General features: G+C 40.5%; 32 protein-coding genes and 1 pseudogene across 38 annotated transcripts; 17 read left to right on the top strand and 16 right to left on the bottom strand.

The window, feature by feature from the left end:
- The first annotated feature begins 681 nt into the window (after positions 1 to 681).
- On the top strand, positions 682 to 1,642 carry LOC108602557 (major allergen Ani s 1). Its single transcript, XM_017990692.1, has 2 exons — positions 682 to 969; positions 1,342 to 1,642. The coding sequence occupies exons 1-2, from the start codon at positions 852 to 854 to the stop codon at positions 1,527 to 1,529; spliced, it is 306 nt and encodes a 101-aa protein (XP_017846181.1). The 5' UTR covers positions 682 to 851; the 3' UTR covers positions 1,530 to 1,642.
- An 18,210-nt stretch (positions 1,643 to 19,852) lies between these two features.
- Positions 19,853 to 21,000, top strand: LOC108603113 (low molecular weight phosphotyrosine protein phosphatase). Its single transcript, XM_017991619.2, has 4 exons — positions 19,853 to 19,971; positions 20,028 to 20,209; positions 20,268 to 20,441; positions 20,500 to 21,000. Exons 1-4 carry the CDS (start codon positions 19,938 to 19,940, stop codon positions 20,791 to 20,793), a joined length of 684 nt encoding a protein of 227 aa, XP_017847108.1. The 5' UTR covers positions 19,853 to 19,937; the 3' UTR covers positions 20,794 to 21,000.
- Positions 21,001 to 21,322: 322 nt separating this feature from the next.
- LOC108603112 (opsin Rh2) lies at positions 21,323 to 22,863 on the top strand. The gene is made up of 6 exons (XM_017991617.1): positions 21,323 to 21,449; positions 21,504 to 22,142; positions 22,205 to 22,315; positions 22,381 to 22,547; positions 22,606 to 22,639; positions 22,700 to 22,863. Exons 1-6 carry the CDS (start codon positions 21,372 to 21,374, stop codon positions 22,793 to 22,795), a joined length of 1,125 nt encoding a protein of 374 aa, XP_017847106.1. The 5' UTR covers positions 21,323 to 21,371; the 3' UTR covers positions 22,796 to 22,863.
- Positions 22,864 to 23,822: 959 nt separating this feature from the next.
- LOC108602656 lies at positions 23,823 to 24,314 on the bottom strand. Its single transcript, XM_017990802.1, has 2 exons — positions 24,247 to 24,314; positions 23,823 to 24,185 (listed from the first exon to the last, which is right to left on the bottom strand). The coding sequence occupies exons 1-2, from the start codon at positions 24,289 to 24,291 to the stop codon at positions 23,874 to 23,876; spliced, it is 357 nt and encodes a 118-aa protein (XP_017846291.1). The 5' UTR covers positions 24,292 to 24,314; the 3' UTR covers positions 23,823 to 23,873.
- A 1,714-nt stretch (positions 24,315 to 26,028) lies between these two features.
- On the bottom strand, positions 26,029 to 26,752 carry LOC108602458. The gene is made up of 2 exons (XM_017990580.1): positions 26,631 to 26,752; positions 26,029 to 26,567 (listed from the first exon to the last, which is right to left on the bottom strand). Exons 1-2 carry the CDS (start codon positions 26,682 to 26,684, stop codon positions 26,109 to 26,111), a joined length of 513 nt encoding a protein of 170 aa, XP_017846069.1. The 5' UTR covers positions 26,685 to 26,752; the 3' UTR covers positions 26,029 to 26,108.
- Positions 26,753 to 27,316: 564 nt separating this feature from the next.
- Positions 27,317 to 29,347, top strand: LOC108604727 (endophilin-A). Of its 2 annotated transcripts, XM_017994308.1 has the most exons (3): positions 27,317 to 27,519; positions 27,592 to 27,688; positions 27,905 to 29,347. In XM_017994308.1, the coding sequence occupies exon 3, from the start codon at positions 27,970 to 27,972 to the stop codon at positions 29,080 to 29,082; it is 1,113 nt and encodes a 370-aa protein (XP_017849797.1). In that variant the 5' UTR covers positions 27,317 to 27,519; positions 27,592 to 27,688; positions 27,905 to 27,969; the 3' UTR covers positions 29,083 to 29,347. The 2 variants fall into 2 exon arrangements, with proteins under 2 accessions (XP_017849797.1, XP_017849796.1); XM_017994307.1 differs by having other exon boundaries at positions 27,317 to 27,688.
- Positions 29,348 to 31,978: 2,631 nt separating this feature from the next.
- On the bottom strand, positions 31,979 to 33,555 carry LOC108603431 (ornithine decarboxylase 1). Of its 3 annotated transcripts, none has more exons than XM_017992251.1 (8): positions 33,409 to 33,555; positions 33,266 to 33,357; positions 33,046 to 33,203; positions 32,869 to 32,971; positions 32,645 to 32,818; positions 32,349 to 32,591; positions 32,222 to 32,290; positions 31,979 to 32,165 (listed from the first exon to the last, which is right to left on the bottom strand). In XM_017992251.1, the coding sequence occupies exons 2-8, from the start codon at positions 33,272 to 33,274 to the stop codon at positions 32,022 to 32,024; spliced, it is 900 nt and encodes a 299-aa protein (XP_017847740.1). In that variant the 5' UTR covers positions 33,275 to 33,357; positions 33,409 to 33,555; the 3' UTR covers positions 31,979 to 32,021. The 3 variants fall into 3 exon arrangements, with proteins under 3 accessions (XP_017847740.1, XP_017847739.1, XP_017847741.1); XM_017992250.1 differs by having other exon boundaries at positions 32,869 to 32,992; positions 33,409 to 33,554; XM_017992252.1 differs by lacking the exons at positions 33,046 to 33,203; positions 33,266 to 33,357; positions 33,409 to 33,555 and having other exon boundaries at positions 32,645 to 32,811; positions 32,869 to 32,934.
- A 632-nt stretch (positions 33,556 to 34,187) lies between these two features.
- Positions 34,188 to 36,084, bottom strand: LOC108603430 (N-sulphoglucosamine sulphohydrolase). Its single transcript, XM_017992249.1, has one exon. The coding sequence runs from the start codon at positions 35,828 to 35,830 to the stop codon at positions 34,241 to 34,243; it is 1,590 nt and encodes a 529-aa protein (XP_017847738.1). The 5' UTR covers positions 35,831 to 36,084; the 3' UTR covers positions 34,188 to 34,240.
- Positions 36,085 to 42,492: 6,408 nt separating this feature from the next.
- Positions 42,493 to 48,609, top strand: LOC108603429. Its single transcript, XM_017992248.2, has 3 exons — positions 42,493 to 43,250; positions 46,591 to 47,282; positions 47,343 to 48,609. The coding sequence occupies exons 1-3, from the start codon at positions 42,587 to 42,589 to the stop codon at positions 47,877 to 47,879; spliced, it is 1,893 nt and encodes a 630-aa protein (XP_017847737.1). The 5' UTR covers positions 42,493 to 42,586; the 3' UTR covers positions 47,880 to 48,609.
- On the bottom strand, positions 48,473 to 49,703 carry LOC108602161 (mitochondrial pyruvate carrier 1). Its single transcript, XM_017990194.1, has 3 exons — positions 49,602 to 49,703; positions 49,222 to 49,536; positions 48,473 to 49,018 (listed from the first exon to the last, which is right to left on the bottom strand). The coding sequence occupies exons 2-3, from the start codon at positions 49,394 to 49,396 to the stop codon at positions 48,858 to 48,860; spliced, it is 336 nt and encodes a 111-aa protein (XP_017845683.1). The 5' UTR covers positions 49,397 to 49,536; positions 49,602 to 49,703; the 3' UTR covers positions 48,473 to 48,857.
- Positions 49,704 to 50,374: 671 nt separating this feature from the next.
- On the top strand, positions 50,375 to 50,777 carry LOC108601926. Its single transcript, XM_017989902.1, has one exon. The coding sequence runs from the start codon at positions 50,385 to 50,387 to the stop codon at positions 50,673 to 50,675; it is 291 nt and encodes a 96-aa protein (XP_017845391.1). The 5' UTR covers positions 50,375 to 50,384; the 3' UTR covers positions 50,676 to 50,777.
- Positions 50,774 to 52,988, bottom strand: LOC108601924 (S-phase kinase-associated protein 2). Its single transcript, XM_017989901.1, has 5 exons — positions 52,851 to 52,988; positions 51,739 to 52,612; positions 51,271 to 51,676; positions 51,054 to 51,213; positions 50,774 to 50,994 (listed from the first exon to the last, which is right to left on the bottom strand). Exons 1-5 carry the CDS (start codon positions 52,907 to 52,909, stop codon positions 50,808 to 50,810), a joined length of 1,686 nt encoding a protein of 561 aa, XP_017845390.1. The 5' UTR covers positions 52,910 to 52,988; the 3' UTR covers positions 50,774 to 50,807.
- A 186-nt stretch (positions 52,989 to 53,174) lies between these two features.
- LOC108602361 lies at positions 53,175 to 54,620 on the top strand. The gene is made up of 3 exons (XM_017990461.1): positions 53,175 to 53,320; positions 53,563 to 53,786; positions 53,844 to 54,620. Exons 1-3 carry the CDS (start codon positions 53,256 to 53,258, stop codon positions 54,302 to 54,304), a joined length of 750 nt encoding a protein of 249 aa, XP_017845950.1. The 5' UTR covers positions 53,175 to 53,255; the 3' UTR covers positions 54,305 to 54,620.
- A 674-nt stretch (positions 54,621 to 55,294) lies between these two features.
- Positions 55,295 to 56,258, bottom strand: LOC108601631 (glutathione S-transferase 1-1). Its single transcript, XM_017989530.1, has 2 exons — positions 56,253 to 56,258; positions 55,295 to 56,164 (listed from the first exon to the last, which is right to left on the bottom strand). Exon 2 carries the CDS (start codon positions 56,158 to 56,160, stop codon positions 55,516 to 55,518), a length of 645 nt encoding a protein of 214 aa, XP_017845019.1. The 5' UTR covers positions 56,161 to 56,164; positions 56,253 to 56,258; the 3' UTR covers positions 55,295 to 55,515.
- A 988-nt stretch (positions 56,259 to 57,246) lies between these two features.
- Positions 57,247 to 58,405, bottom strand: LOC108604099 (glutathione S-transferase 1-1). Its single transcript, XM_017993381.1, has 2 exons — positions 58,325 to 58,405; positions 57,247 to 58,060 (listed from the first exon to the last, which is right to left on the bottom strand). Exon 2 carries the CDS (start codon positions 58,054 to 58,056, stop codon positions 57,427 to 57,429), a length of 630 nt encoding a protein of 209 aa, XP_017848870.1. The 5' UTR covers positions 58,057 to 58,060; positions 58,325 to 58,405; the 3' UTR covers positions 57,247 to 57,426.
- A 2,018-nt stretch (positions 58,406 to 60,423) lies between these two features.
- On the top strand, positions 60,424 to 61,182 carry LOC108601630 (glutathione S-transferase 1-1). Its single transcript, XM_017989529.1, has one exon. It carries the CDS (start codon positions 60,477 to 60,479, stop codon positions 61,116 to 61,118), a length of 642 nt encoding a protein of 213 aa, XP_017845018.1. The 5' UTR covers positions 60,424 to 60,476; the 3' UTR covers positions 61,119 to 61,182.
- Positions 61,183 to 61,477: 295 nt separating this feature from the next.
- On the top strand, positions 61,478 to 62,367 carry LOC108603626 (glutathione S-transferase 1-1). Its single transcript, XM_017992584.2, has one exon. The coding sequence runs from the start codon at positions 61,521 to 61,523 to the stop codon at positions 62,160 to 62,162; it is 642 nt and encodes a 213-aa protein (XP_017848073.1). The 5' UTR covers positions 61,478 to 61,520; the 3' UTR covers positions 62,163 to 62,367.
- A 106-nt stretch (positions 62,368 to 62,473) lies between these two features.
- LOC108603627 (glutathione S-transferase 1-1) lies at positions 62,474 to 63,781 on the top strand. Its single transcript, XM_017992585.2, has one exon. It carries the CDS (start codon positions 62,494 to 62,496, stop codon positions 63,133 to 63,135), a length of 642 nt encoding a protein of 213 aa, XP_017848074.1. The 5' UTR covers positions 62,474 to 62,493; the 3' UTR covers positions 63,136 to 63,781.
- Positions 63,782 to 63,812: 31 nt separating this feature from the next.
- On the top strand, positions 63,813 to 64,618 carry LOC108601658 (glutathione S-transferase 1-1). Its single transcript, XM_017989557.2, has one exon. It carries the CDS (start codon positions 63,849 to 63,851, stop codon positions 64,494 to 64,496), a length of 648 nt encoding a protein of 215 aa, XP_017845046.1. The 5' UTR covers positions 63,813 to 63,848; the 3' UTR covers positions 64,497 to 64,618.
- Positions 64,619 to 64,692: 74 nt separating this feature from the next.
- On the bottom strand, positions 64,693 to 66,341 carry LOC108602450. 2 transcript variants are annotated; one of them, XM_033294073.1, is made up of 3 exons: positions 66,154 to 66,341; positions 65,356 to 66,082; positions 64,693 to 65,298 (listed from the first exon to the last, which is right to left on the bottom strand). In XM_033294073.1, exons 2-3 carry the CDS (start codon positions 65,596 to 65,598, stop codon positions 64,693 to 64,695), a joined length of 849 nt encoding a protein of 282 aa, XP_033149964.1. In that variant the 5' UTR covers positions 65,599 to 66,082; positions 66,154 to 66,341. The 2 variants fall into 2 exon arrangements, with proteins under 2 accessions (XP_033149964.1, XP_017846062.1); XM_017990573.2 differs by having other exon boundaries at positions 65,356 to 66,341.
- Positions 66,342 to 66,743: 402 nt separating this feature from the next.
- On the top strand, positions 66,744 to 67,668 carry LOC108602245 (glutathione S-transferase D7). Its single transcript, XM_017990295.1, has 3 exons — positions 66,744 to 67,009; positions 67,066 to 67,207; positions 67,260 to 67,668. Exons 1-3 carry the CDS (start codon positions 66,744 to 66,746, stop codon positions 67,584 to 67,586), a joined length of 735 nt encoding a protein of 244 aa, XP_017845784.1. The 3' UTR covers positions 67,587 to 67,668.
- A 376-nt stretch (positions 67,669 to 68,044) lies between these two features.
- Positions 68,045 to 80,819, top strand: LOC108602945 (suppressor of lurcher protein 1). Of its 2 annotated transcripts, XM_017991293.1 has the most exons (7): positions 68,050 to 68,243; positions 68,305 to 68,473; positions 70,241 to 70,467; positions 70,530 to 71,063; positions 79,737 to 80,147; positions 80,216 to 80,420; positions 80,476 to 80,819. In XM_017991293.1, the coding sequence occupies exons 1-7, from the start codon at positions 68,162 to 68,164 to the stop codon at positions 80,816 to 80,818; spliced, it is 1,971 nt and encodes a 656-aa protein (XP_017846782.1). In that variant the 5' UTR covers positions 68,050 to 68,161; the 3' UTR covers position 80,819. The 2 variants fall into 2 exon arrangements, with proteins under 2 accessions (XP_017846783.1, XP_017846782.1); XM_017991294.1 differs by lacking the exons at positions 80,216 to 80,420; positions 80,476 to 80,819 and having other exon boundaries at positions 68,045 to 68,243; positions 79,737 to 79,891; positions 79,950 to 80,132.
- On the top strand, positions 68,793 to 70,034 carry LOC108602950 (myosin regulatory light chain, striated adductor muscle). The gene is made up of 4 exons (XM_017991299.1): positions 68,793 to 68,982; positions 69,037 to 69,258; positions 69,314 to 69,570; positions 69,626 to 70,034. Exons 1-4 carry the CDS (start codon positions 68,941 to 68,943, stop codon positions 69,795 to 69,797), a joined length of 693 nt encoding a protein of 230 aa, XP_017846788.1. The 5' UTR covers positions 68,793 to 68,940; the 3' UTR covers positions 69,798 to 70,034.
- On the bottom strand, positions 71,716 to 73,795 carry LOC108602948 (fatty acyl-CoA reductase wat). Its single transcript, XM_017991298.1, has 5 exons — positions 73,639 to 73,795; positions 73,278 to 73,390; positions 72,709 to 73,219; positions 71,916 to 72,645; positions 71,716 to 71,855 (listed from the first exon to the last, which is right to left on the bottom strand). The coding sequence occupies exons 1-5, from the start codon at positions 73,712 to 73,714 to the stop codon at positions 71,768 to 71,770; spliced, it is 1,518 nt and encodes a 505-aa protein (XP_017846787.1). The 5' UTR covers positions 73,715 to 73,795; the 3' UTR covers positions 71,716 to 71,767.
- On the bottom strand, positions 74,481 to 76,724 carry LOC108602947 (probable cytochrome P450 9f2). Its single transcript, XM_017991297.1, has 4 exons — positions 76,522 to 76,724; positions 75,462 to 75,978; positions 74,747 to 75,404; positions 74,481 to 74,686 (listed from the first exon to the last, which is right to left on the bottom strand). The coding sequence occupies exons 1-4, from the start codon at positions 76,722 to 76,724 to the stop codon at positions 74,520 to 74,522; spliced, it is 1,545 nt and encodes a 514-aa protein (XP_017846786.1). The 3' UTR covers positions 74,481 to 74,519.
- Positions 76,745 to 80,001, bottom strand: LOC108602944 (DNA ligase 3). The gene is made up of 5 exons (XM_017991292.1): positions 79,917 to 80,001; positions 79,358 to 79,687; positions 78,510 to 79,302; positions 77,250 to 78,455; positions 76,745 to 77,189 (listed from the first exon to the last, which is right to left on the bottom strand). The coding sequence occupies exons 2-5, from the start codon at positions 79,647 to 79,649 to the stop codon at positions 77,078 to 77,080; spliced, it is 2,403 nt and encodes an 800-aa protein (XP_017846781.1). The 5' UTR covers positions 79,650 to 79,687; positions 79,917 to 80,001; the 3' UTR covers positions 76,745 to 77,077.
- Positions 80,820 to 80,847: 28 nt separating the features above from the next.
- On the bottom strand, positions 80,848 to 81,670 carry LOC108602951. Its single transcript, XM_017991300.2, has 2 exons — positions 81,424 to 81,670; positions 80,848 to 81,362 (listed from the first exon to the last, which is right to left on the bottom strand). The coding sequence occupies exons 1-2, from the start codon at positions 81,538 to 81,540 to the stop codon at positions 80,967 to 80,969; spliced, it is 513 nt and encodes a 170-aa protein (XP_017846789.1). The 5' UTR covers positions 81,541 to 81,670; the 3' UTR covers positions 80,848 to 80,966.
- Positions 81,671 to 81,960: 290 nt separating this feature from the next.
- On the top strand, positions 81,961 to 83,151 carry LOC108601347. The gene is made up of 3 exons (XM_017989244.1): positions 81,961 to 82,113; positions 82,168 to 82,518; positions 82,594 to 83,151. The coding sequence occupies exons 1-3, from the start codon at positions 82,102 to 82,104 to the stop codon at positions 83,149 to 83,151; spliced, it is 921 nt and encodes a 306-aa protein (XP_017844733.1). The 5' UTR covers positions 81,961 to 82,101.
- A 293-nt stretch (positions 83,152 to 83,444) lies between these two features.
- Positions 83,445 to 88,626, top strand: LOC108602946 (NADP-dependent malic enzyme). Of its 2 annotated transcripts, none has more exons than XM_017991295.1 (7): positions 83,445 to 83,666; positions 85,645 to 85,843; positions 85,902 to 86,951; positions 87,009 to 87,161; positions 87,218 to 87,512; positions 87,569 to 87,733; positions 88,554 to 88,626. In XM_017991295.1, the coding sequence occupies exons 1-7, from the start codon at positions 83,650 to 83,652 to the stop codon at positions 88,574 to 88,576; spliced, it is 1,902 nt and encodes a 633-aa protein (XP_017846784.1). In that variant the 5' UTR covers positions 83,445 to 83,649; the 3' UTR covers positions 88,577 to 88,626. The 2 variants fall into 2 exon arrangements, with proteins under 2 accessions (XP_017846784.1, XP_017846785.1); XM_017991296.1 differs by lacking the exon at positions 88,554 to 88,626 and adding an exon at positions 87,775 to 87,916 and having other exon boundaries at positions 87,569 to 87,697.
- Positions 88,627 to 89,281: 655 nt separating this feature from the next.
- LOC108601804 (serine protease grass) lies at positions 89,282 to 90,828 on the top strand. The gene is made up of 6 exons (XM_017989741.1): positions 89,282 to 89,418; positions 89,487 to 89,659; positions 89,727 to 89,940; positions 90,001 to 90,049; positions 90,107 to 90,300; positions 90,358 to 90,828. Exons 1-6 carry the CDS (start codon positions 89,346 to 89,348, stop codon positions 90,780 to 90,782), a joined length of 1,128 nt encoding a protein of 375 aa, XP_017845230.1. The 5' UTR covers positions 89,282 to 89,345; the 3' UTR covers positions 90,783 to 90,828.
- Positions 90,829 to 91,386: 558 nt separating this feature from the next.
- On the bottom strand, positions 91,387 to 92,901 carry LOC108601346 (annotated as a pseudogene).
- Positions 92,902 to 93,452: 551 nt separating this feature from the next.
- Positions 93,453 to 94,427, bottom strand: LOC108601344 (putative odorant receptor 65c). Its single transcript, XM_017989243.1, has 3 exons — positions 93,997 to 94,427; positions 93,578 to 93,938; positions 93,453 to 93,506 (listed from the first exon to the last, which is right to left on the bottom strand). The coding sequence occupies exons 1-3, from the start codon at positions 94,425 to 94,427 to the stop codon at positions 93,453 to 93,455; spliced, it is 846 nt and encodes a 281-aa protein (XP_017844732.1).
- Positions 94,428 to 110,592: 16,165 nt separating this feature from the next.
- Positions 110,593 to 112,431, bottom strand: LOC108602356 (alpha-N-acetylgalactosaminidase). Its single transcript, XM_017990456.1, has 7 exons — positions 112,232 to 112,431; positions 111,988 to 112,165; positions 111,671 to 111,931; positions 111,451 to 111,612; positions 111,259 to 111,398; positions 110,971 to 111,208; positions 110,593 to 110,913 (listed from the first exon to the last, which is right to left on the bottom strand). Exons 1-7 carry the CDS (start codon positions 112,408 to 112,410, stop codon positions 110,797 to 110,799), a joined length of 1,275 nt encoding a protein of 424 aa, XP_017845945.1. The 5' UTR covers positions 112,411 to 112,431; the 3' UTR covers positions 110,593 to 110,796.
- Positions 112,432 to 119,877: the final 7,446 nt, after the last annotated feature.

The following is a 119,877-nucleotide window of genomic DNA, read 5'->3' as shown; positions in this document are numbered from 1 at the left end:
GCGTTGACTATAAAATATGTTTGCCATGTTGCCATGTGGCCATTGTCGTTACAGCGGCAGCTCAAGGTGAAATTCAATAAGTTTGTTAAATGAAAAAATAAAATATGCGCGTCAAATTGAGTTTTAAATGAAGATTGATTTTTTTCTTCACGCTTTGCAAAGCAACAGCAGCAACAACAACAACAACAAAAGAAATTCCGCTCTATTGTAATTAGAGACAAAGGCAATGAATCCCTTTGGTCTTTAGACCCTTTTTGCCTTTTTTCTTATCAAAATTAATTCAAATTCAAATGCTTCAAAATGAGAGACAGCGAGAGAGAGCGACTGAGTGAGAGTGGAACACAAATAATTAAAATTAATTATGTGGAATATATTCAATAAGTTGGAAAATTATGCAAACGAGCGCACAAAGTAAACGACTTGCGATAAAGCCAAGTGCACTCAAATATTTTCCGTAAACCGAAATAGAACAAAGCGTAGGCTAGTTGGACAATTGGATACATGGACAATACGTAAGTTGTTCGAAAATATTTCGAACTACGTGTATAGGTTGCTCGCACGAGAATGGGAACAATTCATTTGCAGTTGCTCGTCTCGAGAGCAAAAAAAAAAAAAAATAGCTTCGCCACAATTTCCGGCATTTGGTATATAAGGTGAATTTGCGGCCCGGCTGGCGTTCAGTTTGTTCGGTTCGTTGGCCCACGTTTGCGTAAAAGTAGCACAAAAATTTACTTAAAATAAATAAACGACAAAAATATTGGAACGCCAGACGTTGCTGCTGCTGCTCAACTCAACTCATTGCTGTAACAATTTCGGTTTTTAGTTTGTTGTGTGCTGCGTACGAAGGCACAATGTGGCCGAAACTCAATTTAAGCTGCCTATGTGCATTATTTGTGTGTTTGCTAAGTGTCATACTGTTCACACAGACTGTGGCCGGCGCATCTGGAGATTCGGTGTGCAAAGATCTAAGTAAGTGTTTACCATATGCAGCAAACACAAAAGTAAATACCAAATTCATTTGCTTGCTGAGCCAGAACAAAATAAAGCTCGTATAATTTACGCATATTTAAAGGCTTTAATTGTTGTTAACTTTGATTTATAGTATACGTTTGCACTTTTAGCCAAAATTGCGCGCAATTTTTGTCTTTAAATATATAGCCATATGTTATTTTAAGTAGTGACAGTGAAATGTGTTCATCAAAATTTGCATGAGTAATGCGCTCGTTTCGCTTGTAGTAGAAAAGTCCGAAATTTGTGATGAGGCCAGCAGGGAATTCATTATTTATATGCTCGATTAAACCATTAATTGCCGGCTGGCTATAAACTCTTTGTATTTTACAGACAATTTCAATTGCTATGTGGGACGCAATGAGGGCAACTACTGCAATAGCAAGGATCAAACGAAGGCATTGACACGCTGGTATTATGACAAAGGCGTCTGCCGTCCCTTTGGCTATCGTGGCTGCAATGGCAATCGCAATCGCTTCTGCACGCAGGAGAGCTGCGAGGCACGCTGTGGCAAGCGCTGAGCTCAACAGTTGCACATTCAATTACGCACATCCACTTAGTTGTTAAGTTTGTATGCATAGGCTAAGCAATCAAGCGCAAATAGTAGCAAAGCAATAAAAAACAAGAGTACAAAGTGTTCAGTGTTCAGTGTTCAGACTTGGAAGCTTAAATGTTTGGCACTCGTAATAGACAGACAGACAGGCAGACGGACGGACAGCCAGTCAAGTGCTGTAAGCTGTCAGTTTAGCAGCAAAAAGCGCAACAACAACAGCAACAACACAACTGACAAATACAACTAGCAAGAAATCTATAAAAATCGCACGAGTATGAAAAAATGTGCAAGCTGTCAGTTGAGTTGACGCCTCGTGTATCAAATATCGCCACGACATGGCCTCAGTGACAGTGTCGCCAATGCTGATGCTGATGCTGACTTTGATTTTGATGCCGCTGCTGCTGCTGCTCTTAGCGCATATGTGGCGAGAGCTTTTAGTGCTGACGCACTGTCCAGCCGGTGTGGCTCAGTGAGGCAAATGTCAATGCCACATCAAAGGCGTGTTGCTGCTTGTGGCTATCAAAGCCTCACGGCTAATTAAAATAGTTGCCTTGTGTGAAGTCTAAGGCAAAAAGCAGGCCCATTAATGTGCCAGAGCCCAGTGCCCAGCCCACTTACTTACACTTTGCGCCTTTGACAGGCGTTTGTTTTAGAGCTGTCCGTACACACTTTTAAAAGCGTAGACCGAGGACAGCGACAAGCGGACAGAGCGTAGCGGCTGATTGCTTGATTGCTGCGCACAAACAACTGCCAATCAAATGCATAACGGGCAGCGACAAGGGTCTAGGCAACATGACACAGCGTTGATGGCAGCGCATTAATCTGTTTAAATGACAGCAGCAGCAGCAGCAGCAGCAACAACAACACAGCGCATGCACGCGCTGACTCATGCGGCGTATACGTAATGGCTGCCATTTTAATTTCACTAGCTACGCACAAAAAAAAAACTCTGCTAAGAGTGAGAGATTCGCCAAACGTTCAATTGATTGGCACTGTTCGTTATTTTCGCAAGCCATAGGCAATTTGCATAAAATTAGTTTCTTATAATTGGATATTTGAAACGTTTGCAAAAGGCCACTTGTCACACACGCGTCGTATGCGCAATATAATTGAAAACGCACAAAATTGTTGCTCATTATGGCTTAACAGCTGAATGCCTTGACAAAAATCGAAGTTGGCCCATAAAAAAATATAAATAATAATAATATGCACAAAATTATGCTCCATAAAAGCTTAAAGAAAATGTACAAAAATCTTTCGCGTGTAATTTGATTATTTATCACAATTTTTATATTTAACGACTCAATTGAGTTTTATGCGCCCATTGCGCTAAACACAATAACAGTCTGCGCAAGCAGACTTGGCTGATTTGCGCGTGTTTAGCAACATTATGCCAAAGGTCAGGCTTTGTCATAAAGCGCTCTCAACTGTGCCTGCTGCTCTTACTCTGGTTGTTGTTGCTGTTGAACTCATGCCAAGCTGCACTTCATAAAAATGACGCCGTACATTTACTCAATCAAAAAAGAACTTTTCATAACGTTGATGAGCCGCACAAAATCCAACAAATGTGCCAGCATTCAACTCTGAAATAACAACAGCAAAACATACAACCCAAAAAAAAAAAAAAAATAATTTAATTTTTTATGTGGTTTCTCTCTCATTCTCTCATGCTCGTTCCCTCTCTGTCTGGGCGCGGACCTTTTGACAAAGCGCAGTAAAATATGCTATGCAAAACGCTTTGCTCGCACGAAATATAAAAACATAGCTTAGTAGTATCCTATAAAGATTTATAAAGGGGTATGCCCAGCACACTTGACAATAAATACTTCAACATTAATTTCTGGCTGCTAAGCAGCTGCAATTCAAGCTTAACTTATATTTATATTTAGCTGCATTTCAGCTTGGCTATGCGCTAGTCGCATAATTTATTAATTTGCTACATTTGTTGCCATTGCACACAAGACGGAAATATGCCACAGGGCCGGGTTGAAAGGCTGCCCCAGTTTACTCCAAAGGAATTCATAAAACGACAAAATCGCTTTTGTTGCCACACACACACACATACACACAGCCACTGAATCTGAGAACAAAACAGAGACGCAGCAGCGAGTGAAATAGCGTCTATGCATGTGTGTGTGTGTGTTGGTGTTAGGTAGCAGCGTCGTATCCATTGCCCAACTTGCATATAAATTTTGTGTTTATTCGGGTGCATTTCCACTGCGGCGCACATTCAGCCGCAGTCGTCGTCGTCGTTGTCGAGTGGCCATGCGACCTTGCAGCAGCCATACCCATTACACACACACACACACAAGCAAGTAAATAAACACATAGCTACAAATATGCATTTAAAGCCACGTAGAGCGAGCTTAACTTGCTGTTGGTTTGCCCCTTGCCCAGCAGTTTGGTTTTCATTTATGTGAATCAAACAATGTTAGTTGCCCCAATCGGCTAACCCTTGTTACATATGAGAAGGAGCCGCAAATACACATACACACACATGGCAGCCATTTTTCCGTTTAAATAATTCTTAAACGCCAAATTGTGATTGAATTTAAGTTTGGGTCTCTCTCCAAGCAGCAACAACAAACAAATAAAATTGAATTACAAAATTCCTTTGGCAGCAAAGCTTGTCGCGCAATTTATTGCCAGCCCGAGTTTATTTGTTGTATACTCTCACCTCGGCAGTAAGTTGAAGTTAGACAGCTAACAAAGCAAACTTTATTTTTCATTTCGTGACTTCACAAACTTGTTATTGATAATATCTTGTAAAGGCGAAAATTCACGCAAGCGTATGCGGCTTTTCACATTGCAGCGTTAGTTTTAAGCAGCCACACACAATAGCGAGGCAAACCAAACAGCAATCAAATGGTAACCCGAAACCCCCTTTTGGCTGGAGCCAATTTCATTTCTTTGCTTTGCTGCGTGTTGTTGCCTGTTGCCGGTTGCCGTTGCTGTTGCCTGTTGTATTTTCCACACAAATTGGTTTCTCATTCTGCTTGATTTCATGCACAAGCTGCTCGAGTGCAGCACTTTCAGGTGTTACCCACGCGCAGGCAGCCACCACAGCATATCAAACGCCTCAGACGCTGCTTGGGCCACTTCACTTGTTATCTGCACTTAGCTGATCAGCCGAGCAGTCAACTTACACTTGTTGGCACTTCCAATGCAGCAAAGGGTGTGGGCACACCCACAAGCACACTTTATTTATCTAGCAAAAATTGTGATTTTCCACACAGACACAACAAGCCACAAGCCGTTTAAAGTTGCGTATACGCAATCTGTGTGTGTGGCGTGCATTGTGCTAAACAGAAACTTAAAACTGCAGCATACTTTTGGGCGAAAGCAACCAACAGAATGTTGCCAAACGACATTGTCGCATGTCAGAACGAACTTACACGCATTGCTGCAGAGCTTACGTCAAGAGTCACTTGCTGCTTGCAATGGTAATGGAAATGCCAGTGCCTCTTGCTTACTCTCGCTCGCAGTCTCGCTCTCTATTTCTCTATCGAGTGTGTCAAGTGGATTTGCTGCTGCACACACACTTCGATTAAAATACATACTATTTATGGCAGAGAGTTATGCCACTGTGGGGGTATTAAATTAAATATAAACCCACTTCGGATAACATCAACATGCTCTGTCTATTTAAATTTCGAATCCGAATGCTGTTGCATAGCTGCACGTACAAGATAAAGCTAAAAAAAAGAACTGCAAATACACAAACACACACATACATATGTATGTATGGCATATCAAATAGCTGTATGTACGTGTGTGGGCGTGGCCAAGCAAACATATTGCAGCGACTGTGTTTTGTATGACTGACTGGATGACTGAGGAAAATGAATGAAAGCCTGATGATGCGTATGCATGTGTGTGTGACGCTGTCTATGTATGCGTTAGCTAGTGTCAAGTCAGGGACATTTAGTAATTCAGCAGGCATATCAAGGACAACGTACTCATAAATACCAAAGGCAAATGCCGCACACACAATTCTTTCACTCGCTGCTTGGCTGCCTGAGCTGCTTGTCTATCCAACTGACTGTCTGTCCGTCTGTCTGTCTGTTCGTCTGTCTGCCTGCCTGTTTGCCAGTTTGTGTGTTTGTATGTATGGAATTTTTAACTTCATTATCGAGGCTCGCCTAGCCATTTGCCAGCACGCATCGCTGCCTCAACTTTGTCCTACTCGCAGTACTGCGACTACTACTACCAACGTCCTTGTCATCATTGTCTCTCCCGAGCGCATTGCTCAACATCTTTGGCAGTGCGACAAGCGGGCCAACGAAAGCGCTTCGGCATGCATACCAAATGCCCAATGATGTGTATTGCCAGCCAGCCAGGCAGCCCCAACGCAGCCTCCCACTGCCCACTTGAGACAGCGGCTTCATTTTCCCGCTGTCAGTGAGTGCAACTTGAGCTCATTAAGCTGGCTTCAAAATTGTTTTACTTTACTTAATTCAGCTGAGCGCTTAAGACGCTTAACTCATATGGAAGATACTTACTTACTTACCTACGCTTTATACTTTACACTTTACACTCTTGCCGGCTTTAAAAAATGTTCGCTGCTTTGCCATAAATTCAACAGCTGTCGTCCACTGTTGTGTTATTTATTTGACTTAAGCACATTGCGTCGCATGGGCAGCGACACCAACCTTTGGAAAAAGACATGCCACGCCCACATTTCCAGAAGAAGCAAGCACACGGTATACAGCTGTCAGCATTCAAGCGTTGCGAACACACAATTTATAGCGCACCTAAATGTAAGATTAACAGTTTATTACGCATACGACGGGGCGTACAAATGCGTATGCAGTGAAGCAAGCAGCAGGCATTTGTAAATTAAAGCGTTAGATTTTATAATTATGTTTCTTACAATATTTTTCGTATTTAACTTAAAAGCGTCGGTAAATGTAAGTTTAACCTTTAATTACGCATACGAAGCGTTGACACGTGTGCATTTGAAAATACAAAGCTAACAATTTTATAATTATATTTCTTAGAAATAAATGCTATCCAACGCATAAGCGCTTATTGCGCATACGACAAGTGTTACACAGCAGAAATTAAATAAATTAAAGCCAATTACATTTGAAGTTGAAAGAACTTTTTGCCTTTATATAAATTTAAATTGTTTGGAATTTAAAAACAAATTCTTATTGGCAACCGCACACAGAATTCGCTTTGAGTTAAGAATTTATTGTTGATTAAATTTATTGAGCTGTATTTATTTGTGTGCGTCTGTCAAAAGACTTAACAAAATATTTTCGTGGCTCACTTGCGCGCGCTTAAATACGAAAATTTAATTAATTATGTGCTGGCTGCTCAAACTGTTGTGCTGTGTGCAATGATTTATGGCCGGGCATGCCTAGTGATCGCTACAGAGGCTGCGAAGCGAATGTTCGTAGCTCTGTTTGTTACTATGTTTTGTCTGTTTGCCTTTCGGCTTGGCTGGCTTACTTCGCGCTCTGCAATTTTGACGGGCAACCTCAAAAGCGCAACATGAGAATTTATTTGGCGCACATTTGTCTTGCCATGGCTCACACACATGCACTTAACACAGCAGCAGCAGAAGGCAGCACATGCGGGCGTTATTAATAGTTGCGTTTGTGCCTGCAATATGCTGTCAAATTAATTTCAATTTAATTAAATTTTTTCTGCGCTAAGAGCTAAGCAAAATAAATGAAAATTTCTGTCAAATAAATGTTAAAAAATTGACTCATTGTGGCGCATTGAATGGAAATGAAAATGAAAATGAAAACGAAAATGCCAAAAGCAACAGCAACACACAACACAAGGCGAGGCGGCGTACGCGCTGGAATCACAGCTGCAAAAATATTTACAGACATTTGTTTTCCTCTACACACATGCATGTGTATATGTGTGTGTGTGTGTGTGTGTGCGGGTGTTGTGCCTGATGCTGGAATTTCTCACGCTTGGCACTAAAGTCATTTTTCGCCAGCGACGCCTTGCTCCAAGCCATTGAAATAGTTGAAAGTGTTCTAGCTTGTGTTCGCTGCTGAAACTGCGCTCATTTATCAATACGTCAGTTGTTGTATAACTATTAATGCTGCCTGCGAGCCACGCACGTGCTGCTAGCCCCGCATAAGAAATTGGTAACTGAGCGCCAAGCCAAGCCCCGAACTTGACGAACGTCAAATTGCGTTTTAACTAATTTCAAGTGATTCATTTTCATTCGCGCAAATGCATTTCAAGCTACGTCAAGTGTTGTGTTGTGTGTTGTGTAGAAATTAATGCGAAATGCATTAGCATTAGTGCTAATAAATGCGCACGCTGCGTATGCGCAATGCTGCAAAAGCAAATATCAGCTGTGTGTGCAATAAACTTTAAGTTGATTACTTGCTTAATAGCCCACTGAAATACTCATAAATACAACATGAGCTGTGAATGCCTCGACACACTGCCTCACATTTTATTGTAAAGGCAAACAAATGATGCCACAAGCAGCAGCAGCAGCAGAGCTGAGGCTACTGTGTATAAATTTCCTTTTTTTTTTTCATTCATTTGCTTGTCAAGCTCATCTGTGGCACGGACTCAGCCTGTCATTCGACTGACAACAACAACAACAACACAGAGCTGGCAGTGAAATACAAATTATGGCAAATGGGTGCAAATTTTAATGAAATTCAACAACAACAGCAACAAAATGTCGCATAAAGAATGCAAAAACTCGCAGACACACATACGAGGCAAGATGTCAGCAGACAAATATTAAAAACTCACTGACAGCCAAACGAGCAGCATGTGCCACATGCGCTCTCTAAAAAAAATCGAAACAAAATCAGTTTAGCTTTTAGCAGAAGTAACAGCAACATAAACGAGCTTCCAATGTTTTGTTTAGTGTGTGTCGGAAGTTGAGCTGTATCTCAATAATAATTCAATACACTGACTCTGTAGTTTTCATTAATGCATGCGTACTGTTTATTATGGCCCATGTATCCGGTTAACAACATCCGCTTTTCACGCACCACACACGCCAGCAACACATAAATCCATGTCAAGAGCCACACACACACACACACACATGTAGCCACATCCATGGCGTTTGCATTTGTATTAAGAACTATTTAATTATGCAGGCACACACATATCGTATCTCTTGTGTATTTTATGCATTTTTAATGCATATTAAACTACTGCTAAACGAGAATTTCAATGCTAATTTAATTGCTTTGCATATGCATTAAAAGCTTTTAGCTTGCGGCCAATTGACAAACATATTCTGTTGATTTTATAACGGCGGCAAAGCCAAAAATATATTTTTAGCATTCCATTGAGCAAAAATGCTCAGCAAACGAAACGAATTTTGCCAAACGGATTCAGCACTTAAAAAAGTTGACAAAAATATCAATTAAAATTGTGTTCATGTTAAATATTTATTTTATGTGTTCTTTGCATTTGGCTGCCGTTGGCTGCTGCTTTTGTTATTGCAATTTACATGTTGTAACCAAAATTAAAAGCAAACAAAATTAAAAACAACAAACACTTCAGCGCACACACACACACACGCAACACGCAGCAATATTTGCCACACAAAAAACGCAAACTAAAAAGCTAAAAAAAATTGATTGGTAAACAAAACAAGCAGCAGACTTAAAATCAATTTGCAGCGCGGCTAAAAATCAAAATCAAGTTGTGAAAAAAATGCTTAGCACTCAACTATATAGCGCATGCCTCATGCCTCACTGTTGACAGCTTGCCACATTTGGCAGTAAGTATGCTTGCGGCTCAGCAGCAAATCAATTACAAGCCTGGGCCGCAACCGCATCAACTGTTGTTGACAAGAGTCCGAGCACGAGGCCTGCAACTCAATGCCGCAATGCAAATAAATTCTGTTAAATGCGCACCTGGCCACAGTGGTGCACTGCATCAGCCTCAGCCAAAGTAGCAAGCCAAGCGTACAGCGTAAGCTACGCTTGGACTGCTCTTGCGGTATTTGTTGCAAGTAATTTATGTTTATTGCTGCTGGTCAAGCCTTAAGGGGCGCACATAGCTCAAAAAGCTGCGTGTGTGGGAGCTTGGGCTGTCAACTCTTTAGGGTCATTAAAGGACCTGGGCTTTGTGCCAGCAGCAACTAATGTGCGCATTAAAATCAGATATTAATGCCGATTGGCAATAACATAGCTCAACTCTTGAGTTGCGGAGAGCGTAAAAACAAATATGAGCAAAAGTTTTTGAAGCGAGCATATCAAGTTTTTGGCAAAGCTCATCGATGAGCTGATAAGTGGCAATTGAGGCGACACACGTATGTACGTGTGTGTGCGTGTGTGCGCGTGTGTGTGTGTGCTGTGGCATGTAAAGTGCCAAAGTTGAAAAAGTTATTTGCATGTAAATTTGTTGCAAGAAACGCAAATGTAACACAAGCCCCAAAACGAAACACAGACTGAGACTGAGACAGAGACAGCGAAAATGAAAATGAAAGAAAGCAAAACTTTTGCACAAAAGTCAAATGGGGAAAGGCGTTTAGATAAAGCCAAACACACAACGCCCAACAGCAATGATAAGACCAACAGCAAAAAAACTGACAAGTGGGTGAAAAAGGGCGTGGCTAAGTGACGTTGCCTAATGACTGAAACAAAGCCAGCAAAGAGTGTATACAATTGAAAACTTTGCAATTGTTACGTATCCTTTCACATACACGCATACACGCACACATACGCACTTGCACTTGTATTAACGTTTCCGCTCTGCTGGTAAAATTCATTAAGCCACGACAAAGTGGCGCCCAAGACTTAAGCTGCTAACCGAATAGCAAGTGTCATTCAATCGACAGCGCTGTGTGCTCCATAAACTTTCATTAACTTGGCTGGCTGGCTTACGCAAGTGTTTTGTAAACATGGCTTCAAGCAATAGCAGCAGCAATGGCTGGCAAAGATTTAACGCAGCAGTCGCGTCAACATATCAATAAAGCCAATTGGCCAACTCGCCAACTCGCGCCTTTGGCCCAACAACTGCAGCTCAGCTTTGCATTATTCATGAGAGTGAACTCAAAAAAAATATAAAATGCTGGCGCCAGCAAATAAATTTCGATTGAACGATTGAAAAAAACTATTTAATTGAGCATTCAAATGGCGCATTGACACGTTGGGTTAGCGCAGGTTATTGCCGAGGCCAATACCGCACCGCAGTTGTTCAAATAAAAGTTCCCAATGCTCAAATTGCAGCTGTCGTTGTCTGCAGCCAGCAAAAGATTTATCCGACAGTTTGTGTTTGTCACTCTATTTTTGTGTCTCTGTGTGTGTATGTGTGAGTGAGGCAATGGACAAGGACAACTTGTTATCGTGCCTGTCTGCACCGAAAGCAGCTTGATTGGCAGTTCAGGTTACAGTTATCCCAGCTACAGCAGCAGCAGCAACACAACGCCTTGCAGCAATGTTTCGTTTGCTCGGATTTTCTAAGCAATTGCCAAACTGTCAGCTGTACAGCAGTTTGCACTTGAATTCTTTAAAGTTTGAGAGTCTGTCTGGCGCAAAGGCAAAGTTCAAAGTCAATTAATTAACTGTCTAATTAGCAGCTGACGCGACAAATCCCACAACTGATTGAAGTTGGCAAAAGTCAACACCAAGACAAAATAATAATAATAATAATAATAATATCAAATAGGCAGCAATCATTTTGTGGCTGCCTTTTGAGCCCTTTTTGCACTCTAATTGAATCACGTGCGTGTTGGGTCATGGAGCTGTGGCAATAATGTTGCCACTGCGCTTTGGGGAGCAGCCAAGCCAAGTTTTCATTAGCTGCTGCTGCTGCAAACGCGCGTGTGCGTGGGCGTGGCGACATTGGCAACAACAACTTAATCATCATCAAGCCAAGCATTAGTCACACTCAAATAGCGTTGCCTGCGTGGGTGTAGCTCACATATCATTTTGAAAGCCATTTGCAAATCGCTTTGATAGCCACGACAATGAAGACATGCGCCCAAGAGCTTTTGGCCTTTGCCTTTGACTAAACTATGCCAGCGAGTTAGTTGTCATCGATGCCAGTCAATACGATAATTATGCCCTATGCTAGTTGCGCTGGGCTGGACATTCAAATTGGATATGCAAACGTGCAACATTAAAGGCTCAACTCATCAGCATTAAGCGCAGCAGCGGTCAGAGTGCTTATTTATATTTGCCTCTCTCTCTCGCTCTCTCTGTGTGTTTGTATCTATTTCAAAAAGCTAATTGCACACGTTTGTATATCACGTGCCATGTGAACGCTGCTATTGTTTATCTAACTGGCTATAATGCGTAGTTGAGGCCGCAACAATTTGCACAAGCGTCAAGAGTCGCCGCATTTCAGCGCAGTTTACTGTTCAATGACACTGCAATTTAATTAAGTCACGCAGCAAATTTCCAATTGTGTGTAGCATAGCTTTAAATTTAATCGAAATTCGGCTAATGAAGTCGGGCATGTATATAGTCCGCAAGGCAAAACAAACAAAGCGACACGCAAATATAAACAGCATAAAACATTTAGTTGGACTGCACTGCACAATTGGCAGCGTAGATTTTGGTCAAACAAACTAATTGCATTAGAGTTGCAACATTGGCAGCGATGTGGAAAATTTAATTAACAAAATCTGCACTAAATATTGCAATTAAATTTTATTTAACAATTAGAGTAAAAAGACACACGCACGTGGCCAATGGGACTGAGTTGCAAACTAATCAGTTGCAGACTCCCTTGAGTGTGATCAAGTGGGCAATGTCTTTTGATAATGAGTTTGTTTTCCAATAAATTGCAGGCAGACAATGTGAATAGATTTTAACTTTTTGATTAATTTTAATTACAAAAGCGTTTAGCTAAACTAAATTGTAGAGTTCGGCTTAAGAGTTTAAACTTAACTGGCTTAAACTTTAGTCAAAGAGCTACTCAGCTTCACTCTCAACTCTGTTAAGCTTTTCCTATGTCAAATAATTTTTTTTTTAACTTGCTCACTCATGTTAATAGACGCCAATCAGTGTATGATCCTCATGCTACAATATTTTTACCTTACTTTTGGCCATAACTTTTGTGAGCAACCATTTTGAGCTGCTGTCTATTCTATTGTTTATTTTTTCCATTTGCAGCCACTTTGGCATAGTCATAACTTGCCTGCCTGGAAGCCAATTTAGAAAAGTGTTGTACACAGCTGCAGCCAAATTGAAGCCAATGCAGCAGTTGCTTCAATTTAAAATACTTTAAAATATCTGCACCATTTCACTTTGTCTGCTTTAAGCTAAAAGCTGCTCGCAGCATTTAATAAATCTTAAGCTGCCAACTACAGCATTAACTGCTGCAACTCCTTGCTTTGTATTTTGTTCAAATCTGTAGCAATTGTTATTTCTTGCATGTGCCTTTTGTTACACTGTTGGCTGTTGGCATTATTGACCCAAATCAAATCAAATAATACACAACGTTAGTAGTCAGCTGTATGCATGTTTTAAATGCCAAGCGCACACAGTGCGTATACGCATTAAAGTGCGTCACGCCTAACGTTTAAGCCCTTAGCGAAGCAGTTAGACAAGCTCGCATGTTAAGCACGGCCAACATTTGCATTATCAATAGCTGCTTGGCTGACTAGAACAAATATGCAAAACAGAAGCCAACATTTTTGCCAGCGGCTGCACAAAAGCCAAAGCAGGTGCGAAAAGGGGGCAAGGGGTATGCAGACTGAACTGTCGCTTGTTAGTTGCTTCAGTGTGTGTGTGTGTGTGTGTGTGGCGTGTGGCATGTTTGTTAGGCAGCCCAGGCAAGCGTAAGACATTTTGCCTGCTTCGCCTTTGGCACGTGCATGTCTTTGGGCAGTCAGCAGTAGGGTTGAGTGGGTGGTGGCAAATTGCTATGGCAGCTACGTATGTTGAAGCTAGCAATGCATGTTTGTATGTGTGTGTGTTCCTTAGCCCTTTCAGCGCATTTGCCATTTGTGCCTTTTATGCAATTTGCTTGCAGACAAGTTGTTATTTTATTGTTTACCTCACACACACACACACAAACAAATACATATGCAAGCAACATAAATTGCCAGCTATGTGTGGAGTGGAGTGTGTGGGAGTGAGCGACACTTGGCAGCTGCAATTGCTTTTGCTGACAATTTGCCAGTTTGTAACACCCGCCCACAGCTCGCCCATCAACTGATCGGAAGCCCTAACAGCTTAAGTGCTCTTGACTAATTTTTCTTGTTGCTTGTTTTTATTGCATTGCATTTTGGCAAGCAACATTAAATTTCACCTGCATATGACAATTGAATTGCATTTACAATTAAGGCCATACATTTATTTGTACTACACTTGGCTGAGCGCTGAGCGCTGAGCGCTTGACGATGGCTGCAAAATCCTTTTAGCGCTAATCAAGTTCAATACACATTACGTTTGACTGCAGGGGCAGCAGCTCAACGCGGCGGGATGCCAAATGTTTATTTCGATACAAATGCCAAAAAAAAAAAGAAAAAGAAACTCATGTGCGAGCAAGCAAGCGCGCAAACCGTTGACTGCTTAAGAGCTTAAGTGAAATTACACTTGAAGCTGAACAGCACAGCAATTTCAAACATAAAATGCTCAATTGGGGGCGTGCCGCTGTTAAAATGCTCACTAAAAGCTTTTCGCTACTCCCCAAGCAGCACCCAGCCCCTCGGCCTCACGCGCAGCTGAAAATGATGAAATATTTTTGAAAAAAAAAAGAAAACAAAATTCTAAAGTGACATTGCGATAATCGCGTAATCGATGAAGTCTGTCATTATCATGACGCCGCTGGCATTCGCCACTGTGTGAGTCAATAAGTAAAAATTCTGAGCGACAAAAAACACTTAAGCGGGCTACGCGAACAGACGAAAATGTTTGTGGCATCATGTGCTGCAACAAAAGTTTGTAGCAGCGTTTGCATTGCAGGCGGCCTCACATTTCTTTCCAGGGTATCGGCAACTCTGCATTGTGTTGCAAGTTGGCAGTGACGCGGCTCAGAATGCTGACGGGCAGCTCGTTTAGTATTTTTTTCTGTGTGTGTGTGTGTCTGACACTGAGCGCTGTCACGTTGTCTTGGACGCCGCTGAAACAAATAGCTATTGCTCAGAGGGGCGAAAGTGGGGCTGGATTAACCCAAAAAACTTGAAACTCTGATTTGATGCTGGCACGGAAGCGGGCAACAGCAGGGCGGATTCAATTTGACAGTCGCAAGAATTCAATTTTCTTGTCATCATGTTGTGGATTAGTTTCGTGCTTTTTCTAGTAGTCAAAGAGCGACAGTGGGCAGGGGGCATCCACAGTTGGACATCATTTGCAAGAGTGCAACTGCAGCAGACAACGGACAGCAACTTACCAATGCACACGCACAAATGAGAAAAGTTGCAAGTTTTACACACAAAAAAGCAAAACTAAAATGAAGGAAACACAAAAAAAAACAAAGTTTGCCAAGCTGCTGCTGCTGCTGCCACGATGAGCAGAAGTTGCAGCAGCAGCAGCAGAAGCATTTGGTAGCCTGGCGTTTGCCGGAGACAGAATTTTCAATGTGGCTGTGGTGTGTGCTGTCAGTCGTGGACAAATAACGAAACTTTTGTGTGGCCGGGGTCATGTGCGTGTGGCATTGAAATTGACGCACGAGTGGCAGCCACCACAACTAGCAGCTTAACATGCATGGATAACAAACATGAGCAACAGCAGCAGCAGCAAAAAGTCTCAAAAACAGCAACAGTCGACATAAGTTTTAAGTAAAACGCCAAGATCTGTAAGCGACTAAGGTGGAAATAAATAAAATTTCAACTTGACAGCAAGAAAATGTATAAATATAAAACAAAAAACATAGATAAATGTGCGTATTTTTGAACTGACATTTTAAGCATTTTGTAATTAATTATTAATAAATTTATTTTACTAGTGTAGCTAACATTTTAAATAATTCCCACTTAATATTTCTACACACATCTAAACATTTATAATCATTTGTTTCATTTGTATTTCTTGTACTTATGACATTTTAAGTAATTGCAATTGCTGCATGCATTTAATTTAAATTATTTTGCAATAAAATCTGTCATATTTAATTTTTATCATATTTATGCTCAAGCCATTTGTCTTCAAGCCTCAGCTTTAAAACCAAATTTTGACAAATTGCCTGAATTTGTTGAAGCATTTGAAGCATTTGCTGCTGCTGCTGCTGCTTCTACTGCTCTTAGCATTTTTTATACACTACTACTACTACTACTATCTGTATAATTTTGGTCTGTTTTATTTCCGTCAACAGCTTGCAGCTCTCTGCGCCTTTTCACTTGACATGAAAATCGTGTGGTCAGTTTTGCAGGAAATGTATATCAATTAGGCCATCTTTTTTTGTTATTTATGCTTGTGTTGTTGTCGGCATGTCAACGACATCCGTTGGCCTGTAACCGAGCGGGCTGCACTTTGAGCAGCACAAGCAACCACAAGCTGTCGTCAACAGCAGCAACCAATTAAAGAACAACTTAAAGGCCAAGAACAGCAGCCGCAATCGCCTTTTGCTGTGGCTGCACTAATTTGTCACAGTTTCTAAACATGCAAACCCCAAAAGTGTTTGGCAGGCGGCACAAAAAAATATGAAATGTCAACGGGAATGACTTATAGACTGCACAAAACGTGCCATCCATCAAGCCAGCAAGCAGCTAACTGCTTAAATACTTAATATATAAACAGCAGCAACAACAACAACAGCAGCAAACAAAACCCCATAGAAATAATAACAGACAAAGGCATGTCTGTCGGCTGGCAAAAGAGTGGAAAGCAATTTGCTGCTTGCGCCATTTTCGGGAGGCCTAAAAACAACCACAAGCTCACGCACACACACACACATAGAGAGAGACTTACACCTTGTGCCAGCTTCCGGTTGCTGTTTTGTGTATTTGTATTTGTATTTGTAGTGACAGTGCTATGTATTGCTGCCGTAGCTGCTTGATGGATTACAGCTAAAAGGCGGCAGCTTTTCAGCAATTGCTAGAGCCAAAGCTGAGACTGAGACTGAGAGCTGAGACTTGTGAGCTTGGGTTGGCAGCACGATTAGGCTTTTGTTTGGCTGCTTGTCAAAATTTCTTTGGACCACACCCCCAACACACGCACCACTGGCTTTTTGTTAGATATCAGCGGCAAAGTGATTTGTGCAATACTCCCACAAAGGGATTCGAGAAATTACGTTTAATGAAGTGAAGGGTTCAATTTGCCAAAGGATTCTGACACACACACACACACTAGCACAAAAGCCCAAATAGATAAGACCCTAGCTAACACTCGAACAGCTCAATTGCTGAACTGAAGCCGTAGCTGAGGCTGTAGCTGAAGTTGAAGTTAAAGTTGAAGTGCTAGCAAAATTATAGTTTAAAGCAGTTGTTGGTGTTTGCTGTTTGACCTTCACATACGTTAGGTCGCGAGGCCAGGCCAATTTGACCGCCATAAAGTGGCAACGTTGCAAATATACCAATTGGCAAATGGCCGCAACATAATCATTTATCATAACAAATGGCAGCGCTCAAGTGGCATATGTATGATTGTGGCCCCCACACTCAACAGCAGGGCCAGCAGCTGAAAATCAAGGCCAGCTCAGTTAGCCATAAATCTGCAAGTCCAGGCTGAAGCCGACGCTGTAGCCGTAGCTGCAACCATTTGTCTAATTTTAATGGGCATGCTAATAGAGCCATTGGCATGTCCGAGCTTGGTCTGCCAACCTGCCACTGGACCCTGCCACTTGCCAAAAACTTTTAATTTATGTGCGCGCAAATAAAAAACTTGTTGGCTCATTAAATACCTCAAAATGTTAAATGACTTACGAGCCAGAGTCAAGCGATTGACTGAAACGTGCCCCACAGCACTCTCACTACTTATTGCTGCTGCAGAGATTGCAGCCATCATTTGCCGAATTGCCATTACGTGCAACATTAAATGGGCGCAAGGCAAACTCGTTGTCTGCTTTGATTTTAATAAACTTCAACTGAGCATAAATTATGCGAAATGAAAATATAATTTTGATGCTGTAGCAATATTTTATTTAAAGCTCATAAATATTATTTAAATTTATTGACGCCAAAAAAGTTCAGTTCTGTGTGCTCAGTGCATTTTGCTTTGTCGCCGTTGACCGCACAACGACAGCCCCAGTTGACCCAATTGACCCCAGCCGCAGCGCAATTCATAAATATTTATGCACAAAACTCAAAGGGGCCAACGCCCATTGCAAAAAGCATATGCATTTGAATTCATTTATGACACCTCAGCGAGCACAAATGAAATCCGTGGCTAAAGGTGCCTGCCTCATTCACAGTCGTTCAGTCGCTCTACATGTGTTTTTGAAGTTGAGAGCAACGCTTACGGCCAATTTAATTTATAATGCAAACTCCGAAAAATACATAAAATCAGCAGCAAGTCCGCGGTTTGCTCTCTTTACGCCTTTTTGCTCGGCTAATATAGTTGTTGACTCTGTTGTAGTTGTAGCTGTTGCTGTGGGCAATGTAGTTGCTGCTGCTGCCGTTGTTTACCAAACAACAAAGTTGGGGGAAAAAAACAAGAGAACGTAGTTATTTTTATTAGTTGCTTTTTGCGTTTGCCGCTGATTGTTGCGCTGTAAATTGCATTTGCGGTCAAACAAAGTGCATTTTGCCTGCAACAATAATAATAACAACAGCAACAGCTAAAGCATTGTTAGCCTTCATTTTATTTTGGTTTTTGTTGCTATTTTCTCTTTTTTTGCTATTTGTTTCATTTAAGTTGCCATTAGATGTGGCTTTGTGCTAGTTGCTGTGCCCATTTTGTTGCCAATATACATACGCATATGTGTGTGTGTGTATGTGTGAGCATAACAGCAACCACAGCATTAAAGCCCACACACATGGCTGCAACCCATTTCCGACTGTCTGTGCTCTTTATTTAGACATTGCTGTGCTCAATAATTTTCACTCGCCTTTTTTTAAATTTTCTTTTTGAGCATGCACTGAATTTACTTCAACACTTTTGCTTTTGCTTTTGCTGCTGGCTCGAGTTGCTCACTTGCAGCTGGTTTGTTTTTAATTAAAACAACAATGTGATTGCCGCTCCCACACATTGAACACCTTAAATCGCACTGACGCACACACACACACACACACACACATGCTATTATTGTATAGTCTGCCAGGTTGCTGTATTTTTGTTTTTCTTTTCGTTTTGTGCGCTGCTGTAGTTTAAGCGCTTACAATTTCATTTTCATTCAGTTTTGTTTTGTGCTCTTTCACTTAAACCAATGCCGAGTTCCTGTCCTGCATGTCCTGTTGCCCGTTACCGCTGCTGCTGCTGCTGCTGTTCGTTTTGTGTGAAAAGTGATAAGTGAAATATGCTTTTCAGTTTTCAATTTAGCCGCTCAATGCAATTCCAATTGGATATTGGCTATAGCCAGCCAACTAGTGGCATGCCCCCGCCCGCTCTCTCGCTCTCTCTTTCTCACCCACTCTGCTGGCCACATTGAAATGTGCTACAACTGTAGCAAAAACCTCAACATAATGCCCATTATGGTTTGAAATAGAAATCAGCGCTGCATTGTACAATTTGTATGCATAAAAAGTCATGCAACATGCTCCAAATTCCATGTTAGCACAATCTATCTACATGTACTCACACACACATACATACGTAAATTGAAATAGACAAAAAACGTCTGCTGGTGGCTTGGGGTGTGCAACTGCAGTTCGCTGAACTTACAGCTCGCCTCCAACCCCTGGGAGCCAATTTAGAATGCGCCACATGTCGCGACGCGCATAGTAAAAGTAGCTCAACCTCAACACCCACCCACTTGACACTCTTTTATTTTGATATTTTTTGTGCAGTATGCGCCGCCGCCGCCTCCGCTGCAAACGCCGAGCAGTTGTTGAACATTTTTAATGGCTTTGACTTTGCCACTGAGCGACTGAGCGCGGCATGGCCACTAGCGGCTAGCTGACGGCTGGGCGTGCCCCCAAAGCATTTGCTAAGTCAAGAAAAGCTGCAACGTAATTAGCTCAATGCCCCACTGTACACTGTGCAAAGTGTTGAACCTAAATGTTGCTTCAAAAATTAAGTTTCAAGTAAGTTGCTTAGCTGCGCGCCAAAGTAGGCAACAGTTTTTTTATAACTTTGTTCACAAGACAGTTTGAAATTGCTTTCGAATTTCTGCAAGTCAAGTGCAGTCTGGCACACGCCCACATTTGCTACACTTGTATGCAATTTTGCTGTCAACATAAACCACTAAGCAGACAGTTAAGGGCGTGGCCAGCAAGGCAACAAGCAAGTGTTAATTTGAGCAAACTAAAAAAAAAAACTACAGAGCAAACTCTTTAAAGAAAGTCAAATCTTTGCTATAGCAAAACTGTCTAAAGCAAAAAATATTTGAATAATAGCCAAATTTTCAGTCTTTTAGAAGCACAACTAATATTACAATGGCGTTTCGAAAAATACTCTTTGTGTGTATGGGTAAGCTGAGCAGCGTTCTGAGCTCCGAACTGCTTTTAATATGATTTGCCATGCAGGTAACTCCTGTAGCTCACCGATGGCTGAGACTATTATGGAAAATCTGATGGTAAAGACCAGTCTATATTGGGAAGTCGACAGTGCTGCCTTGCGCACTTGGAACATTGGAAGACGTCCGCACAAGCGATGCCTTCGAACGCTTCGTGAGCATGGGCTGCGTTCCGATCACTTTTGTCGGCTTGTAAGCTGCCCCACACTGATGGCTAACAGTCAGTTTAATTACTCGCTCTTTTGTTTAGCTTAGCGTAGAGGATTTTTGCTATTATAACTATATAATTGCAATAGATCTGCATGTGTATAAAGAGCTGCTGCTCTGGGCAAAGTTAAATCGCATTGCGAATGTCGCTGGCATTATAAACCTAAGTGAATTTCGTAAGCATGGCAAGCCAGCACATATTACAAACTTATCGCTTGTAAGTTCAATAACTCAATTAACTAGTGCCATATATATAAATCATATTTGTTAAACAGACCAGCAAGCTGCGCGATTTTCGCAGCGCCTACTATCAGATTAAGGAGTGCTGCAAGCAATTTATATTAGCTCAACATGTGCGTATTATCAAATACGATCTACCCAGCACTGAGGAGGAGGATAATAAAGAGCTAGTTGATTATCAAACAACGCTGCAGCGCAGTCTAAGCTTGGACACATTAGAAACCGTTGAGCAATATTCCGCGAAAAGTATTGAAACGAAACCAAAACGCAAATGCAATAAGCGCAAGCTCTGTCAGAAATGCTGCGAGAAATTTATTGCAGATCTTTGAGCGAGCATGCAACACGTTTAATATCTGATTGACATGAGTGTTCTATATACCCTGTCTTCAGTTTTAAACACAATATTCTTAAGTAACTCATTTGGCAAGCAGCATAAATTATGTATTATTTTTTTTTTTTAAACAACTCTATTTATTATGTTCTAACGAACTGTAATGTAATGCAAATTTTTTCGAATTAAATTATGGTAAAGAATTGTAAATATTTTCTATTGATAATTAATTGCAATTACCATTTGCTACTTAGCGAAGTTTGTCTTGTATATAGCATTTGAGTTGTTAGATCAATGTTTTTATTTGTGGAACAATTAGAAAATTAAGTGAAGAAATTTATAGCAAAGAATTGTGTTGTGCTCATTGTTGTATCGATAAAATTGATTTATTATTATAAATGATATATAATGGCTAATGGGCTAGACATAATCACAACTGACTTTGATATGTCTGTTGGCCAAGCTTCATTTGCATATAACATTGAACTAATTGGCTTAAAAATTGAAACGCTATAAAACTGAGCAGCGAAGCCGTGAGGCTTTGTTGGTTGCTGGCAGTTGACGCGTTGCTGCAGCATGGAGCGCAGCTTGCAGCTAGGACTGGGACCCAGATACGAGGCGCAGTCGAGCGGCAATGGTTCAGTGCTGGATAATGTAGGCATTATAGGAACTAGCTTAGTCCCAAATAATTGCTGTACTCATTGGCAGGTGCTGCCGGATATGGCGCATTTGGTGAATCCCTATTGGAGTCGCTTTGCGCCCATGGATGCTACAATGAGCAAGATCCTGGGACTATTTACGCTGGCTATATTTATAATTTCATGCTGCGGCAATGGCGTTGTTGTCTATATCTTTGGCGGCACCAAATCCTTGCGCACGCCAGCAAATCTGCTGGTGCTCAATTTGGCCTTCTCGGACTTTTGCATGATGGCCTCGCAGTCGCCCATAATGCTCATCAATTTCTACTACGAAACTTGGGTGCTGGGACCACTGTGGTGTGATATCTACGCTATTTGTGGCTCCATGTTTGGCTGCGTTTCCATTTGGTCCATGTGCATGATTGCCTTTGATCGCTATAATGTCATTGTCAAGGGCATCAATGGCACACCGATGACTATAAAGACGTCTGTAATGAAAATTCTATTCATCTGGCTGATGGCTACGTTCTGGACTATTATGCCCATGATAGGCTGGAGCGCATATGTGCCTGAGGGCAATTTGACTGCCTGCAGCATTGATTACATGACCCGACAATGGAATCCGCGCTCCTATTTGATCACCTACTCGCTATTCGTTTACTACTTGCCTTTGTTTCTAATCTGCTTCTCCTATTGGTTTATAATTGCTGTAAGTTGCCGCTTTATTTAAACTTTTTAATTTAATTCCATTTAGATTGGATTTAATTGCAGGCCGTAGCAGCGCATGAGAAGGCCATGCGTGAGCAGGCTAAGAAAATGAATGTGAAGTCCTTGCGCAGCTCCGAGGACTGCGACAAAAGCGCCGAGGGCAAGCTAGCGAAGGTTTTTGGTTTTGTTTATCTCTGAGTTGAACGTTTCATCTTAAATGCTTTGATTTAATTATTTAGGTAGCATTGACTACAATATCGCTTTGGTTTATGGCCTGGACGCCTTATCTGGTCATCTGCTACTTTGGCTTATTCAAGATTGACGGCTTAACGCCACTCACCACCATTTGGGGCGCCACCTTTGCCAAAACCAGCGCCGTCTACAATCCCATAGTCTATGGCATTAGGTAAGTGTGCCGCATTTATTTAAGCTAATAAGCATTTATTGCTGTCTCTTCCAAACAGCCATCCCAAGTATCGCATTGTGCTGAAGGAAAAGGTATATCGTTGTTAAAAACTCTAACTCAAGCCTTTGTTAATATTTATGTATTTGTTAAAGTGCCCCATGCTCGTTTGCGGCAACACAGATGAGCCCAAACCGGATGCGCCTGCTGCGGATGCGGAGACCACCTCCGAGGCGGAATCAAAAGCTTAAGACCAAATTCAACAGAATTTTATGCAATAGCCTATTAAAAGGCTACAAAAAAATTTCCAAAAAAAAAATGAGAATATGCTGTTAATAACAGCAAATGTTCAACAACAAAAAACATATATATTAAACAATTGAAATTTAAAGCAAAAAAGTGAGATTCAACAGAATTTTATGCAATTTCCTATTGAAAGGCTCAAAGAACATTTAACAAGAATTGTGTAATGTGAATAAGAATGAACAACAAATAAAAATGTACACATATGTATATTTAACAGTTGATATTAAATCCGTCATATTATCAGTAAATGACACAAAAATGTTTAAAAAAAATAACTGTACGAATAAAGATTAAACATATTTGCTACAATATTTACTAGCTTATATTTTTGTTAACAGAACTTTATTTAAACATTTTTTACTGCTCTGTAATGCTTGTAATACGCAATCAAAATTTAAATTAAGATTTTTGCCATTTAGCTTAAAGCTTTTAATGCTTAAGCTTAAGTTTCTCAGCTTTTTAAACGAAACGTTCTTGTCTAATGCGCTAACTAAGCACACGACAGATAACTGAATGTAAGAGTTATCAACAACACAGATACACACACACACACACACACACACACACACACATGCGGCCAAAGTAACTTTTGAGAGTAACGCTAATGCTATTGCCTTTAGCTCTTACCATTTACAAAAACTCTTATGCGTTTCAGCTACGTTAGCACAGATTTCGACAATTTGAATGTCGCAACTGACGACATCTTCGTCTGTTCGTCTAATGATTATAATTACTCAGTCACACACCCCCCTCAGCCACTCTTTATGGCCTAATGAGCAGACACACACACACACAGCAAGCAAGCAGTGAACACAATTGAGGCACATTGTTGTTGAGTCTAATTAGAATACAACGGCAACAAAGTGAAATTTCTGTGCCCGTCAGCAAACTCGAATTTGCGTGCGTCTCACTGATGTTATCATGAATATGGCCATTATCGCAACACAACGAGCAAATAAGACAAGCCAAAAATTAAGCCAACACCACAAAGCAAATTTCTTTATTGTTAACAATGCTTGATGCTCAACAGAATAAACCTGGTCTGGAGGCACCCGAGCTGGCCCACTGACCGCTCAGCAGTTCGCTGGCGGAGGCCATCGATAGCCCCAGATATTTCTCCACGCAGGCATAATATGTATTGATTTGACCATTCTGACGCAAATTCTGCTCGCAGTCCTCCTTCAGCATTTTCTTTAAACTGCTCATCACATCATCGGCATAGCCATGCGCCTCCGCATTGGGGGGCAGTTTATTCAGCGCCTGTTGCAGTGTGCCTTCGGCTTTCTTGCCAGCAAGCAAGGCTTCCTCTACGGTTTGTGCCTGCGAGTGCAGCGACTGTAAATAGCAACAATTAAAAGCTGCGGTTGCAATTGCCAATGAAAATTCATTTGCCTACCACACAAGCCAAGACAGCGACGCAGACCAGCACTTTAGTCAACATTCTCTCAGCACTTTTCAATTGCAACTGTCTCTGCGCAGCTGCTGCTTTGTCTATATGCAGCTTGGTATCTAATCTGGCTAAGCTTGGCCATAAAACTCGTGTAGCTGTTGTCAACAGCCTCAACCTAATTAAAATCTAAAAAGATCTTGCTTGCAGTCGAGATAAACTTTAAGATTTATCGCAGACTAACGGAAGTGGCAATTCTAACGGCTTTCTTAACACACGCTACCAATATTAAGTAGCTGCTGATAAGAAGTGCGAAATGCAAACACCACTAGCGTCTGCTAAAGCGGATGTGATGAATCAAACAAAACAACAATAGCAAAACATTTTTAAAATAAGCAAAAAATGAATACAAAATAATTAAAGCTGTGTTCAAAATTCTAATCTCAGCTCTTAAGCAGAATATTTAAGCAAATAATTTAAATTAGTGCACAATTCTAATTTGCAAACATTAAATTTTGAGCGAGCAAATATTGTATTTTAACTAACTGTTGTTGCTGTTGCCGCTGCATAGCGCCAGCATGCAACACGCATTCTAACTGCCAGTCAAAGCCGCAAAAAAATGGTTTTGCCTCAGCGCTTCGGTTGCCTGAGCTTTTGACGCGGGATCTGTGGAGTGGGTTGGGAGTTAGGCGTAAGTTTAGCATAAAAATCCACAAGCCCAAATAAATTTGCATACATGCGCTTATAGAAACGAGTCGTGTGGCCATGCTGTTGGCTTTTTGTTTTGGTAAGCGATTTTAGCATAAACTTTAGCTTCAACAGCATTTGATGTATTTTTTTTTCTGTTTGTTTCTTTGCCTCTTTGAAAAGCGCTGGAAATGGCGCAACTTTTGCATTAGCAGCGCAGCGGGGGGCGGCGGCGGCGGCTGTAAAAGAGGCGTGGCATACAGTCAACAAGAGCTTGACAAAGTTCAGGCCACACATACCCACACACTCGGAAACATAGCCCAGTTGCTTGTAATGACACAAACAAGCGCAAACGCAAGATTCAATCTTGGGGCAAATATTTCAATTAAGTGACAAAACTTTGCACTCGTCCTGATCCTTGTAATTCAGCATGTCATGCTGGTATGTGTGTGTGTCCCATGACCAGCGGCTGTTACAAAATTTACATTTAATTACATATTTGAATTTGAATTTGAATTTGTGCTTGGCTCGCATTTGTTGCGTCAACGAGGCGTATGCGTCATTTGCCTTCAATGCTGCTGTTTTTGGCTTTGGCCATTTGTGGCAAATCTTTGGCTCGTTAAGCCAAACCATTTAATCCTCTTAATGCCACCCTTAACACACACCAACACACACATACACACACAGACAGAGATAAACAGAGTTGGCCACTTGGTCAGCCTGGAATATTCATGTGCAATGCGGCATGACAGCAAATGCTGTTCAGCTGGCCACAAGGGCTGCCACAATGGCTTCAAGGATAATTGAAACTACTTGCAGCATTGGCAGCATAAATCAACATTTGCTGCCGCTTTCAAACGCATGCACTGGAAACCTAATGGTCAACAATTTGACTGTGCAAATGCCACAAAGAAGACGCACAAAGAATTTCAAATTTTCGACGACAAGCGCCACTCTCGGCATCAACTTGGAGAAATTTAATAAAGCATTGGGCGGCTAACGCTAAAGCTAAAGCACTTGAGTGGCCTGCTAAGCCAAGGCAACGTTTATTTTATTTTGGCCACATCAAAGCAGGTCAAGGTTCAAATAAAAATTCATTGGCAATTTGCTTGCTGGGCTTATGCTTTATTTAAGTAAGTATATCGAATCTATACTATGTTGGTGTATTGCTTTTAGTTGAATATTTAGGCCTTAGGGCCAGCGGGGGCGGCTGCGGGTGCGGCGGTGGTGGCTGCTAGGCGTGCCTGGAACTCATCATCGATGGCTTTCAGCTCGTTCTTGGCGGCCATCAGAATGGGCTTAATGCAGCGAATCTGCATCCAAGGCAGCACTGCAGTTCCGCAGTTGGCGAAAGATGTTTGGGTATTGGTCATCACATCCTGCACCCGCTCGGCCAAGTCAGCTGGGAAATTGGGCTGGTTAAGCAGCTTCTCGGCTTCCTTTTGCAGCACCACCGACTGGAAGAAGGCGGTGACAGAGAAGCCACCGAATGTGGGTGCTGGTGGCGCAACAGCTGGAGCAGCTGGTGCAGCACCAGGAGCAGCAGCTGCGCCGGGTGGACCGTTAGCGAACATGCCATTCAGGTAAGGATTGAAGGCAGATGCATAGGGATTGGCCGCGGCAAAACCACCAAAGACTGGACCCTGCAAAACATTTTTTAATTAAAATATTTGCAAATTAAATTGTAGTTTTTTCTTTGTATTCACCTGTGCATTGGCGCAGGCAATGGTAACGGCAAGCAGTAGAATTGCGAATTTCATTTTGTATGCGATTCGATTTCGTTTTCTTCTGAGTGTTAGTGGCTCAGTCGTAGTAGTTTTCAGGGAAGACTAATATCTGGCTACAGATTGGAGTGGTCTTATATACACATAGGCAAAACAACATTTGCTAATGTTATCGCGCTCTAACGTTCTCACTGATTTACATGTTTGTTTATCAAATGTAGTAGCTTAAGTCAACGATAAAATTTATGCATTTTGCAAAAGCTGCTGACTCACCCAAAGACGTCAGATATGCGCTAAAGTACCAATTTCGTTAACTTACGAATTCCATTTGTTCATAAACATTTATATGTGCCGCTGTTTTTTTTATTCAAAAAACCGTTGACTACTTAACGTTCGTTAAGATTTCAAATGCTAACAGTTTGCAACAAGTTGGCAGCACTGTTGCACGTAGCTACGTAAAAGCGCGTGTAAATAAACACCGTAGCAATAAATAATGCACGTGCTACATTACAAAATAATTAAGCTACAATTGTATACAAGATTTTTTTAATGTCATATATTAACAATTTAAATTTTAAAACGTTATGCGAGCACCAATTGCGCAAGGGTATCGATGTATCGATATTAGTATTCAGAACCAACAACCCTAATACATATGTTTTTCACATCACCAAAATTTTTGTACATAGCTTAATATTGATTTACTCAAAGAGGAAAAACGACCCCCGCGTCTAACATAACAAGCCCGAAGCGCAGAGGGAGATATAGTAGTAGTAACGACAGTCCAGTCCTTTCATTCAGCCAGTCCTTGTCGGGGCACAAAACTCAAGGTTCTTCTGCAAAACAAATTTGTCGCTTGGGCTACAAGAACGTGTGCGTGTGTGATTTCGAGTGAAAGTGCCATATAGTCTGAGCAGCAATCAGTTTCTGTTTCTTCTTCCAGTCGCTGGCAGAGCCTCATCAGTAGTAGCAGCAGCACCACAACCACCACTACCATAAAATCTAGTGTCCGCCCCCGCAAATTGAAAAGTGCACGCCGCGTAAGTCGTCCAAACGTTAAAAATAGAAGCATAGCGCATAAGCAGAGATATGTACCATATAGAAAAAATTTGAAATTCAATTTAAGCATTGCCGTTGGTCAATCAGAGGTGGCCAATCAATTAAATTGAAGCAGAGTGTGGTGGCAGAGTAGAGCAAAAGCAAATAAGTGAAAAAGAAACTGGCAAGTCAACTAATTCCACTAAACCCGTTCACAGCAAACCCGCGTCGTTGACATTGAACCACTGACGGTAGACAGACGATACACAGAGAAGGCAACGCGATGGCTTTCGCCGGACTGAAGAAGCAGATCAACAAGGCGAATCAATATGTGACCGAAAAGATGGGCGGTGCAGAGGGCACCAAGCTGGATTTGGATTTTGTGGATATGGAGCGAAAGACGGATGTCACCGTTGAGCTGGTGGAGGAGCTGCAGTTGAAGACGAAGGAGTTCCTGCAGCCCAATCCCACGGCGCGCGCTAAAATGGCAGCTGTCAAGGGCATCTCAAAGCTGTCGGGACAGGCCAAATCGAATACGTATCCACAGCCGGAGGGCCTGTTGGCTGAATGTATGTTGACTTATGGTAAGAAGCTCGGCGAGGACAACAGCGTGTTTGCGCAAGCGCTCGTCGAGTTTGGCGAAGCGTTGAAACAAATGGCCGACGTCAAGTATTCGCTGGACGACAACATCAAGCAGAACTTTTTGGAGCCGCTGCATCATATGCAGACGAAAGACCTCAAGGAGGTCATGCACCATCGTAAGAAGCTGCAGGGCCGGCGTCTCGACTTTGATTGTAAGCGTCGCCGGCAGGCCAAGGATGATGAAATTCGTGGTGCTGAGGATAAGTTTGCCGAATCATTGCAATTGGCGCAGATTAGCATGTACAATCTGTTGGAGAATGACACTGAGCATGTATCACAGCTCGTCACCTTTGCCGAAGCACTTTACGATTTTCACTCACAATGCGCAGACGTGCTGCGCGGCCTGCAGGAGACACTGCAAGAGAAGCGCGCCGAGGCAGAGAGCCGGCCACGCAATGAATTTGTCCCCAAGACACTGCTCGATCTGAACTTGGACGGCGGCGGTGGCGGCGGCCTCAATGATGACGGCACGCCGTCCCACATAAGCTCGAGCGCCTCGCCGTTGCCCTCGCCGATGCGCTCGCCCGCCAAGTCAATGGCCGTTACACCATCGCGCCAGCAACAGCCCTGCTGTCAAGCGCTCTACGACTTTGATCCGGAGAATCCCGGTGAATTGGGCTTCAAAGAGAACGATATCATAACGCTGCTAAATCGCGTCGACGACAATTGGTATGAGGGTGCCGTCAATGGGCGAACCGGTTACTTCCCGCAGTCGTATGTGCAGGTCCAGGTTCCTCTGCCCAATGGCAACTAAGTGTAATCTAACTGTAACTGAATGAATGTTGGTTTCGCCGTCTCATGTACGGCGTGCAGTTTGGCAACAGCACATAACACATAAAAACAAAAAAACATATAGTGGGCATTAAAGAAAAAGTAGTTGGGTTAAGTTGACGACGATTTAGAATGGTTTAGAGTTACGGTTACGGCTTAGCTAGAGCACAGCACATTCACGTGGCCATAAAGCGATTGATAATGCGCAAAATTTCAAGCAGTTGCAGGCGAAAGAAACAAAAAAAAAACAAAACAAAAGTAAAACAATAACTAACAAATTAATTGCAATTAAATTAAAACTATGTAATTATTGTATTAACAAAATCAATTTACAAAGCGTTACAAACGAATATCAATTTTCAAATGCAATGCTTTTTAGTCTTTTCAATTTCAACAAAATCTAGATTGTCATATTAAATTTAATTCCTAAACAGCAAGCGCACTGGGCCGTATTACAAAAACAAATCTAAAAAATGAATTATGTATTAGCTAGTTATACATAATATGCATACATACCATATTATACATACTATTTATTATTATATGTTGCGTTTCTTATGCTAACTCATAAACACATACATATTGTTGTTATTTCTTACTTTCCTCGATGCGCTCTCTATGCAACAAAAACAACTTTTGGAATAACCTTAAAGCTACCTTACTCTCTATCTCTCTCTATCCCACATCATATACCTATTATACCTTCAAAAACAAGAAGCATATTGTATTTATTGTATAATCCTATACTGATATTTGTGCAAAAACAATACTCCCCCACTCTATGCCTAGAGACATACGATACGATAACAAACAAAGAAAACTAATAATTACATTCTTGATGTTCGTTGGTAAAATACAAAATCAAATTTTAATCAAATTATTCAAAACGGATATGCAAAAAGCGTTTTTTGTATTTGTATCCTACTTTTTGCTCCTTTTTATGTGTGTTGTTTTAACTTTTTTGTTATTTATATACATAACTATTATATATAAATCAAATATATATAGAATATATTTATTAAGCATATTATCTACATGTATATTTACTATTATGTATTTATTATAGCATATACTGAGCAGCAGCGTAAATACAACTAATAATAACAGCATAAATAATAACAATAATAATAAACGTAACAACGTAACAAAATCCTCCAAAGCAAATTAACAAAACCTATAACTCTAGTTACAACAATTCTGAAAAACAAACAACAATTACATAAATACTGATATTAAACGTTGATAATAAATACATATAAAGTTAAGTGTGCGATAACGCAAAAAACCAGTCAAGTCAGTCGAAGCATAGCAAAGAATTACTAACCAAAATAAAAGTATAAAACAAAAAAGCTAAATGAGTTTACTAACAAATTTAAAGTTAGTTGAAAGTTATAGTCAAGAACCGAAAGAAAGTCAGCTGAGTCAAATATATAACATGTTGCATGCCCATGCGCTATACGAATTATTGTATATAAGCAAGCGTATACAAAATTAATAATATTTATAAATTTATTAATAATAAATTAGTTAATGAAGCAACATATTTCAATGGCTAACTAAATTGCCAGCAACAACTTCCAGCGCTGTGCAATTTAGTTTGACTTACAATTGCAATTGCGCATGGGCACGAATAAACAATAATAATTATAATTATGCATTTGTGGGCGGACAAGTTAATAGTAATATATATTATACACACACACACACACAGAAACACTCACACACACATAAATACCAACAAAATAATACAACAAATTATATAAGAATTACGCTAAACTGATACCCTAATTTATTGTATGCAAAACAAAAAAAAAAACCAAAATTAATTACATTTAATTTTCAATGTGTCTTTCGTTCAAAATCATAAAAAAAAGGAAAAACACAACTTCTTGCTCTTTTATTTGACTGCTGACCTTACAGCACGACCACACCCGCCGCCCCTTGCCGCTTACCCTTGCTGTTAGCCTTGGCTTTAGACACGAGGTCTGCGCTCTGCTTGTTGCGTAATTGTAACAAGGATGCTGCCGGGTAGCTCTATATACATCGCTGGCGCCAACAAACCAAGCAAAGGCGCATTGAAATTTTCGATTTTCCACACACACACATACATACAGACAATGAGCGTATCCAACCCCCTTTTATAGCGACGCCCCAGTTTGTGGGCATGACATTGAAATGTGACGCAACACCCCGCGCTACACCAGAGCCATGCCACAACTCGTCTTGAATTGAGGTCATGACGTTATTCCCGAGGATTCTGTGCGTGTTGCGTGCTCCTAAAGCTGGGAGAAGGTGGTTGTGAGTAATCTTTTAAGTTGAAAGCGTAATCATCATTGTTGAGACTTAAAAATAAAAGTTAAATGCGCAACTTTTATATACACTTTCAAGGCTTTGTTATTTTAAACAATTGAATATTGTCCAACTTGTCGTTGCCAGTGTAAAATTGATTGATTGGCGTGTCATAAACATTTAACCATTTGCCAGCAGAGTTAAATGCGTTGAATTCACCACCAGTATGCGCACAATATCCGTTTCCTCTTTTAAGTCTGCATCGCCCATCGGATGGCGTTGATTGGAAGCCATTGGGGCACACTTTGCAGTTGCTTAAGTATGATTTGCCAAATGATAGGCTCATCATCATAAGCATTTTTTACAGTGCGGTCCGCCCAAGTGATAACGCTCGCAACATTACTATACGCATTTTATTTTTGGAATGAAGCTACTGATAGGCAGACAGAAAAATATTTAAAAAAAAACTGCACATTTTATTTATTGCGAATTTGATTATGTTATCAAAAAAAAAAAGAATTAATATTTTTAGAATTGTGCAAATAACAAATATAAAACTATAAGCTAATTAAAAGTGAAATTTATTGTGAATGAAAAAGCAGTTTAATAGAAATGCAATACATATAAACTAATCTAGTTCTGCTGCTGATAGTAAACAACTTTTGGCAATGGTATGCCATTAAATTTTGAAGCCAGACATAACGTATAGGCGCCCATATTCGGAAAGGCTAACAGATCTCCACGATGTAGTCTTGGCAGATACAAGTTATCAACAATCTGCATTAAAAAGAATTTAAAATCGTATATTTTAATAACTATAAATGTATACGCACCTTGTCCGTAGAATCACATGTTGGACCCCAAATAGTTGTTTTGTACTTTTGCTGCTCCAAATGGTTTTCCTAAAATAAACATAAGGCTTAAATAAATTGTCAATATCATAACAAAAGCTATACATACCGAAAAATACATGACATTGCTAAAATCTCTGCCAGTATCAATAAATGAACCATATTTGCCATCATTTATAAAATACATAATGCTCTCCAGCTGTCCAAGAGCATTGCGCATTTCACGTTTGCCCGTAATCTTGCAGACGAGTGTAAAAGCAGCTTCAACAAAATAACGACCCGGCTCGGATATGCACTTGATGGGCTCGTTGCCAAAGTATAGATCAAGCGAGCTGCTGATTGTTTTGGCTATCTAAGCAGAGACCAGATTAAATTCATTTTATATTGTATAATATGTTTAGTTACCTTTTTGAAAAACTCATTGTTACCGCCATGATAACCACCTCCAATATCCACAAAGTTCATATCATAGCCCAGCATTTTGCCAACATCATAGAGCTCTCTAGCTGTGCTCAAGGCGCGTACAAAGGCCTCCAAGTCTTCGCACTCACAGCCAACATGAAAACTGGTGCCTGCAATCTATAAAGCATTAATAGCTCAAGCTTTACTGATAAGCAGCTAATATCTACCTTTAGTTGAAGGCTTCTAGCCAGCAGTATTAAGGCTGCAGTATCCGTCTGCGCTTCACAGCCAAATTTTTTACCCAATGGCCAGCCGCAAATTTTGGCATCGCTGCGAAAACGTAAAACAATGCTGTAAAAATAAATATATTAATTTAAATAGTTGTTTATATTCCACGTACATACTCTGAATTTGGAAAATGTTGTTTTAGCTTGAATAATTCAAATTCGGTATCAACAGTGCTGATATTAATCTGATGCTGTTGAGCATATTGTAAATGAGACAGCGGCTTGCAAGGATGTGCAAATATAATGCGATCACCAGTTACGCCAGCTTCAAGCACCTATAAAAACATAAGCTAACATCAGAATAAAATAAATCATTAATAAAATCATTTATTCCAACCATTTGCATTTCCTCCACTGAAGCACAATCAAATCCAGCGCCGAGTTCAGCCAAAGTTTTGACAACCAGCGCATCGTTGTTGGTTTTCACAGCTGTTGCGACTTAGTTTATTAAAAAATTATTTAAAAAACTATTTAATTTACCATAGTATGGTTTGATATTTGGCAAACAATCTTGCCAAAGCTCAAACTGCCGCTGCACTTTGGTTAAATCACAAATGTATATTGAATGTTCTGTTGCGTTGTCTTTATAAAGCTCCTGCGCAATTTTTCGAAAATTTAATTCATTTTTATAAAAATTTATTTTGTTTTCTCGCAATGTTCTCATAATGGCTGCACTCAATAAACTGAACGACAAAATAGTCATGCAATGCTTTTCATTTAGATTACTTCGGTTAAACGAACAGATTTCATTTCATTTAATCATTGCAAAAAGTTAAGGTTAATTAGCAAAAAAGCAAATCATTCATAAATCTCGCCCGTTTAAAAAGCTGCTTAGGATCGGCGCCAAGCCGACTAATTAAGACTAGGTATAATAGAGAACTTCCCAAGTCTTGCAGAAAATGTTGAGTCGGACTAATTAATAACCACAAAAATATTTGCTTCATAAAAAATGCAAAATGTATCTTAATGTTCTGAAAATATTCATAAAATTAAGCAGAAGACATTCGACTATTAAAAGTATTTATGGAAGAACTATATTCTGATCAACAATGCCAATTAAAAACTTGGTCGGAGCTACTTTATTTATGTATTTATAAAAACAAAATATAATTTTTTCAAAGTTTATTTAGGTACCTTTTTAATTTGCACACATTAGTAGATTAGAATTCACGATTAGATGCATAATTATATTTATAGGTTAAAGTACAATCAACAAAGAATTTTACATTTATATTATATTTATTAATTGCAATTGGCAATGAAATTAAATAGTTTAATGAGTATTTAAGTGTGTGGGAAATACTGTATTTAATTAAATAAGCTCATAGGCTTCATACTGCGTGAGGACCTTACGCTTGGGCCTTTGCAGCGCTTCATGCCCGAGCGTCAGACAAACAGGTGCGTCCTTGAAGACACCCTGGGACTGCAGCACAGCATGCGGCGCACAACGCCAAGGATCCGCTGTATCCACCTGCCATTTGAAGAGCTGTTGGCGCAGCTGCTTCAACGTGTCCTTGTACTTGGACTTATCAACAAGATTAACACGCTCCAGAGCATCGGCTTTGATGTCGTATAGCTCCCATTCGGGTCGCTGATAATACTGCAATAGTGTGCGATACCAGGGCAGCGCTTGCTTATTGATAGTGGCATTGAGTATTTGCTGGAACGTGGGCGAGGTATAAAAGTCTTGATCAATGGGAAAGTCGCTCCAGTAGTTGAGATTGTGAATGAGCTTGTAACGACGATTGCGCACCATGCGCATAGGATAAGTCATGGTAACTTCGTGATAGTTCTGACTGCCATAGACAGCATCCTGTTCCTGCGGCGCGGGCTCTGCTTGCAGCACAGGCAGCAGCGACTTGCCACTAATGCGTGTAGCATTGGGCGGCGGCAGCTGTAAAGCATCCAGCACACTAGGATAAATATCCAACAGGCTGGTCATGGCGGCGCTAGTCTCATGATGACGATCTGTGGACTTGGGTGAGCTTATGATGAGCGGCGAGCGTATGCCATGCTCATAGAGATTGGTGCGTCCACCAGGAAACGGCGGTCCATTGTCTGAGGTATAGATGACCAAAGTTGACTCAGCCAGACCAGCAGACTGCAGCTCACGCAGCAGCAGGCCAACACCCTGATCCAGTCTGGAGATGGTCATATACTGCGCTGCCAGCTCCTGACGCACTATATCCGTATCCGGCAGCCAAGCAGGCACCTGCAGATTGCGCCAGTCATAGTATATTGGCTTCCAGTCGGGTATGCTTCCCATGCCCAGCTCGCCGCTGCCCCAGCGCTCGCAGAACTCGCCAAACTGCGGCGTAATGTGGCCACAACGATGCGGATCATGAAAACCCACCAGCAAGAAGAACGGACGCTGCTCACGCTTGGCCTGTGCCAAAAACTCACGCGCATAATGCTTAATGTTGGTTATATTGCGGCCAATCTGATTGATCGAATGCTGCTCCTCCGTCTGCTCATAGTCAAAGCGAAAGTTGGCAGCGCTGCCCACATGCTTCTTGCCTATAATGCCGCTCAGCACGCGTCCATTGCTCTGCTCACGCAGCACATTCGGCAGCGAATTTATCTCAGGCAGCACATTGAAGTTATGCACGCCTTGATGTAAGCCGTACATGCCACTGGCATGACTTGCTTGCCCCGTCAGCAATTGTGCGCGACTTGGACTACAGCTGCTGACCGAGCTAAACGCGTTGTTGAATAGCAAACCTTGCTTGGCCAGTGCATCCAAATTGGGCGTCTGGCAGTATTTGTTTAGATAAGCGCCCATTTCAAAGCCTGCATCGTCTGCCAGCAGTAGCAACACATTTTGTGGCGACTCCGCAGCGCAATTGCCGCTGCCAAGCAATAGCAACAACAGCAACGAGGGATATAATATATTGACATACATTTTAAATGCAAAAACAGCCGCTGTCCAGAGCCAGACAATCCGTCGACACGCTGCTCCAGAGTCCAACTGATCAGCGCAGCTCAAAACGAACTGAAAGCAACGCTCTCCCGTTGCTCGCTCTATTCCAATGCCGAGATTCCAGTTTTAATTTCGCTCACAGCAGGTCTTGCTGTCACTGGAATATCTATACAATATATTATATGTACCTTTAATTTGGACATTCACTTTGACCGGCTTTCTTTGTATTTGAAGCTGACTTGTTTATTCTAGCTCAAAGCGAATTTTTTAATATTAAAATATAATTACATTGCATTGAATTGAGCTTGACTCAGCTTTAAGTTCAATAAACTGTACTTTGAATACAAATCTCAGCATGAACAAGCCTTACTTTAATTTTCAATTCCCTTAAAATTCAATATGTTAATCATTTGTTTTTAAAAACTGTTTACTATGCATATATTAAAATGTTAAATATGCCTATTTTTATAGTTTTTCTATAGCTTGTGTTTATTGTTTACTGATAACTCAATAATAATGCACTTTGGACTGACATTAATTAGCATGCACATGTCTGCTTGAAGTTAGATACACATATGTATCTTTATTTAGTTCAATTAGCAACAGTATTAGCCATGTTGCTTTTTCCTGTGAATTAATCATTTTCGTTTACATGGTACAGTTCCAAATATAAAACACCATTTTCTATTAGCTGCGGATTTAGCTAAATCTCTTTTTTATTTACATAATTGCTATAAGTAAGCCAGCTAATGCCTTGACATTGTGCATTGCTATTATTAGCCAAGTCAGCCAACCACCAAAGTGCGCGACATTATATAATTCGATTCATAAGTTCAAGGTGTGGGGGCTAAGCCAAATGAGGGGAAATAACCATAAGCAAGAGCTAGCAAGCATGTTGTTCAACACTCTGGCAACCTGGCAAAGAGCCAAGCAACCAGCTGTTTTTACTTTTGGCCCAAAACAACGTAAAGCAGCTGTTGTAATGTTTGGGATTGTTGCATCAGCCAAACCGGCATAAAAAGATGGCGAGAGCTCAAAATGAGAGAGAGAGAGCAACTCTCTCTCGCTCTCATGTATGCTGCAGATGAAAAACTTTGCACACTACACAATTTATAGCAAGCATTTGCGACTTATAGAGCTTATATTTGATTTAACAAAACTATTTATATTTAGTAGTTACTGATTCATTTGCACTAAACTTAGTCTTATTATCATTAGTGGTCGTGTGGCTCATGATGACAAATACTATTTTCTTAACTGATAAGCAACACCGCAGGCTAAGCACATACAAAGATAAGCAAAGTGTGCTTGATATGGCATACAGCTGATAACAGTTATATCTAAATAATTATAATCAATCAAGTATAATCAAAATGGTATTTAACTGATAAAGTCAGCTAATAAAGTATGCAGTGCATATATAATTAATGTAAATACATTTTTAATAGCAGCTACAAAGGTCGTTACAACCTTAAGAAGACAACACTTTGAATTAGCATAGAATACAAATTAGTTTTGGAGGCACGGCAACAGCAGCATAGGCAAATGTAGCTGAGAGAGGTAGAGCGAGCGCAGAGTGAAATCAAAAGAGAGAGCGAGCGTGACGTGAGAGCGCAGCGTCTACGTCAGCAAACGTTTATCAACAGCTGAGGCGACGTAGTTGTTGTTGCTAACTCTTCGCGTCCAGTCACTGACTGAGCGAATTTACTGTATTTTAGTAAAAATACTTCGGTCAACGTGAACAGAGCAACAATTTTTGATATCGCAAGCAGCAAAAAGCTTAATACTGTGTAAATCAAACGCCAATTTGTGAAATAAGGTTTTCGTGTGTGTGTGTGTGTGTTAAACTACACTATTAATAAATATTTAAATACAAGCTTAATGGCATCAAAAGCTGAACAAAGTTATAAAGATTTTGTTTTCAAAGAACAGTAATTTCTTTGTTATCTGTTAAAATACTATATAATAAGTGCGACAGCAAGTTAAGCAAACAACAACAATACAAAATAAATTTAAATACATTTTGCGCGCAACGCAATTACATTTAAACATTTTTAAATTTATTGTATCTCAGATATCAGCTGTATCTAGATACTATACGAAGTGCAAAACGCAAGCGTAGAACAAACATTTAATCTTATCAAAACTACAGTCAGTGCATTTGACGACTGTGCCGTTTAAATATTATGTTGGACTACTCTTCTGTTGCTGCCACAACAACAACAACAAACGAAGAGCAGTCGCCTAACCATCAAAGAGATCTGCAGCAGCGTAGCATGCAACATTCGCCTCTCTTTGTCTCTATGTGTGTGCAACATTCACAGCAGCAAGTTCCCATGTTTATGCGTATGCGTGGCTGGCATAGTACAAACAATTTTAATCACTGTAACAAGTCCAGCACCAACACGTGTTACCTAACCTCCAACAAGACTCTACTAAAGCGCTCCAAGGGGTTGCGGAAGAAGTGTAGCATTATTCGCGGTAATATTCGCTATTTTCGTATTTGAAGTTAAACGATCCAGCAGCTAAGAGAGCTTATCAGTAAAGAGGAAATAAATTGCGTCTACATCGGAACTTGCTAGCCAAACGCGGCAGCAACATGATGGACGGTAAGTTGATACCCTAATCTCATTTACTTAGTTACAAATTGATAGACGAGCCCTCGATCATAAGGTTATTAAACTCAAACACATATATACATACATATATGTAATATGTAATAATATAAAAAGCTTGTAACGAGACCTTTGATCGATTGATCATTAACAGCCCTTGATCTACAAACTTGATTACAATATAGGCCATCATTGTTATGTTTAATATACATATATTCTATTACAACTAAATCTATTTATTGATTAAATTAAATGATATTTAATTAGCTGTACCTTACCCTTACATGCTGTATATCAATTGACGTGGGCCTTGGCAGCAAAATCTGCGCAGTCACTCTTACCTTGTGATCGTTGCAAAAGGCCAACAATATGTTTGATTGTTCGCTTTCGCATTCAGATCTCGTGCCAGTTTGCGATTGGTACTAAAAAAAAACCCCCCACCTATGTATGTATGTACATATGTATGTATCTATTTGCCATTTGCTTAATTTAGGCAAAAATTTCCACGAATTTTGTGGCGCTTTTAGACAAGTTGTATTTGTTTTTCATTAGAATTGGCACTTGGCACCCGCCTATGTATGTCTTTCTCTAACTAACCTACCATATCTCTTTTTCTAAACATATATACATACATACATATTTGTTTGTATTGTCGCATTACATGTATCACATGATGAATGCCAACTGCTGAAGATTGAACAAAAGCTTTTTGGTTCTGCGATTTTTTGCGTTGGCAGCATGACTCATGAGTTTTTTTTCTTGTCGATTATCACTTTGGCACACAAATGCGTAAGTATGTATGTGTGTGCTACTAAAGATCTTTGTGTTGGTGAGTTGAAAGCCCTGCCACTCTCTCTCTTGAAATGAGCTTTTATCTATAGCATTAAAGCAGTTGATGACTCATATGAAAGCTTAGCGTTGAAAAGGCTGTAAAAGCTCAAATTCAAATCCCTAACGGCTACTTTTTGTAAAGAGCTTAAAGTAATCGCAAAAGGTATCCATGTATGAAATGCACAAATAATTAAATATAAATTATACAAATTTTGTACATAAATAGTTATAAATAACTACGATTTATGTGCCCTATTAAATTGATTTAGGTTACATTTTAAATTGTCTTATTAAATTGATAAAAGTACATACAATAAGCTAAAATAAACTATAACGTGTGTTAACCAAATATCGAATTTTAAATGTATATTGTGCATAGACATAATTGAAATATGATTCATAGTTAAACAGGTCAATGCTTTTTTAAAAGTACCGGCCGGTTAGCTGACCTACGTAAATATAGTCTTCAGGTTTGAGGTAGCAACGGATTCTATAGCACTTGTGGAATGCAATTTTATTGCTGTGACGTCACAAGTTCTAAGCGTGCTATTTAAGTCTTGACAATTTTAGACAAAGTAAAAGTAAATAACTATTAAATACTTGATTTAATATTGAATAGAATTATAAATAAAAATGTTTAAATATATACATATGCATAGAACAAATCAAACAAGTTAATCTAATGACGTAACAGCAACAAACAAAAGCTTTTAATATGCTTGCGTTACCCACCACTTTATCGACTTGTAGCAGAGCTTTGCGATTGTGTGAGTGCATTGTATCTGTGTGAAAGCTTTGCATACAAAATTATCTGCCTATGGCAAACTGGTTTCTCTCGTGCTTTTTGAATTTCACAACGAAACTAAATTCAGTAGATTGCTGCTGACACAGTCTTGTGCGCTTTTTCTGACTTGACTGCCGCGTATTTAGCGATCCAAACGTTCAATTCCAAGTGAATACTAAAAGCAGACAGTTGATTCACAACTGAGTGCCCAACTTAAATGTGAAAAGTGCAAACTACTAAAGCTAATACCAGTACTATTCCTAGTTCAGGATAGAAATTTAAAACAATTGTTGTTGTTCTACGTGGAGCAACAACTGCGCAGTTAAAGAATATTTTCAAAGTCAACAGTACTTTATATAAATCGCGTAGCTACAAACACAAGTGCGTTGTCTTGTTGGTGGCGTAAGGTACCACCAAAGTAAAAAAAACTTAATTAAACAAGTGAATTTTTCGGTCGGGTTTTCGACAACCGGACAAAAGCGCAGAGATACAACCAAAGCGTTTATGTAAGTAATAGCTTAAAAAAAATTGCTAAGCAACAGTAGCATATACACCGAAGCGTGGGCAGCATATAGTATATTTAAATAATTTCGCAAAAGCTTTTAAGTGATATTAAACAGAGCCAGCCGGCCGCCATATTGAGAATACATATACATATGTATGTGTGTGTGCGTGCGTATTTACAAGCCATAAAAATAACAGCTGCCGTCATAACAATACAGATTTAAGAATATTATTTACTTACTTTTAAATGTACTTATTTTTTAAAAGAAAGCTTGTATAGACTTACGTTAGTGATATAAAGCGCTTTGGGGATTTTTCCAGCAATTAATAATTGCTTTTCGTTGTTGCTGCTCAATTTGATAGTTAGACGCGATATGGGCACAATTATCTATATATTATATTTGCACTTGGGGCTTGCTGACGTGTTTGTGCTTTACAATTATCTAAATGTCAGCTTGTTCAAGTTTTGTCGCACGCTAGACTCTAATAAACAAGAGTAACCAACTACTGATTAGACTGAATACACACACACAGATACAGATACAGATACATACACACGTATGGGTGGGGGTCTGCATGCCTTTGCACTTGTTTGTTTTGCCGCTTGGCGGCCATTTTGTTGTTTTTGCCCACATTTGTTGTGAAATTCAATTTGGAGCTTTTGGTCAGCGCACACCTACAGCAAAGCTTATTGATATTGATCAAAGTTATAAATAGCGTAACTTTAGGGGAATTTGTATGCTATACTATAGTTAATTAGTTTGTAATTTATTTAATAATTAGTTTAATTGCACACGCATAATAATTTATTTAACTATTTTTTGCTTGCAGTCTAAAAGGGAAGTTTCGCAGACGACTCTTTTTAGAAATTGTTTAGAGTTATCTTAACAATTTCATTGTTCCTTTCAAACGGAGAATTAAAAGTGAGTATCTAAATTTAAAACGTCATTTTAATTATTAAGTGCAACCACTGCTTGTCTCTATTAACAAACATAACTAGTTTATAAGCATGTTATATGAAAAAAAGCAATATGTAAATATAAGAAAAGAGGAGTAAATCCCACAAAAAAGAGGAGCATATCCCACAAAAAAAAATGTATATACGAAAAGAGGAGTAAATCCCACAAAAAATTAAAAGAGGATTAATTCCCAACAAAAAAGGAGTAATTCCAAAAAAAAATAAAAAAAAAAGTGCAACAAAAAAATACAACACAAAAAAACACATGTACATAACAAAATGGAAAAAAAGGCAAAAGGAAAAAAGGAAAAAAAATGGAATATTAACACATGAAAAAAACGCCAAACAAAAAAAAATAAATATATAACACTACTCATTGAACTAGTTACACAACTTATCCAACTCGCTGTATGAAATCTGCTACACTACGACTCAAAGATCGGCTATATCAGGGCTTAAATGTTGCCTATTAATTGATATAACTGATCTATTGAATAAATTAAAAATATACCCATGGCACCATGGGTATAAACTACATTATGTTCATTATTGGCGCGAGCCCTAACAAGGATCTCGCGCTTTATCACGCCGTCGATCTGTGTAATAACAAAAACTTTTTTCTTTTGTCTACTTTTCTTTCACATAAATAAAAAAAAAAACCAAAACTCTATAATGCGCTTGCTCCACTCATCGGCACATCCTGTAATAAATCTTAAACAAAAAAAATTATACAAATTTGATAACTTTGTATAAATTTTGAAATCCTGTCGAAACGAAACCAATGCAAAATACCGTTCACCAATTAATTAATTAAATAAATAATAAATCAATAGCCACGTTCAAAATGGCATTCAGCGTCGAAGTCCCAGCCAGCCAGAATAGGCCCAAGAGCGAATCCAACGTCAGCAACAATAGCAACAGCAACAGCAGCAGCAACCACATTTTTGCAAGCTTCACCAACGATTATCAGAGCAACTACTCCGATTATACTAACGGCACCAACGCAAGCAGCAACCAGTGCGGAAAATCTCAAAGATATAATATTGATGATCCGGGAGCCAGCACAAGCCAAGGAGGAGGCAACAAGCAGCAGACAAGTACCGAAGCCCAAGAGCAATCAAGAAACGGACTCAAGCTCCAGAACTTACTCAAGCAATTGCAATTGCTCGCAGAAGAAAACAACGCAAACGGAATTAACGACAATACCAATTGTTATAAATTCGCAAACGAATCCGCGAATCATATTGGTCAAGGTGCCCAGCAGGAGCAGCAGGGCAGAGCAGATAGCGCCTCGAACGCGTCTTATAAGAATACCCTTTTTACCAGGCTCGGTACCAACACCGCCGCCAATGAAACAGGCTTTGCCTACAAAGAGCAATTTAGTAAACTCTACAACTTCGGCGACAGCATCCCCTATCGCGACTCGGAGCTCGCCGACACCCCATCACCGCCACCAGCCCGAGCAGTTCTCCGGCAGTTGCAACTCTTTAAACCAAGTCGCGAGCGACCCGACCACAACAGCACTAGGTTCACCGACTTTGAATACGGTGATGGTGAATCAAACGGTAACGGTTTCGAAGACGCCCAAGACATTGGCGTCCATGGCTGGTATACAGCTGACAGGTGCCGACATGCAGTCCCACCAGGATATGAGTGGAGCAATGCCTACTGCTACAGTTGAAGAGATAGATGTTCCGGTGTTCATTGATGGTGAGTACTGTGTTGATGTGTGTATGTGTGTAATTTGTACCAAGCACTCTCTCATTACTGTTCCACATACTAAATATTTGAAGCTCAAAAACAATCAGTTAGAGAAAGAGTCGGATAGCAGGCATTGAACATCGCCTGGTTTGCTGGCATACGGTGCCCCCGCCGTATGGCTGGCAGTCCGGCGCTCTGTTCTCTGCCCATGACGTCGAGGTACATTACCACTTGGTGACTAAGGCGAAAGATCACAGTGCAATGACCCATTCAACAATGAAGGTGACTTCACAGCAGTCACAGCAGCAGTTTAAATAGAGTAAAAGTTCTATGCCCGCATATTCGTTGTTGCGGTTGCTGGCCCCCTGACCTGCCTCAACATCGAATCTGCTGCTAAGAACGATATATATTATACAATCAAATTCGTCATTGCAATTTACATTCATTCAAGGATATTAATATCTTTAAAATTTAAGCATTTCAAGCTGTGCCACTTTAAGTTTCGCTATGAGCTGCGATTTATGTTGAATTTTATTTGCAAGGTTACGTTGCTTTTTATTTGTCAAGCAAACAAATATTTTTCTTTTCATTCTTTCAGTTTGCATATAGTAAAAATATATGTATATATGTTTGCGTATCATGCGATTTTCAGTTATTGCAAAGATGAATCATCAAGCAATTTAACTCTGATATATGTACATATATATATCGAACCACTAACGTGTACCAAACAGCAGTAATATATAATATATCTATATTATAACCTGTTCTTTTTCACTCTGCATTTGTTTTTGCTAAAAACTGAACTATGCGTATAAATGAAAAATGTTAAGGCTGTACCCATTTTGCACTGTTTTTGAATAAATTAAATATACATATACATATGTATATGTGTTAAATGATTTGAAAAGTTCTTATCGCGGCACAGCAGCTTCTTTATTTTATTCTAGTTGAAAATGAAAAGTATATAGTATATACGTGTCTATAGATAAACAAAGTAGCAAAGATTTGTGAATCACTTTTGTCAGTTAGTTACAGTAATTGCGCATTTAATGCGAACAAATTACACGCATACAAAAGAAATAAATGTAGATGTCAGCCACGTAGCTTTGGGTGCATATTTATAACTAGAAGTATGTTATATCACAGCTTATACATTTTTATAACCATATATGGTATTAGAAACCTTCTTCACTTTGTGCTGAACCCATAGCATACATCCGTATACCTAGACGAGTTTTAAATTTAGAATGATGTACATACAAATGTATGCTTTATTATTTATTTTATTTAATTAAACATTATATATGCTATATGCAAAAAGTATAAAACTCACGTGTCAAGTGCAATGAACACGGCTGACTAATGACCTAAATACATCGATTTCCTTATATACATACATCATAACAATGCATATTTGCATCGCAGGCTGATAAAATGTACATACATATATATATATATATGTACATACCTTTGATGTATGCAACTTGCATCATCCCAATTTTTATTGATACACGTGTAAATTTTCTTAAATGTAACATCAATTCATTAGTTTTCATTGTTGTGAAATTCGATTAGCATGATGATGTGCAAAAATATGAGAGAGCACCAAAACAGAGAGATAGCTGCTGCTGCTGCACAAGAACAAGAAATTGAGAGCGAGAGAGAGAGTGAGACCAACAACAACACTTGTGGGAGTGTTTATGCTTGTGTGTGTGTGCTTTGCCTTGATCACACATACATTCTATTGCTGTCTCTTGTACACACTGAGAGCGGGACAGCTGATTGCATAGCCGGCCGGCTGCATGCAGAACATACATACATAGATATGCTTCATATATGTAAACACAATGCGTATACGCAGCGTATAACAGTTTTGCAGCCAAACGTTTACATCAAAAAGCAAATGAATATGTATCGATTAAAAGCAAATTATGCCAATTAGCACAAATATTTAAAAACAAAAATATCAAGCAGCAGCTGCTTAACGTTTTTATGTATTTACATCAATATGTTCATACATTTTTATTTTGCCATTTAGTCGCGAACTTTCCTCGCTCTGATGAAATTATTATTGAGCATGTATTAGTGCAAAAAAGCAGCCCAAAACTAAATACAAACATAAGCTGTTAACATGGCCTACGGGCCGTCAAATACATATGCAATTGTCCCAATCAGACATATGCGTGTGCAAGCGAGACAACAATAGTTTGCGCGAGAGCGCACACTTGTTGAACTCTATTCAGTGTGAGGCAGGTTGTGCACATGTATTTGTGCCCTCTCTCTCTCTCACGATCTCTCGTTGCTTGCGCTGTTTAAAGATACAAATTCATTCAGAGTTCAGCATTGGCAGCGTACGGATCGTTTATACAAAGCACCGCATAAATCACAAAGTATCTGCAGTCTGCAAAAGGTGAATATTTACCAAAGTGCATTTAATTTCAATTAAATATACTTGTCTTTAAAATACATGAAATTATTTTAATAGTTTTTGGTATTTTTATGACATTAATTGCATTTCTTTTGTCTGTTTTGAGTATCTTACTACATTTGTTTTTATTTTGTTTAAATTTTAGCCAAATTTCAAGCAGCACAAATGTTAAAAATAAATGTGACATTTTTAATATGAACAAACATACATATATATGTATGATTGTTAACAATAACAATTGACAATAATGTAGCAATTTTTTTTAATCAATAGCCAAAGGCACCAAAAAATTCCTGTAGACAATTTAAAGTTCCTTTAGACAAACGTTTATAACACAAAATTTCAACCCCTTAGTGAACAACATTGCGCCGCGAACATGAACGATCATGTCCAAGCACTTGCGTTTGTATACGTATACCGTGTATACATATGTGTGCATGTATGTGTGTGTTGCGCGCGCTCAAACAATGTGAGTCAACACTCACCGATTTGCTCTCAGCCACCGGCTGATTTTACAGCTGTGCATAGTCAATACTAGAAATTTAACCTTTTCTTTTATTTAATTTATAATTAGTATGTTTTTATTTTATTTCATTATTTTTTTCATATTTTTATTATTATTTATAAAGATTTTTGCAACTTTGTTAGACTTTTTTGTTGTCTGCCGCTCAAATAAGAATTTCACAACAAATTCAGCACAGAGCGAGAAAGCAAATCAGCCAGCAGTACCTAAACATAGCTAGTTGTCTCTTTCTCGCACGAGTTTAAGACCTAAAAGTATGCCGCAATAATTTCGAAAATCAAAATACATTCAAATGTTTAACTTTAGAAATCTGCACAACACGCATCTGCATTGCTGATCGTTTAAACTATTTATTTTGTTTTTTATTATTAACAATTTGCTAATTTTTATCGTAGAATACCTGCAAGAACTAGAAGCATCGTCAAAGAGCAGCTGCAGCAAGATTGAAGAAGATAACGAAACAGAGATTTGTACCGAGACGGATATATTTGACTTTGACTTTGACATAAACCTGATTGCCGAAGATTGCATTGAGCAAAAGGAAATGGATCAGTGCAGTCTGGATATGGATATGGATAACAACAACAGCGACATTACCAACATAGACCTTATCAAAATGGATGACCTAGAATTTAAGCCCATGGTGGATGGAGAGGAGGCAGCCCTTGACATTGGCTCCATCTGCAATGCCATACTCATTAATAATAATCAATACGACGATATTTCGCTGCACAACATGCTGACCAGCTCTGAGGATCCAGTGCTTGGCACCTTTTCACAGACATCAATGCTGAGCGGCGATCCACACACCAAATGCTTCGACGAGCTGCCCCTGCTGAGCGATGAGACCAGCATGGATTATAATTACAACTACAGTCAGACCTCGTTGGGCTTCAGTCAACTGGAGGTAGCTTGCGATGATCTGTTCAGTGTGCAAACCGTTGCTGCTGCTGCTGTGCCAGTTGCACCAGCAATGACACAGAAGCGTTCAGCTCTGCGTTTGGATACAAGCAAACCAACAGCAGCTAATCTAACAGAAGCAATTAATACACCCGACATCATAGCAACAATTGCAAGCTGGCTTGAGGTAAGCATTAGCATAAAGCCAATTAATATGCATGTTACTAAACTTCTGTTTTACTTGCAGCCCAATTGCAACAGCAACATTAGCAGCCAGGAAAATATACTTAAGGAACTCGTCACAGCAGAGGACAACAACACGTCCACCTCATTCAATGATTTCTCAGCACCAAATACGCCGTACAGCGTCAACTCAGCCAGCACATATTATTCACTAGCACCAGCCTCTCATCTAGATGTAGTCACAGCACCCAGCTCACCAGCCTCCGTAGCCAGCGTTGCCAGCAATAAGCGCAAGCGTGGCCGTCCCGCCAAGGATCACGCCGACGGCCCCGATCCGAAGCTCATCAAGGCCATGTCGCCCGAGGAGGCCAAGTCATACACAGATCGCATTAAGAATAATGAAGCTAGCCGCGTGTCGCGTCGCAAGACCAAACAGCGTGAGGACGAGGAGAAGACTCAGGAAAACGAACTCCAGCTTGTGAATGATCAGCGTCGAGCCATACTGCAGCGTCTAACGACGCAAACGCAGAAGCTGCATGATTTTCTTAAACGTAATCACCACAGCAATAGTACCTATGTTAGCCCGCAGCTGAAGCAGTGAGATTCTCAAACTATCATTAATGCCATAGTTAAAACTTTCGTACCTCTCGATTGTCGCATATTGCGATGCAGAGCATCCTAGTGCTTAAAAAGTCATCCATATTATTATAAGTTAAGGTCGTCGCTGTAGTTTGTAGAGCCACAGAAAAAAAACCTACCCATAAGAGGGTATTACTTTAATCAAAAACAAAAAACAATTGATTTGTATTAGCCTTTAAGTTTATTATACTTACGCGCCAATATATTGTATGCGCTTGATTTAAAAATTTTTTTACTATATGTACGCTATTATGTTTGAAATTATAAAATTTTATGCACACGTTTTATTTTTTAAACTACGTTTTTATACTAATTGTAAACGTCACAACTTATTATGAATATGTGCAGGCTCGGTATACGAAAGAGCTGTTAATTACAATTAAATATATAAACTTTTAGAACACAAAAAAATGTTAAAAAAATAATAACCGCAAAAAAATGTTAACATAGTTAAGAATGCGTAAAATATATTATATGAAAACAAATTATTTACAATAACAAAATAAAGCTCATGCCAAGTACATGACAAAAAACCCAAAAAGATAAAGTATTTTGTTTTAGCTGTGTTAGTTTATTAAAAAATTTGACTATACATAAAATTTCGTTTAACAGCCCAAAAGGAAATTAGTTCTCCGATTTAAATAACAACACCAAGTTTACTTTTTCTACGGGTCGAAAGGTTAGAAAACAAGCGAAGCGCGCAACTAAGTTCTGAGGCTTTTAGAGTTAGTAGAGATTCCAGCCAATTTTAAGTGGCCGACAAGTGCAGCAATTACTGTTGGCAGTGTATGCAAATTTGTTGACGCTGTGCGTGTCTGCGTTAAGAAAATAACATTAAATGTCATCATCGTCATTATTTTGGTTGAGCCTCATTTTGCTTGTGCAAATATTGAATTAGTGTCACGCAGGTAATCTGATATAGTTGAACGCCTCTCGCTGCTTACGCTGACTTTTCCTTTTCGCCATAGGTGTAGTTGAGGAAGCGCATGCCCTGTATGGACTGCGCGGTGGCATTGGTGGCATGGCAAGCAAAGAGCAGCCAGTTCCTTGGCTGCACCTTGTAGGCGAATCTCATGAAGATGCACGAATAGAGCGTCAGAGCTGCAAGCAAATAATGTACATTAATAAAAGTGTTATGTTAATGTAATTATAAGCTTATCAACATCAGCTCACTCCGACAGTTCTTTAGCTTATCAGCGAGCACGCGCTGTGATTAACATTTGCGTACATATCATAAACCAAAGTGTCTATGAGCTAACGTGATTGGAAAGTTTAGCACAAACAGCAAAGCCAGTTTAGCTTACCCAGTGTCATTTTGCCCGAGATGAACTTGGGGCTCTTTTGTGTATCAGCTAAGGCTGCTATGGGTATACCCCAATTGGCAACAGGTCCCCAAAAGTGTGTGCTGAGAAAATAATCGCGCCACTCATTGCCTTTGCTCTTGCTGGCGGCTGAGGCTAGTCCACGTCTAATTGACATATTTACTGTGACTTCGTTGGCTTTTGATTGGAATTATATGCGTCTGCGAATTAGCAAGCTCAAGGTCTTACAGGTTGTTGTCGTTGATGTTGTTTTCTATTTCGTTGTTGTTGTATTCGATTTGTCCAAAGATTTGATAGCTATTAAAACATGGAACTCAAAATGCTTATATTATGCTTTAAACACTTAAATTTCGACTACTGACTTTGTGCACAGTTAAAAGTGTTTTGAGCGTACTAGATTGAGGCACAATAATCTCAAAGTTACATAAATTTTTGTAGCGATAAAGAAAATAAATACGCTGCCAAGTAACGAGTCACAAGTGTAACATATGTGGCACAGGGTGTATCAAGTATGCAAAACGTAAGTAGAAAGTAACTGTGACTACAACTTTTATTCAATTATATAATTAAGTACTTAATTATTATATTTTTATTTGTTTTAAATAAACTAAATGTATAAAAGCACGCTGTAAGCTTTTTACAATTTTCATAGTTTTAAGAGAGATTCAAAAATAAATAAATAATTATTTCTAGTGACAGCGATCGCCATGCATGAAAATAACGTAGCGCCAAAATTTAAATTCTTTTCCTAAGGGAAGTTTTAAAGAGCTTAGCTTATAATAAAATTAATTTTTGTTTTAAATATATATGCGTGGGCTTCGCCAAAAGACTTATAGACCAGCACCAATGATGCAGCTGTCTTATGTATCTTTGAAAAACAATCTATATTAACATAAAGCTAAATAATTATTTATCTGTTTAACTCTTCTCGAAGTAAACAATGTAAGACAGAACATGTTCAAGTTGTACTTATGTTAAAAAACTTTTCCTGACGCACATGCAAGTAAGTATATAGACATATAGTTGTTACCAATTACTAAAAGCATTTTCTGGTAAGCACTGCACTTGATAATGGCCATGAGGTAACTATAAAAAGTGAAGCTGCTTGCAGAATCATTCATCAGTTGAAGATTTGTTGAAACAGAATGAAACTACAGTTTGCACTTTGTTTTGTTATCTTGGCAGCGAGCATGGCCAATGCCTATGATGGTGATGGTCAGCCAGGCTGCAAGACGCAAGAAGAGCTGGATATTGGTGTATTCCGGGATAACTGGGATCCTTCATCCTACTGGAAATGCGAAACAATGGACGAGCCCGCCACCAAAGTGCGTTGTCCTACAGAATCCGGCTTCATGGATAGCCTGAAGGACTGCGTCAACTGGGAAGAGTGGCAGTGGGAGAAGCCAGTGGCACCACCCAGCGAGGTAGATGCGTAAGGAAAGCACAGTTGCCTAAATGGAAAGCTTAATGTGGATTTTAATTATTGTCAGTTCAATTGAAATAATTAAAATAATAAAACAGCACTTGGCGGTTTATATACGCAATTATTTTATATTTTAAATGGAAGCTTAGTCACGTGTGCGTAGACCCCAAATGGATGTGCGACGAGTACCTACTGTAGGTCGTCCTACAGAGCTATGTATAAACTTATTGATGCCGATTTTGGGCATTTGCTTCTCCAGCACTTCCATGGCGGCCTCCGAGAGCATACCAAAGATATCCAAATACGTAAGCGATGACAAATTTTTGAGTGCACTGTACAGTAGTGAACAATATATAAGTAATTAGTTTATAAATTGGAGCTGAGGACTTACATAAAGCTAGTGGCGGGTATGAGATAACAACGTGATACAGATAAATACTCTAGCATATTAAAGCTCATAATAGCAGTAAGCGCTGCGGGCGTCAAGCTGTTGCAGTCCGAAAGATCGAGCTCCAGCAGCTGTGGACAACGTTTCTGTAGCGTGGCAACATCTAAAAAGGAAATAAGTGCATAGTAAATAGCTTATGATAAATAGTTACAGCGCTTACGTGAGTCAAAGAGCACGCGTCGGCAGCCGGCGACGTTGAGGCGTATGACATTGGACGGTATGTGTGTCACCAGCGCAGTAACCGCATCAGCACTCAAATCAGTCCAAGATATATTCAAGCTATTCAGCTTAGGCAGCGATTCCATTAGTTGACGCACGCTATGCGCTGTCAAGCCAACAGCCATGGATAGATTAAGCGTCTCTAGTGTCTTATTTTGTGCAATCTCTTGACAAATTTCATCATTGAGCTCAACATGTTCCAGGCTAAGCTTACGCAGCTGTCGACAATGCGCCATCAAAATTTGCAAGGAGTCGAGCGATATGGTAGCCAGACTTAGGTCCAAATATTGCAGACGTGTGTGAAAGTCCACGTCGCTGATTGCATAGCTAAAGGCAGGCTCTTGTATCTAGGAAAGTAAAGTAAGCAGATTAAAACTAAGCTATGAATTAAATATATGTCAAGACTTACATCTGCCTGCGCTAGACGCAGCACGGGCACACCGCGTCGCACTATTTGCTCAAGCGACTGTGGGCGCAAGGTGCGCATGCCCAAATCCATACGATTCCATAGCGTCTCATCGCGCGCACAGCAATTGAAGCGACGACAAACAGTGGCTATGCGCAGCAGCGTCTTCTTGGGCAGCCACTTGAATATATCCAGAATAATCTCATCGGAGAGTCTCTCAAAGTAGTTAATGCCGCTGCTTATGTGTGCGCTCATCATGGGCGTGCGATAAACAAAGAAGTTATCCGTAGATGCTGCACGCGGCGTAGTTGCTGGCGTTGTTTTCTTTTGGGCACGCAGCAGTGCTTGTTTGCTGGTGGAGGGCAGCAGATTGAGAGGCGTCTGTTGCTGCACTGGCACCTGAGGATCGCTTTGATTATTGCAGGTAACTGTGGCCAACGGATTTCGAGTGCGTTTGCTAGGCGAGTTGGAATTGCTGCCGCTGGCACGTTTGATTTGCGCCAGAGAATGCAACTTTTCAGCGGATTGCATTAGGAGGCGCCCCTGCGCATCCTCGCTGAAGACCTCCACAAGCGTAGTGTTATTAATGCTGCTGCTGTCCAGCGTAGAGCTGGTTGAGTTCAGACTTAAACGCGACTGCTGATGAGACATACGCGGTGCATTGGTGTAGGGCGTCGTCTCGTTGGAGTTCTCATCGCTAGTGGCGCTTACAGCGAGCGCTATGGCCGAAAGAGCCGATGAGCTGCTCTCTTCGGAGTCCAACATGCCTATGCCCATCTCTTCGAGTGCGTCGTATGTCAGCACTGATGGCGAGGAGCTGTGTCCGTAGTACGATGATGACTTCGTTGCACTACTGTTCTTACTTGTTGAACGTTTTCTGTAATTGTGCAAGCGGGAGGCATTAATTAAAAGTGCTCAGTGCGCTGCTGGCTCAGCATGGGTCAAGCACCTTTCATTAACATCGGTGGCCCCATTTCAGTTTGAACTTTTTTCTTATACTACGATATATGTATTATTTGTCTTGTGACGTCACTTAATAATTCGCGCCTTTTGCTGACCGGCAGTTTGTGTGCAATTCTCTTTTGCAATTGTTAATGTTGAGCAAACATATTTACCTTGAAACTGGACATAGATTTTCAATATTTTCGGCTGCTCTGTGCTTGCGGCTGCTCATATTTATTAACAATTTCACAGATTTCTCTTTTCGTCAAGCACAAATTACGCGCTATTTCTATAAGCAATTGCTAGTATATTTAAAGTATATACCAAAAATTAGCGCGTATTTACTACAATCATAATGTGTGAGTAGTGAAGCAGTAGGCAAATGCAATAGGAGCGAGCGAGATGCACATGTTGAAACTTCAAACCGGAAATAAGCGAGTATCATCCACAATAATATCGTGTGAGTAAAAGTTACAAGACTTATCGATGGGCCCATAAAAAATAAACAAGCAGCCTGAGTTTGTGAAATTAATTGAGATTTAAATAATTTAACAAAATTCATATAAAGCTTACGGTAAATGTCATATAGAGCAACAACTATAGCTTTGTTAGCTGAAAAACAGCCTCAAGTTGCAAGAATAAGGTAAGATTCGCTGATGCTGTTTTGCTATTTTTGTTGTTGCCTTTGTGCTGCACTTTCTTTGTTGTAACTATGAGACTCCCGCTGTCGCTGTGCGATTTTGAGCAGGGCAATGACTTAAGTTTTATATTTGCTACATGTGAAAATCTATAAAAGTAAACATTTGTCAAAAACTTTCTACGCATCTGTGTAGTTTGTGCCTGAAGTCATTCGATCTGATAAAGTGACTCTTGATTTTTTTATAGCTATAGCAAAATGAGTATACGCACGCGTGCACTGGTCTTCTCGACATTCTTTGGCAGCTGCATTGCCATTGGCCTGTTGCTGACGGGTATGACCACCAACCATTGGATACAAGCTTATCCACGAAAAGGAAACTCAACTCTCAAGGGCGAGGTCAATATGGGCCTGTTCGATAGCACACATCATTTAGATTCTGGCTTTGGCGTGCGCAGCAAACAGGTGGATGGTAAGTACAAGTAAAAGATGCGATATATAGCAATTATTAAATCAAATGTATTTGCAGTTTATTCATTTATACGCACGGAACATGGTGATACTAGCTCTTCGCTCTGGCTACTTACCACGCTGGGCACTGGCTTTGGTCTACTTGCCTGCGCTGTGGCTGCCATAGCTGCTGTGCTTAAGTCCGCATCGGCTGCTAAAAAAGGCGGCACCATGTTTCTGCTGCTGGCGTCCAATATTGCAGCTGCAGTTACGCAAATGATTGCATTTGTAGCCTGGCTGGTGCAGTTCTATCAGTATCTTATACAAAATGTGCTTATAGCTGAGCATCAGCAGCAGCACTGGTACAGCAATGGCCTAGCGCATCTGGGATATAGCTTCTATCTGGTGGTTCTATCCACACTTGTTGTCTTGATTAATATCACAATACTGCTGTATGCCAGACGTCGCGAATACCGTCATCGCCATCGCTCGGAGCCCGAGACAAAGGACAAACATCAAGCTAATATTATGCTATACTAGACGGTGTCAGCAACACATAAACCTTAATCCTGTTGTAACCTCAAATGAGAATTGAATCTCTCACGTAATGTAATCTCGGGCCTATATATACATACTTGTGCCTTTACTTAATAGTGTTGCCCCTTGTATGCCACATGATCAATATCGAATACTTAATTGAATCTACAAGTTAACCATATAATTTTCTTAGTCCATAAGTGAATATATATTATATGTATATGTATTTTAAGGCAAGTCTGAAAAGCATTTCAATTGCGCAAACTTGCGCCAACAAAGAAACGCACTTGTATCTCTATATACAAATATTGCATTTTTATACTCGAATGTATTTTATATACTCTTTTCTTATATAAATATTTATTGATTTATTATACAAATAAAACAAAGTCATTATTAAGTTAAAACAATTGAAAGTGATGTGATCAGTAAGAGAATTTTAAGTGAAAGTACGCAAGAGCAATTTTAAAATAAGCAAATCTCATCTTACTCTTTTCAGCATCATCATTCGTTGTTATGAGTTAAGGATGGCCATGACCTGGAGCAATTATTCCGAAGTCCAGTAAATTCAGCCCTGCCAGATAAAACCAAGTGCAATGCTTAATTCTTTCATTAATAAGAAAACCAAGTGCAATAAAAAAAAGCAAACATACATAAATACAACAGATTGTGTTATATTCAAGCTAAGATCCGGTTCAAGTTCATAGTACTGTTCATATCAATAGACTGTATTTCATTTCAATCAACATCTGCCAGTCAATGACATATGAAAACGAAAATATAATCACTTTCATTTAGGTTTTGCTTTGCGTTAAGAAATGATGACATAGCTTATAATAAATAAAAAAAAAAACCAACTTATCTAGTTTTATGCATATTTATGTTTAATATGTGTATAAATGACAATTTACACGTGCTAACAATTAACTAAATATTCTTTTCAAAGCACAACAATCAGTCAAAAAAGTTATGTACACAATAGATAGATTTATTGATTTTCTTGTGGAAATTATATATTTTAAACCAGCTAAAGTGAGCCTCAGTTTTTGTTAAAGAGTTATATAATAACAATGATAACCATAGCAATTTTTGATTTACAAGTGTAGGTGCTTATCTTATCTTGAATTATTAGCTATAGGCAAATATTGTATTTCTATCAATTTACAACCTGACAGCAAATACAATGTTGAATCTATATATAGCATATCTGTACATTATAGCTGCGACAGATATAGCTTCTTGTAATACAAGCAGCCCTCCCAGTTTTCTTCCCAGCCGGCTGCTTCCTTCTTGGTTAACTCGTACCAATTGGCTACATTAATATATTTGCTGAAATCATAGCCAGTTACCTCAAAGGTGGACACTGTAGCCAGCAGCGCATAGTCTGCCAAAGTTAACTGATTTCCAGCGGCATACGTGGAGCCTTCTAGCAAAGTGTTAAAGGCCTTAAAAGCAGCATCAATACGCTTAAAGTTGTCTGGATCAGCCGGCTTCTTCACATCTTCAAACAATTGTGGATAATAATAATAGACATAGCTCTGATACAAGGTGCCCAAATCGAAGAAGAGACGCTGATTAACCACAGCACGCAACTTTAGATCCTTGGGATACAGAATATCATCTTTGGCAAACTTCTCTACGAGATATAATAGTATAGCGCGCGATTCCCACAAAGCAAAATCTCCATCCACCAGTGTGGGTATTGTATGCTGTGGATTTAGCTTGACAAACTCGGGCTTCAAGTGATCCCCAGCATCCAAATCCACTTGCTTGAGGTTCAAATCAATACTCAAGGCCTTGGCTACCATCAGTATGGAACGACAAGGCGCCGAATATGTCATATAATAAAAATCTAGCATTGTGCTGAAATTACAGAAAATTATAAATAAACAATAAACTGCTTCACTGCTATGCTGATGTGAAATAAAGTAATAAATATCCCATAACTTACAGCAATTTATGAAAATTACGTGACGTCCGCTCTACTGTGCGCAGTTATAGAGACTAAAGAGAATGCATTGCACTTTTGCAGTTACATGGCAACCAGCATGTGCTTAAGAGTTTTTTGTAATTGCACTCTTACAAAATCTCTCTCTTGCGTTGCGAAGAGTTAAGCACAAGCTTAAATTAAGCAATTTGAAAACCACAGCAAATAGACTTACAAATAACTTGTCTTCTAATTGTACACAATTTAAATAAAAATTATTTTACTTATAAAATTTATGGTAAAACAACATAGATTAATAAAGCTTACTTTAACCATTTCAGGTGACGTTGATTTAGCGGCCGGCAATTGTCACGTACCAATTGCTAGTACTAAATACATATATAGTATGTGAATTGTAATAATAGACATAGCCCAAATCAAAACAGAGATATTAATTCACCCACAGGAATTTAATTGACAAACTCATGTTTTAAATGATCATGTTTTAAATTGCATTCCAATAAATTGCTTGAGATTCAATGCAATACTCTTAGCAAAGAGTAACAGCATTGTGCTGCAATTTTATAAATTTGTAAGTAAACAATAACAATTTTATAAATTGGTAAATAAACAATAAAAAGCTTCAGCCGTGGAAACAAATATACCATAGCCAAAGCAATGTCTATTAAAAATGACGTGACGCTCGCTCATAAAACTAAAGAGAATTTTACACTCGTATAGCAGGCAGCAACGATAAAAAGAGTGCGCAAAACCACAAAATCTCTCTTGAAGTGCAAAAATAGAGGCAGAGTGATATTTATATGCACAAAGCTTGAACAAACGGGTGTGTCCGCAGTAAATGTAAATTGCGAATCATATATAAAGTGTACAAAGTAACTGTTTTGTAATAAAAACAACAAGTTTGTAAGCCTATCTTATCTATAAGTAAACACAAACAGTTGCCCATGACTTGCTTGAAAACAGCAAAGAGCTTTAAAAATAGCAACACAGTCTAAGGTTATCTCTTACTTGTACTCAATAAAAATGAATACTCTTTTATTTATAGAAAAATAACTCTGCAGCGAATTCTCACTCGCTGCAAATTAGCACAGAAAAAATAAACACGATTTCAAATCGTTTTCTTGTGATAAACGGAATAAATTAATACATATGTATGTGTGTGTTTGATTAACAGCGCTTATTCGAAGTATTTCTTGAATTCCAGGCAGCCGGCCCAGTTCTCATCCCAGCCGGGGGTGACCTTCTTGGCATTCTCGTACCACTTGTTGACATTGGCGTACTTGCTGATGTCAAAGCCAGCAACCTCGAAGGTGGACACGCTAGCCAAGAGAGCAATATCGGCAACGGTAAGCGAGTCGCCGGCAGCGTACTCCTGACCCTCCAGGAAGGTGTTCAGGAAATCGAAGGCAGCCTCGATCTTCTTGAAGGCCTCGGGATCAGCGGGCGCCTTGGCGAACACCTGCGGGTAGTAGTAGTTGGCGAAGCTCTGGTACAGAGTACCCATATCGAAGTACAGACGCTGGTTGATCAGTGCGCGCTTCTTGGGGCACTTGGGGTACAGCGAGTCGGTCTTGCCGTATTTCTCCACCAGATAGACCAGAATGGCGCGCGACTCCCATAGAGCGAAGCCATTGTCCACCAGCGTGGGAATGGTGTGCTGGGGATTGATCTTCAAGAACTCGGGCTTCAAGTGCTCGCCAGCCTGCAGATTGAGCAGCTTCTTGTTCAGCTCCAAGCCAACGGCCTTGGCGACCATGATGACGGAGCGGCAGGGCGAGGAGCCGGGCAGATAGTAAAAGTCAGCCATTTTACTATAATTATAATAAAATAAACGATAGACACACAATTAGACGCGCTCCTATAATTAATCAGCACAAACAGATAAAACAATGCTAGCTTTTGAAGCTATTATTAAAAAGCACTTAATTGCTCTTGCTGTCTCTTTCCAATGTACATGATTATGTCATGGCCAGTTGGGCTAAGCTTAAAACCATGGCAATGGTTCACACAAATTATTTGAATTTTTTATTATATGTACACACAAGTTTTTGTTCACTATATATAATGACACTTACTTTTTGTTTTTTAGAAAAGACGCGACGAACTGCACTGAACCAAGTATCAAGCAAAACTGATGCGGAATTCGAGAGCGGCTCTGCTTTTATAGACGGCGGCTAGCCGACGCTGATTCAGCGGCCGGCAATCGTCATATTCGTATCGTGAAACCGGCAAACAACGCACTCGTTGGAGCAGCGGGAGCGGCAGCGGCAGAGCGGGAGTGACAATCATATATTATACAAATATATGTGTGTTCATTTGTATATATGTGTATGCCCCCACTCGAAATTATTTGCCAAGAAGAGAGAGCGAGAGCGAGCGAGAGCGAGCGCCAGTTTGTTGTCTTCGCGTGTTTGCCGTTGGTTTTTGGCATGTTAGTATATATATTTGTGTACTAGTATGTGTGCATTGTAAAAATATGTTTTGTAGCAAACTGTATACTGCGAATTGTTTTTTCAAAGAGCCGCCAGTGCAGCAGACTTGTTTGTATGTCTGGCCATATGTTTGTGATCCAATTTAAAATACATCTCCATGCACTGCACCCTTCACTTCTCTCCTGTTGCTGCAGCCACCAAAAGCCGGCAACTTTCTAATGAACGCAGCCTGAGATCGCTCTCTCAGTTGAATTATATTTTTTATAAATTTGAGCCAACTACTTGTGCTTGCATTTAGCTTAGAATTCCATGCATTACACATACACACAAACAGTATAGCGTTCATTAGTTTGTATACATACGTATTATTACAAAGGTATTGAGTTTATAAAAATATTTGTGTATTTATTGGCAATTTGTAAAATCTTTGCGATTTTAGCAGCTGCAAAGTTGTTTGACTTCAATTGTTCCATTGTAAACTGAGCTTTCAACCTTGAAATCAAATTTGATATCTTGTTAATACAAATTTCATGCTAATTGTTGAAACATATGTATAAATTTAATGACAATTTATATTTTTATCATTAGATCGGGTTATGCTTTTAATACAAATCAAATATTTACTGTTGTGAAATGAAAGCTTATACTTATAACTTTGCCTGAATCAGCATAACGATTATATTAAAATATCGTTACACATAATCTTTGGGTTTATGACTTGCATATCAAGACTACTGGAAGCTTCTAAAATCGTTGTCTGTTGAAAAGTTTTATCAGTTTCACAACTGCAAAATTTTACTATCACCATGATAGTGCAAAAAAACAAAAAATAAACTTAATAATAAACAACAAACAGCACATTTGGTGTTTTCATGTACACGTCAGTCCCCCACGAGCTTAAGCCAAACAACAAATACATACAAATAAACGTTTATATGTATGCGGGAGCTCTCGAGAGTGATTGACATGCTAAAGAGAAAGAGAGAGAGAGAGTGAGAGACCTAGCAAGCTATCCAGAACATTCCGCTTATTCAAATTGTATGCTTCATAGTGTTGCTTGAAATACCCAAAAGCTGCTTAATCATTATTGTTTTTTTTTTTGAGAATTCTGTGAAAATCATAAACAAAAGCAACAGTCAAAGCCCTACAGGTGGTTTGGGTTTTACGCCTCAGAGTCTGACGAAGAGCTTGAGCATAAAATATAGAGAAAGGTCGTGGTACCAGTTTGCCTACACTATATGAGTCATAAAATCAAACTATGTATAAAGCAAATACACTTAAAAAAAAACTTACAGCTCAAGCTCATAAATAAAGTGTATATAATAATAGCTTTAAAAAATGTAATTTTGTTTGAAAAGGGAAAGAGATTAAATTAAGAGAAATCTCTACGTTGTGCACAATGAAAACAAGTTTTTTTTGCATAGTGAATTAAAGAGAGTACAATAGACTTTGTATAATTAACAAACTTTTGTATATTTAGACGCTTTTAGTATAAAAAAACGAAATCTAAAAGCGTAACGCAGCGTTAGTTAGTTTATTTCTTTCATAATTTTGGACGCAGCATAATTTTATGTTAATTTTTTATAAATCTTAGCCAGGATTGCATCAGCTACAGTATAACAAGTTAATCAATCACGTACATTCTTATCGGTCAATGAGTGCATCTAGATAAGCGACCTAATTAAAATTATCAAGCATTAATTTTGTGCATATAAAGCATTGTACACCCACTAGTTGTCATCAGTACTTGCTCAGCATTTGTAACAGCAACACACAGTCTAGAACATTAGCAAACATGGATTTCTATTATCTGCCAGCCTCAGCGCCCTGCCGCTCAGTTCTAATGACTGCCGCTGCTGTTGGTGTGAAGCTCAACAAAATATTGTTGAACACTGCTAATAAGGAGCAACTGAAGCCAGAATTTATTAAGATCAATCCACAGCATACGATTCCCACGCTGGTGGACAATGGCTTCTCAATCTGGGAGTCGCGTGCCATTATGGCTTACTTGGCTGAGAAGTACGGCAAGGAGGATTCGCTGTTCCCCAAGGATCCAAAGCAGCGTGCGCTGGTCAATCAACGTCTTTACTTTGATATGGGCACGCTATACCAGTCCTTTGCCGCCTATTATTATCCTCAGTTCCGTTCAAGTGCACCCGCCGATCCTGAGCTGTACAAGAAGATTGAGGTAGCCTTTGACTTTCTGAATACCTTCCTGGAGGGCGAGCAGTTTGTTGCCGGCAAGACGCTAACAATTGCCGATATTGCTATGCTCTCCACAGTTTCAACCTTTGAGGCTGTGGGCTTTAAGCTCGATAGCTATCCTAATGTGGCCAAGTGGTATCAAAATGCTCAGAAGGTGACACCCGGCTGGAATGAGAATATAGAAGGCATTGCAGATCTGAAGAAGCGTGTTGCAGATTTGAAAAAGAATTAAATGTAGTTAAAACTTTTAATTTATATAGCATGTTAAATAAATGAGTACATTTTAATACATAGAATTTTTTGGCCTAGATAAAAATCAAAAGTGTTGTCGTCAGGTGACTAATAAATTAACTATATAAGTTAAGATAGAGAGTAATACATATGTACATCAGTTTCCTATATATATATTGCTCACACACTTCAAATGTTTATCACACCAGACCGGCCGGTAGTTTGATATTATAACAATGACAAGCAGTTTTAACAGCTAAAAGGTATGTATAGATAATAAGCTCAATTACTAAACAAACAGCATATAAGTATATTTACATTACCTTATAAAAGTTGCACAAAGCTAAGCAGCCCTCAGTATATTCTAAACAGCTAAGAGCAACAGTTAACTCAACAATTTCAAATGGATTTTTACTATTTACCTGCATCCGCACCCTGCCGCTCCGTGCTCATGACAGCAGCTGGAGTGGGTGTTAAGCTAAACAAGAAAATTCTAAACACCATCAAACAGGAGCAGATGACACCCGAGTTTATAAAGATCAACCCACAGCACACTATCCCAACTCTCGATGACAATGGCTTCTCGGTATGGGAGTCGCGTGCTATTCTCATATATCTAGTGGAGCAGTATGGCAAGAACGATGCTCTATATCCTAAGGATCCCAAGCAGCGTGCTGTAGTCAATCAACGCCTCTATTTTGACATGGGCACGCTATATCAGTCGTTTGCCGATTATTATTATCCACAATATATAGCGAACGCTCCAGCAAATCCTGAACATTACAAAAAAATGGAGACTGCTTTTAGCTTCTTAAATACCTTTCTGGAGGGTCAACAATATGTAGCTGGCAATCAATTGACGATTGCCGATTTGGCCATTTTGGCGTCAGTGTCAACTTTTGTGGCTATGGACTTTAAGCTGGATAACTATGCCAATGTGAGCAAGTGGTATGCACACGCCAAAAAAGTGGCTCCTGGCTGGGCTGAAAATGAGAAAGGAGCATCGGAATTCAAGGCAGTTATGGAAACACTGCGAAAGAAGTAACTTTTATGTAACATTTTTGAATAATTTATAAGAAGTTTTATAAAGCTTAAATTAAAATACATAGTTAAACTGTTAATTGTTAATTAATACATACATCAGATTCGTATGTATGTATGTATATTCCAACCACACAATACTCTCACACACCTAATTTGTTTTTTTCGCCTATTCTGATAGCATAACAGACAATAAAAGCTTATAAAAATGTATAGATAACAAGCTCAATTGCTAAACAAATATGAGAACCGCAGCTTATAAAAGTTACACAAAATCAAACGGACCTCAGTACTATTTAAACATCTGAGAGCAACAGTCCATCAGATTATCGAAAATGGATTTTTATTATCTGCCTTGCTCACCGCCCTGTCGTTCAGTTCTCATGACAGCAGCTGGAGTTGGTGTTAAGCTTAATAAGAAAATATTAAACACTATGAAACAGGAGCAAATGACGCCCGAGTTTATAAAAATAAATCCACAGCACACAATCCCAACGCTGGATGATAATGGCTTCTCTGTATGGGAGTCGCGTGCTATTCTCATATATTTAGTGGAGCAGTATGGCAAGAACGATGCGCTGTATCCTCAGGATCCCAAGCTGCGTGCAGTGGTTAATCAACGCCTCTATTTTGACATGGGCACGCTATATCAGTCCTTTGCCGATTATTATTACCCACAATACATATCGCTTGCTCCAGCGAATCCTGAGCATTTTAAGAAAATAGAAACTGCTTTTGGCTTTTTGGACACCTTTCTGGAGGGTCAACAATATGTAGCTGGCAATCAATTGACGATTGCCGATTTGGCTATTTTAGCGTCAGTGTCAACTTTTGAGGCAATGGACTTTAAGCTTGATAACTATCCCAATGTGGCCAAGTGGTATGCACACGCCAAGAAAGTGGCTCCTGGCTGGGCTGAAAATGAGGAAGGACTAGTGGATTTCAAATCAGCTATGAAACAAATGCGAAAGAAGTAAATTTATGTTAATTTACAAGAAATTTCATGAAGCTTATATTAAACTCTTCGGCCATTAGTCAAGTTAATGCCAAACTAAATTAGTAAAATTATTGCGTCGTATATTATTTGAAGCATAACAAAATAGCAAAAACAAAGAAAATAAACAAAATAATGAGCACACACACTTTGTTAATTGCCGGCAACGGTGAGCAACGGAGAGAGAGAGAGAGAGAGAGTGAGTACAGCTCATTAGAAGAGCTACAGCGAAACATGCTCAACTAGAATATACCCTTGATTCAGTTTATATCAGATAACAAGAACTATAGATATCAACAATAATACTTGTAAGCATAAAAATAGTTTTATTTTTGTATGTTTTTATGTTATAATCAGCATGAATTGTAAATTGTTATCAAGCACTTGATAGCGCTTGTTAAGCAATTGAGAGAGCTGAGAGTGAGCGGAAGAGTGGCAAAGATAAAGAGAAGAAAGCTTTTGAATGTGTTAGCTTTGCTTATATACTGAGTATGTCTGTATACTGAAATCAAAACAGTTAGCTCCGTACAAACATTATTCGTATATTACTTTTATTTAATGCACGATAATTTTAGCGCTCTTTGCTCACTTTTGTTTGCTGCTCATTTTTGCTATTATAATAAATGAAGCAACACTTTCAACTCAGTGCAAACGCAAAACTCAAAGGCGTAACATATAAAGTATTCATATAATAGAATGGATTTGTACGCTATGCCCGCCTCGGCGCCCTGCCGTTCAGTTATAATGCTGGCAGAAGCTTTGGGTATCAAATTTAATTTGAAAGTCATCAACACGATGGAGGGAGAACAGCTGAAGCCAGAGTATTTGAAAATCAATCCACAGCACACAATTCCAACGATTGTGGAGGAAGATGGCTTCACTCTGTGGGAGTCACGCGCTATACTAGCTTACCTAGTGGAGAAATACGGCAAGGATGACTTGCTATATCCCAAGGATCCACAGCAGCGTGCTTTGGTTAATCAGCGTCTGTACTTCGATATGGGCGTGTTGAATGAGGCTTTTAAAAACTATTTCTATCCACAATTTCGCGAGAACAAACCTGCGGATCCAGAGCTCTTCAAAAAGGTAGAAGATGGTTTCGAATTGTTCAACACTTTCCTGGAGGGTCAACAGTATGCGGCTGGCAGCCAGCAGACCATTGCTGACTATGCTTTACTAGCTACAGTTTCCACTTGCCAGCTCATGGGCGTGCAGCTCAGCAAGTTTCCAAACGTGGACAAGTGGTACCAACATGTCTCCAAGACAACTCCCGGCTTTGAAGCGTCCTACAAAATTGTGGTCGAAATGAAAACCAAGCTGGAGGCAATGAAGAAAGCTAAATAGTTAAAGCAATGTAATTATAAAATAAATTATGTAAACGGCTAATTTGGCAATTTGTTTGTAATCGGTAAAGATAAGGCAAAGAGCCAGCCAAGCATGACAATAAAAATTGTTTGAAGTGAGTCATACAGAACGTAAATGAAAACCATTGTTCATATTTGTTTATAAATTTATTTATACTATACACAGTCTTAAATCATCATTCAACAATTTTCTGCAGCTCTTGATACTTGCGTATGGCATTGCGCACAAATTCGGCGGTGCGTCTGACACGCTCTGGCGTCATCTCTTCGGCAAGCATGCGACCCACATCCTGTGCCCCGCCAGAGCGCAAATAGTCAACAGCTTTGCTGGGTATTTCACAGATGGGCGTTAGTCGGCAAAGTGTGCTGGTAATGGCACTACCAAACAGTATAACGCCCACAGCAGACAGCACCACAGCAACCACACGAAATAGCGTGGACATGAGTATGCTGGGCAGCAGTTTGGTGGCAAAGGCAAGCAAAGGATTCACATTGGCGTGCACTTTAGGTGCGGCGGCCACCACTGTGTTGCTATCAGCAGCGCTGTCGGCGTGAGGCGCATTTACTGGCACTAAGAAGCCTTCGTAGCCCGTTTGCACTACAATGGGACCAGGATAGGGATACATGCCAGGTGCAGCAGTCATGGGAGCAGGATAAGCTGCTAGCGGTGCTAAGCCGGCGCCGCCAAATTGATTCAGATACTGCTGAAAGGCTTCGGGTGTAATCAGGCCACTGGCGTAGGTAATGGGTTGAATGTTGCTGGCGCTAGCTACATTATCAGGCTGTGGAAATTAAGCGCTTAGCTGCGAAGTTTAAAAGCTGTGAGTGGCAACACTTACTGTGGCAGGCTCCTGTGTTGCATCTGTTTGACTCGCGCTGGCATTAACATTGGCATTAACTAGCACTGCATCTGGATTTGGCTCCACAATCGTATCCGGCAGCTTGTCCGTCTCCTCTATGGTATTGATTGCTGTTGCCACAGGCGCTGATTCCAAAGCGGGCAGCGTGTAAGCTTTGTGGCATAATACGAGCAGCGGCAGCATAAGCCGCAGCAACTTGTTGCACTGACTTTTCGTAAACATTTTTTTCTTGTGGCACTTACTCTGTTGCAATTGCAGATTCAACTGTTGCTGCTGCTGCCGCAACAAAGTCTCTTTATAGGCTTGCAGTGCATTATCCTGGCTTGTCCTTTTTCGCAATTAGTCACCAAATTTTCCAGGAATTTAAATCCTAATGCATTTGGAATTTACCATTGTCTTTGGTGCTACCTGCTCAAGCGGCACAGGTAGGCAAACAAAATTAGCCTGAAACGCTACACTGGTGGCGAAAATAGTGTGCCTAGCGTGTTAGTGTCCAGCTCAAGTGCTTTTCAACTTGAAGCCAATAGAGTTTCCAATCGATTTTATATGAAAATTTATGCAGTGTGGTTTAATTTTAGACACGAACACGAATTGTTGACCGACTTTTAGGCTACATACACCCCCAACCAGAGCGCGCGCGCCTCAGGTGAGCACACATTAGGACAGGCGACGCGCCTGGTTGTCCAGGTAACGTTCGCCATGATAACTAAACGAACATGGCGAAACAGAAAATAAAATTAAACAAAACAAAGAGCATGAAACAAAAAGTAGACACACCACCGATGACATGTTCTAAACATTTTCAAACAGGATACAACAACGAACAGGCACGTCCACTAAGTTAACACTTGGTTTACATCATCATCATCAGCAGCAACTAGGACGAACGCAGCAGCAGCAGCAGCACAGTTTGCTCAGCTTGACACTCGCAGGCACACTGGGGAACTGCATAGACATCGACATCAACTCCGTGGCCGCCGTGCAGCACAAGCTGGTGCATAAAATAGTGTGAGTAGCAGCATGTGGCAGTTGCAAGCTTTTGCCATATTAAAAATGGATTATTAAATGCATCTAAATGCGGGCAATTAAAAAAGCGCAGCTAACAAAAGTCAATGCGACTAAAGTAATACTCTTACTAGCAAGCACTTTGCTATATTAATACCAAACAATGTCTTAATTTTTCGACTAAGTGAGTCAATTATATTACTTAGGCAATTACTTTTGCTTAAATTGAAAACTGTACGCTTCTCTTTGTTTTATAAAATTGCCTATAATTATCATTAATCATTCATTGAAAATCGATGCATTGATTTTGCTGCCTTGTTAGCTGCTTGGCATTGGCATTGGCCAGCTGTCAGTTGTAACTGATGCCTGAGACTGAGCAAATTGTAACTGAATTTGTCTACTGCCTCATTATCAGTGGTGGCAAAATGTCCACGCCAGTGCTGTACTATCTGCCACCGAGTCCGCCCTGTCGCAGCATATTGCTCCTGGCCAAAATGCTGGCACTCGACTTTGAGCTAAAGATCGTCAACATACTGGAGGGTGAGCAGCTCAAGCCGGACTTTGTGGCCATGAATCCGCAGCATTGTCTACCCACCATGGATGATCAGGGACTGGTCTTGTGGGAAAGGTAATTTAAACTATAACAATATTTAATTAAAACTAAAACTTTTTGCTTTGAATTAGTCGCGCTATACTTTCATATCTGGTGGCTGCCTATGGCAAGACGGATGAGCTCTACCCCAAGGATATACGCGTGCGTGCTTTGATTGATCAGCGGCTGCAATTCGATCTGGGCACACTCTATCAACGCCTAACAGATTACTATGTAAGCTTAGCTATTCTAATAGCATTCAATATATTCATTGTAAACTACTCAGTTCCCCACCATGTTCATTGGCGCACCGCTGGATGAGGGCAAGCGTGCCAAACTCTCCGAGGCCGTTGGCTGGCTAAATGTTATTTTGGAAGGTCGTCAATTCGCTGCCGCTGAGCATTTCACCATTGCGGACTTGACCTTGCTGGTGACCATTTCACAGCTGGAAGCCTTCGACTTTGAGTTAAAGCCCTATAAACATGTCAGGCAATGGCTGGAACGCTGCAAGGAGCACATGTTGCCCTATGACTATGAAGAGCTCAATGGCAGCAAGGCTGTCATGCTGGCTGATATGTTTAGAGCCAAGATGAATCAAGCAACAGAATCTTGAGAACATTTAATACAAGTACGAATTATGTAGAAGCTTTATTTGTTGTTGTTTTAAAGAAATATATAACTTGAGTTGTGTTTTCAGTGTTAGAAACAAAAGTTTAAGTTAATGAGTTTTATTTTTAAATTATTGAGTTTTCACTGTACTTGCAGCATAGACATATCTTGTCTAAAAGTCTATATGATTTGCTTGTAATAAAATCTAAATTTATTATATTACCTCGTTACCCTCGAGGCACGAGCTGATAGCACCACATAGCCAATAAAGGACGAAAACCGTTTAAAAATAGCCAACCAAAGTGGCAGCTTGCTCACGTCCTTGTTGTTGTTGTTGTTGTTGTTGTTGTTGTTGTTGTTGCTGCTGCCGCAGGGACAGTCGCGGTGACAAAAAACTAGCAACAAAAAAAACTCAAATTTGAACAAAAAGCTGGACGAGAGTTTTTTATGAGCTCGCTTTGGGCCACACATATAGCATATGAGGGCTATGGCTATTTATAAAAAGCATCCTCAGCGTTGTGTCCTGTATCCTGAGCTGAGAGCTGCGCTTCAGTTTCAGTTTAAGTTCGTACGCTGAAGATGGCGGCCGTTTGGTTAGCAGCGCTGCTAGCACTGAGCTTGCAACCAGCTTGGTGTGGCAAGCAAGTGCAATTGTGGCTGGGTAAGCACAGCACTTGTTTGTTCGCAATTGAAGCATAATTCATGCCATGCCAATCTGATAGATTGCTCCTGCCTGCATGCGAACGAGCGTAATGCCAGCCAATGGGGCAGAGTGACGTTGAATGCGAGCCAAGCCGTTGGCGCCAAGAACAACTGCCTGATGGTATTCATTGGCGGCATGGCTGATGAGCTGGTGGCCTTTCGCTTGGAGCAGCTGCAGCTGCGCGCCGGGTGAGTAGCAATGCTTCCGCCTGTTACGCCAAATCCGTATCCGCAACCAAATCGATCAGAGATCTGGATCTTGCCAGCGAGCCAGCCACTGACAGCTGCAGCGCGGAAATCAACAGAATTGCCCAAATGCTATGTAATTAAAATACCTAACGAAGGCCAAGATGCATTCGCTGGTGTGTGGGGGGTCCGTGGAGCCGTGTGCCGGCCACGCCTGGTTATTTATATAAATCGAAGACGCGCCCGCAAATTTGTGTCAATTAATGCGAAAATTTGCCAAGCATTCAAATAGCGAAAATAATTTCGAAATCGATTTGTCAATACAAAATATATAAAAATTCGTTTTTTTTTTCGTTGGGTGACCACAAAATTTTGCTGTGGAGTCTGCGGCAGAACGTTGATGGTCCTCAGTGCGAGAGGTTGTGCATGGAATTAAACATTTTGTTGTCTAGTGTAAAACGTTAGGCAAAATGTCTATGGATCCTGCAGTGTCGTTGGAGGATCTGGAGCGCGTGAGTGTATTGCGTGTGTGTGTGTAGAGTCGAGTTAATTCTATATTTGTGCAGCGACGTCGTCGAGCCAGTGCGACACGCAAGGCTTCCATGACGCTGCAGGCGCAGTCAACGCTGCCCGAGTCGGAGGCCATGGCGGTCATCAATGAGATATTCAATCCCAAGCTGAAGCTGCCAGAGAGCACGGGACACTATACGCTGCCAGAGGAGCTGAGTGCACACGATTTGGTTTCACCACAGGATTTGGATATTGCCAAGTTAGCCGAGTTGAAGGAAGTAAGTGTCCATGTGCTTGTTGCTTGCACAGAGATTCAATCTGCTACACTCCAAGGTCTTTTTGCTCTTCGATACGGACTGCGATGGTCTCATATCGAAGGATGACCTGCGCTTTACCTACACGGCGCTGGGCAATGAGCCCAACGAGCAGCTTCTGGAGCAAATGATGCAGGAAGCGCACGAGCCATTGGACTATGAGGCATTTGTGCAGTTAATGTGCCGACGCACGCAAGAGCTGGACCCAGAGGATGTGCTGCTGGAAGCTTGGAGCAAATGGGATGACTATGGCACGGGCAAAATTGACGAACGCAAGTGTGTTAAGCAGTGTAACAAGTGTGACAAGTTATTAAAGAAAAGTGTTTACTAGAATATACGAGGAGCTGACCAACTATGGTGACAAAATGAGCGTTAAGGAGGCCAAGGAGGCGCTCAGTCATGCGCCCATGGCCAAGCCCAAAACGTTGGAGGAGCCGCCAATGATTGATTATCCCGCCTTCTGTCGCATGCTGAGCGGCATGCGAAAGCCCAAAAAGCATTAGCACAAACATAAACTAAATATGCGATTAACTAAATTATTTTTTACACGCAAGAATGCTTCAAACAGTGCAGAGTCCTTTCAAAATATTTAAATAGTGCAACAAATTCGCTCAAACCCAACTCGTCACACTATTGTAATTTATTTATTTATGTAGCTTTGTTTCTTAGCAAGTTTGTATGCTAACCTTAACGCCAACTTTTGTTAGATATTCTATCAAAATAAATGATGAGGAACCAAATGGCTAATGCAAAAAAATTTATTAAATTTGGTTTTCGCTATTAATAGTTTGGCCAACGAGCCGCGCCATGAATTGGCCAATAAATTTTCAACATCATTTCCATTTTGGCCATTTTGTCATTTGATTATAACTGCCATCTCGCTCGCTCTCTCTCGCCCTTTCTCTCTCGCTTTGGCAAATATGCATGATACGCAATTTAATGACAGCTGCTTGGACACTGTGGAGATATTTCCGTATCTACGCGAGCCCGTCATCGAGAATTCGACACAGCCAGCGTACACTTGGTGCCAGCATACGAGCAGTGCGCGCAATGCCACGCCTATTTATAGCAGTGGGCGTCTGCTGGGCTTGCGGCTGAGTTTTCGGCAGGCTCCCACAAAGGCGGACAACTGGCAGCTAAATCTGACAGCCAGCTATCGTTTCCTCAAACAAGGTGAGTTGACTTATTAACTTAACTATAAATAAGCTAACAAGCATTTGCGTGTGTGTGTGTAGAGTCCTTTAAAACAGAGGGACGTCTGGTGCCGCACAGCTTTTGTGACTTTTATTTCTTTGCCAGCACCAACAGTGCGGATGAGAATCTTGGTCAGGGCTATTTTCATTCGCCACGTTTTCCCGCACACTATCCAGCGCATATAAAGTGCGCCTACAAGTTTATAGGACGACCCGATAGTCGTGTGGAGCTGCTCTTCGAGGAGCTACAGCTGCCACCAGTGGCTACTGGTGGCTGCCAGCTGGATGCACTTACCATTTTCGATGCCGAGTCTGCTCATATGGATGCAGTGATTGATGTTCTATGCAGCGCTTGTCCCACACGGCGTATACATAGCAGCGGTCCGGATCTGCTGCTGGAGTTCAACGCCAGCTCGAATCGCACTGCCAAAGGATTTCGTGGCAAATTCAAATTTGTGCAACCCGAGATGCCGCCCATACTTGAGGTCGCCAGCATAGCGCTAAAGCAGCCGCCCGGTATAGGAAACAGTCTGCTGGAGGACGAACAGCCCGCAAAGCCTGCGCGCAGCAGCTTTGGTAAGTCTGGCGCCCCATAAATTAGTCTTAGCTTATAACTTGCGCTTGCAAAATCCAATCGAATTATGCTAAACGGCAAGCAAAGTTGTTCAATTGCCTGACGGCTTCCGTCTGTCGGGCGGAAGCCAACGAAGTTGTCTGCGGCTGTGGTGGCAAATCGAACTGATTGGCAATACTGTAGCCAAAGTCAGTTCAGTCTGTGTTTCAAACTCGACAGGAGCAAATGTTGCGCTTCATAGTGTTTTTAGTTAGCTACGCTATAATTGAGCTTAAGCTAACGACTGCATGTGGCGCCAACGCTTTTGGAGGAGGCAGTGAGTTCATTTAATTACTATAAAAGTTAGAAATTATTTACTTCAATGTTCAATGTATTATGCAAACTGTATGATGCCCACGCTATGTGCAATTAAAACAATGTAAACACTCCAGAGTATTAGAGCCGCAATGCTCTAATCTCTGCAAATAGAGAGCTGATCTCATTACTTTCGTTACCTGCTTACAGTGAAGACGCAGCATGCGCTCTGTGTGCGCTCTGTGCTCATTGAGCAAGTTAATGAGCGCAGCAAGACACCTTAAGCAGCTTAGTGTTTGATTTTAGTGCAAGCCACAGGCTCAAGCTGTGAACAACTAAATTGTAGTCAGTGCATCGACACAAGTTGTAATTTCTTTTTAATATAAAAACTTGTTAATTACTAAAATTAACACTAGATTAGTAGTTTGCTTAGTGACCACAAAAGCGCAATGCCGCAACTGCAGACAGCAAACTGCAATAGACGATGCAGCACATAATATCTATAAAAAAAAGAATGAAACTAATTGTCAGCAGTTAAATTTTAAAGTAATTTAACTAACCTTGCTCTAAGCCGCTGAGCGCGCTGTAAGGTGGCAGGACTGGGATCCTCTTTGGCCAAATATATGCGCATGCCGCCCAGCGCAAGCTGGAAATAATCATCCCAGTCCAGCGTGCTCATATCGAACTCAAACAGCTCTTTGTCCTGCGTGGACATGCATTGCCACAGTCGCTGCGTATTGTGCGTACCAAACTTCCAGCTCGTATTGGTGAATGGCACCAGCAGCTCAATGTTCTTGTGTATCTTGTCATAGAGCCGAATCATGCGTGGCTGCTGACCACGCAACCACAGCACCAAGTCAATGGCATAGCCAGGCAGCAAGTGATAGAAGAAAGCCAGAAACTTGAACAACCAAGCGGTGGTGGTGCAGTGTAGAAACGGCAGCCACATTGCCTGCGACAGTGGATAGGTATTGGCTAACAGCTGCGCCTTGTCCCGAAAGCCGCCCCAGCTGAGCTCGTTGCGATTGCTGGGCACATAGTTATAAATGGGTGGCTGCTGCTGCTGTGCGGATTCAGCGGATTGTTTGCGCTCCGCTTGCTGCACAGCAGTTTGCCAAGCGCTGGCCAGCACCATGTTGCCGCAAAAATCCACAGGCACTATATTGGCGGCAGCATTAACGTTCAGCCGAGTGACGCGCAGAATGCCAAAGGCGGCGCCGTAGAGAATGGCAATAGGTCCATAGAGATTATCAATCCAGCCGGCAACAGGCTCCTTGTAGCTGCCCACAACTGTAAGCAAGCAGCGTAGGCTATATTAAAAAAGTAATGTGGCAGCTAATGGGCGTCACCTACTAACACCCGGACGAAAGATGCACAGCGGCAAGTCGCCCGCCTCTTGTTGCAGCACCTGCTCCGCCAGCGCCTTCGTGTACGTATATGTATTGGGAAACTTGCCCAGAAGCGAGCTTGTCATGCTGTCCAACATTTCTTCGCTGAGCTGCTTGCGCAGCAGCAATACCTTGTCATAGCTAAACACCAAGTGCTCTGGATAGTAACGCTCATCTATGTGATCTATAACGCAATTGGAGAATGCTGTGGACACATGCACAAAAGCCAGCAGCTGCTTCATTTGCTTGGCCAACTGCAGCAGCAGCTGTGTGGCACGTGTATTGATGTCCAAGGCCTGATGCAGTGGCTCGCAAAATCGCACAGTGGCTGCACTATGCAGCACCACTTGCACCTCAGCCGCCAGCAGCTGTCTGTCCGCCTCACTTATGCCCAGATCCTGCTCCTGGCAATCACCTGCAATGCTTACTATGCGCTCCAAGCACTGAGCATTCGTTTTATGCAGCAAGCTAAACATCTTAAGCACATAAAGATTGTATGAATGGATGCATGAATTCAGCTCTAAGTCTACTTACAGCATTGTCCTTCCAGGCTGCAATGCGCTCTTGCACATCCTGCCCACGCTTGGGCCTTATCAATACATAGATGCGTTTGACTTCTGTGCAGCGCAGCAGCTTTTCAATAATTACTGTAATATTAAACGTTTGTTGTTTATTACTTTTGCACATTAAATGTTTTAAATAATGAGTTGAGCTTCACTTAACATCAGACAAAGTAAATTTTATGCAAAGTCAAGGTTCAAGTTTTAAAATTAAGCACTGTTCCAAACAGCTTGTTAACTGTCATTTAAAATTAATCATTTGTAACCGCTCATCATACAGATATTTGTATTAAATTTGTTGCTTCCTGTTGCTTTTGGAACACTTTGATTAATACCTTTGCCCAGAAACCCGCTGCCGCCAGTCACGAATATGGTTTTGTCTTTATAAAACGTTTGTATATTTGATAACATTTTGTAAGCCACACAGTATTTTGTCACAAACGCACGGACAACACAAAACTCAAAACAGTTTGCAAAGGTTTTTGAAACGCAGTCACAGTTGCCGCTTTAATGAGCAGAGCTCAGAATGCGCCAACGTTATTTATACCAAGCTGGGGAAGCTCAAGTCTCTCGCATGATATAACAATAAGTACCACAAGTTGAATATAATAAGCAGTAAACACAAACACTTCACTAAGGGAAACGATTTCACACTTGCAAGCTTTTTACACATATTACGTATACGCCTGCGAGCTCATCAGACTTATACTTAGACAGCATTTGATACGCCCTATAAGTTTGCTTTAAATCCTAACTAATTGTTGGTAATTTCTAAGGCTTAGAAAGCTTCTGCTTGACGCATTAAATTTCGTTGCGCTCTTGAACTTTAGCGCACTCCACATTAAATGCTGCTTAGGGAATTTTTATGGCTAAACGCTACCACTTTAGCTCCATTCAAATAAAAACAATATGAAAAGCCCGCAGTATCTATTCGACTCTTGATTGAAGTAGTTGCATGACTGTGATTCGCATATTGCTATAACCTGAAATTATAGAAATTTCAATGCAAAAGCAGTCAATAGCAGCTGTCAGTTTCAATTGACAGATAGCTTTGTGACCTATAATTGGTTTTAATCAAGCCAATAGCATAGAATTTTAAATTTTCTTATTTTTAAAACGCGTGCACAAAAATTAAAGTCTACAAAAACTCTTAAATGCATAATTAATGAGTCAAATGTAATCTCAACAATAACAATATATTTAAAATATAACTTCTTCAATTGCGTTGCACCAGCTTAATCCAGAAACCATTCTTAGGTACTAGCTGAAAGCCAGATGATTTGAGCTTCAAGGGTATACAACTCTTCTTGGCAGCCTCAATACGATATTCACGCAGCATATAGAAAATAATAGCCTTAGCCTCAAGCAAAGCAAAACGGGAGCCTGCAAAAAAGATTTATATTAACAAACAAACAAATAATATTTTTATGATATAAACATTACCTATGCAATTACGCTGGCCCAAGCCAAATGGATAATACGTGAATGGTTTGATTTTGTCTTTGTTCTCATCGCTGAAGCGTTCGGGATCAAACTTTTCAGGATTTTCAAAGTATTTGGGATCGCGATGGAAGCCACAGACCGGCAACCAGACAGCCTCGCCCTTCTTAATTTCTATGCTCTTGCCATCAACTTCATAGGTAATATCCTTGTTGCACTCGCGATCAATGGCAATTGCAGCTGGCCACTTGCGTAGCACTTCGGAAACAACTTGATCCAAATACTTCATGCCCTGCAGTGCCTCATAAGTTAGCTGACCATCCTCCAGCTGGTTCTCCACCCCTTCAATCTCCTCAAACAAACGCTGTTGCACATCCTCATTCTCCATAATCTCATGGGCAGTAAAGCACATGAGCACAGCAGTGGTCTCAAAGCCCGCAAAGAAGAAAACAAAACATTGAGCAACAATATCACGATCGCTCCATTCGCGATTTGAAGCTGGCTTGGGCTTATCTGTGGGCAACATGCCGCGTGCTTCCATAAGCATATTTATCATATCCGGGCGTATAATGTTATGCTCCTGACGATATTTCATGGCATCCAGCACCAGACTGACCAAGTACTCTGTGCTTTTCTTATCAAAAAGCGAAATTTTGAATAGCTGCAAAGAAAACAACAGTTGAGTTATGTTTTATTTAAAGTATGTATATGTACTTACATCCAATACCCATTTCATGGTTGTAAACAACAGAAATTTAATGTTTAGCCAGGTGTTAAAAGTAGTCAGCTTCTTGCCCATAAGATAGAATTTATTGTTACGCTCCTTAAACGAATTCACTTGCAAGCCAAATGCAGTTGAAGCAATCACATCGTTGGTGAAACGCGTGCAATAGTCCTTCAGATCCAAATCAAAGCCATCAGCTGGCAACTTATCCCGCTTTAGGCAATCTACTGCCTCCTTAGCTACTATGTCCATAAGCTGAAACATTTGACGCATTTTACTGCCTGTGAACGCAGGACTCAGTGTGCTGCGCATATCCTTCCAACGTGCATCACGCATAGAGAACAGTGAGCTGCCAAATAAATTGTCCATATGTTGAGCATGCTCCTCGTCATTGCCAAAAATATTGCGATGATTGATAAAATGATCAAAATCTTTTATGGTAATTTGCTTGATTAGCTCCGGGTCCCGTATCATTAGCAGCGGCTTACGATTCTCAAATATGCCAAACACTCTGTTGATAAGCAGAATTCAAAAATTAATAATTAATTATGTTTATATATGAATTTAGTTGCTATCGTTGCACTCACTGCCAAGGCTGATAAGCTATAAATAGTACAGTTAGATACGAACAACTTATTTTATATAGATAAAGATAATTGTACAACTTGTTCAACTTGTTACAAAGCTGACAGCAATGTAAATAGTTAATGCTACAATGGCGTAAATAAATCACAATATTATTTATGGTAATAACTTCGTACATTTTTTTTATGATCTACCGTCATTTTATTTTTCTAAATGATGACTTTATTAAGCAAATATAATTTAGCTATGCATATACTTTTATTTAAAATTACGGTGCCAGCTTTAAACAACGAATCTAATACGACATATGTACACAAATAAATTGATATATTTATTTATAGCACATGCGTGCATATTATTAATTGAATAATTGCTGCTTGAAAGCTTCTCCAGCTTGCCTATGTTTGTTGTTTACGCTGTGTGACCTTCAACTGAGATCATCGACTATAGACGCATTTTTTACACTTACTTGCCCTCGCCCTTGTTGTATAGCTCAACAATCAGATCAAACATCGATTGTCTCACTATAAACATTTTGCCAGTGCTGCCCAAAAATGGGTATGGGTTATCGCAGGGAATGCCACGCTCCTTGAAGAAGCCATGTGTGGACACAGACCAGCGATAGGCCAGCACTAGGATAACCACAAATAAAGCGCAAAATTCCAGCAGCATTTTGCCAGCTAACAAGTGTACAATATGCGTTCTGATCACAAACTAAATGCGACACAAACGAATTCAAACCTAACATATGCGAGCAGAGCTTTTACGGGGAGCTTTGCGTTTTGTCTTTACTTGTGATATACGACGGGTAAAATTAATGAAATTGCTTTAAACAAATAGAAGCAAGTGCTTACAGATAATATATACAAGTATATAAACACTTAAGGGCGTCACAAGCTGCACCCACAATATAAATATATGTATGTATATGCAATACTTAAAGCTATTTACAATTTTCTTAACATTCAATTTGCAATAGTTGTAGCTCAACATGAAATTGCTTATCACAAAGCATTTTAACTGTGTTAAGACTTTAAAAGCACGGCGTAAACTGGATAGGGCTGCAGGGCATTGGCCTCTAACGATGTGCGCAACCATTTTATGTGCAAATGGCGACAACTGGTGCGATAAGACTGTCTGCAATTTAAAAGAATTTTAGACAAACGCCAACAAGTTCATATAGTTTTTCAATTATACCTTTGCTGTTTTATATTCATAGTGATTTCATAATGAAACGCCAGCTTAGCTTTTTGTGTATTCCTTGTCAAAGTGCCACCAAGACGCACAAATTCATGTATTAACTCTGGCTCAGCAGCAGCATCGGTAAAATGCGCAGTCAGTCCGCTAAATAATTTATTCTCATCGCTTTTTACTTTCTCTTTCACTGCTGGCGTTGATGTGCTCGCTTCCTCGCTTTGTTCAACATTTGGCATTGTGGGCTTAAAGTAATCAATAAGACTTGGCTGAGCTTTTGTTTCCAGCTTTGCGTTCTTTTTCTTACTGCTGCTGGGTTGATCGTCTGGACTACTTTTAATTTTCTTGCTGCTGCTGGGTTCATCGTCTGGACTTCTTTTCATTTTGTTGCTGCTGCTGGCTTGATCGTCTAGACTTCTTTTCTTGCTGCTACTGGCTTGACTACTGCTCGCTCCTTTGTTTTTTTGCGGTGTCTTCTCCAACTTTTGCTGATCATCACAATCGGCCAGCAGCAGGTCTACATTAACGCTTTGCTTAGAAGCCGCAAATAGTTGTTCGAGATGTGCTAGATCGTTGGCTTCCTTGGCTGTCTTATCGCTTCTTAAGCGTGTTATACGTGGAAAGCGTATGGAAATGCCTGCCGCAGTGTGTGCCTCCGACTGCGTAAACTCAGCGCCAGTAATTTCCCATACAGGCATACTATCCGGCACCTTGGCCAGCACATCAGGCACTAGTGCCTTTTTGCAAAGCAGCCAATTGGGTATTTTATTGGCATCAGCACGCTCTGTGAGCTTCATAAGCGACTCATGTATCTCTTCATTTGTGGCATCATCGAGGCCCGAGTGTACTTTGGTCACCGTCTTCCAAAGATGATCGCTTGTATCATAGCAGCCCATGAGAAAGATGCTGAGTATGCCACCCTTTTTTCCAGAGCCATACCAGCCACCCAGCACAACCAAGTCCGCCGTATCGGCCATTTTACCGCCAAAGAGATAATCCTTCTTCACCTTAAGCCAGTTGCGTTTGCCAGGCTGATATGTGCCAACGGGACTCTTTAGCACAACACCTTCCAGATTTGCTTGCAGCACTTTGGCCGTCATCAAAGCCAGCTCATGCTTGGTTTTTAAGAATTGTGACTCTGACAATTGCACATGCGATTTAATGGGGTTTATATGCTGCTCCAATATCTCACGACGTTTACTAAATGTACTGTAAGCATAAAGCATGTAATTAAGTTGCTGTCCAAAAGCTAAGAGTACTCACAGTTGGGTTAAATCATCGCCAGCATACAGCAAGCAATCAAAGACAAACAGACAAATGGACGCATTGGCATAAGTTTGTTTCTTATGCGCTCCCAGCGTGCCAAAAGGCAGCAAAGCGCCCGTGTCCGTGTCCACCAGAATGATTTCCGAGTCCAGAATCATGTCACCCGCATCGGGAAAGGCCCGTGGTATATAATCTTTAAGATCTTTGATTTTGTGATCCATCACAGGTTTCAGATTGCGACTGAAGAACTTGAATTCAGTGCCCTGCTTATGAATCTGCACACGCTCTCCGTCGTATTTAACCTCGCTGTAAAGACCGCCGGGATGCTTTTTAAAAGCATCATCCACAGACTTGCACGCGTTGGCCAGCATAGGGGATATGGGTGTCATCACCTGTATGCCACCAGGCAATCCCTTTGCTTTCGCCTTGGAGCTGCTTGGCAGCACTGCCTTCTCCGTTTTACCAGAAAAACTGCGCACAATGGCAGCCAGATCACGCGAAGATTGATAGGCGGCATATGCTTGTGGACCAAATGCATCAAGTATGTGCCTAGCGCGTGCGTTAATGCGCAAATCTTGCTTGATCAGCCGGATAAATGTACGCAAATCCAAGTCAGTGGCCTGCTGACAAACCTCACGCAATAGCTCCGCTTGCTCATCTTCCTTGGTGCGCTGTTCCAACTTGCACAGCAGCTCTTCTACCTCATGAAGATACAGTTTGCTTTCTGTTTGAGCCTTTAATTTTTTCGAGGCTGCAAAATGCTTGCGCAAAGTTTCCGAAATGTCACCATCTGCAAACCAAAATTATTTCACCATCTTGTGCAAACAGTGCAATAATAAACTTACCTTGCTCCAAGTCAAGATGCATCTGCTGCTGATCAACGTGCAAGATGCGTGAGAATAATTTAATTAACGCTTTGTTTTGCAAATTGTAAACGCGCTGTGTGGCACCCGGTATAAGGAACTGCACCCATTGCAGTGTATCACCTTGAAAGCCTTTGCCGCTGGTGCCCTTTTTAAAAAAGCGTTCCAGTTGCTCCACTTTTCGCAGGTAACTTGATTCAGCAGCTATTTCATCACAAATACGCCGAAACGTGTCCAACTTGTTGTCGTCATTCTGTGCCTGCCTGCTGCTCATAGCTCTGCCCCAAAAGAGTTTAATGTGACGCCAACGCACTTTGAACATAAAATGAATAATAAATCAATTAAATGTATTTATTTACAGAGCACTGCCGGCAGCTGTACGATTCGCGGGTTAACAAGTCTGGCAGCTTTGAATCGAGTCAGCTGTTGAGCTCGATTACAAAAAAAATCGATTCTGTGGCGGTCGCAGTTCAATGCCGTTACGAATTTGAAGCGCAGTCACCTGAACGTATACAGGTAAAGTTTCACGATTTCAACATACCCACGGAGCATGAGAACTCAACTCGTTGTCAAGATCTGGATGCTTTGCATGTGCTCTCCAAGGTGGGGGACAAGTATGAGACGCAAGAACTGCTTTGTGGCGCCTTTCTGCCAAAGCCTATAATGTCCACGGGACAAGCTCTCCAATTGCAGTTTGTTGGCAAATATCCGCCTACGATGACCAACAAAGTTCAGTATTATGGTTTCCGTGCCGAGTATAGATTTTTGACAAGTAAGTTAGTAGTATTACTTAATTTTATTTTTAAATTTTCTTAACAAATGCTTTGTTGTTATTTATAGACTTTGGCATTGTGTCAGGCGAACAGCAAGGAAATGACTGCACCTTTGTTTACAACAGTAGTGATCGCATTAGCGGACTCTTTCATTCTCCAAATTTTCCTGGATACTATCTTGAAAATGTCGTTTGCAATTATTATTTCTATGGAGATAATGAACGTATTGTAATACGCTTCACGTTCTTTGACGTGGAAGGCATTCCCGGCTCGTAAGTTTGCTGATTGATTCAAAACATGGACACTAATTAATTAGTTATTATCCAGCTGTGATTTTCAAACGGCTAGTGACTATGTAGAGTTTTCCAATTTCATGAGTACGGATCGCAAATACAAACGTTATTGTGGCAAGTTGCCAGACTTTGAGGTGCGCTCCGATGGACGCTTCTTTCGGGTAACTTTTCATTCTAACGATCGCTTTGTGGCAAATGGCTTCCGCGCCCTATACACCTTTGAGAGAATAAAATCACGCATAGATTTGGATTTGGAATCCAACAGTGTTTCCATGCAAAGCTATGTATCCGACAGATCTAACGCTATGTTTCATATTAGAAACATTATTTTTCTGCATATTTTAGTCGCATTAGCATATGTATATGTATATATCTGAATATGTATGTATATTTTAATCAAATACAAAAAAAAAACGTGTTTTGATGCACCGATTTATGTAGCATTTATAGCAAATCTACGAAACCACTGAGCCACACCATATAAAAGTGGCACAAAATATAATGCAATCAAAGCTTGTTGCAGCGTTATCCTCGCTGTGCCACTTTTACGCCACGGCCTGTCATAAAACTGAGAGTAGTATGGGTAAGCAAATGGATCGTATAGGTGATTTCTCTTCTTCTGCTCTGGTGCTTCGTCAGCCTCCTTCTGCTCGGCTGCTTCGTCATCCCCCTTCTGCTCGTCTGCTTCGTCTGGCTCCTTCTGCTCTGCTGGTTCACCTGTATCGTCGCCTGTGACATGGGGTTTGTCGAGCTTATTATCATCTTGTGGAATCGCAGGAGGTGCTTCCTCCACATCGGGGGCACTAATGTCTGGGCTACTCGTGTCTGGGCTATCGGATGATTGTGAATCCTCACCGTTATCATTCCCTTTATTAGAAATGCGTACAAATGCGCCAAAGGCAGAGTCCAAACTGGGTTGCTCTGATAATGCATAAGCGTTACTCAAAAGTATCTATCATATATGCATATATGCATTACTTACCATGCTGTCTCCAGTGAAAGGAATATGTGGCATTACTGAAATGAAGCAGTTGCCTGCTTTCTTGGCCTGTTTGACCTGGGCCTGCAGGATTCCCGCTAATTTGAGGACTTGAGCCATGCTCTATAATAGCCGAGTACATACAACTGTTGAACAATATTATAGAACTATATATGGCAGGCAATGCTAACAAGAGTTGTGGCACAAAGCGAAAACAAGATAACATATTTTGAAGATTTTTCATATTTTTAATTAAAATTTAACAAATTGAAATAAAAACCAAAACAATGTTGAAGCTTACCCTTATATTTGGACTTTCATTTTGTTTTCTACAAAATTTAAATTTAAATTCAAATAAATATTCCCAATTGCCTTCTGTCAGCTTTTGTCAGCAAGCATAAGTATTTAAAAATACCACTTACCTTGTTATTGATTATAATATTGGCGAAATTGTTGCGATATTCGATTCTTAGTCTCCCTTACACTTTTAAATTTAACCTTTTGGTTTTAGTTTAGTATTTTTTTGGTAAGAAACATTTATAATTCAAATTATACCGTAGAAAGTGTGACCATGTTTCTACGAGGAGAAAAAGCCATGGCATTTTTTTGTAAACACGATGCGAATGTGAATGCGAAGAAAGTGGCACTTATAAAATCTTCAGCTGGGAAAAATTTCTGCAAATGGCTTCAAAAGTAAGTACTACAAAATATAATGTATTGAATTAAATGTGTTTTACAATATCTTAGAAGATTAGATGGACGCCGGACTCAATTAGTATGCTAATTGATGCATATGAGCAGCACCCAAATCTGTACGACTCCACAAGCGATCTTTATCACAAAAAACGCTGCCGCACCGCGTCACTAAATGCAATTTTGAAAATTATGCGACAAGTGTATGATGATATAAATGTTACAGAGATAAAGAGGAAAATAGCTACGCTGCGAAGCCAATATCTGTTACACTTGAAAAAGGAGGCGAGTAACAGCAGAAGTAGCATGGGGTATGAAGAAAGGGGGCGCATTTCATGGATCAACAATTTAGAGTTTCTGCAGCCATTCTTAAAAACAATTGACATTAATGCCTCGAACCGGAGCGTGAGTACTAATGCGATTGCCTACATATAGATGTATAACTAAACTGAATGGTACATATTGATATATTTTAAACAGGCTCTCGCTGACTCTGACTCGCAAGATATTTATGATGAAGAGATCCAAATTAAAACATCCAACAGCTCTATCGCCTCTGTCGAAGAGCCCGATCCGTCAGTAGAGAACATTGTATACAGGACCGTGAATGAAAGACAAGGCTCCATCAGAAACAAGCGGAAATTTGACCACAACGTGGATCCCTTTGTGGAGATTGAAAAGGATATGGGTCGCATCGACGAGATTGCTCCGTCAGCAGAGAGTACGATGTATACGCGTTCGAGCGAGAGGCTGGGCTCTATTAGAAACAAACGCAAGTTTCACCACGACATCGATCCCTTTGGGGAGCTTGAAAAGGATATGGTTCGCACCGACAGTGCTCCGCCAGCAGAGAGCATGCACAAGACTGCGAAATTAACAATTAATCAACAAACAATCGGAAATAAGCCGAAATTTGACCACGACGTTGATTCCTTTGGGGAGCTTGTAAAGGCGGAGATGGCTCGCATTGACGATCCCAAACTGCGCATGGAAGTACGCATAGAGATACTCCAATTATTATATAAATATTATAATTGAATTTGTATCGCATGCATTTAAGTCTTGCAAAAAACAATTTTATTTTTATTTGTATATGATTTGTTTGCCTAATAAATTGAGTAGTGTGACCATGTTCCATTAGGACAAAAATATATGTGATTTTTGTGGTAATGGCGATAAGAATAATCGTCGATGTTATAGCTTGGCGTGTAATTTCTTTGAATCTGTGCAGGAAAATAAGCACGTATTATCCACCACCAGCACATCGACGATAGCTATTACGATAGCCGCAACAACGATAACATTAGTTGTCGACTTTACATTTACAGTTTGGCGCGTAGTTGTTGTTGTCTCTTGTCTGGCTGAACATAGTGAGGGTGGTTCGGTTGTTGTGCGTGTTTCGTTTTTAGCAAAAAGCAGAAATCATAACATAAAGTATTATTATAGTGATAAGTGTCAAATCAAAAGCAAAGCTGGGAACAAATACCAGAAAATTAATACACAACAAGCAATTATAAGTACACAAAAGTTGCAAAAATGTTTTCGCGACCAAGGTAAGCTTTTAAGCCCTGCTGCCAAAAGGAATTTTGTTTGCGTTCATATCTATTTTGGTTAGAAAGGTGATTTTGTGTGTTTTTCTTTTCGCGGAATTATGCAATTTGATTTGGCAGGCACATCCCAGTCCCAGCTGTTTGTCGTCAGTGACCTAGTCATTTGTGGCAGACGAGTTTGCGCCAAGGCGTCCTCATGCACACATTGCGCAGCTTTCGTTTTCGTTGGCAGCAAATAGTGGCATACACACACACACACACACACAAACACAATACATGTAAGCCTGTTGGTTGGTTGGGGGGAATTAAATTCGCACATGGGCTGACATTGACCTATCTTTTGTTATTTCCGCTTTATCCAGTTTACTGGGGTACAATATTTTCAATTGCATGTTGCATAAGCAACTACAAAAACGCTCATAAAAACCAAAACAGCTGAAAAATCAATACACAAACAAATCCTGTATACACATACACACACACACATACTCATTAATAATACATCTTTAACGCCCCAATGCTTTCGGCGCTGTCTGCTATGTAATCCAAAGATACCTTCACGTTCATGGACATGGACATCAACATGGACACATCGTGTATATTATTTGCATTTCAACTTTTAAGCTTTTGCCAAAATTCTAAATTTATACATGTGCATACGTACATACGTACAATGCTAATATTTTTGCTTCTGTAAGCGCTTTTCTATGTGTGCGTGTGTGTGTGCTTGTATTTTATTATGTTTCGTTGCCAAGTTCAAAAGTTTTCGTTCCGCAGATTCATCTTTCACTGTTACTCCCAACAGCGCGTTCTCTTTCACGCTTTGTTTTTTGCCAGTAGTTCCAAAAAAGCTAGGGCAAGTCAGCTGAGTACGTTGACTTCTTGTTTTTTATTTTTTGCTAGTTCACACATTTGCGTGTGCTGCTTGTATGTGTGTGTGTGCGGATTACGTCAGCCGCTGTCAATGTAACAGTTTGTAATTATACATTTGATGTATACGCCCTCACATTAGTTTACATCATACACTTTAGTTTGTATGTAGATACAAATGTGACTTTTATTGTTTAATTGTAATTAACACGTGTTATAACTTTATTTGATTAAATTTCTATTGATTTTTCTAATGAAACTCAAACATATCAAGTGTATTACATTTGCTTTAACTTTTTAGAATGGTCATAATAAAAGTTCGTTTGCTTAGCTTTGCCAAATTTCGCTTATAAATATTTAAGCAAATACTAGAAGTAGAACAAGCGTATTTATGCGGAAACTTAATAGTTGTTATGCATACTATATACTTAATACGTAATTATTTACGACACGCAGACGGACACACATACAAGCATGTTTATTTGATTAGATATACATATCTACATATGTATGTATGCGCAATTATTTAGCACTCGCTGCTCATGTGAGCAGCCAGCCCCTCTTGGCTTTAAGCTGTACAAAATGATGAATGATAATGACATGATATGGGTAACCGCCCAACCGCACTGCCCCCCCTCCCCCTCTACCGCCTTAGCACTTACCGTTATTAAGAGCTGCAAGCGGTTTTGCACGCGTCATCAGCGAGTTGAGAGCTTTGGCCAGCTAAAGTTATCACCAGTCCCCATAGACCAAAAGCAAAATTAGTCACAAGGCATCCGCAATTAGCAGCAATTATGCGAATTCGACTAGCACTGGTTGTCGTCATGCCTTGCCTTATCGAAAACTATTCGAATTTTATCGCGTTCCCAAATATAAACAATACGCAATGTGCGCAAAGCTCCCAGCCAACCAGCGATAAACAAAAATCAGCTGACGCAGCCTTGATCATGACCACCAAGTGATTGCTGTGAACGCTCGATAGTGTAGACAGGGCCAAAATAACAATTAGTAAGGGATTAAGAATCATTACATTGAGCTTGTACTGTAGGCGCAGACTGTGTTGAGTTATTCAATTGCGACAATCTAAACATTACCTAATTCACTATTGCAGCCTATGCGGCAACCTGAGTAAATTGTATCGCAGCGGTAGTGCAGCTGCAACTGGAACAACAACAACAAGTGCAACATTGCCGGCAACATCAGCGCTGGCGCTGTGTGATGCCCGTGGATATCATGAGGTAGTTGGTGATATTGTCTGCCCCTCGCAGGTGCGGGGCGTTGATCACATACGCGATCCCCGTTTGAATAAGGTAAGTAACAAAAATTGCAATTCGTTAAGCATCAAATGTAACCGAAGTGGCTTTCTAGGGCTTGGCCTTTACGCTGGAGGAGCGTCAAACGCTGGGCATACATGGACTGCAGCCGGCGCGTTTCAAGACGCAGGAGGAGCAGCTGCAGCTTTGCAAAATTGCTGTCAATCGTTATACGGAACCGCTCAACAAGTATTTGTATCTGAGCGATCTGTACGATCGTAACGAGCGTTTGTTCTTCCGTTTTCTCTCGGAGAACATTGAGGATTTGATGCCCATAGTTTATACGCCCACAGTGGGCTTGGCCTGCCAACGCTTTGGCCTGATCTACAGACGTCCGCATGGTCTCTTTGTTACCTTCAACGATCGTGGTCACATCTTTGATGTGATGAAGAACTGGCCGGAGCCAAATGTGCGTGCAATTGTCGTAACTGACGGCGAGCGTATCCTCGGCCTGGGTGATCTGGGCGCTTGCGGCATGGGCATTCCCGTGGGCAAGCTGGCTTTGTATACAGCTTTGGCTGGCATTAAGCCACATCAGTGTTTGCCCATTGTCGTAGATGTGGGCACCAATAACATCGATCTGCTGGAGGATCCGCTCTATGTGGGTTTGCGCCAGAAGCGCGTGGTTGGACGCGAATACGATGACTTCATTGATGAGTTCATGCAGGCAGTTGTAAAGCGCTATGGCCAGAATACTCTCATCCAGTTTGAGGACTTTGGCAACCACAATGCATTTAGATTCCTAGACAAGTATCGCGACACATACTGCACATTTAACGACGATATTCAGGGCACAGCTGCTGTCGCTGTTGCCGGACTGTACGCCTCGAAGCGCATAACTAACAAGTCCTTTAAGGATTATACGTTCCTGTTTGCTGGCGCCGGCGAAGCCGCCATTGGCATTGCAGATCTTGTGGTCAAGGGCATGATGGCTGAGGGCGTGTCCAAAGAAGAGGCTTATAGCAAAATATTCATGGTCGATATTGATGGCTTGCTGACCAAGTCACGCAAGGTGGGCAATCTGGAAGGCCATAAGATTAACTATGCCAAAGACATTGAGCCTATGTCTGATCTCGAGCAGATTGTAGCAACTATTAAGCCAAGTGTGAGTACAAGTCATGTGCATACGTTTGAATTGTATTAATGTTTATATTTAACTCAGGTGCTAATTGGTGCTTCAGCTTGCGCTGGCCTATTTACGCCCAAGATTTTGCGCACCATGGCCGACAACAATGAAAGGCCCATTGTGTTTGCTCTCTCCAATCCAACCAGCAAGGCGGAATGTACTGCCGAAGAGGCTTACCATAATACGGATGTAAATATTTATCGTAACCAAACCAAAACAAGCTATTAAGCATTCTATTGTTGCAGGCACGTGTTATTTTCTCGTCTGGATCGCCTTTCCCACCTGTCACCGTTGGCGATAAGACCTATTATCCTGGTCAGGGCAACAATGCTTACATTTTCCCTGGCGTGGGCTTGGGCGTCATTTGCACTGGCACTCATCACATACCCGATGATATGTTCCTCATTGCCGCCCAGGAGTTGGCCAACTTTGTCGAGCCCAGCGATATTGAGCGTGGCTCATTGTATCCCCCTCTATCGAGCATTCGCGATGTGTCCATGAATATTGCCATTGGTGTAACCAAGTGTGCATATGATAACGGTATTATTTCAGCATTGTACGCAAGTTATGTTTGTTTATATTTGCTTGTCTTATAGGCTTGGCATCTACTTATCCGGAGCCGCAAGACAAGCGCAAGTGGCTGGAGGATCAGCTGTACAACTTCAACTATGAATCATCGATGCCAGTGACTTGGGCTTGGCCACGCATGCCCTACATAAAGACTCGTGAATTAGTGCCCACCAAGCTCTATGGAAAAAAAAGTGATTAACTTTGCATTTTTCTCTCTCTATCTTTTTTTTAGGCGATGAAAGTCCGCTAATTGCCGCTATCAAATAAGCAAGCGTTTAATTCTGTTGGTTGATTGATGGCACCTCTGTTTTGTATTATAACCCACTCTACTTGTACTACTACCAACACCACTACTACTTTTCAAGCATCAGCACCAAAAACCAAAAACACTAATCAAGCATTGTACGGAAATGATCTGCAATTTTTGAAACGATCGATTTCTGTTGGCGCGGGGCTTTCGGTTCTACAGCTCTCTCATTGAGTGGCAAGCAAACAAATATGTACATCGGAATGCCACTGTTGATAAACTTATTCATAATAATTATTAGTCATAGCTAACCATAGCAAGCAATAGACGCTAACCACCAGCCAAGCGATTGAGCATACAATATTTGGAATATTTCATAGTGTTATATTTGTATACGCATAGATTGGTTTATGTTTGTACTGTATACTATATATTCATGTTTATTGTTTTCCTTTATTTTGTGATGGATAATGACGAATGTTACTATACTAACTATAATTACTGCTACTACGTTTACTTTATATTTTTTGTTTGGCTTCTCCTGCTTGTAAATTGACTACAATTGGCTTGCTTATCTAATCATAATACTTTGTTCATTTTAATTTCTATATAATAAGGCTTGTTGTACTAACTCTGAAAGCGGCACAGAGCGGACACTTGCTAATTCTAATTATCTAATTATTCCTTCTATTCAAGCAAAATCTGTCAAATTTCAAAATTGTTTGATACTGATCTATTGCTATCTCGATTTCGTTAACATTTAGAACAAACAGAAGAAATCGTTTAAATTACACAACCAACATCCGAACGCCTTGAATAATTGGCAAATGCTATAGACAGCAGAACAGTGAGATTCTGCCCAACCCCCTAAAAGCGAAAGCAATATACCGAGCAGCCGTTGACCCTAAACGTTAATACTTTTCAACTAAAAGTGAGCTAAACTAAGTAACAATTTTTTTTATTTCTAGCGTATATATAATTTATATATGACTATTATGTTAATTGTTGATCCATGTCTGATAATTATAAAATAGCATTGTTATAATTTAATTAAGTTCGATTTTAATTTATTACACAATGATGCTACAAATAAAACCAATATTGTACAACTGACCAGCAGATGTGCGTTAAACAATAAAATTCACAAAAATTCTAACAATAAAAGATGTTTTTGTAAGAGTATTGCATGTGCGACTTGAACTTAGGTTGGATGCTTAAGCAGTTTAGCTAAGAGCGCCAGTTAAGAGCAAGATCTCTCTCAGAGAATTTGCTGGCACGCATTTAATTCAAATGCAAAGTGCGTAAATATAAACAAATGCAGCTAGTGTTTTCTCATAAAGTGCAAATCTTTCAACAATTATGGGAAATTTGTATAAAATTAATAGATACCTGCTTAACAAAAGGGGAAAACCCGTTGAGCAGTGCTGAGCGCCAGCTGGCTGAGATTGCTCTTATTCCTATCATATAAAATCAATGTCTAGAGCACAGAAAGCAAACAGTTGTGCTTGAGGCGTTAGCTCATACGGTTATCATCAAGTCCGGCTCTCCAACGTAATATGTTTTGTTGCCGCTCGCGTTTGCTTATTGCAGTTGTTGTTGCCTTGCTGTCAGTTCGTCGTGTGCGGGCAGGTGAGCGGCAATGATTTGTATTACTTGTTAGTTGTAATTACTAATTAATGCATATAATATTTAACTAGCCTATGGCGATGACTGTAATACGCCGCGTGGTGATCGTGGCCAGTGCCTGCCCTATTCCTCCTGTGCGGATATAGAAAAACAATTGTTGCAGGCTCAGAAGTCTGGAGAGCGCGTGACTCCGGAGTATGCGGGCTATTTGCAAAGCGCTGCCTGTGGTGAATACAATGGAGTGGTGAGAGTTGAATTTACATATAGGAATTTATTAGCTGAAATTAATCTCAATCAATATCACTCGCTAGCTTCACTTTTGCTGTGCTTTGCCACAGATTCAACACAATTCCAAGGTCATGGAACTGTTTAAGAGCTCGAACTTTAGCTGTGGCTCCATTCTAAATCAACGTGTGGCCAATGGCTATGAGGTGCAGCTTTCCTCGAGGCCCTGGATGGCCTTGCTGCGTTATCAAAGCAACGGAGAGTCGCGCTTCTTATGTGGTGGCACGCTTATCTCCAATCGTAAGTCGTAATCAATACGCTCTGTCTGCTCTCTCGCTCACTTAAGCTTTATCTTTGTAGGCTATGTACTGACTGCGGCTCATTGCATCTTCGGTTTGCAGGAACAACTGTAAGCATTATCACATGATTTACAAAGCGATTTTTAACTTATGTTTTATAATTATAGCTACCAAATACGTCTGGGAGAGCATCGCATTTCCACGGAGCGGGACTGCCGTCAGCAGGGACGTAAACAAAAGTGTGCGCCGCCTGTGGTGGATTTGGCTATTGAAAAGTATTTAATGCATGAGCGATACGATGGACGTCGCATTATGAATGATATTGCTCTGCTGCGTCTGAATGACACCGTTAATTTTGAGAGTAAGTATATCTCGCCTAATCTTAATGTCAGCTCGAATTAAATCCAAATCTCTGCAGAGCACATTAAGCCCATTTGCCTGCCCATTAGCTCTGAATTGAAGCAACAGTCGGAGTCTCTACCCAATTACTTTGTTACCGGTTGGGGCACCACTGAGAACGGTTCCTCTTCAGATGTGCTCTTGCAGGCAAGTGTTCCCATTCAACAGCGTTCCTCCTGCTCTGATGCGTATCGACGTGACGTGCCACACAGCCAGTTGTGCGTGGGTGGCGCCGACTTACAGGATTCCTGTAAGGGGGACTCCGGCGGGCCGCTGCAAGCTCCAGCGCTTTATTTAGATGAGTATAAATTGCGCATGGTGCAATTCGGGATTGTTAGCCAAGGCGTAACATCTTGTGGTCAGATTAGTCTTCCCGGACTGTACACCAATATCGCAGATTATGTGCAATGGATCACAGATACAATGGCCGTTAATGGTTTATAAATAAATAATGTAAATAATAATTTATGCGTAATAAACTTTCGATAATATTGTTACCAGCTGAATAACTTAAATGGTCAACTGATTCACAACAGTTGCTCAACAGTTTGCCAGCTACGAACGCTCAACTGAACTGTTGCAAAACTGTTGAGCGTTCTTAATACCTAATAGATGGCGCTGAAAAATCACATTTTTCAGACTGCCACTAGATGGCTCTGCTTTATTCACCACAGCCAACTTGCTGCGGACTGTTGCGCGACATCTATGGAGAGTTTTTTTTTGGTGGACAGCTGAGGTGTGTTGAATTAAACTGAACTGTCTACAATTTTGCAGTTAAACAATGTTTATTATTTGTTTGTATTTGTTTAAATAATAGGCTATGGGAAGTATTTAAATAAAGCAAGAGGTAAGCTGTGCTATAGGCAAACGATAGGATAATTATGTTGAATAAAAGTAATAAAATTTTATTTTTTCAACACACTTCGTATTAAATGCTCAAAAAAATAATTTAAAAACTTTTCTTTGAAGCTCAATACTAAATATTATTAGTTTATTAAATATATGTGGAACATAATTGAATTTTTTATATTTAAACACGGTGCTGAACTGTCAAATTTGTTGCTGACTTCTACGGATAATGTGTTGAATAAAGCCGTGTGAAGCCGTTTATATATATTACTCTAATGTTTCCTGCAGGACTGTGAGGATTGTATAGCATTGTTTGAGTACCTACAAATAAAATATAATAAAACGTATACATATATTAATTTTGTATAATATTGCAACACTTACAGCCATATTACTAATAAAATTGAAGGGCGGGAAAGGCGGAGCACAAAACTCCAATGCTTTCTGAGCTCGATAGATCATAAACCCAATATCCAGCTGCACTTCTTTCGAGTTTGGTGCAAACTCGTAAATATGATACGCTACCTCGGCTACCTCCTGCGATTGTTGAGTCACCATGTCGCCCAATGTGCAAACAAAAGATAGATACGCTAATGAGAGCAGCATGAACACCGTGAATTTATAAATGCCCGGATCACCTCTTTTAGCAATCTGAATGAAGGCAGTCAAAGTGATCATAACAGACATAAAAATTATCTGACTTATCATTGCCCAATAATATACCGAGTTGATACTTATTACATTTCTGAAAATAAATCAATTAATACAAATAACTTCGTATAGAGCCAGCTGTATTTACTGTATACTGCGTTGATGAAAAGCTGCTAGTCGTTTAAACTCCTGCCGGAAACGTTGCTCATTCTGTTGACAATCTTCGGCAAAAGCATTCAGCTCTATGCAGAGTATCTTTAGATTGAGGGCCACTTGTGGATAACATATCACGGATTGAATATCGACATAGACACATACACATAAATTGTAGCTCATGGACAGACATTGCCAAGCATACACCAGAGCATGAGCAATTGGATGCTTCTCCGGATTGTGCAACTCCATAGGGAGACGGGCATGGAATGGCAGCGCTTGTTTCGTAAATAGTGGTTGCGTTAAAGTCAATATAGCAAAGGTACCACAGCCAATATGCCAGAAAGTAATGATAAAGTATTGTAGCAAGAAGTTCCAGCGCTGAGTCTCACGTACGACTGCTTCAGTTGATGGATACCGCGGCATGTTGTGGCACTCACTGAGATCGTCCACGATAATGTCAACATCATTTGCATAAAAGTGAATGAAATTGACTTTATATACAACATAAGTGCCCTAAAAAGAATAAGAAATTTAGCGATTGCCCATAGTTTAGTTGCGTAGCAAAAAAGACCGCGCTGGCCCAGACAATGTCCGAACCAAACTCGAGAAAATTATCCCTGGACTCTGGGAGTGCAACTATCAGACTTCCTACAAAGAGTATACTCTGAATTAGATTAAAAATACGCCAAGAATAATGTAGAGGCATATTCATCTCCTCAGTGTTTCCATAGGCCCAGAGGATTCTTAAAATATAAAAATTGTATTTGCATGTATACGATAATTTTATGAAGTCTATCGCACTTGAGCTGTTTACGGTTGTAATAGAGTGGTATATGCTTCGGTTGACCTTTGTGGCGAAACAGAGAATAAAATTCTGCAAAAATCTCGTATATCCAAGTCCAGCTGCGTGTTTCGACCTCTTGATCCGCCATTGCTTAAGTGAAGTTTTACTATACGTTGTCATCATTGGCAGTCACAGTCTTTTATATGATATTGATTGAAGGCCAGCTCCAATGTTTATCATAGTTTGCAGTTAGAAACGCCCCTATAATAACAATTTTCTATTGCACTTAAGTCTTCGCAATACAGTAAGTTCTAATAATAATAATAAGCTTTGTTACAATCGACATTATTTATAAAGCAATTAGCTTGCAAGGTGCTAGTGAATGATGTGATGTGAAAAAACACATGTGTCTGGAGTTTGCATTTGTTAATATTAGCTTATTTGATAGTCTGCATTAAATAAAACCAGAGCCAAGCGGTGCTATAGACAAAGGGTAGAAAAATTATGTATCATCTGAAATAAACAATGTAAGAACTTTTCAACTATATAAATATGTTTATTAAATACATAATTGAATTATTTATATTCAAAACGCGGTGCTGAACTGTCGACTTTGCTGTTAACTTCCACTGATAATGTGTTGAATAAAGCAGCATATGTTTTCAGATCTAATCTTAATCTAATGTTTCCAGCAGCACAGTGAGTATTGCATAACATTGTTTGAGTACCTACAAAGATACAAATTTGAAACTCGTAATATTATATATTAATTAATTGGTTATACACCAGCAACACTTACAGCCATATTGCTAATCAGATTGAAGGGCGGAAATGGCGGAGCACCAATCTGCAACGGTTCCTGCGCTCGATACATCATAAACCCAATATCCAGCTGCACTTCTTTGGAGTTTGGCGCATGCTCGTAAATATCATAGGCTGCCATGGCTACCTCCTGCGATTGTTGGGTCACCATGTCGCCCAATGCGCAAATAAAAGTTAAATAGGCTAATGAGAGTATCATGAACACTATGAATTTGTAAGTGTTTGGATCGCCTTTGTTAGCAAGCGCTATGAATGCAGTCAGAGAGATCATAACAAATACAAAAACCATCTGACCTATCATGGGCCAATAATATACATCGTTGATGCTTGTTACGTTGCTGTAAATTAATTATTTAACATAAATGCAGATATATGTATATAGCTAGCTGTACTTACCGCATCATACGTTGATGGAAAGCCGCTAAGCGTCTAAATTCACGCCGGAAACGTTGTTCATCATGTTGACATTCTCTGGCAAAAGCATTCAGCTCTATGCAAAGTATCTTTAGATTGACTGCCACCTCGGGATAACAGAACGTTGACTGCAAGTCTACATAGACACATATGCACAAATTGTAGCTCAGCGACATAACTTGCCACGCATAGACTAGAGCATGTGCAATTGGATGCTTCTCGGGGTTGTGCAAGTCCATTGGGAGCCATGCATGGAACGGCAGCGCTTGTTTAGTAAATACCGGTTGCGTTAAAGCCAATATGGCAAAGGAACCACATCCAATATGCCAAAAGACAATGATAAAGGACTGTAGCAAGAAGTACCAGCGTTGCGTCTGACGTACATCTGCTTCAGCTGTTGGATACCGCGGCATTGTGTGGCACTCACTGAGATCGTCCACGATAACGTCAATATCATTTGCATAAAAGCTAATGAAATTAACTTTTAAAATAATATAGAAGCCCTAAAATTATAAATTAGCGATAGCTTAGTTACTTGCATAGCCAAACCAACCCCACAGATCCACACAATGTCTGAGCCAAGCTCTAGAAAGTTAGCCTTGGACTCTGGCAGTGCAGCTAATAGAGTTGCAAAGAAAATGAGTGACTGAATTAAATTCACAATACGCCAAGCATAATGTAGCGGCAGGCTAAGCTCCTTAGTGTTGCCATAGGCCCAGATGAATCTAGGAATAAAGCATAAGCAACATATGCGTAAGGTTTTATTGAATTTAATATACTTGAGCTGATTGCGATTGTAATGCAGTGTTATATGCTTCGGATGAGTATTGTGGCGAATCACAGAATTTAATTCTATAATTTGTCCGTATAGCCAAGACCAGTCGCGTGTTTGATTCTCCATTGCTTAATGACGCCAGTGAATTGGTAAACAATTGTTTATATGTTTCTGTTAGAAGGCCAGGCGCTAATATATAATAATTATATTGGAATGCATTATAATATAAGCTCACGTGTGATTAATACGGCAATTATTGTAGTTAGTAAATGATGAGAACCTAACAGGCGTTCACTCATGTAGAAAGTCTGGTTAGCAGCTTGCAGAAACTGCAGAAGGTCCTTCAGTCTTAAGGCAAACATATCGCGCATTAAAACAAATTAAAAGTAAACATACGTCCTTCGAAGCACAAGTCCTGCCTCCTTAAGGCATACAGGACTGTATCCTATGTACGCTAAATTTGGCACGCGAACATTATGGGCGACTGTTTGTTGAGCTTTTATAAATGATTTATGTGTGTGTGTGTGTGCCTTTATAATTTAAACATTTATCTTTTAATCTCAAGTTTTGACTTTCAAGTCCGAGCAGCTAACTTTCGCAACAAACAATTTCTATTTAAATGCAAAGTCAAACTCATTTTGAATGTTTCTTTGCAAGTTGCTTAAAGTTTACTATCTTATGCGAATTTACATAGCGAGCGGGTCAAGAGTGAAGTTTTGCTTGGGGGCTTAGCTCTTGGCATAATAAAGTAAAAGCAATCCACTAAAGCTTGACAAAAAACAAAAGGATTTTTGCTTAAACTAATATTTTATTGTTGAGAGTTGCGAGCTGTGCATTGCTTTTGCCTTTCGTTTTGTTTTGTTTTGTTGCTTCTTACTGCGCCAAGGACTCGCAAATTAGTGAAGCTATCGAAGATTTTGTTGCTCTGGCTCAAAGTTGTTTTTGGAGTTGTCTTTGTTTCCAAGCCATACGCACTAATTGCACAAGAATGCGAACAGGCGTAAATGATTCGCAAAAGGATTTGTCGTGGCTTTTACTGTTTTTCTTTTTATTTTGTAGTTGTAGTTGTAGCTCTAGTTGTTGTTGTTGTTGTTGGGGTGCAGTCAACTGTTTGGCACTCACACTGCAGCATCGGTGGCGTTAATTAAAATCGTCTCAAGTCACCGAAAAACTAATAACAAACAAACAAACAATTTGAATCCAAAAACTACTTTGCTTTCTTTCTGGCACACAGCGCTTTCCTTTTTGTGCTAAGCTTTCACTTCGTTGCATTTGGGGAAAAGCGCACTGTGGTCGCGGTGGCTGAGCGCCAGTTTGGCCAGCGGCGTTACTGCTCCTACTCCTGCTCTTGCTCTTGGCCGGACGCAGTCTGAAGTGCCATGTGGGCTCTAGGCTGTGGGCAAACTGTGGGTGGGTGTGTCAAGTGGGAGGGCGGGTGTTGGGTTTGCTTTGCTCTGCTTTGCTTTGTTGTTTGCGTGTTTGTGTTTTAGTTTTACAGCTGGACTGGACTGGGAAGCGGCGGCAACAGTTGCTGCTGCAGTTCTTGTGCTGTTGCCAGGCATCGGCCAACAGCCAAGAGCCGTGTTTGCTTTCCATTACAACATGTTGCTATTGCTGTTGTAGCAGCTATCGCATGACAGTCGTTGCATGTGGCACAATAATATTGACACTGCCGAATGGTTTTGCGTCGCCATCAAAGCCGAAACTGTAAACCAAAGTGGGCGTAAAAAGCAAATTAATGAAACTTTAAACTGCCAACAAGCCGTCGAGCTTGCACCACCACCCCCCCTCAGTCACTGTTGTCATTGTCCGCCAGCCAGCCAGCCAGTCAGTCACTAAATATTTACCATAACACCCAAAAGGGTGCTGGCCTCGTCTTTGTCAATAAATGCGCAACGAGCAATGAAACGGGAAAACGCAGCTGCAATTATTCATTTTTGGGAAGCGCACATTCATATGAAAAGTGATTGCCGTTGATTGCGCTATATTGCATATGAAATATGCACTCTCATATATACAACATTTGCTTTTCACAAGTTATACCAATTACGCAAAAAATCGTGTTTGCGTTCGACAATATGAAGTGCAACAAATATATATTTGCCATTTATTATGTTTACTCCTCTTATGGCTGATAGTCACCACATAAAGCATAATTAAATTACAGAATTAAATTAAACGTATTGCTTACTGCGTAGCTTTATAAAAAGCGCAGCAATATTTAAGTTTTTAGCAATTTGCAATGCTTTTTTACTACTCAAAATATTGTTAAATTTACGTTGTTTACCAACCACAAAGATGCATATTTTTCAAAGAATTTTATATCATAATATTTGTAAAGGAGGATTTATTTTTTTCACTCACATACTAGAGTAAAAATACTGAAATCTGAACCAATTGAATGTATATTTCCAAGTAAGCAATGAATAAAACAGATCTCTGTACCAAGGAATTTTTCCTTTACCGTTGCTAACTTTACAGCTGCAGTAGCAAACTATGTTTAAATTTAATTTAATTTAAGCTAGCAAACAAACAAACGGCATATGTTAGTTTTTTATCAAAGTAATTAAGAGAAAATACGCACATATCTAAATTGCGTATTGGTATCTATAATTTATCAAGATATATCAAATATTTAAGTTACTTATATTATGGTTAAAATTGCCTATAAGAGTTGCGTCGCCGAGCAGCAGAAAAGTTTTTGAGACGCAGCTGCAACTTTTGTGCCGCATGAAATTATAATAAATAATGACATAAATGAATTATTCACAGACTTCAACTCTTGCCAAGCAGACAGCAGCGCCTGCACAGACGAATCAAGCGCAGCCCAAGAAATATATTTTTATATATATAAAATGTATGTGTGTGTGAGTGTCACCTTTTTCAATTGCTTCGACTGTCTGTCTGCCTGTCCATACTTTGGAGGTCTTGCGTTTCGGCAAAATTACATATTCAAACTTTTCTTTTTATTGTAAAATTGCCATTTCCGAATGCAATGGCGGCCCACACACTTGTGTGCGAATATGTGTACGCCTGCGTATGTGTGTGTGTCAGAGTTTGGGCGGCACATTTGCATACGGAATGTAAATTATATTGTCCGTTTCATGCTCTGACACTTAAGAGACAGAATGAAATAAAAGATGACTTCAGTGACAACAAATGGAAATGGAATGAACAACAGGCAACAGCAAGGTAACAAGCATGTCTCGCAAAGCCAGAGAGCAGCAACGGCAAACAAACAAACAGGCAGACGTGCGCCAGTATACGCCAAAGGTATAGGCAGGAGCAGCAGCAGCAGCAAGAGTGAGGGGCGTGTGACATACCCACAAGCCGATTGAATGCGCTTTAATATTTCAAAAGCTTTAATGAAATCGCTTTACTTTTCTGCGCTCAGTCGAGAGGCAGCTATTTGCCTTTGCAATTTCACACACACACACACACACACACACACACACACACACATGTATGTATGTGTGTGTAAAGTACTTGTCATTAAATGAATACAATTGTCGCATTTGCATTTGCTTATGTTTTGGCAGCAAAAATTAGTTCCAAGGGGGCGATGACAATGACACATTAAATTTAATACTTTAACACCAGCGTATAGCTGCAGGTCATTCAATGTCAAAAGCATATAGATATAGTAAATTTAACAAGTTTATGCTTTATACAAAACAAAACTGCTGCGTTATGTTCCTGCTGCTGCGGTGCAAAGTTAATTTCTCTGTACTTTTTTATTCAAGCCACGCCTCAGCGCACGATTTAAGTTTAAAGGATATTTTACAGCCGAATGCACTTGTAACCCCAAAAGGCCAAAAATAAATACGATTAAACGAACAGACAGCCAGACGGAAGGCGGGGGGCGTGGCAGCGAACCAACAGACCACATGTACAACAAAGTTAGCTTTCTCTTTCTCGCAGCAATGTCCGCCGTCAAACTTTCTCTATCGTCATGTTCATCAAGCGCTTGTTAGAAGCCACTGTAAGTGTGTGTGTGTGCTGTGTGTGTGAGTGTTTGTCTATCACATTGAAGCCATTGTGGCCTTAGGCTTCTGGTCATTTTGTTCTCGATTTACGTTTTCAAAAACAATTTTGTGTCATAATGATGAGACGGTCGCTTCCGATTCGCTTACCCGCTCGTTCAAAGCAAACTTTTCTTTATGTCTTATGGCTTTAGTAGACTAGCCCAGGCTCAGGCAGCGTTGACAGGCTCAGGCAGCGACGTCGTCGTCGTCGTCGTCGTCGCAGCATTCTTTTTCATATTTACTTTAGTTTTATGGGCATTTCAGGGCCCCGGCATTGTCAATTACTTTATTGTCTATGGAATGTGCTTTGAGCAGAGCAGACAGACTATTATATTGTGCAGCCAAACAAATCTGATTTAATAACGGATATGCCCAGGCAAATGACAACTTGATTTCAGCAACAAATTAGTTTATGTGGTTATTGTACGCAGGCCAACAAATTTATGCAGCATACGTACCATTGTCTCTCGCATCACATACGCATTAATGTAATATCAAGCATTTGTCTGTTACTTGTGGTGGCGCCAGTCTCAGCCCCCCACCCCGCCACGCAATTCTCTGCCTGCCAATATGCTATAATGGGCTTACAACTAATAATAGAATAATTGTGTAGATGTCTTGAAATTTAATTCAAGTTGCTTAGCGTAAATAATCCAATCTCAAATGAATATCTAGCAAGTTAATCAGAACACTAAGCAGCTAGCAGCTCTTTAATTTCGTAGCTATTTTGATATACTCAAGCTCGAGCGTGATGTAGCACTGCAGGAACAATAGATTTGATAATGCCACGAATTGTGCGCTTGCTTAGAATTTTAACGCAATATTTGCTTAGCAAATGCAGCCAAGGCAGCTGAAAATAGCTTCCAATGCCACGAATGCATTGGCATGGATGGCATGCGGCGTTTCAATAGCTGGCACAGAAAATGCGTCAAATGCTGCAGCCGCTGTTGCCGCTTTTGCCGCTGCTGCTGCTGTCGATGATGCTTTTGCATACCAAATGCGCGCTCACAGAGATTACGGTGAGTAGACCGCTGTCTATTTGCATGAAGTAGAACACGGTGCGCACTGGTGACGCAACTACGAGACCACAAAGCCTGCTGTTGCTGCTGCTGCTGCTACTAGAAGCCTACGAGTGCGTAGTGGTCTCTGGCGCTGACTTTGTGTCATTAAAATTAAGCAGAAAGAAGTGCAATTAAAATGCAGCAGTGACAATGGTTGCTACGCTGCTGATTTACAAATATGTTAGTTAGTGGCGAACAAAGACAGCATAAGCGCTTCGCTGCCCACGGCAAAGCAATAAATAATGCATTGCCTAGTTACGCTTTGTGTGCATCAAGAGTGAGAGTTAAGCTCACATTGCGTATACGCTACGGCTGCGTATTACGCACGTGGCACATTTTGTCTATGCAGTATTATAACGTTTTTTAGAGATTATTGAACATTGCTTTTAGTCAGTACAGGCAATTTCTATTCATACAGTACTTTGACTTGTTTTTAAAGTGCTTGCCAATTGACTGTCGAAGCAGTAAAGAGCCCTTGCTACCCTCCTCTAGTGTATAAGGCTCATAGTACGTATACGCACAGTTGGTATTTGCAAGGTGTATGCATGCGTGTATGTGTGTTTGTTTTGTATTTTGGTCACGTACTGTGCGAGCTTAAATTTAATTTGCTCTGTTTCTATTTTTCAATATGCAAACGTTGCTGATCCTCGGCCAATTGTCGGCCATTATAACAACAAAGTTCAACTATAAACACCAAATGAATACCAGTATATCTCACACACACACAAACACACAGGCCATAGGAAAATGCATTTCGAATTTATAACAAAAAGCTGACGCATATATAAATATATTTGTACGCATGTGTGTGTGTGTGGAATTTGTTTGTTGCATTTACAGGTACCTTGTCACCTTTATCTTGACACCACACGCAAAGAACGCTCACCACACACACACAGCTACGCACACACACACACACATACATGTATGCATGAACATTTTACCTAATATTCTCTATCATTTGCTTGTTTGTTTGGCCAACATACAATTTTCAATTGACTATGGGGAAAGCAGCTACTGCATGATAATCGAAAATCGATTGTGCTTAGAAACTGCAACACCCCCCAGACCACCCCACCATGCACTCGTTGCACCTACCTGCGTTGCAGCTGTGCCAGCAATTTAGATGCAAACACATTTTGCATGCATGTCCGGTGCACCCGGCACAAGTTTCCGTACTTTTGCTAGTCTGCGGACTGCGGGCTCTGCTGAGGGCCAAAAGTTGTGAACTTTGATTTGCATTTATAGATTGGCTGACAACTTACCAAAGTATGTCATACTTACAGCAAATTTATAAACTTATACTGCTCGATATAGTTTTGCTATTTTGTTTGCTGTCCATTCGTTTGCCAATCTAAGCAATTGCCAATCACTTTTAATTATCCACTGTTCAATTATGTACAGAAATTTGTTTGTAAGTTATTATTTCTATAATGATGCAATGAACAAACGACAAAGACTGCATAATTAGCGCAGAGTGTAGCAATGCGACGACAGCGGAATTAATTTGACAAGCGAATTCATTTGCATTTGAAAATTTACTTACTCAGTCTCACAAGCGGACTCTGTATATGTATCAGTGTGAGTGTGTGTGTGTGTGTGAGTGTGTGTGTGTGTGCGGTGGGCGGTCAATGGGGCGTATGTTGTATGCTGTACTCTGTGGCTTGGTGGCTGTCTTTTTTTAAGTACACGCTCTTTGTCCACACTGGGAGTCAAACAGAACGTCACGCCAACAATTATGTTGCTGAAAATATGTAAATGTATATATAAATGTGGCTGGTGGTGTGTGTGTGTGTATGTGTGCGACGCTGCTGGGCATGGCCATGAGGACGGTTTATGTTAAAAGTTTGCGCATTTATAAGACGCACACTTGAAAAGTTAAAGCACAAGCGCCAAATTAATATTTTGACATTCAAATTCATGGACGTAGTCAGTGAGAATTTTAAGAAATAAATGGGATTAAAGCTGTTTATTAATACTTCTCTATATGTTTATAGTCCTGGCGTATAAGTTACGTTATTCAAATGGATTAGTCAAAAATCATCTGATTCCTAAATGGTTAAACTCTTATGTTTTAATTAATATTAGAAATAAAGTTGCATCATTACATTTGTGACAACTTTAAAAGTTTTACGATTTTTGAAATTTAAGCATTACAACTTCCAAAGTTGAATGCAGTTTTCTTCAGATGATTTCATGAGTCTACCTAGGCTTGAACCTCTAGAAGAAGCAACACGTACAAGCATTTGGTATTAATTTAATAGGAACATAAAAGCTTGATTAAGTAATTGTCTGCAAGTTTAATAGCCAATGGAATATGTTATAAAATAATTAAAAACTCGACAATACAAACACTTCAATAATGGCTATTGAAATTTTACAATTTGTGTTGCATACATTTTTGGGCAAATTCAGATACGTAAAGTTTACGCTTTTGTTTTGCCCGCTTTATTGTTAACACAGTGCACAGTGGGTAACTTGTGCGCTTTTTTTTAGTCATTTGCTATACATATGTTGTATATTTGCTGCTTTGCCATAGTCATTCGGTTTGGCTATATAGCTTGTAAAATACTTATTTTGGACTATCTTTATATAGATATTATAAGCCAAAGCATCCATAGTGCGCAGCATTACAATTGAATCTGAGGCTGAGCCGTCTAATTTGCCAACCATACAACGGCACCTCACTCAACCATGAATAAATTAATCCTCATCGTATGGCCTTGCCGTACATACATATGTAGCATGTGTGTGTATGCGTGTGTTTTGGTTAATTAAAAATGTGCTGTGCATTAACATAATTGCCTTGGGAATACAATTGAATGATTAATAATAGCGCAGTGATTAAACGAAATGTCTGGGCACACGTAGACGGACTGCGTCGTCAGTCGCCAACCGCAGTGTGGCTTAAAGTGGACTGGCTACCCGAAAGATATTTTAATTTAAACGCAAAAATGTTAAATAACACAAAAGGCAAGGCCAGCTGGCTCCTGAATATTTAAAATATCAAATTATGTTTGCTTAATTGTATGCAATTTTAAAAATTAAACAGCTCAAACCGTAACCAGTCACTAAATTGTGTAAAAGTTTTTATTTAGTAAAGCCTGCTGCTTGATTGCTGTGGATTTGTTTTAACGGATTAAATTGTCACGTATGAAACGTAATTAAGTGTTTGTAAAGCTGGGAGACCAAAAAACCCACAGCTCTTGGTAACGGGCGTGTAAACCAATTCGGTTGCCTTGGATCTTGATGCGGTTTGCTCTACGCTTTGGCTTAATTTAATTACAGCATCAATCGGAATGGTTTTGGCTTCGCCATGCTGCTGTACATAGCCCAGTCAGGCAGTTGATTGCAGCAGCTGCTGCTGCTGTTACTGGACCTAAATTATGCCAACGCGATGCTCATAATAGTCTAGTGCAGTTGCTCTTTTGTCGCTGTTATCTAAGATGGCTGCTTGATTGGTTCAAATTCTGGCTTAAGCCACCATCACCACATTCATTCTGGCTTAGGCCAGGCGATTTAAACGTTTGGCGAGCCACCACAAGCGTTTCAGTTCAGTTTTTGTTTCATTTTCATTTTTTTGCGAGCCTGGCCCTCAATTGCTAAACGACACTTTTGTTTCGATTTATGGCGCCGTAAAAGCCAAAAGTGGCGCAGTTGTAATTTAACGACTGTAGTCTGGCATGGGATTGGGATCGGGATTGGTATTGGTATTGGCATTGGCATTAGATTTGTGTTAGCGCTTGCCATGTAAAGTCAAAAGCTGAACTGAAAATGAACGCTCAAGTGCTTTGGGCCGCGCCGATCGATTTTGTTTTGCAGGTTTTTATTTTTTGCAATATTAGAAACGAATTATGAACTGTGCAAAGCAAACACTGCTGGCCTCTCAAACATATTTTATATTTTAACAATCTATGCAGTAAGCGCGTTTAAAGTGGCGGCTCTAAGTTGAATACGCACGCTGCTTGAATTTCAATTAAACTTTGAGCAAAATCAAAAGTTAATTCAGCCGTGAATTACGGCCAAAAGGATTTATGCTCATCAGATACGCTTAATAACTGAATATGGAATTCTTGTGTTGTGTTGCCAATACTGAATTTCATAGAATTCGGTGTTGATTAACCGTTTTTTGCTGCTTTTGCTTTTGATTTGAGCTCTCTCACACACATACACACATTTCCTCATAAAAACGGCAGCTTTTAAATCCTTTCGCACTGCACACGCGACTGAACAACAACAAGAATCGTTCCTATGTCAGCTACAACAGGCGCCAACAGAGTGCCCGTGGCCCGAAGCCTACGCGTGTGGATGGGGTAATCGGATCCAGAGCATTGTGCAAGTCCCGAACAAAACGCAGCCAAGGAACAGAAGCAGCAACAGCAGCAGCAGCAGCAGCAGCAGCGGAAAGCGAACTGCCAACCAATTCAATTGTGAATATTGAATTTTGTTCAATTAATCATCGAAACGAAAAATGATGATGGCGCTGATCAAAATGCCGCAAACGAGAGCCCAGGCTCAGGCTCAGGCCCAGCAGCCACCAGGGGGTGCCGCTGATTGCGTAATTCACACGGTTCACTTAAAGCCTGTGGCCTGGCATTCATGTTATTAATTAATTAGGCTGCTATAACTACGTCTTTGATTCGTATAATTTGCTTAAATAGCGCTATTGGAAAATCCTCTGTGACAAGTTCATTCAATTCATTTATTACTACGCTTTTGCCTCAAAAGCCCTGAAGCTGAAACTCAAATACCCAAGTAGGCAAGTCAAGCAACGCGTAAGAAAACTTCCGCTCTGTTTGAGATTTTACTTAAGCCACGAATGAAATCTGTTGCACAAAATGTGAATGTGAATCATTCATGCCCACAACAAACGCAAGCAGCAGCGGCGGCGGCAGCACAGAAATCACAGCAAAGATTAAAGAGAATTTAAATTCAACGTCAATTATTCAAGTCTGTGCGCACATATATGGATTGCTGTGTTTGCTTTGGTTTGACAGTGGGAGTTCACTTCAATCATCCTACCAGATATCCAGATATCCTGACTAATTCGTCATTGTGCTGCTGTATCCGGCGTATGCTCAGCAATTATTGCTGTTTGCTTTCATACAAATTAATAGCGAAAAATGTGCCGCCACCTGACTTGCCAGCCAGACAGGCCAAAGCAAATACAGTTTAGTTACATGTAAGCTCACATATAAGCTTTACATAGGCCTCGAGCTTAGCGTTAAGATGTTTGTCTAGGCTCAAAAGGATTGAAAGTCATATGCTGGCAATTGCGTGTATTAGCACAAAGTCAAATATTTGTTTTGTTGTATAGTTGCTGTATTTCATTTTCAATTGGCATAAGTAAATGCCTCTTGATGAAATGTACATCAATCAAAGAAAGTTTTTAATATTTTATGCACTGCACTGTGGTAATGGTTGAAATTAAGCATTACAAATGTAATGTTTCTTTATTATTATTATTGCGTCACTCTCTTCGCTCTTGCCTCTGCATTTGAACGCGCATTGCAAATGCGCGTAAAACTGTCAAATGCGCTTACAATCGGATTATTTGCACCACGTAAAAATAAGCGAATTAATTTGTTGGACAACCAATTACAGCGGCGCACAACGTTGGCTTGAAAAAAAAATACGCACACATGAAACTTAAAGAAAATAAACATGCTGCAATTCGCATTCGCTTTAAGTTGCAATTACACGCGAGTAAAGTACAAAGTTAAGACGGCCGGGCAGCTCAGGCTCAGGGCAAGTAGAGAAGAAAATGGTAATAGACAAAATACAATGTACAAAATTACAATAGCGCCGCAGTCTGGATGAACGGACAGTGAATAAGCAATGAGAGTGCGCTGGAGTACTCAAGACGACGATGTGGTTAATGGTGCCTTGCCAGGCGGAAGGGAAATCAAAAGGTACTTTCGTATAATTGCTACAGCAACAGGGCGTACACTGGGGACGGACTGCGCGACGGCTCATCTAGGCGGCTCTGGCGTTAATTAAATGCATACACACAGTCTCGGATAGTCTGTCAGTCAGTCAGTCTGTCTGTCTGTCTTTCTGTCTGTACATAGTTAAGCGCTCAGGCTCTCAGAGTGTAGTATTACATTGAGACTTTGATTTGAGCTGTCTAGTTATAGCTTAATAAGTCACAGTGGACTGCATAGCAAACAGCTAAGCGTATGCGTATTTAATTGTTAAGAGAGCAAGAGTGCAATCCTCCATTTAACTTGGGCAACATTTGCACAAATTTACAACAAAAGCCGTTTTAACTTGTGCTTTGCTTAATTTACTACAAAATTAAATTGTACTAAGTGGAATGCCTTCCGTTTTGCCTTGGCTCGCTTGCCCGCTCGGCCGGCCAACTACTACTATTATGCAGTGAAAATTTCACGTGCTTTCACTTCTGCTCTCTACTCTCTTATTGGTCTTTTGGCCCCTTGGCTTGGACACCAGCTGTGCGGCTTGAGCTCATTCAATGTGCTCATTGAATTTCGTAACTCTTGTTCATTTTCCGCCTCTTAATTCTAACAGAACTCGAACACTTGCGGCATCTAAATGAGAGCCATTGTTAATAGCAAGGGGAGTGTGGAGAGCTGTTTGCTTGATATATCTTCATTCAACAGTTGAATCTTACAAAAGTTTACATTTTTCCTGCAATTTGGCTATTTAACAAAATATTCATTACGTATATGCAAATGAAGTCGGGCGGGCGAGCAGACTTCAATGGGCTTTCACTTTGCTAGCAAATTGCGCAGACAATTTTTTGATATTTCGACATTATGTTTAACTTGGTTTGCCGCATTAAATCTTTAACAAAATGACGAGCAAGCTGCTGCTATTCTTTATGTTGGCTCAATTTGTTGCTTGTGCTTTGAATGTGTCCTGGCTCAGGTTGTGCTGTCTTCAAGCATTTGGCGTAACGGTTCCAGTTGGTAGACGATTGTCATTGAGTGCACATTGAGTGGCTCGACAACAACTCGACAATTTAACAACTTATATTTGAACTTTGTGTCTCTCTCTCTGTCTCTCGCTGGATGGATGGATGCTAACTTGGCTTTTAGCATGTTAACATGCTAAACTTTCTTTGGCATTAGCAGCCATTCAGTTGACTAAACTTGGCTTCTACTATTGTCACTTGTGTGTGTTTGTTTTTTATGTATATTTAATTAGCTTTAAAATTGGCTTGCCATACATCAATTTGAAACTGCTCTATATCATTTGGTGTGCCAAGCAAACCCTTTTCGACAAGCTTAAGGTAAGCGAAGCGTTAACAGCTGTCGGAATTTAAAACCTAATTTGACTGTGGCGTACACAGAAGCGAGTCCGACTCGACTCGACTCGTAAACAGCAACAGCAGCGCAGCGTATAAATAAATCACCCACAAGTTGACCCTTTGATCTAAAAACAGACGTCTACTTGTAAAATGGCTGAAAAATACAGACAAATACAGCGCTCGTTTAGCTGATGAGCAGTGCCAGCAAGTCAGAGCTGCGACTAATGTCCTTACTGACCCTCAGGTCCCTCGAGTATTAAGCGCTCACTCACTCTCTGTCTCTGTCTCTCTCTCTCTCTTTGTTTGTGTGTGAGCGCACGCATCAAATGATTTGGGCTGTGAACCTTAAATACTTATATCAAATAAATTTTCGTTTATCCACTTCAACATGCAGCGCTTGGTCCCAAATAATTTACGACTGGCTAACAGGTGTGCCCCAAGCAGCAGCAGCAGCAGCAGCAGAGCCGAGCTCAGTGTACAGCTTATGCGCCCGCGGCTAGTTTCTTTTATAAATAATTTAATAATATCAATTGCAAACCACACACAAGCAAGTTTAAAGTTTGCCCACAGTGAGGAGCGCACACACACGTGTATTGAATATCTTTGTTGCTCAACAGTAAACATTTTCCCATTCAAAATGTCATGCTGCCGGCACATTGCCTAAACAATGGACCAAGAGTTTCGTATATCAAAGTTTTCGCACACGTAATGAGCATGTTGTTGTTGTTGTTGTTTCTGTTGTTGCTGTTTCTGTTGCTGCTGTCCGGTCTGTTGTAATTCCTGTCAGGCTACGTCGGAGCGGCAGCAGCATGTGTTCAAAAGTCGATTGCCAAACGTCTGCTCGATTGAGCTCTTGAAACTTTTGTAAAGCGCTTTTGAGTTGGCCAATATTCATTTGCTTTGGCTACAAATACAAAAGTTCCGTCATCGCTTTTGTTGGCCTCAAATAATTTCAGTCATTATAACATTGTTATAAAGCATTCAATTGAATTTTTGTTTTGAGGACTTAAACTAGCAACACAACGCGTTGTGTAACAAATAACAGACAATGCTTAAGTTTTAAGCTTGCCCCAACAAATTGTCATAATAATAATTTTTGCATTTTCTGCATTTTAATTAAAGCAAAGTTTTGCACTTAATGCGCATAAGACTCTTTGCCAAAGTGACACTAGACAATTTGCCGGCATACCATATATATTTAAATATAAATGTATGCTGTCTGTTAACGAGCACATAAAGGCATTGGACCCGAATTCCGTCTGAGTTTTCAGTATATGAGTGCTGCGTGGTGTGTCTGCCTTTTGGCTGTCATTTGCTTCGTTTTATTATATTTAATTGCTCATACGCACTGTGTGACGATTTTGCTTTTGCTTCGTTTGCCTTAAATGTATCTCTCGACTCAACTCAACTCGACGCTGGTCAAAATTCTGCTGACAACGCTAAAATGCCTTGCAACATTATATTACTGCCAGTGGCCCAGCCAATGTGCTCTCTTTCTTCTGCTGCGACATTGTTGTATCAAGTTATTTGCTCTTTAGTATCTGCCAACTAGTCAACGTAGTTGTATCTATGTGTATGTGCTTGTGTCTGTGTCTGTGTGAGCTTATTTATTCCTCCCTGTTGTTTGGTTTAATTATGCCGGCATTCCCCCTGGTCCAGCAGCTTGTGCTGTACGGACTTTGTATGTTTGATAAATTGCTGCTGTTGCAAATCATTGTCATCGTTGACATGGATATCGTCATCTGTTTGGCCAGCCAACGCTTTCAGCTAACTTTCGTTTTTCGTTGCTAGCCAACTTTTGACCTAGCGCTGTCGCTGGCTGGAGTTTAACTAGCCAATTGTTTCAATACGCTCCAATTAATAATGCAATGCTCATACAATTAACGCTCGTCATAACATCCTGAACGCTTTTGTTGAAACTGTGGCTGGGGCGTATATATTAAATATTCTCATTGTTTGTAGGCTTGGTCGTTGAAGCGGCGAGTGTGCTTAAAGTAAATTAATGTTGCTTTAATGGAGAACACGCGTAAATACCTTGGCGCTGGCTCTGGCGCTGGAGGAGGCGTTGAGTGGCAAAGTCATTTTCACCCACTTTCTCACAAGGCCGGCCAAAGCAATAAAGAAAATTCCCATCATACAAATTAACTAAGGTGCGAGACTAAGGACGAGCTACGCAGGCGGAGCGCGCGCGTATATGAAATAGTTTCAGCAGCAGCAGCAGCAGCCAACACTCTTAGTAGCCAGGACACGGGGCGGCTACAACAGTCTACGCTGGTTAGCAAACTGGCCACGGAATAGAAGAGCGCCACTTGGCTTTGTGGGCTGCCTGGCAATGAATTAATTATTTTGAGCTTGGCCACAGTTGTTTAAAGTTAATTGCTATTTCAAAATGCATGCAGCGCTTTTTCAGCTGTCAGGATTAAAATTTGTTTTGGCAAATTAAGCTGCCACTGCTGCTAAGGGTGACTGCCAGGTCCAAGTTAAAGACAAACTTGCTTAAGCAATGATATGTGGCTGTTTAAAAAGTAATTTCATCTTTCAAAATTTGTGTTGTTGTAATAAATATTGCTTGTTTACCATTTGAGCCATCAATAAAACTAATTCGCTCATAAATTCAATCAGAAAATCAAGCAAACGCCTAAATAAATACAATAAAATATTATGTAGCAAACACTCAAGCACATCTTGCCGCCGCTGCTGCTGCTGCTGCTATGTCTATGAAGCTGATGGCAATTTATTAGGCATGTTCTGCTCTGTCGATGCTTTATTATATGCCTGGGCTATTAAAGGTTGCTTAGGTTGAGTTGAGGTTAAACTAATTGCTGCCAGCTTGGCTTCTTTTTGATTAGCAATATTCGCTTTAATACCTACATATACATTTATATATATAGCGAATATATATTTTTTAAATATAGCTTACATATTGCTGACGGGCTGAGCTGAAACATTTACAACAGTCGTATTCAATTTGGGCATCCGCATCCCAAAGCACACACAAAAGCCATTCGTTGTCGCCTGGCAAACATCAAAGAGGAGGGACCGCTATTGCCTCTATATAGGCCCACGGCCCACCGCACCTGACAGACAGCCGCCCACCTTTCGGCAATCGCTGCGGCATGCTGTAGCATTATCCTCTAATAAATATTGATTTCGTTGGTAATAAAAGTACATGACAGAAGCCAACAACATCTTTGCAAGCATTAACGCTGCTGTCTGCGCAGCACTCGCTCGCTGCTGCTGCTGCTGCCTGCTGTGCATACCAAAATTTATGGATTAAATAATTAAAATAAAGTTCAAAATAAGCGCGAAATGCGCGCGTAAGCTGCGTAAAGCGTATGCGAATTGCAAAGTAAATTGCCTGGAATTATTTGCAAGCAAAGCTGCAAATTATTCAAAATTAAATACAACTACCAAGCACGGAAATTATGCAAATTTTTTGCTGATTTTTACTAAACCTTTGGGCTAACTATACTACATGAGAATAAATAAGCAAATGTCATGTTTACATGCCACTCACACTGAAACAGTTGGCGCGCTCTCTTTTGCTCGACAGCAAAGAGAAAATTTCCCAATTGGCAAAAGAAGTGTTAAGGCTGCCATGGTCTAAATTCAATCGTGCTATGAAAATTGTAAATTTATTTTGTTTGACTAATACCAGTCCATTGATTTGAATTTGTAAAATGTCACACCTTCAGGATTAATGCGTGTGCTAAACTTATCGCTTGGCATAAACAAACCCAAATCATCGTTGCGGTTGAATAAATTCTGCAAGCCACACAAATATATAAAATAAAAAGCAGCAGCAAAGTTTGCGTTACTTACAGTTACACTATAGCCCATGGTATTGCTTAAATTCAATTGGCTCAAAGTAAATTCAAATATTTGCGGACATAAAGGACATTCGTGCAAGCCGCCGCGATTGACAATAGCAATTGCATAAGAATGTTTGCCTGCATTGTTGATCGGCGCAATGGGACGTAACCAGACCTCCATGTTTTCTGGTGTAGCTACGCAGCCTCCTGCAATGCCCAGCTCATCCTGATTCACAGCTATAATGTCACTGCAATAGTTTAAATTTAGTATTGCATTCAAAATTAGTTAAGCTCTTACCGATTCTGCAGCAAAGCTTTGATCTCTGGCCGCACTGTTTCCAGATCGTTGGTCATTATAAGCGGCGCTGCCAGCACTGCCCAAATAGCAATTTGCAAGCGACTTGCATCGTAGCTCAGTCTAAAGTTGCCCAGCACCAGCTTTAAACAGCAAACATTAGATGAATGGCTTGGACTTGTAGCAACGACTTACCATATCGGGATCGTTCCAGTGTCCAGGACCTGCATGTTTCTGCAATATGTGCTGCCTGTGGCGATAATGATCCATTATGTATGTTATTGAATGATAAGAGTCGCGCACATCCTGCGAGAAGCGCCATAGATTGCAGTGTTTAGCGATAAGCGAGTAGTTGGGCTGTTGCTCAAAATGAAAATATAAACAGACTGTTAGTTAGACTGTTAGCTACTCTTACTTTCTCTTGATAGAACGGCCAGCTGCAGGAGTAGACCATGCTGCGTCCTGTACTGTTCAATGCTTGCCCGAAATATGGATATGCCTTGTCCAGATTTAATTCGTCTGCATAGCAGCCATCCAGCTTAACATAGTCCACTTGCCAATCGGCAAATGTATCCGCATCCAGCTGAAAGTGTCCTTGCGCACCTGGACCATGGAACATGCAGGTTTCGGTGCCGATATCATGATAAAGGCCAAACTTCAAACCACGTGCGTGTATCTGCAGTGAAGGCAAACAGCTGCTTATGCTCAATTAACGTTAATTGCAAGACTCACATAGCTGGCGAGTGCGTGAAGGCCGCTGGGAAAACGTTCGCGATGCGCCAGCAGCTTGCCCGTTTGATTATCACGTCGCTCCTCTGTCCAGCAATCATCAATAATTAAATACTTGTAGCCAAGTGCGGCGTATCCCTCGGACACCAAGAGGTCTGCAGTGCGCTTGAACAACCGCTCGCTATAAACACGCGCAGCATGACAGTCACAATTGACGTTGCTTATCAAGAGCACAAAGCATTTTCACCTGATGCAATCTCGCGGGAACTGCGCACAGTCGGTGAGACAGCGAAAGCGCTCGAACGGCATCCAACCCATTGGCGGCGTGCGCGCCAATCCATTCTCCAATGCCGCCACGTATTCCAGCCCCAGCAGCAATACACAAAACGTCAACGTTAAGGTGTAAACAACAACGCTGTGTGTCATTATTAAATTGAGCTTGAATTCAGTATTGAATGCTCTGACAGCTATGAACTGGTATACATGACTAATTTGCGTAACAAATCAACAGACAATAGTTCGCTACGTTCTGTCAATTTGCAATTATGTTGGCCAAAGCTGTTAGTTCTAATGAAAATTATTTGAACTGTGTCAAGTGCGCTTTCACCTTGGCTACCTAAGCTGCCTGGATTTTGTGATCTTTGGCTCATTGCAAGTTTGTGCTATGAGTGGAGTTTGCGCAAAATTGTTTGAGCAACACTATCTGGGCTTGGGCTGCGACCATTCAGCGCGTTTGCTAAGTTTGTTGAAAGTTTTTGGGGGCCCCGGTTCTCGGGCCTGAGTGCAACGCTTGGAATAATTTAACAGCCGGAGCGTGCAACTTGGCTCCTTTTTTGCTGCTGCTGCTGCTGCTGCTACTGTTGCTGCTGTTGTGGCGTCTGCTCATAATTCAGAAGTGTTGGAAACGTTTTGCCGCAAACTCCAAGAGCACTTGACTGATGAGTTGCATAAGTTGAGAGAGCGCAAAAATGTGCAGGCATTGAGTGGGAAGCAAGTAGAATGGAAACTATTAAAAGGTAATATTATGTTAATTTATGCAATTAACTTGCCGGCAAAGTAAGTAGCAATAGCAAACAAAAGCTGCTAATGAAATTTTAGCATTATGCATAGACTTTTGCCAATTTACCAATGCGTAACATTTATAGATAGTATATGTATTTGTTAGTCGGCCTGCCTGACTAAGCTACAGATACAGTACATAAACTTGCTTACAATAGAAGGCCAGCCAGCAAGAGAGTAAATAAAGCAGCTGCCAGCCACGATATGCCGGCTTAATGGCTTCCACTCTGGGCCTGAATGTTAATGCCAAATTTATGCAAATTAAATGATTTGTAATATGCTGCCCCACAACGCTCCCCCACCCAGCAGCATTCGGCAAATGCAGATGCTGTGCTGTTGACATCCAGACCACCACCAGTCACACCTCCCACTGTGCACGCCCATTCGGCGCGGCCTCCATTTGCTATTGCTTGTTGCCTAATTAGTATGAAGGAAGTTCGCTTGTTTGGCTCAGCTAAAACTTCATGCCACTGGAGTCGAGTCGAGTCGAGTCAAGTCGAGTCGAGTCGGCGCTTGTTAGCCCATTTAAGCAATTTCAAATTGGCCGAGTGCGCAAAGTGCATGTGGCGGGCAAATTATTTCGTTACGCGGTAACAGCCGTTGCTGTTGCTGTTGCCGGTTGTGTTGCTGTTGATGTTGCCGGTTGTTGGTTGCTGTTGCTGTTGGAATCTTGGGCAACTAATTAATTTGTACTTTTGCTGGTTGCCACACTCTGCTTTACTACACATTCCATAAAACTCACGTGTGCGGTGTGGCATATAGTTTTCGTTGCCGCTTGCTGCTCGCTTAATGCTGCAAATATGTTAACAAGATGCTTTACAATATGCCATTAAAAGGCAAATGGCAAAGGCCCGAATACAACAAACCCGCAAAAGTCAGCGGATTTCTGCGTGCTGTTTACATAGGTTACAGTTAACCCCCACAGTTCCAGTCCCCAACAACTAGCAACAACAAAAGCCAAAGGCAAAGTCAGGCTCGTACCTTATGTACCGGTTACATTCCGGTCCCAAAAAAGGCTGACAACACACAACACACACACACATACACACACAGTCAGTCTGAGAGATAGAGGCACGCGCCTACAAATCAGCTTTGGGGGTAAGGCGAAGAGCGTGCCTACTGTGTTGTAAAATTATGCATTAGTTTTATGTCATTATGCGGCATATTAAAATCTCCTTAATTACGAAATGTAATCAACAAAGCTGCGCTTTCACATATACACACGCTACTTGCCTTTGGCTTATTGTTAGGTGGGTGGGTGGGGGGCTATTGTTGCTGTTTGCAGTGACACAACATTGTTAACCTTGTTGTATGTGTGTTCTGTGTTGAGTACGTGACATGTAGTCGGAGCCAAGAAAAGTCTGAGTAAACGAAATTTGTTGCCGAGGCTAAAAATTATGATGAGTAGTCGTAGTAGTCGTAGACCAACATTTTTCACTTTGCTTAATGTTTTGTTTGTTCGCCCACACACACACACATACACGCATTAAATAATTGTGTATACACAGCTCTTTACTACACACATACACACACATGCACGCATTTATCATTGTTGTACAAATTTTTTGAAATTAAAATTATTTTTAGTGCACAGCAATTTTGCTGATTTATTTTCATATGCGCAGCAGTTGCTAAAAATAATATGCACATACGTAATCCTTTAGCTAATTATATAATTTGTATATGAACAATTAAAAACTTTTCAGTTTTTCATTTCCTGCATTATTATACAATCATATATTTTTTTTTCAGCACAACGCACTCAATTGATAAGTTCAAATAAGAATAGCAGCGTGCACAATTCAATTTGCATAACATTAAATGTGCAAATAAGAATGAAAACAAATTTTTTATAATTGATTGATAATTACGGGCTGCATTTGGATTATGATTTCTATAGCACACACACACACACACACACACACATACTTTGGTGTATACATAAATTATGTGAAGCACACTTATGGCGCTTTAATTGCCTCGAATTGTCGGAGCTAAGTACGTTTCGCTGTTATCAGCGCCATTAATAAAGCGCACAATGTAGCAGCTTCGACTTGGCGCTTGCATGCATAAAAAATAAGCAAAAATGTATGTTTTGTAAATCGAGCGCTGAATGAAGTCAACGTAACAAAAAAGTGCATTATTTATATAATTATGTGCGAAGATAATACCCCTTTATGACATGGAGAGCTCGTGGGTCGTGCACCACGGCCAACCTGGCGTATACGTATTCGCAGGTAAGCGCTGCCAGTTGGCAGCAACAAAAGCCTATTATTCTGCACGTAATAAACATAAAGTTGGCGCAATTTGTAACATAAATTTAAAGGGCTAACGTAAATCTTAGCGGCAATTATGTGTTTTGGCGAATGCGGCGTATACGCAACGCGACGCTGCTTTTGGTTCATAACTCATGCGCTTCATTTCCAGGCAGCAAACGCAAGCGCTAACGCTCAGATTCAGATTCAGACAATACATACGCACTCTGGAGCACACACAAGGAAGGCATAGCGCCAGCAAAAGGAATTCAAATAGCCATAATTTATCACGTTGAGATTGCAGCTTCGCTTTCGCACGCCGACGACGACGACGACGACGGCGACGGCGACGACTAGGCAGATGAGTCTGCCTTCTGGCGGCTCTCGCTGTCTTACAGTTTGGGTTCAGCATACATTTTCATTGCCATTGTTATTGCTGTTGCTGTTGCCGCTGCTGCTAAGTCTTAGGAATGTGGAAGGATTAGGCCTTGTGCCGAGGCGAGGCTAAGCCAAGCGCAGAACGCAATTAGGCATGCGGCGCGACTCGACGCGACCGCGCGCTCTCTAGTGTTGCCCCCGGGCTGACTATATTGGGATTTATGATTTTCTTTTTAATCAGATTTAATTTAATGTCTGCGATAAAGGTAAAATAAATCGCCAAGATTTATAAGCGCTAATTTCCCTTAATGACAAGGTGTGCGGTATGCGGCATGAGCGCGGCTCAGCATTTAAAAAGGGTTCGGTGTATAAGTTGCCGCCGCTGCTTAAATCAGCTACAATGACAAATTGTTAGCAAAACACTGGCAGAGCAATTCTTTCTGATTGCCGCTAGCCTCCCAGCCAAAGTTGAAGACAACAAGAGCACGAACGAAAAAAAAAAAAAAAACACAATGAAAACAAAAAAACGCGTTGACAGTCACAAGAGCAGTGAAAACAAAGCGTCAGTTAGAAATAAACAGCAACAGGAGTGCAAAAACCCGCGTCGCACTCAAGAGCAGCAAAACAAAAGACACAAAACAGCGAAAGAAAGAAAAATACATTTGCACAAATATGAGCACGGACGCGCGAGTGAAGCACTTGGACTTGAGGTTGCGACGCCGCAACGTAATCTCCAGGCGGAGCAATAAAAGGCATTTCGCAAAACTTTTGGCTTCGGTCTTAGTTCATATTTTATTTAGCCAGAGCAGCACACAGTCAACTTGGCTTGCACTTCTTTGAATTTGGTGCCTCGGTGCGGTGCGATTATTTTTGCGGCAGGCGGCAACTTTTGCGTAGCACTGTTGCTTGCGTTCTGTATAATTTAATAATTTTTTTCCTTCGCTCTCGCTCTCGCTCTCATTCCCCGTGGTTATTGTTGTTTCGTATTGCTTCCATTTGAGCAGCGTGTAGAGTTGTCCTTTAGCTGCGTTTCGAGTGCCATAAAAACGTATAAAATGAGACAGAAACCGAAGGAGCAGAAAATGCAAATCATTGTCCTGCGTCTTATGCTCTCTCGCTGGTGCTCCACAACTCCCACACCAGGAGTCCACACAGCAAGGACTCTTGTGTCTGTGTCCTTACTGTTGCCAGCCAGCCTTAAGCACAATTGTTTTTACTGCGTTTACTTTACTCTTCTTTGCTGCGGTCGCTGCCCGCAACCTGTGATAATCGTCTTGTGGGCAGTTCGCCTTTACTCTACATAAACTGCGGCTTCTTCGCACTGACCATTGTTGGCGCTCATAAACTGTTTGCAAGCGTATTCCCGACTCGACTTGCCGCTTGCGCCGCTTGTGGCAGCAACTGTTGTAGCTCAAATGTTTTTATTGTAGAACTCTAGCGCTCGTTGCTGCGTCTGCTGCTTGTCTTTTCGCTAAGCATTTATCATTTGATTACAATTTGACGGTCAATGTGACTTCGACTGGGCGGTGGCTAGGCGGCCAGGCGGGTTGGCAAATTAAATGTTCTTTGCTGTTCCGTGCTCTTGATTGCAAAAATCATGCCGTTGTTGTTCCAGCTGGCTTGTCATTGTTTACGCTTCCTCTTGGCCAACAATAAACGAAATGTACTTTTTAATAAGCAAGTACTACATTTGTACTACCTTGGCCCGCCATTCAAAATATTTGTTGAGTTGCGCCATTCACAATTCATAAGCTGGAAAATTAAATTATGACTTATTGTTTACAGCGCGCATAGAAAATAAATGTATTTCGTTGCTTGTTATTGATGCTTAATTTTTAGGCTAAGGCTCTAAGACTTTACGACTTGTGGCTTACTAAATGTTGCCGTTAAGTTTTGGCTTTACTGTAAGCAGCTCGTAACATTTTTACTCTCGCGCGCTCTCTCTCACTTAAGTGTGCTATAACATTTGCCCAATCAAGTCTGTACATCAATTAGCGCACGCGTTTTATATGCAAGCCAAGTTAGTATAGCTTAAGGCACCAGAAGACTGAATAAAATGCCAGACAAGCTTAGTCAAAAATAAACACTACACAACACAACACAGCGGCGGAAATAAACATGCATACTTATGCCCAACATAACCCATATGTTAGATAATCATATTTCATGATGTGCACATATTTATAAAAGTATCTGTCCCAAGTGCGCTCAACAAAATTATAGACTAGCCAGAGTTTGGAAATGATTCGCATAGACCAGACCGGTCGGCAGCAAATCATGCAAGAATAAAATTGATGAAGGTCAAACTTTCGTTGACTTTGCGGTGATAAATGAGCGGTCAACCTAAAACGAATAAGCCAACATATTCTGCAAGCCAAGGGCATGTGTCTCAAGAGCTGCTGCTGCTGCCTTGGCTAAGAGGCCAAAACGGCCTCAATAGTGCCGAACAAGCAAACTTATGCACCTACAGCTGCTGCTGCTGCTCCACTTCTTGTTGTTGTTGCCGCTGTCTGTGTCAGTTATAAGCTCGCATACTTGAAGCTACACGCGTGTGCAGCATACTAAATATAGCAACTATGCTATGTGTGTGTGGGGGGCGCTTTGCTTGAGTAGTTGGTGGGGGGGTTAGCATTGAAACAAAATATTAGCAAATCCCGTTTAGAGTGTTTGGCAAATTTATGGCCCTATGCTCGGTGCTAATGCTCGCGAACATATTGCCAGCAATTTGTGGTGAATTTTCTCTTTTGTTTGTAGCTTAAAGTCTAAATTATATGCTTATCAATATTTGTAACTTAAACTTTTGACTTGCGCGTGTTTATTATGTAAGTTTGCTTTGATTTTGATTTCATTGCATATCTGTTGATTTCCATTGCTTATGGCTTTAATCAAACTTATTGATGTATAAAAATTTCTTTATGCGTGCTGCTGCTGCTGCTGCTGATTTTTTTCTTTCTGTATAATTTATTTTCTTTGCGCTTGTGTATACGAGCGCGCTCCCAACTGTTTGTACACATGATTGAGTTTTCCTTTTCATATCATAGTTTTTTCTCTCAAACAAAATGTTGCGCGCAAACTTTCAGTTGCAAGTAGCTTACCTCGGGCCAATCTCAATTCCCATGCCCCACACAGCAGAAGTGACTTTACAGCACGTCTAGCTCAGATGAACTGAAGTTGAGGCGTACGCGTTGTGTTAAGTTGATGCGAATTGATGTGTCTGACCATAATAGCGTAACGTCTGTCCGTGCAGTCCGTCCGTCCGACTGACTGTCTTTGACTCTTGCTTAACTACACAGACTCACGTAGTTTGGCCATAGTTCGCGTACTTGTAGCATCCAAGTAACGTCAGCTGCATGCGTAGTCATGTCCTCGCAGCCGCTGCCGCTGCCGCTGCCGCAGCCTTATCTAACGCTATAGACTTATGCTGGGTGTTTAAGTTTTCTTAAGTTTGTATTTTTCATTATGTTTATGTTGGCGCTTCGTTTACACGTTGAGCTCTCAGGCCGCGGTTTGCTTGCCTGCCCTGCCTGGCTGCTTGACTGCGTTCCCTAATGTATTTTACACGTATTTTGTTTGTTATTTTCTTTGAGAGTTTTAATTTAAAAATGAAAGCAACAAACCCAAAAGTGAAATGTAAACCAACAAGCACAAAGCTTTCCGCGCTGAAGGCTCGGATCCCTTTAAACTTTATATGTTTCATTTGAGTTGCTCGTTTACTTTCGCAGCCAGCAAGAGATGAAAAGCGTGTGAGCAAAAGATAGAGAGAGAGAGAGAGAGAGAGAGTGAGAGAGAGCGTGAAAAAGAAAGTGCGTTGCCAAACGAAGAAATTCAATAAAAGTCTATGGAAAGTTGCGCTTGTCGCTGCTTTTTATTTTATTTGATATAAAAACCTATGTATGAAATCCATAAAATTAGCATAATTCTTGAAACAATTTTATACAACAGCTGAGATTAGATAATATCGCGTTGTTCGTGTTCGCCAAATAGCTTTTTGTAAACAAGTTAAGTTTAATTTATTTCGACTTACTTATTACATTACGTATACGTGACATTTTATATGTGTACGCAAATTAACGTATACGTATATATAATATCTAACATATTTATTATGCTCAAGATCAGTTGTTTTATACATTGTTAAACTTTATAGCTAAGGCTCAATCATATTCGAAGAGATATATGCCACGCATATTAAAGGACATCA

This window comes from Drosophila busckii, chromosome 3R, assembly GCF_011750605.1.
Source record: "Drosophila busckii strain San Diego stock center, stock number 13000-0081.31 chromosome 3R, ASM1175060v1, whole genome shotgun sequence".
Taxonomy (NCBI): domain Eukaryota; kingdom Metazoa; phylum Arthropoda; class Insecta; order Diptera; family Drosophilidae; genus Drosophila; species Drosophila busckii.
Note: the sequence above shows the minus strand (reverse complement) of the source record. Positions and strands in the feature narration are given on the sequence as shown.

What these genes read in the sequence shown, in the direction of transcription:
- LOC108602557 (XM_017990692.1), top strand. Translation starts at nt 852, where the DNA reads ATGTGGCCGAAACTCAATTTAAGCTGCCTATGTGCATTATTTGTGTGT. An exon ending in TTCGGTGTGCAAAGATCTAA is followed by an intron (nt 970 to 1,341) that starts GTAAGTGTTTAC and finishes TGTATTTTACAG; the next exon opens with ACAATTTCAATTGCTATGTG.
- LOC108603113 (XM_017991619.2), top strand. Translation starts at nt 19,938, where the DNA reads ATGGCGTTTCGAAAAATACTCTTTGTGTGTATGG. An exon ending in AATACTCTTTGTGTGTATGG is followed by an intron (nt 19,972 to 20,027) that starts GTAAGCTGAGCA and finishes TTTGCCATGCAG; the next exon opens with GTAACTCCTGTAGCTCACCG. An exon ending in CCGATCACTTTTGTCGGCTT is followed by an intron (nt 20,210 to 20,267) that starts GTAAGCTGCCCC and finishes TCTTTTGTTTAG; the next exon opens with CTTAGCGTAGAGGATTTTTG.
- LOC108603112 (XM_017991617.1), top strand. Translation starts at nt 21,372, where the DNA reads ATGGAGCGCAGCTTGCAGCTAGGACTGGGACCCAGATACGAGGCGCAG. An exon ending in CCGAGGGCAAGCTAGCGAAG is followed by an intron (nt 22,316 to 22,380) that starts GTTTTTGGTTTT and finishes TTAATTATTTAG; the next exon opens with GTAGCATTGACTACAATATC. An exon ending in CCCATAGTCTATGGCATTAG is followed by an intron (nt 22,548 to 22,605) that starts GTAAGTGTGCCG and finishes TCTTCCAAACAG; the next exon opens with CCATCCCAAGTATCGCATTG.
- LOC108602656 (XM_017990802.1), bottom strand. Translation starts at nt 24,291, where the DNA reads ATGTTGACTAAAGTGCTGGTCTGCGTCGCTGTCTTGGCTTGTGTG. An exon ending in TCGCTGTCTTGGCTTGTGTG is followed by an intron (nt 24,186 to 24,246) that starts GTAGGCAAATGA and finishes TGCTATTTACAG; the next exon opens with TCGCTGCACTCGCAGGCACA.
- LOC108602458 (XM_017990580.1), bottom strand. Translation starts at nt 26,684, where the DNA reads ATGAAATTCGCAATTCTACTGCTTGCCGTTACCATTGCCTGCGCCAAT. An exon ending in TTGCCTGCGCCAATGCACAG is followed by an intron (nt 26,568 to 26,630) that starts GTGAATACAAAG and finishes AATGTTTTGCAG; the next exon opens with GGTCCAGTCTTTGGTGGTTT.
- LOC108604727 (XM_017994308.1), top strand. Translation starts at nt 27,970, where the DNA reads ATGGCTTTCGCCGGACTGAAGAAGCAGATCAACAAGGCGAATCAATAT.
- LOC108603431 (XM_017992250.1), bottom strand. An exon ending in CAACATTTTCCAAATTCAGA is followed by an intron (nt 32,993 to 33,045) that starts GTATGTACGTGG and finishes TTATTTTTACAG; the next exon opens with CATTGTTTTACGTTTTCGCA. An exon ending in GCAATGTCATGTATTTTTCG is followed by an intron (nt 32,291 to 32,348) that starts GTATGTATAGCT and finishes TGTTTATTTTAG; the next exon opens with GAAAACCATTTGGAGCAGCA.
- LOC108603430 (XM_017992249.1), bottom strand. Translation starts at nt 35,830, where the DNA reads ATGTATGTCAATATATTATATCCCTCGTTGCTGTTGTTGCTATTGCTT.
- LOC108603429 (XM_017992248.2), top strand. Translation starts at nt 42,587, where the DNA reads ATGATCCGGGAGCCAGCACAAGCCAAGGAGGAGGCAACAAGCAGCAGA. An exon ending in TGTTCCGGTGTTCATTGATG is followed by an intron (nt 43,251 to 46,590) that starts GTGAGTACTGTG and finishes TTTTTATCGTAG; the next exon opens with AATACCTGCAAGAACTAGAA. An exon ending in CAATTGCAAGCTGGCTTGAG is followed by an intron (nt 47,283 to 47,342) that starts GTAAGCATTAGC and finishes TTTTACTTGCAG; the next exon opens with CCCAATTGCAACAGCAACAT.
- LOC108602161 (XM_017990194.1), bottom strand. Translation starts at nt 49,396, where the DNA reads ATGTCAATTAGACGTGGACTAGCCTCAGCCGCCAGCAAGAGCAAAGGC. An exon ending in CTCGGGCAAAATGACACTGG is followed by an intron (nt 49,019 to 49,221) that starts GTAAGCTAAACT and finishes ATTTGCTTGCAG; the next exon opens with CTCTGACGCTCTATTCGTGC.
- LOC108601926 (XM_017989902.1), top strand. Translation starts at nt 50,385, where the DNA reads ATGAAACTACAGTTTGCACTTTGTTTTGTTATCTTGGCAGCGAGCATG.
- LOC108601924 (XM_017989901.1), bottom strand. Translation starts at nt 52,909, where the DNA reads ATGAGCAGCCGCAAGCACAGAGCAGCCGAAAATATTGAAAATCTATGT. An exon ending in ACGCGTGCTCTTTGACTCAC is followed by an intron (nt 51,214 to 51,270) that starts GTAAGCGCTGTA and finishes TTTCCTTTTTAG; the next exon opens with ATGTTGCCACGCTACAGAAA. An exon ending in ATACCCGCCACTAGCTTTAT is followed by an intron (nt 50,995 to 51,053) that starts GTAAGTCCTCAG and finishes ACTACTGTACAG; the next exon opens with TGCACTCAAAAATTTGTCAT.
- LOC108602361 (XM_017990461.1), top strand. Translation starts at nt 53,256, where the DNA reads ATGTCATATAGAGCAACAACTATAGCTTTGTTAGCTGAAAAACAGCCT. An exon ending in CCTCAAGTTGCAAGAATAAG is followed by an intron (nt 53,321 to 53,562) that starts GTAAGATTCGCT and finishes ATTTTTTTATAG; the next exon opens with CTATAGCAAAATGAGTATAC. An exon ending in GCGCAGCAAACAGGTGGATG is followed by an intron (nt 53,787 to 53,843) that starts GTAAGTACAAGT and finishes ATGTATTTGCAG; the next exon opens with TTTATTCATTTATACGCACG.
- LOC108601631 (XM_017989530.1), bottom strand. Translation starts at nt 56,160, where the DNA reads ATGCTAGATTTTTATTATATGACATATTCGGCGCCTTGTCGTTCCATA.
- LOC108604099 (XM_017993381.1), bottom strand. Translation starts at nt 58,056, where the DNA reads ATGGCTGACTTTTACTATCTGCCCGGCTCCTCGCCCTGCCGCTCCGTC.
- LOC108601630 (XM_017989529.1), top strand. Translation starts at nt 60,477, where the DNA reads ATGGATTTCTATTATCTGCCAGCCTCAGCGCCCTGCCGCTCAGTTCTA.
- LOC108603626 (XM_017992584.2), top strand. Translation starts at nt 61,521, where the DNA reads ATGGATTTTTACTATTTACCTGCATCCGCACCCTGCCGCTCCGTGCTC.
- LOC108603627 (XM_017992585.2), top strand. Translation starts at nt 62,494, where the DNA reads ATGGATTTTTATTATCTGCCTTGCTCACCGCCCTGTCGTTCAGTTCTC.
- LOC108601658 (XM_017989557.2), top strand. Translation starts at nt 63,849, where the DNA reads ATGGATTTGTACGCTATGCCCGCCTCGGCGCCCTGCCGTTCAGTTATA.
- LOC108602450 (XM_017990573.2), bottom strand. Translation starts at nt 65,598, where the DNA reads ATGTTTACGAAAAGTCAGTGCAACAAGTTGCTGCGGCTTATGCTGCCG. An exon ending in CAACACAGGAGCCTGCCACA is followed by an intron (nt 65,299 to 65,355) that starts GTAAGTGTTGCC and finishes TAATTTCCACAG; the next exon opens with CCTGATAATGTAGCTAGCGC.
- LOC108602245 (XM_017990295.1), top strand. Translation starts at nt 66,744, where the DNA reads ATGCCTGAGACTGAGCAAATTGTAACTGAATTTGTCTACTGCCTCATT. An exon ending in GGACTGGTCTTGTGGGAAAG is followed by an intron (nt 67,010 to 67,065) that starts GTAATTTAAACT and finishes GCTTTGAATTAG; the next exon opens with TCGCGCTATACTTTCATATC. An exon ending in AACGCCTAACAGATTACTAT is followed by an intron (nt 67,208 to 67,259) that starts GTAAGCTTAGCT and finishes TAAACTACTCAG; the next exon opens with TTCCCCACCATGTTCATTGG.
- LOC108602945 (XM_017991293.1), top strand. Translation starts at nt 68,162, where the DNA reads ATGGCGGCCGTTTGGTTAGCAGCGCTGCTAGCACTGAGCTTGCAACCA. An exon ending in CAGCTGCAGCTGCGCGCCGG is followed by an intron (nt 68,474 to 70,240) that starts GTGAGTAGCAAT and finishes ATTTAATGACAG; the next exon opens with CTGCTTGGACACTGTGGAGA. An exon ending in CGAGTATAGATTTTTGACAA is followed by an intron (nt 80,148 to 80,215) that starts GTAAGTTAGTAG and finishes TGTTATTTATAG; the next exon opens with ACTTTGGCATTGTGTCAGGC.
- LOC108602950 (XM_017991299.1), top strand. Translation starts at nt 68,941, where the DNA reads ATGTCTATGGATCCTGCAGTGTCGTTGGAGGATCTGGAGCGC. An exon ending in CGTTGGAGGATCTGGAGCGC is followed by an intron (nt 68,983 to 69,036) that starts GTGAGTGTATTG and finishes ATATTTGTGCAG; the next exon opens with CGACGTCGTCGAGCCAGTGC. An exon ending in GGCAAAATTGACGAACGCAA is followed by an intron (nt 69,571 to 69,625) that starts GTGTGTTAAGCA and finishes AGTGTTTACTAG; the next exon opens with AATATACGAGGAGCTGACCA.
- LOC108602948 (XM_017991298.1), bottom strand. Translation starts at nt 73,714, where the DNA reads ATGTTATCAAATATACAAACGTTTTATAAAGACAAAACCATATTCGTG. An exon ending in CAGCCTGGAAGGACAATGCT is followed by an intron (nt 73,220 to 73,277) that starts GTAAGTAGACTT and finishes TATGTGCTTAAG; the next exon opens with ATGTTTAGCTTGCTGCATAA. An exon ending in CATCTTTCGTCCGGGTGTTA is followed by an intron (nt 72,646 to 72,708) that starts GTAGGTGACGCC and finishes GCTTGCTTACAG; the next exon opens with TTGTGGGCAGCTACAAGGAG.
- LOC108602947 (XM_017991297.1), bottom strand. Translation starts at nt 76,724, where the DNA reads ATGCTGCTGGAATTTTGCGCTTTATTTGTGGTTATCCTAGTGCTGGCC. An exon ending in TACAACAAGGGCGAGGGCAA is followed by an intron (nt 75,979 to 76,521) that starts GTAAGTGTAAAA and finishes GCTTATCAACAG; the next exon opens with AGTGTTTGGCATATTTGAGA. An exon ending in GGGCCAGCGTAATTGCATAG is followed by an intron (nt 74,687 to 74,746) that starts GTAATGTTTATA and finishes TCTTTTTTGCAG; the next exon opens with GCTCCCGTTTTGCTTTGCTT.
- LOC108602944 (XM_017991292.1), bottom strand. Translation starts at nt 79,649, where the DNA reads ATGAGCAGCAGGCAGGCACAGAATGACGACAACAAGTTGGACACGTTT. An exon ending in GGCGATGATTTAACCCAACT is followed by an intron (nt 78,456 to 78,509) that starts GTGAGTACTCTT and finishes TTATGCTTACAG; the next exon opens with TACATTTAGTAAACGTCGTG. An exon ending in ATGAATATAAAACAGCAAAG is followed by an intron (nt 77,190 to 77,249) that starts GTATAATTGAAA and finishes TTTAAATTGCAG; the next exon opens with ACAGTCTTATCGCACCAGTT.
- LOC108602951 (XM_017991300.2), bottom strand. Translation starts at nt 81,540, where the DNA reads ATGGCTCAAGTCCTCAAATTAGCGGGAATCCTGCAGGCCCAGGTCAAA. An exon ending in CTTTCACTGGAGACAGCATG is followed by an intron (nt 81,363 to 81,423) that starts GTAAGTAATGCA and finishes ATGCATTATCAG; the next exon opens with AGCAACCCAGTTTGGACTCT.
- LOC108601347 (XM_017989244.1), top strand. An exon ending in TTAATGCCTCGAACCGGAGC is followed by an intron (nt 82,519 to 82,593) that starts GTGAGTACTAAT and finishes TATTTTAAACAG; the next exon opens with GCTCTCGCTGACTCTGACTC.
- LOC108602946 (XM_017991295.1), top strand. An exon ending in GCGATCCCCGTTTGAATAAG is followed by an intron (nt 85,844 to 85,901) that starts GTAAGTAACAAA and finishes GTGGCTTTCTAG; the next exon opens with GGCTTGGCCTTTACGCTGGA. An exon ending in TAGCAACTATTAAGCCAAGT is followed by an intron (nt 86,952 to 87,008) that starts GTGAGTACAAGT and finishes TATTTAACTCAG; the next exon opens with GTGCTAATTGGTGCTTCAGC.
- LOC108601804 (XM_017989741.1), top strand. Translation starts at nt 89,346, where the DNA reads ATGTTTTGTTGCCGCTCGCGTTTGCTTATTGCAGTTGTTGTTGCCTTG. An exon ending in GTGGTGAATACAATGGAGTG is followed by an intron (nt 89,660 to 89,726) that starts GTGAGAGTTGAA and finishes ATCACTCGCTAG; the next exon opens with CTTCACTTTTGCTGTGCTTT. An exon ending in TGGCACGCTTATCTCCAATC is followed by an intron (nt 89,941 to 90,000) that starts GTAAGTCGTAAT and finishes TTATCTTTGTAG; the next exon opens with GCTATGTACTGACTGCGGCT.
- LOC108601344 (XM_017989243.1), bottom strand. Translation starts at nt 94,427, where the DNA reads ATGCCGCGGTATCCAACAGCTGAAGCAGATGTACGTCAGACGCAACGC. An exon ending in TTCCATCAACGTATGATGCG is followed by an intron (nt 93,939 to 93,996) that starts GTAAGTACAGCT and finishes ATTAATTTACAG; the next exon opens with CAACGTAACAAGCATCAACG. An exon ending in ATCTGATTAGCAATATGGCT is followed by an intron (nt 93,507 to 93,577) that starts GTAAGTGTTGCT and finishes GTATCTTTGTAG; the next exon opens with GTACTCAAACAATGTTATGC.
- LOC108602356 (XM_017990456.1), bottom strand. Translation starts at nt 112,410, where the DNA reads ATGACACACAGCGTTGTTGTTTACACCTTAACGTTGACGTTTTGTGTA. An exon ending in TTCCCGCGAGATTGCATCAG is followed by an intron (nt 112,166 to 112,231) that starts GTGAAAATGCTT and finishes GCGTGTTTATAG; the next exon opens with CGAGCGGTTGTTCAAGCGCA. An exon ending in CCATGGGCTATAGTGTAACT is followed by an intron (nt 110,914 to 110,970) that starts GTAAGTAACGCA and finishes TGTGGCTTGCAG; the next exon opens with AATTTATTCAACCGCAACGA.